We start from the raw sequence: 144,179 nt of genomic DNA on the forward strand, positions 1-144,179 counted from the left end.
ACACCCCTCCTTTGTATCCCCCCTCATAGATATTTAACATTGGTATATTGCCTTTGTTCCAATTAGCATAGGCATATTACAAAGTTACTGTTAACTATAGACTCTAGCTTGCATTGATTGTAGACTGCCCCCAATACAATCCCATTCTGAACACCTTGCAAAATTGACATTGATTTGTCCTTCCTCATGTAAAAACCTTCTTATATTTACACATATAATCACCATCACTGATCACTATGTGTTTCACTAAGTTATATGGTCCCTGTCTTTATCTGCTATCTTTCCTTCTGGTGTCCTACATGTCTCTAGCCTTCTTCTTGCAACCATTCTCACACTCATCTTTGTTCAGTGTACTTACAATATGGTGATACCATCACACTGTATCACACTATCTATTTCTGGATCATTACAATCTATGCTGTTAAACTTTCTATACTCCTTCAGCATCAAACTCCTGATCTTTACTCTCTTTCTAACTCCTGATAAACTGTGTTCTCAACTCTCAAGTTTTGCTCATTAATTTTACCTCATATATGTAAGACCATACAGTATTTGTCATTTTATTTCTGGCTAATTTCACTAAACATAACATCCTCAATTTTCATCCATATTGTTATATGCTTCATAACTTTCTTCTGTCTTACAACTACATAATATTCCATCATATGTATATACCAAGTGTGTTTATCCACTCATCTGTTGATGGGAATTTGTGCTATTTCCATCCCTAGGGAATGATGGCTAATGCTACTACAAATATTTTTGTGTAATATCCATTTGTGCCCTTGCCTTCAGTTCCTCCAAATATATACTTAGTAATGGGATTGCTGGATCATAATGCAATTTTATGCTTAGCTTCCTGAGTAAATGTCACAATGTCTTCCAGAGTGGTTGCACCATTCTACATTCCCACCAACAGTGAATAAGTGTACTCCTTTCTTCACATCCTCTCCAGCACTTGTAATTTTCTGTTTTATTTATAATGGCCATTCTAGTAGGTGTGAGATGATATCTCACTGTGGTTTTGATTTGTATTTCCCTAATAGCCAGTGAAGTTCAGCATCATTACATATGTTTTTGAGCCATTTGTATTTCTTTTTTGGAAAAGTGTCCATGTCTTTTGCCCATTTTAAAATTGAGTTGTTTGTATTTCTAATTAAATTCAGTTTCATTGAGATATATTCACATAGATTACAATCATCCATTGTGTACAATCAACTGTTCATAGTACCATCATAAATAAAATTAAAAAAGAACATCCAAAGCATCACCTCCATCCCACCCTATTTTTCATTTAGTTTTTGTCCCCATTTTTCTTCATCCACCCATACACTGCATAAAGGGAGTGTGATCCACAAGGTTTTCACAATCATGCTGACAACCCTTGTAAGTTTCACTGTTTTACAAACATCTTCAACAGTCAAGACTACTGGCTTGCAGTTTGATAGTTTCAGTTATTTACTTCTAGCTATTCCAATACATTAAAACCTAGAAAGGGTTATCTATATAGTGTGTAAGAATGTCCACCAGAGTGACCCCTCAACTCCATTTGAAATCTCTCAGCCAGTGAAATTTTATTTTGTTTCATTTTGCATCCCCCTTTTGGTCTAGAAGATGTTCTCAATCCCATGATGCCAGGTCCAGATACATCCCTGGGAGTCATATCCTGCTTTGACAGGGAGATTTAAACCCCTGGGAGTCAGGTCCCATGTACAGGGAGGGCAGTGCGTTCACCTGCCTAGTTGGCTTAGCCAGAGAGAGAGGGCCATATCTAAGTGAAAAAGAGGTACTCAGGGGGAGACCATTTGGCACAACTATAAGCAGTTTTAGTCTTTCCTTTGCAGTAATGAGTTTCATGAGGGCAAGTCTCAAGATAGAGTGCTCAGCATACCAAACCATCAGTTCTCAATTTCTGTGAGAACATCAGCAACAATCTAGGTGAGGAAATCCAACACTTCCACATTTTCCCCCAGCTCTTCAGGGGGGGCATTGCATATATATTTTTATTCTCTGCCAAAATTATTTTGGAATGTGTCACTATTTCACACAGATGTAAAAACCTACCAGATCTCACTTCCTATTCAAAGTTCCATGTAATTATGGTGTTTGAACAAACTTACTGTAGAAGTTATATTGTTTGCAAAATATAGATCCTGCACCAAAGAGACATCTCTTCCCTTGGTCTCACATGGAAGTTGAAGTTTCAAAACACAGTCTGTTTTGACCTTTACCCTTTGGCCCAATTTGCCCTAGTCTTAACTAGATCTTCCTCATTCATACCTCTAATTGAACTCTGGGCTTTTTTCAGCTTTTTATTTAACAGTTGCTGTAGGTGCTAATACTGACATTCATATCTACCTAGCTCTAGCTCTGAGTTTCAGGTGTCACACAGATACCCCATGTTCCAGAGACAGATCAGATTATACACAAGGGGATCAGGATCTCAGAGTTTGGAGATAGCCATTACAATTCAGGAATAGATTTGACTGCTATAAGAGCTTGCAATCTAAGGACTATTACAAAAATCATTCCCCTGTTAGGCTGCATTCTAAGATTCAATTCTGAGTTTACACATTGTAGTTAGTCCGTATTGGTGAGGCATTGTAGTGTTTGCCTTTGTTTCTGGCATACTTCATTCAAAATGCTGTTTACAACATCCATTCACCTTGTTGCATATGTCTCACAGCTTCACTTCTTGTAGTTGCTCAATATTCCATTGCATGCATACACCACAGTTCACCATGCTGTCCCTCATCAAGGTATCCTTAGGCCACCACCACCCATTGCAAATCATGAATACTGTCTCCATAAACAGCAGTGTGCAAATGTCCATTCATGTGTCTGTTCTCAGATCTTCCAAGTATATACCTCATAATGAGATTGCAGGACATTATGGCCCCCACATACTTAGCTTCTTGTGGAACCACCACATTGACTTCCAGAAAGGCTACACCATTCTGCCTCCTCATCAACAGAAAATAGGTACATCTCTCTCTGCATGTTTTCTCCAGTACTTTTTTCCCTATTTATCTTTTTTCCTACAATTTTAAAGGGACATATTCACATATCATACAGTTATCCACAGTGTACAATCAGTTGTTCACAGTATTATCATATATTTGTGCATTTATCACCACAGTCAGCACTTGAACATATTGATTACTATGTAAAAAGTGTTTTTAGTGAATAATAAAAAAGATAATAAGAAAAATAAAACATCATACAGTACAATATAATAGTAAGGTCAGACAACAACACCACTACCAAGAATCCCATATCTCTGCCTTATTTTCCTCTCTCATACACATTTAGCTTTGTTATATTGCCTTTCTTACATTTGATGGAAGCATATTACAATGTTACTGTTGATTATAGACTCCAATTTGATTTGATTATATTTTTCCCTATTACCATCCCTTTTTCAACACTCTTTATGGTTGATATTCATTTGTTTTCTCACATGTAAAAACATTTTTATATTTGTACATTGAGTCACCTTCATTGACCACTCCAGTTTTTGCTAAGTTACACAGCCCCAGTCTTTAACATCTATCTTTACCTCTGGTGTTCTACATGCCCCTATCCCACCTCTTTCATCTTTGCTCACAGTCATCTTATTTCAGTGTACTTACAATATTGTGCTACCATCACACAGTATTATGCTATCTCTTTCTGGATCTATACAATCAATCCTGCTGAACATTCTGTAGTCATTCAGCATCAAATGCTAAATCTCTACCCTCTTTCTATCTCTTGATAGCCTGTGTTATCAGCTGTTAACTCTCAAAGTTTGCTCATTAATGTTAGTTCATGTTAGTGAGACCATATAGTATTGGTCCTTTTGTTTCTGGCTAACTTTGCTCAGCATAATGTCATCAAGGTTCATCCACATTATTATATGGAACATGTCTTTATTCTGTCTTACAGCTGTGTAATTTTCCATCATGTGTATGTACCACAGTTTCTTTATCAACTTGTTCACTAATGGACATTTGGGCCATTTTCATCTCTTGGCATTCGTGAATAATGCCACAATAAACATTGGTCTGTTTGTGTCTTAACTTTCTATTTCTCTGAATATATACCTAGTAATGGAATAGCTGGGTCATATGGCAGATCTATACTTAGCTTCATGAGGAAATGCCACACTGTCTTCTATAGTGGTTGCACCACTGACATTCCCACCAACAGTGAATGTGTGCCTCTTTCTCCACATCTTCTCTAGCACATATAATTATCTGTTTTTTGGATAATGGCCATTCTGGTAGGTGTGAGATTATATCTCATTGTGGTTTTGACTTGCATTTCCCTAAGAGCCAATGAAGTTGAGAATTTTTCATATGTTTTTGAGCCATTGGTATTTCCTCTTCAGAAAAGTGTCTGTCCATGTCTTTTGCCCATTTTTTAATTATGTTGTTTGTCTTTCTGTTGTGTTGTAGTATTGCTTTTTTTATATATTCTGGATATTAAACCCTTATATGATATGTGATTTCCAAACATTTTCTCCCATTGCATAGGCTGCCTTTTAATTTTCTGACAAAATCCTTTGATGTACAAATGTATGTAATTTTGAGAACATCCCATTTGTCTATTTGTTCTTTGGTTGCTCACACTTTGGGTGTAAGGTCTAGGAAACCACCTCCTACCACAAGATCTTTAAGATATTGCCCTACATTTTCTTCTAAGAGTCTTATGGTCTTAGCACTAATGTTTAGGTATTTGATGCATTTTGACTTAATTTTTGTAAAACTTGTGAAAGCAGAGTCCTCTTTCATTCTTTTGGATATGGCCATCAAGTATTTATTAAAGGGGCTTCTCTCTCCCAGTTGTATTTGCTTGACTGCCTTATCAAAGTTCATTGGTCTGAAGATGTGAGGGTCTATTTCTTAACAGTCAATTCAATTCAATTGATCAGTATATTTATCTTTGTGCCAGAACTGTGCTGTTTTGATCACTGTAGCTTTTGTAATATGCTTCCATGTTAGGTAATGTGAGTGCTTCCACTTTATTCTTCTTTCTCAAGATTCTTTTGGCAACTCATTGCAACCTGCCCATCCAAATAATTTTGTTTATTGATTTTTCTATTTCTTCTAGTCAGTTGTTGGGATTTTAATTTATATTGAATTGAATATATAAATCAGTTTAAGTAGAATTGACATCTTAACTATAGTTAGTCTTCCAATCCATGTACATGGATGCCCTTCCATTTATTTGGGTTCTACGTGACATCTTTTAGCAATTTCTTGCAGTTTTCTGTGTATAGGGCTTTTGTGTTTCATTAAATTTATTCCTAAATATTTGATTCTTTTGGCTGCTATAATAAATGGAATTTATTATTGATTTCTTCCTCAGATTGCTCCTTACTAGTGTATAGAATCACTACTGATTTTGGCATGTTGATCTTGTATCCTGCCACTTTGCTCTATTCATTTATTAGTTCTAGTAGCTTTGCTGTAGATTTTTCAGGATTTTCTACATATACGATCATGTCATCTGCAAACAATGAAACTTTTAATTCTTCCTCTCCCCGTATGTTTTTATGTATTGCATTCTTGTTTCCTTCATCTTGATAATTTACTGATTTCTCTTGCAATTTCTTCATTGACCTACCAACTGTTTAAGTGTTTGTTGTTTTACCTCCATATATTATTGAATTTTCTATTTCTCTCCCTGTTATTGCTTTCCATCTTCAGTCCTTAATGATCAGAGTAAGTGCTCTGCATATCTTTTTCAAATTTATTAAGACTTGTTTGGTGACCCAACATATGGTCTATCCTGGATAATGATCCATGAGCACTTGAGAAGAATGTATATCCTGCTCTTTGGGGGTGAAATGTTCTGTATATGTATGTTAGGTATAGTTCAGTTATCTATTATTCAAGTGTTCTGTTTCCTTATTGATCATCTGTCTAGAGGTGAGCATGGTGTGCTGAAGTCTTCAACTATTATTGTAGAGGTATCTATTTCTCTCTTCAGTTTTGCCTCATGAATTTTGAGGCACATTTTTAGTTGCATATTTTTGTTATTTCTTCATGGTATATTGCCCATTTTATTAATATATAGTGTCTTTATTTATCATTTCAACCGTTTTGCTTTAAAAGTCTTTTATTCTGGTATTAGTATAGCTACTCCATCTCTTTTTTTGAGGAATACCTTTTTACAAACTTTCATTTTCAACATAGTTTTTCCTTGGATCTAAGGTGAGTCTCTTTTAGACTGCATGTAGATGCAGCATGCTTTTTTTTATCCAAAGGCAGTATTTACTTCAACTTTTTATCCTTTGATTTTTATATGTCATGTCTTATTTTCATCTCTCTTTTTACCCTTTTAGTTACCCTTACTAGAAAACTTCAGTTCTACACTCTCTTCCAGGCCTTGCTATTATGTCTTTTCCTTTCAGCCAGCAGAAGCCCCTTTAGTATTTCTTGTGAGACTGTTCTTATGAACACTGTCAGTTTCTATTTCTCTGTGAATATTTTAAACTCTCCCTCATTTTGAAGGACAGTTTTTTTAGATAAAGAATTCTTGGCTGGCAGTTTTTTTCTTTCTGTACCTTAAGTATATGTCTTCTTGCCTCTGTAGTTTTTTATGAGACATTGGTATTTAATCTTATTGCTGTTCCTTTGTATATGATGGATTGATTTCTTGTCCTGCTTTCAGGATTCTCTCTTTATCTTTGGCATTTGGTATTCTGATTTTTATGTGTCTTAGAGTAGGTCTATTAGGATTTATTTTCTTTGGAGTATGTTGTGCTTCTTGGACATATATATTTATTTCTTTTATAACAGTTGGGAAATTTTCAACTCTTATTTCCTCAAACATCCTTGCTATTCCTTTTTCCTTCTCTTCTCCTTCTGTGACACCCATAACATATATGTTTGTGCACTTCACGCTGTCATTCCATTTCCTGAAACCCTGCTCAAGGTTTTTCCAGTCTTTTCTCTCTCTGTTCATCTGTCTGTAAGATTTCAAGTCTCATATCTTCTATTTTGCTGTTTCCTTCTTCTGCCTGTTCAAATCTCCTGTTATATGCTTCTAGTGTATTTTAAATCTCTTCTCTTTTGTCTTCCATTCCCATAAGTTCAGTAATGTTTCTTTCCATACTTTCAGACTTTTCTTTATGCTCAATTTGTTCTTAGTATCCTGGATCTCTTTAGCCATATTATACTTCATCTCCTTGAATTGATTTATGAGATTTGTTTGAACGTTTTTGGTTAGTTTTTTCAAATTCTGTGCCTCTTACAAAGTTTTAATTTTCTCCTGTGACTGGGCCACATCTTCCTGTGTCTTAGCATGGCTTGTAGTTTTTGCTGATGTGTAGGTACCTGATTACCTTGATGAGCTAATTTTGAAGGTCAGTTTCTCTCTCTGGCCTTAGGTTTTATCATTATACAACTTTGTGTTAAGACTCTTCTTTGAATTGGTTCAACTTATTCTAAAATTTTAGAATTGCCCCTGTTTAACTGATCAGATTCTTTTAACATGACTTCATCTGATTCTGGCCCTGGGTATGTGGTACAATTTGTAAAATTGCACTATTTGTGCAATTGTTTCACCCCTAGGAGAAAGCTTCCTTTCCTCTGTTCCTTCTTCAGGAATATTGATCTGTTCTGTTTGTTTTTGTTTTGCTTGTATAGTTTGTTTTATCACTCTCCTTTTGCCTGGAGGAAAAATTCTGGAAGGAGGGTCACCCCAGAGAGAGGGCCTTCTCAATTCAAGACTTCCAAGCCAGGACTGGGCCATGGACCCACAAAAGGAGCACATACCAGTTCCAAAGGACCCTTGGGAGACAGTCAGTAAAAATTTCAAAAACTTTTTTACAGGTCCCCAAAGCTGTGCTTTCCTGGCCTGCCCAGAAGATGACACTCTTCAGAAATTTTTCCCCACATCCCTAAGGAGGTCCTGTGTCTTTGAACCTCCACCATCTTTGCCCCTTTTGGGGATGTGGTTGAAACAATGGCTGTTGTTTTCCCTATCCAGGGTTGGGAAGAATAATGACTCAAAGCCAGGACAGAGTAATCTCAATTTCCTAATCAGAAGCTGTGAGCAGTTCTTGGCCATGCCACCCCTGTTCTTGAGGAAGAGGGCTTCTGCATCCCTATTCATCTGCAGCAGCAAGCCAGGAAACTGATTTGAGGTGACTGGTCTTGAGAGTGGTTGTTGGGTGCCAACAGTCACTGGTGAGCAATTTACTCACTGTTCTTTACAGCAGTGTCACAGCCTCTTCTTCCTGCTCTTCCCTGGCTGCTGCACAATACTCCCCTGGCCTCTGGAGCCCCAGAACAGTTGTGTGAGATACTTTCGGCCTGTCCGCTAGCTGTTTATAGAGGAGGAGTGAGTACTGCACCTTCCTACTCTGCCATCCTCCCTGGAACTTCTCTTCTTATAGCCCTTTGTTCATTGGAGTCATTAGTCATTCTCCCCTTTTCATTTATTATTTTCTTCATATGTATTCTCTCCCTTTTTTCTTTGTCAGTCTAAGGGTTTGTCAATTTTATTGATCTTTTGGATTTGAAGTTTTTCTTCATTTTCAATGTGGGCATGTAGAGATAAAAATTTCTCTCAGCACTGCCTTCACTGCATCCCATAAATTTTGGTACGATGTATTTTAATTTTCATTTGCCTCAAGATAGTTCCTAATTTCACATTTGATCTACTTTTTACCCCACTTGTTGTTTAAGAGTATATAATTTAATTTCCACATATTTGTGAATTTTTATTTCTCTCTATGCTTTATTTATCTAGCTTCATTCTCTTGTGGTCAGAGTAAACACATTATACATTTTCAATATTTTTAATTTATTGAGACTTGTTTTATGACCCAACATATGGTCTATCTTGTAGAATTATCCTTGTGTATTCTATAAGAATGTGTGTTCTCTATTGGTTGGGTTCAGTTTCTTATATATGTTTGCTTTGTCAACTTGGTTTAGAGTATATTTCAGGTCCTATATTTCCTTATTGATCTTCTAACTAGGTCTTCTATCCAGTATTGAAAGAGGTGTATTAATGTCTCCTTCTATTAATGTAGAACCATGAATTTTTCTCATCAAATCTGTAAGTATTTTCTTCATCTATTTTGAAGCTCTGCTCTTGGGTGCATATATATTTATAATTGTTACATCTGTCAATTGTCCCTTTTTCAGTATATGATGTCAATATTTGTCCCTTGTAACTGTTTTTGATATAGTCTATTTTATCTGGTATTAGTATAGCTACCCCAGCTCTCCTTTGGTTACTAATTGTATGGTATATTGTTTCCATCCTTTCTCTTTATACCTGCTTGTATCTTTGAAAGTAAAGTGAGTCTCTTGAAGATCGCATATATTTGGGTCATGCTTTTTTATCCATTCTTACAGTCTCTGCCTAATGACTAGAGAGTTTAATCCACTTACACTCAGCATGAGTACTGATAATGCAAGACTTTCTTCTGCCATTTTACTATTAAGCAATTGTATGTCTGATACCTTCCTCAAACCTTTCATTAATGCTTACTTTTATATTTATTTGATTTTTTTCCTTTGTACCATATTGAATGCCTTCTCTTTTCTCTCTGGATATATTTTTCACCTAATATTCCTGTGGCTACAATGGGGTTAAAATTTAATATCTTAAAGAAAAACCAATCACATTGGTTTGATGCCAACTTACCTTCAACAGTGAACATACATACTTTCCTATACTCTTTTGAACTCCCACACTTTGTTGTCCTTGTTTTCACTTACAACTTTATACATTTTATGTCCAAAACCATACATTTACAATTACCTTTTATGCAATTGCATTTTAGCATCTCTAGTAAGAAGTACACTTACTTATCTTTTAATTTTTATTCTAGCAATCAATACACTACATTATGCTGGTATTTAAAATTAACCACATTGTTACCTTTACCAATCAATATACTCCAACATACTGGTATTTAAAATTACCTAAATTCTTACTTTTACCACAAGTCTTTATTTTTTATGCTGTATTATGAGCCACTGTATACTGTTTTTCCTTTCAGTCTGCAGAATTCCCTATGGAATTCTTGTAGGGCAGTTTTAGTGGAAATGAATTTGCTCAGCTTTTGTTTATCTGGGAATGTCTTAAAATCACCCTCATTTTTGAAAGAAAGTCTCACTGGATATGAAATTATTGGCTGGCAATATTTTTATTATAGAAGTGAGTTTACAAAACAATCATGCATAAAATACAGGATTCCCATACACCACTCCAACACCAATACCTTGCATTGGTGTGGAATATTTGTTATTATTAATGATAGCCCTTTTTAATAATTGTACTATTTTTAAAAGCAGTTCCCTTAGTTACAATTGATGACAGATTATTAAAATAGTTCTATTTATCATCCATTATTTACATTAGGTGTATTATTTTCCCATATACCACTCTATTTTTACCACCTTGTGTTAGTATCATACATTTGTTACAAGCTATGAAAGAACATTCTTATAATTGTAATATTAACTAGAGTCCATCATCTAAAATAGGGTCACTGTGCTGTACAGATTTAAGTTTTATCTTTTAATTTGTATTCTAGTAATACATACATCTCAAAGTTTCTTCTTCTAGCCACATTCATGCTATTGAATTACACTCACAATAATGTGCTACCATTACCACCACCCATTTCCAAAACATTACCCTCAGCCCAATTATAAATTCTGTAAAAGTTAAGCATCAACTCCTCATTCTCTAACTCATCTCTGTCTCCTGATAACTTATATTCTTGGTTCTAACTCTATTAGCTTGCTTATTATAATTAATTCATAACAGTGATATCATACAGTATTTTCCCTTTTGTTTCTGGTGTTTTTACTCAACATAATATCCTCAAGGCTCATCCATGTTGTTGCTTCATTCCTTCTTAGAGATGAATAATATTCCAATGTATATATACACCATATTTTATTTATCCATTCATTGGCTGATGGACACTTTGGTTGCTTCCACCTTTTGGAAATTTTTAAGAATTTCTTTATGAACTTCAGTGTGAAAATGTCTGTTCAAGTCTCTGTTTTCAGTTCTTCTGGGTACATACCTAGTAGTGGGATTGCCAGATAATATGGCAATTCTATGATTAGCTTCTTGAGGAACGACCAAACTGTCTTCCACAGCAGCTGAAACATTTTACATTACCACCAGCAGGTACTGAGTGGCCCTATTTCTCCACATACTCTTCAACACATGTAGTTTTCTGTTTAATACTGGCCATTCTATTAGGTGTGAAATGATATCTCACTGTGGTTTTAATTCACATTTCCCTAATAAGTTATGATGTTGAGCATCTTTTCATGCACTTTTTAGCCATTTTTATCTCATCTTTGGAAAAGTGTCTATTCATGTCTTTCTCCCATTATTTAATTGGGTTTTATGTCTTTTTATTGTTGAGGTGCAGGAAGAAATTATATATTCAGGATATCAAACTTTTATCAGATATTTTCTTTCCAAATATTTTCTCTCATTGTGTAGGTTATTACATATTCATTTTTGTGACAAAGTCCTTTGAAGCTCAAAAGTTCTTAATTTTGAGGAGGTCCCATTTACCTGTTTTTTTTTTTTTTCATTGCTTGTGCTTTGGCTGTAAATGCTAAGAAACCGTTGCCTATCACAAGATCTTAAAAGTGCTTCACTTCATTTTCTTCTAGGAGATTTAAGGTCCTGGTTATTATACTTAGGTCTTTTATCCATTAAGAGTTAATATTTGAATAAGGTGTGAGATAGGGATCTTCTTTCATACCTTTGAATATGGATATTCAGTACTCCCAGGACCATTTGTTGAACAAACTACTCCTTCCCAATTGAATGAACTTGACATCCTTGTCAAATATCAATTGGACATGGATCTGGGTGTCTGTTCCTGAACACTCAATTTGTTGCTATTGGTCAATATAACTATCTTTATGCCAATGCCATTTGGTTTTGACCACTGTACCTTTGTAATATGTTTTAAAGTCAGGAATTATGAGTCCTCCAACTTCACTGTTCTTTCTCAAGATGTTTTTTGGGTACTTGGGGCACTTTATTTTTCCAAATAAAAGTGATAATTGCATTTGTGCAATGTAGGTTTATAGGATTTTTGTTGGGATTGTGTTGAATAGGTAAGTCAATTTGGGTAAAATTGACATCTTAATGATATTTTGCCTTCCTAGTCAATGAACACAGAATATTCTATAATTCATTTAGGTCTTCTTTAGTTGTTTTGAGCAATGTTTTGTAGCTTTCTGTGTATGGGTCCTTTGGATCCTTGGTTAAATTTATTCCTAGATATTTAATTCATTTAGTTTCCATTATAAATGGAATTTTTTTTTCTTTATTTCCTCTTCAGATTGCTCAATATTAGTGTATTGGAAACTGCTGATTTTTGCATGTTAATCTTGTTACCCATCACTTTGCTGAATTGGTTTATTAGCTCTAGTAGCCTTGTGGTGAATTTTTCAGGACTTCTATATATAGGGTAATGTCATCTGCAAATAGTGAAAGTTTTACTCTTTTCTTTCTAATTCAGATGTCCTTTCTTTCTTATCTTGCCTAACTGCTCTAGCTATAACTTCTAGCACAATGTTGAATAACAGTTGTGACTGTGGGCATACTTGTCTGGTTCCAGATATCAGAGGTAAAGCTTTCAGTCTTTCACCATTGAGTATGATGTTTTCTGTGTGTTTGTAATATATGCCCTTTATCATGTTAGGAAGCTTTCTTCTATTCCTATCATTCAAAGTGCTTTTATGAAGAAAAGATGTTGGATTTTACCAAATGCATTTTCTTCCTCAGTTGAGATGATCATGTGGTTATGCTTTATGTGGAATCTTTTTCCAGCTTTTTGTTTTCAGTATATATTTGTCTGCATCTAAGGTGAGTCTCTTGTAGACAGCATATAAATGGATCATACTTTTAAAACTATTCTGCCAAAGTGTCTTTTGATTGGGGAGTTTAATCCATTTACATTCAATGTTATTAATGTAATCACAGTACTTACCTAAACCATTTTATCTTTTGTTTTTTATATGTCATACTTTACTTTTGTCTCTCTTTTTACACTTTTACTTACCCTTACTGATAATATTCATTTCTACACTCTCCTACACAACTATCTATCCTGTCTTTTCCTTTTAGCCTGCAGAACTCCCTTTAGTATTTCTTGTAGAGCTGTACTCTTATTGCAAATTCCCTTGTTTTTTTGTTTATCTCTGTATAGATTAAACTCTAATTTTTGAAGGACAGTTTTATTGGATAAAGACTTCTTGACTGACAGTTTTTCTCTTTCAGAACCTTAAATATATCATTCCACTGCCTTCTCCTCTCCATGGTTTCTGGTGAAAGCTTGGCACTTAATCTTAATGTTGTTCTCTTGTACGTGATGAATTGATTTTCTCTTGCTGCTTTAATGTTTCTCTCTTTACCATTTTCATATGAATTTCTGATTAGTATGTGTCTCAGAGTAGGTCTATTAGGATTTATTCTGTTGGGAGTATGTTTTGATTCTTGGGCATTTATATGTACATCTTTCATAAGAATTGGTGAAATTTGGGGCTATTATTTTCTCAAATATTCTTTTTGCACCTTTTCCTTTCTTTTCTCCTTCTGGGACACCCATGATATGTACATTTGTGCATTTTGGACCGTCATTCAAATCCATGAAACCCAGCTCATTTTTTTCCATTGTTATCTCTATCTGTTCTTCTGTCTGTAAGATTTTGATTCTCCTGTCTTCTAGTTCACTGATTCTTTCTTTTGCCTATCCAAATCAGAAAGAAAGCAGTCTTTAAAGTTAGATAAGACAATCTTTATAGACTAAGGCTTCTCAAACATTAATGTGTATAAAATTACCTAAGGATCTTGTAAAGATACAGATTCTTTTTCATAAGGTCTGGTTTTGAACTTCAGATTCTATATTTCAAACAGGCTTCCAAATGATGCTGATGCTGCTTTTCTTTGAATCACACTTTGAATAGTAAGGTACTCACAATAGATTAACAGAATCAGAAAATATAGGGGTGATACCCAGCAATCTGATTTTATAATAACTTTTTAAAATTTTAAAATAGCTTTAGACTTAGAGAAAAAATGTGAAATTACTGTAGAGAATACCCATATACACAGAAACAGTTTTCTTATTGTTAAAATCTTACTTAAGTGTGTTATGTATGTCATAATTAATGATGTTAATATTATTAAGTCCATACTTTAGGTAGACAAACTGTTTTTACAATTCCCCCAAGATGTTTATGATGCTCATGAAAGTTTGAGTCCTGTTGCTCTGAACTACTCTGTAAAAGGCCAAGTGATGGGATGGCCAGTCTTGCAGATTTGTCTGATATTGGTCTCCTCTAAACACAGCTCATATCTCACTCATAGAGGAATGTAATTTTGTCCCTGGCTTGGAGTTGCTTCCACAATAGTTTTTCCCCCTTTTTAGTTACTCTAGAGACCTAAAAGTGAAAAATTTTGGATTTCACTTACTGTAGTCCCGGATGATGCTTAGAAGAAGGGAATAGTTTCAGTGAGACATTTTCTTTCCTCCTCACATACCTTGTGGTATGTAATGAATATAAGATAGGTATGGAGAATGCAGTCAAAGAGTGATTTCCAATGCAGGACATCACTCCCAGAGATGAGACTGGCCCTGGCATCATGGGATTGGCAATGCCTTTTTGACCAAAAGGGGAAAAGAAATGAAACAAAATAAAGTTTACATGGCTAAGAGATTTCAAATCAAGTCAAAAGGTCATTCTGGTGATTACTTTTATAAAGCTTCAGTCAGATATTGCAATTTGCCTCAGTGTGCCAAGCCCCAGCCAACAATATTCCTGAAAACCCTAAAGAATAACCTGGGCTCTATCCAAGAATATATAAAAGTTTTACTTATCAAGTGTATTGTTTCAGAAACTTAAATCCTCCAGGTTGTTTCTATGCCAGATAATCCTGGAAAACCAGAGGTACCAGTCTCTTCAAGAACATCAATGAGTTTCATTCCTGTACCCCATAATGTTGACACCCTTTTCACCATGATGAAGTTAGAATGGTCATTGCCTATATATCCTTGAAGACTGAGAGAGTGATTTTAGGAGAGGGAGGACTTGTAACAAAGAAGTTAGGATTTAAAAAATGAGTATGATTAATGACTCATTATATTGATATCATTTTCAGTTTCTAGTGTATTAAACTAGCCAGAAGGAAAAACTTGAAATTGTTGAATCAATCTTTGATAATGAGAGTGTAACTGTATAGCTTTTATTCTGTGGCTGTGTGACTGTAAAAACCTTGTGATTGACAACCCCTTTATCCAGTGAATGAGTAGATGAGCAATAAAATAAAGACATGCATGAAAAAATAATAATAAATAGTAGTTTGGGAACATGGGAAAACTACCTCTACATAAACTATGGATAATAGTTAATAGTACTACTTTAATAATGTTTCATCCATTGTAAAAAATGTAACCACTGTTAAGAAATAGAATTACAGAAAAAGTGCTATTATCAATTGTAACAAATTTTCTACACCAATGCAAGTGTTGGTGATGGGGTGGTGTATGGGAATCATGTATTTTATGCATGATTATTCTGTAAGCCCACAATTTCTCTAATGACAGAAATTGTTTGAGCAAAACAAGTAACGATTGCCAGTTTATTGCCAAAATGTTAGAGCAGTCTCCTTATATAGACATTCATAGTTTTATTTGTAATAACCTGAAAATGGAAACAATCCAAATATACTTCAACAAGTGAAAGGGTAAACAAACTGTGGTAATCTATACAATAAAATATTTCTCAGCAATAAAAAGGAATGAATTATTGATACATACAACATTTTGGATGCATATCAAGGATATTTTGCTGAATTTTGAAAAAAAAATCCAATCTCAAAATGGTACATACTCTATAGTTCCACTTATCTGCCAAAGTTATTGTGTTGGAGAACAGATTGTCATTTCAGGGATTGGGGTTATGGCAGAGGGTGTGACTAAGTAAGAAGGAGTTTATTTGAGGTTATGAAATAGTTCTGTATCCTGATTGTGATGGTGATTACATGAATACAAACATATGATAAGATTTCATACACACCAAAAAAGAAAAAAATAGAGTCAAGAGTATTGAGCCCATGTCAAAACTGGTGAAGAAAAAGGCTTGCTGGAGGGCAGGGCAAGATGGAGTGGTGAGGAGCAGAATTTCATCTCTCCCCTAGAGCAACTGGCAATTACCCAAGAACTATATGAAACAGTGTTTTCGGGGTCTCCAGTAACCAGTCACACATTGGACGCAAGTTTGGAACTGGAGGAAAAGCTGAGATCGCAGCGAACATTGTAAGCTCCCCGGACCAGGGGTCTGGCGCCCCTCCCCACCCAGACCTCACAGACTGTCTTGCTGCCAGCTCCCTGAAAGGGGGGGGGACAAAAAACAGCAATCTGCTGAGGGCAAGAAGGGAGGCTCAACCCAGCCTCAACTGCAGAATTAATTAACAAATTAATTAACTAATTTTGGGAGCTGGGGTGCTAAAGAAGGGCTGGGCTCCGAGAAGTGGGGGCACGTAAAAGCGGGCACCCATTCCCAGACTCCAAAAAAGCCATTTTTTTCCCTACATTTTGTCCCTTCTGGCTTCTCACTGATCCCTTATCTTTTTGCATTTCAATAGCCCCCGGCAGGGGTGGAACTGGAGCTGTTTGAGAGTAATTATCAGACAATAGCCCAAAGCATATCTTTAAATGCTCTATTCTGACACTGACAAAACTTCCAGGCTGGGGAAAGACTTAAAAGAGACTCTTTTTTTTTTTTTTTTCTTTTTCTTGTTTTTCTTTTCTATTTTTTTTTTAATCTAAAAGTAACATATGTGGTTATTTTGTATCGGAAAGCCCAGGTTGAGGGACTAGGCTGGGCTTGGGGGGAGACAGAGTACCCACAGCATCTTTGAGTTCCCTATTCACTACTGAAGGCCTCCACCCCCGTCTTTAATTGGCAACTCAGGCTGACCAAGGAATCTACCTGGAGAGGCCCCAAAGACGAGAGGGGAGAAGGGAATAGTGCCCCTGAGAGACAACTGGTGTTCTGAGGATTGGGAGAGTGGAGGGAGGTCCAGCTCAACTGGCAGTCCTCCTTTTGGGAACTCAGACCCCAGGGGCTGGAATTCAGATTCCTGCTTCAGTCAGCCACGCCCCCGACAGGATCAGAGTCACCAGGAGAACTAAAGTCTACATACCTCCTTACACTGGTGGGGGAACTGTGGGCTGGCAAGCGCCACCTGCTGGACAGGAGAGGAAAAGCACCAATTCTAAAGGCCTCATAGGAGGGTCTCATTCTCAGGAAAACTCCATACCCTCCCAATGAGAGCTGGGCCTCACTAGACTGGGAAAATCTGACTAGGGTCAACCATATCTGAGGAGACCCACTCACAAAAAGGTTACATAGAGGCAGAGCAAGAAACAGAAAAAACAAGAGGGGAAAAATTCTGATCAACTAAATAGAACCTAAGTTAGAGGTCTAGAATAAGTTGAACTGAATAACAGAGGCCAGAGAACAAAGCCAACCAACAAGAAAACCACTAGGTAAAAGATAGAAAACAAGCTCCAAAATAAGCTAATCAAGAAAATCAGATGCCTAGACAACTTAAGATAACAAGCCATACCAGGAAACACGAAAACATGGACCAGCCAAAGGAAAAAACTAATAGCTCAGCTGAGACACAGGAGTGGAGGCAACTAATGCTAAATAAATTCGATGAAATGAAGGAAGATATAGCAAAAGAGCTGAAGGATATAAAGAAGACACTGGCTGACCATAAAGAAGAATTCATAAACTTAAAAAAACAAATGGCAGAATTCATGGGAATGAAGGCCACAATGGAGGAGATGAAAAACACAATGGAGGGACACAACAGTAGATTTGAACAGGCAGAAGAAAGGATCAGTGAACTGGAAGACAGGTCATTCGAATTCATACACACAAAAGAACAGATGGTGAAAAAAATGGAAAAATATGAGCAGGGTCTTAGGGAGCTGAGTGACAACATGAAATGCACAGATATACATGTTATGGGTATCCCAGAAGGAGAAGAGAGGGGAAAGGGGGCAGAAAGAGTAATAGAAGAAATATTCACAGAAAATTTCCCAACCCTTATAAAAGACAGAAAATTAGAGATTCAATAAGTACAGCATACCCCAAATAGAATAGATCCTAATAGACCTACACCAAGACACTTACTGATCAGATTGTCCAATGTCAAAGACAAACAGAGGATCCTGAAAGCAGCAAGAGAAAAGCAATCCATCACATACAAGGGAAGGTCAATAGGACTATGTACAGATTTCTCCACAGAAATCATGGAGGCAAGAAGAGAGTGGCATGATATATTTAAGATACTGAAAGAGAAAAACTGCCAACCAAGAATTCTATATCTGGCAAAACTTTCCTTCAAAAATGAGGGAGAGATTAAAACATTTTCAGACAAACAGACACTGAGAGAGTTTGTGAATAAGAGACCGGCACTACAAGAAATACTAAAGGGAGTGCTACAGGCTGATAGGAAAAGACAGGAGAGAGAGAGTTGGCGAAGAGCGCAGAAATGAAGATTATCAGGAAAGGTAAAAGGAGAGGAAAAAATAAGATACGACATATAAATTCCAAAAAACAAAATGGTAGTAGAAAGTACTGCCCTTACAGTAATAACACTAAACATAAATGGATTAAACTCCCCAATAAAAAGACACAGACTGGCAGAATGGATTAAAAAACAGGACCCATCTATATGCTGTCTACAAGAAACTCACTTTAGACACAAGCACAAAAATAGACTGAAAGTGAAAGGTTGGAAAAACATATTTCATGCAAACAACAATCAGAAAAAAGCGGGAGTAGCTATATTAATATCAGACAAGTTAGACTTCAAAATTGAAACAATTAAAAGAGACAAAGAAGGACACTATATATTAATAAAAGTGTCAATTCATCAAGAAAACATAACAATCATAAATATTTATGCACCAAGCCAGAATGCCCCAAAATTCATGAGGAAAACACTGTGATCACTGAAAGGAGAAATAGATACCTCTACAATAATAGTTGGAGATTTCAATACACCACTCTCATCAATAGATAGAACATCTAGACAGAGGATCACTAAAGAAACAGAGACGTTGAATTGTATGATAAATGAACTAGACTTGACAGACATTTATAGAACACTACATCCAACAACAGCAGGATACACTTTTTTCTCAAGTGCTCATGGAACATTCTCTAGGATAGACCACATGTTGGGTCACAAAGCAAGTCTCAACAAATTTAAAAATATTGATATTGTACAAAACACTTTTTCAGACCATAATGGAATGAAGTTGGAAATAAATAAAAGGCAGAAGGTCATAAAATTCACAAACATATGGAGGCTAAACAAAACCCTCTTAGAAAACCAGTGGGTAAAGGAAGAAATCACAAGAGAAATTAGTAAATACCTCGAGGCAAATGACAATGAAAACACAACTTATCAAAACTTATGGGATGCAGCAAAGGTGGTGCTGAGAGGGAAATTTATTGCCCTAAATGTCTATATTAAAAGAGAAGAGAGAGCAAAAATTGAAGAGTTAACTGTTCACCTGAAGGAATTAGAGAAAGAACAGCAAACTAACCCCAAAGCAAGCAGAAGGGAAGAAATAACAAAGATTAGAGCAGAAATAAATGCAATTGAGAACAGGAAAACAATAAAGAGAATCAACAAAACCAGAAGTTGGTTCTTTGAGAAAATCAATGAAATCAATGGACCACTGGCTAGGCTAACAAAAAAAAAAAAAAGAGAGAGCAGATGGAAATAAATGCAATCAGAAATGGGAAAGGAAATATAACTACCAACCCTGCAGAAATTAAGGAGATAATGAGAAGATTCTATGAGCAACTATATGCTAATAAACTAGACAACTTAGATGAAATGGACAACTTCCTAGAAAAGCATAAAAAACCAACATTAACTCAAGAAGAAATAGATGACCTCAACAAACCAATCACAAGTAAAGAGATTGACTCAGTCATCAAAAAGCTGCCAAAAAGTAAAAGGCGAGGACCAGATGGTTTCACATGTGAATTCTACCAAGCATTCAAGAACGAATTAGTACCAATCCTGCTCAATCTCTTCAAAAAAATTGAAGAAGAGGGAAAGCTACCTAACTCTTTCTATGAAGCCGACATCACCCTAATACCAAAACCAAAGATACTACAAAAAAAGAAAATTATAGACCAATTTCTTTAATGAATATAGACGCAAAAATCCTCAACAAAATACTCACAAATCGAATCCAGCAGCACATTAAAAGAATTATACACCACGACCAGGTGGGATTTATTCCAGGTGTGCAAGGCTGGTTCAACACAAGAAAATCAATTAATGTAATACACCACATCAATAAATCAAAGCAGAAGAACCACATGATCATCTCGATTGATGCAGAAAAGGCATTTGACAAAATTCAACGTCCTTTCCTGATGAAAACACTTCAAAGGATAGGAATAGAAGGGAATTTTTCATTATGATAAAGGCAATATATGAGAAACCCACAGCTAACATCACACTCAATGGGGAGAGACTGAAAGCTTTTCCTCTAAGATCAGGAACAAGACAGGGATGCCCACTATCACCATTGTTATTCAACATTGTGCTGGAAGTTCTAGCTAGAGAAATTAGGCAAGAAAAAGAAATAAAAGGCATCCAAATTGGAGAGGAAGAGGTAAAACTTTCACTATTTTCAGATGACATGATTCTATATGTAGGAAATCCAGAAAAATCTACAGCAAAGCTTCTAGAACTAGTCAATGAATACAGCAAAGTAGCAGGCTACAAGATCAACACACAAAAATCTGTAGTGTTCCTATACACAAGTAATGTGCAACAAGAGGAGGAAATCAAGAAAAAATCCCGTTTACAATAGCAACCAAAAGAATCAAGTATTTAGGAATAAACTTAACCAAGGACACAAAAGACCTTTACATAGAAAACTATAAGAAACTGCTAAAAGAAATTGAACAAGACCTAAAAAAATGGAAGAACATACCTTGTTCATGGATTGGAAGACTAAATATAGTTAAGATGGCAATTTTACCTAAACTGATTTACAGATTCAATGCAATACCAATTCAAATCCCAACAACTTACTTTACAGAAATAGAAAAACCAATAACTAAATTTATTTGGAAGGGTAAGGTGCCCCAAATAGCCAAAAATATCTTGAGAAAGAGGACCAAAGTGGGAGGTCTCACACTACCTGACTTTGAAGCATATTACAAAGCTACAGTGCTCAAAACAGCATGGTACTGGAATAAGGACAGATATACTGATCAATGGAATCAAATTGAGTCTTCAGAAGTAGACCCTCGCATCTATGGACAACTGATCTTTGATAAGGCAGTGAAGCCAAAGCAACTGGGAAAGAGCAGCCTGTTCAATAAATGGTGTTTGGAGAACTGGATATCCATTTCCAAAAGAATGAAAGAGGATGTCCATCTCACACCTTATACCAAAATTAACTCAAAGTGGATCAAAGACCTAAACATTAGCACCAAGACCATAAAACTCTTAGAAGAAAATGCAGAGCAATATCTTAAAGATCTTGTGATAAGAGGTGGTTTCTTAGACCTCACACCCAAGGCACGAGCAACCAAAGAACAAATAAACAAATGGGATCTCCTCAAAATTAAACACTTTTGTACATCAGAGGACTTTGTCAGAAAAGTAAAAAGGCAACCTACACAATGGGAGATGATATTTGGAAACCACATATGAGATAAGGGTTTAATATCCCGAATATATAAAGGAATCCTGCATCTCAATAACAGAAAGACAAACAATCCAATTAAAAAATGGTCAAAAGACATGAACAGACATTTTTTTTGAAGAGGAAATACAAATGGCTCAAAAACATATGAAAAAATGCTCAACTTCACTGGCTATTAAGGAAATGCAAATCAAAACCACAGTGAGATATCATCTCACACCTATCAGAATGGCCATTATCCAAAAAACACAAAATGACAAGTGCTGGAGAGGATGTGGAGAAAGAGGCACACTTATTCATTGTTGGTGGCAATGTAGAATGGTGCAACCACTCTGGAAGACAGTGTGGTGGTTCCTCAGGAAGCTAAATATAGATTTGCCATATGATCCAGCTATTCCATTGCTAGGTATATACTCAGAGGAACTGAAACTTAAGAAACAAACAGACATTTGTAAACCAATATTTATTGCAGCATTATTCACAATTGCCAAGAGATGGAAACAGCCCAAATGTCCATCAAAGGACGAGTGGATAAACAAACTGTGGTATATATACATGATGGAATATTATGCAGCTGTAAGACAGAACAAAGACATGGATCATGTAATAATGTGGATGAACCTTGAGGACATTATGTTGAGTGAAGTTAGCCAGAAACGAAAGGACAGATTCTGTATGGTTTCACTAATACAAACAGACATTAATGAACAAACTTTGGGAGTTAAAAGCTGACGACACAGGCGACCAGGAGATAGAAAGGGGGCAGAGACCAGCCATTTGATGCTGAAGGACTACAGACTGTTTAGGATTGATTGCATAGATCCAGAAATAGATAGCATAATACTGTGTGATGGTAGCACAGTATTGTAAGTACACTGAACAAAGATGTCTGTGAGTAAAGCTGAAAGAGGTGGGATAGGAGAATGTATGACACCAGAGGTAAAGATAGATGATAAAGACTGGGACTGTACAACGTGGCAGAAACTGGAGTGGCCAATGACTGTTACTAAATATACAAATATAAAAATGTTTTTGCATGTGGGAAAGCAAATGAATGTCAACCATGTAGAGAGTTGAAAAGGGGATGGTATTCAGGAAAAAACATAATCAAAGCAAACTGGAGTTTATGGTCAACAGTAACATTGTAATATACCTCCATTAAATGTAACAAAGGCAATATGCCAATGCTAAATGTATATGAGAGGGGGATATAGGGGAGGAATATGGGATTCTTGGTAGTGGTGTTATTTGCTGTCCTTACTAGTATACTGTATTGTATGACATGTTATTTTCCTTTTTATCATTTTTTTCTTATTGCTAAAAAAAAAACAATTTTTCTTGTAGTAATCAATATGTTCAACTGCTGATTGTGGTGATAAATGTACAACTTTATGATGATACCATGAACAACTGATTGTACACTGTGGATAAATGTATGGTATGTGAATATAACTCTATAAAATTATAGGAAAATATATATAAAGGAGTAAAAGTGTTGGAGAAAACATGGTGAGAGGGATGATGACTCACCAATATGGACTAACTACAATGTGTAAACTCAGAATTGAATCTTAGAACATAGCCTAACGTGGACATAATAATTGTAATAGTCCCTAGATTGTAAGCTCTTACAGCAGTTAACTCTATCCCTGAATTGTAATGCCTATCTCTAAACTTTGAGATGCTGATCCCCTAGCGTATAACCTGATTGGTCTCTGGAACAATGCATATCTCTGAGACACCTGAAACTCAGAGCTAGAGCTTGGCAGATATGAATGTCAGTATTAGTGCATACAGCCACTGTCAAAAAAAAAAAAAAAAAAGCTGAAAAAGAGCCCAGACTTCAGTTAGTGATATGAATGAAGCAGGTCTGGTTAAGACCAGGGCAAGCCAGGCCAAAGGGTAAAGGTTGAAACTGACTGTGTTTTAAAACTTCAACTTCCATATGAGACCAAGGGAAGAGATATCTATTTGGTACAGGATCTAAATTTTCTAAACGGTACAACTCTACAGTCGATTTGTTCTAACACCACAATTGCATGGAACTTTGAATAGGAAGTGAGATACGGTAGGTTAGTATAGGCTGGAGTGAAATAGTGACACATCCCAGAGTAATTTGGGCAGATAATAAAAAATATATTTACAGCCTCCCCCTCCCCAGCCCCGAGGATCTGGGGGAAGGTGTGGATGTGTTGGACATCCTCACCTGGACTGGTGTTGATGTTGTCACAAACATTGGGACTGGCGGTTTGATGTGCTGAGCCCTCAATCATGGGACTTGCCCTTATGAAGCTCATTACTGCAAAGGAGAGTCTAAACTTGCATGTAATGGTGCCTAAGGGTCTCCCCCTGAGTACCTCTTTGTTGCTCAGATGTGGCCCTCTCTCTCTCTAACTGAGCCATCTCAACAGGTGAACTCACTGCCCTTCCCCTACGTGGGACCCGACTCCCAGGGGTGTAAATCTCCCTGGCAACACAGAGTATGACTCCCGGGGATGAATGTGGACCCGGCATCGTGGAACTGAGAGTATCTTCTTGACCAAAAGGGGGATGCAAAATGAGACGAATTAGTTTCAGTGGCTGAGAGATTTCAAATGGAGTCGAGAGGTGACTCTGGTGGACATTCTTATGCACTATATAGATAACACCTCTTAGGTTTTAATGTATTGCAATAGCTAGAAGTAAATACCTGAAACTACCAAACTCCAACCCAGCAGTCTGGACTCCTGAAGACAATTATATAATAATGCAGATTACAAGGGGTGACAGTGTGATTGTGAAGACCTTGTGGATCACACCCCCTTTATCTAGTGTATGGATGAGTAGAAAAATGGGGATAAAAACTAAAGGACAAATGGGGTGGGATGGGGGATGATTTGGGTGTTCTTTTTTCATTTTTATTTTTTATTCTTGTTCTGGTTCTTTCTGATGTAAGAAAAATGTTCAGAGATAGATTGTGGTGATGAACGCATAACTATGTTATCATACTGTGGACAGTGGATTGTATATCATGGATGATTGTATGGTGTGTGAATGTATTTCAATAAAACTGAATTTAATAAAAAGAAAAAGAATAAAAAAAAAACTGAACCCGAAAAAAAAAAAAAAAACTGGTGAAACCTGAATAAGGCTTATAGTTTTGTTAATAGTATTGTACCAATATTAATTTCCAGGATTTGATAAATGTATTATGGTTTTATAAGTTGCTATCATTGGGGGAAACTAGATGAATACACTATCTTTACAAATTTTATATGAGTTTAAATTTATTTTAAAATAATGTTTTAAGAAGTAAAAAAAGTATGTTTCCTTGGGCTAAATAAAGTTTGAAAGTCTTAGGTTAGGGTAGCACATTGTTGGCCCATAAATTAGATTTGGCCTACAGATATATTTTGTTTGGTCAGCAAAAGATTGGCTCATGCACTGTTTTAAAATATAGTTTAAAGACATATTTGAAGATTGTAAAATATTCAAATGTCTGGGCCATATTCTAGACTTATTGAATATGAAATTTTCAGGATTGGTCCTGGGGATCTAAATTTTAAACAACTTTCCTAAGGTATTCTAGTACATACAAAGGGTTAAGAATCACAGCTTTAATAGATCCAGAAGGTAATGAAATCCACAGGCCTAGCCATGCCACTGACAGAGTTTGCAAACCCAGTGCTAAAGTTCAAGTTTATCAGAGATCTGGATTCTTCACAGGACAAACAGATGTGGAAATAATATTCTTCAGGTCTGCTTACTGCTCATAGTCAAGTCTCCTAGGAGATAAGAACACACACTCCTTCTGCTTCTCTCAGTTGTCATGAAGACAGGCATAACAAAAGGCAAGAGCAAGGCAGGTCTCTTAAGGATGGCAGCTGATAAGAGACCCAGTTAAGACCAAAGAGACCATGTGGAGTTTCCAATTACATGAGTATATGTGAGAAGAACCCAGATGTACTTGTTTTCAGGGCCTATGGTGTTATAGCCTTCTAAACTCCCTTGCTCAGACTTATGTTACTGCCCCTTATCAGATCTGACTCTGACCATATTCTGACCCTTGCCCACCCATATACCAAAGTTTCTATTCTATTTTTTAAATAGAGAGTCAATGAGTAACATTGTCATGTGTCTTATATTTACCTATTTCATCTTATTCCTGCTTTCATCCTGGATGTTTTAGTTTCCTAGGCTTCTCAAATTAGATACCATGAAATGGGATGGCTTTTAACAATATTAATTTATCAGCTCAAAAGCTTATAGTTTTGAGGCCATAAAAATGTCCAAAGCAAGGCATCATCAAGTTGATGCTTTCTTTCTGAAGACTGGATGTCAGTGATCCTGGACTCCTCTGTCGTGTGGCAAAGCAATGGTGGCATCTGCTGGTTTCTCTTTTCTCTTCCAGGTTTCATTGATTTGGGCTTCTTACTTCCATGGTGCGCTCTCTCTCTCTCTCTCTCTCTCTCTCTCTCTCTCTCTCTCTCTCTCTGTATTAATTCCATCTATAAAGGACTCCAGTAAGAGTATTAAGACTGTCCTGAGTGAGGTGAGTCATACTATAACTGAAGTATCCTCATCAAAAGGTCATGCTTACCATAAGTCTGCACCTACAGGAATGGATTAACTTCTAGAACATTCTTTTCTGGGGTACATACAGTTTCAAACTACTACACTGGGTGATATCAATGTCCCCATAGATGAGATTTTGTGAAAACTGTATATTTCTTCATTCACCTCCACCTGCATTCAGCAACCTACACCCATGGACCCATGGTCATATCATGGAACAAGTCAGCACTCAGCATACCTCTAAAGTTTATGATTAGGGATCTTACTCTCTGATCCTAAAGTCTTACCTATTGAACTCTGTATCTCCCTCACTCCAAAACTATTCTGTGAACTTATGGAGACTCAGTCTCCCAGATTTTTGCTGGTCTCCCAATCTATTAAACTCCTTGGTTTATGTTTCAGCTAACCTATCATTTCACCAACACTCTAACCAATGAACCCCTTCCTTATCTTTTTGCCAAACCTGTCTTGTTGATTTCTAGGCATGATATATAGCTTAAAAAGACTGGAAAGATGTGTTTGTGGGCATTGAAATAAGTGATATTAAAGAAGCATGAGGGGACTTCCGGGAAGATGGTGGATTAGGAGAAGCAAAGCAAAATTCTCCTCCATGAAAAATATTAGATAAAGGAAAGAAAGTGCTTCAGAACAGCAGTCCTAGGGTGCCATTGGCCAGGCAGGGACTTTTACTACACCGCATAGTGAGGATGTAGTTGGAGAGGCAGAGAGACTGTGTTTAGGATGTGTGAGTGTTCAGCCCAGACACCACTGGGGATGGGCAGGTGGAGCCAGCTGATGAGAAGAGAAGGGAGCAGCCTTCCAGGCCCTGTGCACACTTCCCAGCAGTCCTATGGCTGAGGGCTCCTGAGCAGAGTTCTGGTGGTTGGAGCCAGCAGATGAGTGCAGAAGGAAGTAGCTTTCCAGGCTCCAGGCACCAGTCTCAGAACTTGGCTGGGGAGATAAACCATCATAGCCCCTTGACTGAGATCTCCTGTGAGGGAAATTGGGATTTGGTGGACTTGTGAACACAACTACTCTTCCTCCATAGATGCCCATGGTGTGCATAGCCAAGAGGCAAGTGTTCCACATGGAAATACCAGGAGCACCCTCCAACCCAATGGACTTTGAGAACCTAAACCATGTGATAAGTGAATTGGACTTAACAGACATATATAAAGCATTGCATCCTAAATTACCAGCATATATATTCTTCTCTAGTGCTCATGGAATGTTCTCCAGTATAGACCATATGCTGAGGCATAAAGCAAGTATCAATAAATTGTAAAAGATTGAAATTATTCAAAGCATATCCTCTGACCACAATGGGATGCAACTAGAAATCTATAACCATCAAAGAACCAAAATATTTACAAATATGTGGAGGTTAAGCAAAATTCTGCTAAACCATCAGTGGGTCAAAGAAGAAATTGCAAGAGAAATTGTTAATATATAACAAAAAATGAAACAAGAACACAATGTATCAAATTCTATGGGATGCAGCGAAGGCAGTGCTGAGAGGAAAATTATAGCTCTAAATGTATACATCAAAAAGGAAGAAAGAGAGAGGGGAAGAAGATAGCAGCATAGAGAGGAGTGGAAGTTAGTTAGTCCCCCTGGAACAACTAATAAACAACCAGGAACAACTAGTAAATAAACTGGAATAACTGCTGGGAGACAATCATGACTGTCCACATGTCATACACCAACCTGGATTGGGAAGAATGCTCAAGATCACAGCATAAAATCTGTAAATAAAAACTCCTGACCTGAGCCAAGAGCACCCACCCCCACAGCAGCCCAAACTGCAGAACCTCAATGTGGAAGAAAGCAGCATTCCTGGAGTGAGTGAATATTGCTCAGTCCAGCTCCAACTGGGGTTTTAGTTAACAAATGTGGACTGCTCAATGCAAGCTATGAATCCCCAAAAATCAGACAGAGCCTTTTGGTGATGCCTGATATTGGAGAGCCAGAGGACCTCTCTGGGAGGGAGGGGCAGTCCAGAGGACCATGTGCTATCTCTGGCCAAAGGGTGAAACTGAGGGGGGCCACAGACTGGCCCTGAAGAGAGGCTTTCTGTCCCTTTTTTGGCTCAGTAGAGAAAGCCTCAGCCATTTTCAGTTCCCAGTGCTCTGACCCAAACAAGGGAGATAGCAGAGTCAGAGAGACTATTAAAATGCAAATGATAACTCCAAACAGGGTGTATCTTCCCTAAGAGGAAAGAGGTAGTGCCAAGCTCTACTACCCACCTTCCATTCAGAACAAGATCTCAGAGCCTGGGGTAAACAGCCATGGGCCACAGCTCCTTACACCAGTTGGGAGTGACAGGCTGACAGGTGCCACCTGTTGTGCAGAAAAGCACAGTGGCTTGAGGCCTCACAGGGTGTGTCAATCTTCTAAGACACATCTTCAGGGGAACCTGATACAATTGACTCCATCTGAGGCATAAGCCCATTCTGGTCTGGGAAAACCTGATTGGGGTAACTAAGGAAACCAGATGCCTAGAAAACAGAACACTACAGCCTACACTAAGAAAAATGAAGTTATGGCCCAGTCAAAGGAGCAAACTTACACTGAGATACAGGAATTTAAACCACTAGTGCTGGATCAATACAAAAAGTTTAGGGAAGATGTGGCAAAAAAGATGAAGCACATAATGTAAACACTGGGTGTACAAAAGTTAGAAATCAAAAGTTCAAAAAACAACTGACAGAATCTATGGAAATGAAAGGCACAACACATGAGATTAAGGACACAATGGAGACACAAAACAGAAGACCTCAAGAGGCAGAGGAAAACATTCAGGAATTGGAGAACAAGGCACCTGAAAGCCTACACACAAATGAACAGATAGGGAAAAAATGGAAAAATATGAATAATATCTCAGGGAATTGAATGACAACATGAAGCACATGAATGTGCATGTCATGGGTATTCCAGAAGGAGAAAAGGGAAAAGGAGTAGAAGCCATAATAGAGGAAATAATCAAAGAAGATCTCCCATCTCTTTTGAAAGACATAAAATTACAGATCCAAGAAGAGCAGCATACCCCAAACAGAATAGATCTGCATAGACCTATGCCAAGACATTTAATCAGATTATCAAACATCAAAGACAAAGAGAGAATCCTGAAAGCAGCAAGAGAAAAGTGATCCATCACATACAAAGGAAGCATGATAAGACTATTGTGGATTTCTCAATATTAACCATGGAGGCAAGAAGGAAGTGGGTGATATGATTAAGATACTGAAAGGGAAAAACCATCAATCAAGAATGCTATATCCAGCAAAACTGTCCTTCAAATATGAGGGAGAGCTTAAAATATTCTGACAAACAGACAATGACAGATTTTGTGAACAAGATACCTGTTCTACAGGAAATATTAAAGAGATCACTACAGGCAGATAGGAAAAGACAGGAGTGAGAGGTTTGGAACACAATTTTGCATGATAATAGCACAGTTATGTAAGTACACTGAACAAAGATGACTGTGAGTGTGGTTGAAAAAGGAAGGTTAGGAGTATGTGGAACACCAGAAGGAAAGAGGAAAGATAAAGTCTGGGACTATATAACTCAGTGAAACCTAGAGTGCTCAACAACTGTGATAAAATGTACAAATATATTTTTACATGAGGGAGAACAAAAGAATGTCAACATTGCAATGTGTTAAAAATAAGGTGGTGGTATTTGGGGGAAAATACAATAAATGCAAACTAGAGAATATAATTAACAGAAACATTGTATTAAGCTTCCTTTAATGTGACAAAGGCAATATATCAAAGCTAAATGCATATAATAGGGGGACATAAGGGAAGGATATTGTACTCTTGGCATTGGTGATATTTTCTGACTCTTTATTCTACTTTAGTTTAATGCTCTTTCCTTTTGTTGCTTCCTAGCTCTCATGTTCTATTTTCTCTCTTTTTTTCTTTTTCTTTTGTTGCTCTACCTTCTTTGACTCTTCCTCCTTCTTTGTGAGAAGAAATGGAGATGTCCTCATATAGTTAGTGGTGATGGTGGTGAATACATAAATGCATGACTAAACAGGGAACCATTGATTGGTACTTAGGATGGAATGTATGTTGTGTGAAAAAAACCATCTTAAGAAAATGGGTTGATGAAGAAATATTGAGGCACTATATTGAGTGAAATAAGACAGACACATAAGGCAAATATTGCAGGTCTCACTGATATGAACTAATTATAATATGCAAACCCATAGACATGAAATACAAGTTACTAGGATATAGAATGAAGCTAAAGAATGGGGAGTGGTTGCTTATTATGAACAGAATGTTCAACTAGGGTGGACTTAAATATTTGGAAATGGACAGAGGTGATGGTAGCACATTGTGAGAATGAATCACAGTGCTGAATGGTCTGCAAATGTGGTGGAAAGGATAAGCTCAGAATCACATATTTCACCAGAAGGAAAGTTGGAAGTTAAAAGACAGGAATGTATAAACATTGAATCTTGTGGTGGACAATGTCTGTGATTAACAGTGCAAATATTAGAAATCTCTTTCATGAAGAAGAACAAGTGTATGACACTATAACTAGGAGTTAATAATAGAGGGGCATACAGGAAAAACTATACATATTGCAAACTATATACTACACACAAAAGAACAGATAAGGAAACAGTTAGTAGTATGTTAACATTCATCCATCAACAGTAACTAATGTTTTTTACCAATAATAAGAATCAGTAATGGAGGGGGTTGGTTAGGGGTATGGGAATATTTGAGTTTCCCTTTTTGGTCTTTGTTTATTTTCTGGAGTAATGAAAATGTTCTAAAAATTGAAAAACATTTAATTTTGATGATGGATGCACAGCTGTATGATAGTACTGCAGGCAATTGATTTTACACTTTGGATCTTTGGATAACTGTATGGTATGAGAACAATCTCAATTAAAAAATAACGAAAAAGGAAGAAAGTGCTAGAATCAAAGAACTGATGGAACAAACAAAGAAACTGGAAAATGATCAGCAAACTAACCCTAAAGGAAGTAGAAGAAAAGCAATAACAAGAAATAAATCAGAAGTAAATGATATGGAAAACCAAAAAATATATAAGGAGAGTAAATAAAACAAAAAAAAATTTGGTTCTTTGAGAATATCAGCATGATTTACACCCCCTTAGCTAGAATGGCAAAGTCAAAAAGAGAGAAGACTCAAATAAACAGAATCATAAATGAGAGGGGGAGCACTACTCTGGATCCTGAAGAAATTAAAAAATCAGAAGAGGATACAATGAACAACTGTATGCCAACAAATTAGATAATTTAGAGGAAACAGATAATTTCCTGGAAACACATGAACAGCATGACTGACAAGAGAAGAGATAAAAGACAGGAACAAACCAATTACAAGTAAAGACATCCAATCAATCATCAAAAAGCTTCCTACAAATAAAAGCCAGGGCCATATGGTTTCAAAGGGGAATTTTACCACACATTCCAGAAAGTACTGACACATTTCCTGCTCAAACTCTTTCAAAAACTTGAAGAAATGGAACACTACCTAACTCATTTTATGAAACTAACATCATTCTGATACCAAAACCAGATAAAGATGGTACAAGAAAGTAAAACTACAGGCCAATTTCCCTAATGTATATACATGCAAAATTTCTCAACAAAATACTTGCAAATTGAATCCAAAGACAAATTAAAAAATTATATGCAGGGAACAAGTGGGGTTCACCTTAGGCATGCAAGGGTGGTTCAACATAAAATCAACCAACGTGATACAACACATTGACAAATCAAAAAGGAAAAATCCAAATGATCATTTTAATACATGCTGAAAAAGCATTTGACAAAATTCAGAATACTTTTTTGATAAAATCACTTCAAAAGGTAGGAATTGAAGGAAACTTCCTCAATAAGATAAAGGTCATATATGAAAAACCTGCAGCCAGCATAGTACTCAACAGTGAGAGTCTGAAAGCCTTCCCCCTAAGATTGGGAAAAGACAAGGATGCCCACAGTCATCACTGTTATTCAACATTGTGCTAGAATTTCTAACCAGAGCAATCTGTCAAGACAAAGAAATAAAAGGCATCCAAATTGGAATGGAAGGAGTAAAACTGTGATTATTTGCAGATGATATGATCATATATTTGGAAAATCCTGAGAAATCAGTGACACAACTACTTGATCTAATAAACAAATTCAGCAAATTGGTGGGGTACAAGATTAGTATGAAAATTCAGTAATGTTTCTTTACACTAGAAATGACCTAACTGGAAGACATCCAAGAAAAATATTCCATTCACAATAGCAACTAAAAACATCAACTACCTAAGAGCAAACTCAACCAAGGATGTAAACTACCACTACACATAAAATTACCTAACTTTTAAAAGAAATAAAAGGGTACCTAAAGAGATGGAAAGATATTTCGTGTTCATGGTTAGGAAGGATAAATTTCAATCAATGCAATTCCAATCAAAATTCCAACAACCTAATTTGCAGACTTGGAAAAACTAGTTAATAAATTTATTTGGAAGGGAAAGGAGCTTCAAATTGCTAAAAACATTCTAAGAAAAGAAAAACAAATTGGGAGGACTTATACTTCCTGACTTTAAAGCCTACTATAAAGCCACAGTAGTTCAAACAGAGTGGTATTGGAACAAAAATAGATATGTTGATCAATGGAATCAAATCAAGAGATCAGAAATAGACCCCCAGATCTATGGTTGACTGATTTTTGATAAGGCCCCAAAATCCAATGAGCTGGGTCAGAGCAGTCTCTTCAGAAAGGTGCTGGGAGAACTGGATATGCACATCCAAAAAATGAAAGATGACCCCTACATCACACCCTATACAAAAAATTAACTCAAAGTTGATGAAAGACCTCAATATAAGAGACAGTACCATAAAACTCCTAGAAGATAGTGTAGGGAAACATCTTCAAGATCTAGAATTGGGAGTTAACTTCTTAGACCTTACACCCAAAGCAAAAGCAACAACAGCAAAAAGTAGATAATTGAGAATTTCTCAAAATAAATACTTCTGTATGTCAAATATTTTGTCAAAAATGTGAAGAGGCAACCAACATAATGGGAAAAATATTTGGAAACCATGTACCTGATACATATATAAAGAAATCCTACAACTCAATGACAATAGTACAAACAGCCCAATTATAAAATGAGCAAAAGACATGGATAGACATTTCTCCAAAGAGAAAATGCAAATGGCTAAAAAGCACATGAAAAAATGTTCATAGTCACTAGCTTTTAGTGAAATACAAATCAAGACCACCATGAGATATCATCTTACACCACTAAGAATTGCTCCATTATACAAACTGGAAACTACAAATGCTGGAGAGGATGTGGAGAAATTGGAACTCTTACTCATTGCTGGTGGGAATGGTACACCCACTGTGGAAGACAGATTGGCAATTCTTTAGAAAACTAGGTATCGAGTTACCCTTCAATCTGGCAATTTCACTTCTTGGTATATAACCAGATGATCTGAAAGCATTGACATGAACAGACGTTTTCACACCAATGTACATAGTAGCATTGCTCACAATTGTCAAGAGATGGAAACAATCCAAGCATCTTTCAAAAAATGAGTGGATAAAATGTGGTATATGCACATGATGGAATGCCGCACAGCAGTAAGAAGGAATGAGTTCATGAAACATATGAGAACATGGATGAACCTTGAAGACATAAGGCTAAGTGAAATACACCAGACACAAAAGGAGAGATATTGCCTGTTAGCACTAATATGAACTCCATGAACAATGTAAAATAAATGCCTTATAATCTAGAGTATTGTGGACCTACAGAGAGACAGAACGTACTGAATGGGGAATTATAATTTAATATGTACAGATATGATAATGAAGGTGAGCTTAATGGTATGGGAATTGACAGGTGTGATTATGGTTCATTAATGGGATTAATAAGTATCAGCACTGCATTGAAGGTGAACATGTTTGAAAGTGGTGGTTTTAAGGCATGTGTTCCAGTTTGCTAATGCTGCTGTTTTGCAAAACACCAGAAATGGATTGGCTTTTATAAAGGGGGTTTTTTGGTTACAAAGTTGCAGTCTTAAGGCCATAAAGTGTCCAAGGTAAGGCATCAGGAGGAGGGTACCTTCCCTGGAGAAAGGCCATTGTCATCCAGAAAACCTCTGTTAGCTGGGAAGTTACATGGCTGGCATCTGCTTGCTTCCAGGTTGCATTTCAAAATGGTGTGCTCCAAAATGTCAGCATCAGCTTTCAATGGCCATTTTCAAAATGTCTCTCTAAAAAGCAGCTGCTCTGAAATCCTTCTGTTTGTGAGCTTTCATAGGGCTCCAGTAAATCAATCCAGAACCACCCTGAATGGGAATGGCCACACCTTCATGGAAAAAATCTAATCAAAGGTATTATCCACAGTTGGGTGGGTAATATCTCCATGGAAACATCCAATCAAGAGGTCACACCCTAATCAAAAAGATTATTCAATCTGCCCCCACAAGACTGCATCAAGGAACATGGCTTTTTCTGGTGGATATAATATACAAACCAGTACAGCATGTTGCCCACAGAGTAGCACTACAAATATAAACAAGTGTTAGCATGATATACTTATAAGGTATGCCACTGTTACAAAGGGTTAACAACAGAGTGGTATATGGAAAATCTACCCATTACATATTGTAGACTATATTTTATAGGAATATCTTACCAGCACTACACTAACACCAGGGATGAATAATTAGTGGCTAAGAACTCTGGAATGTTTTATATTATGATAATTGTTTAAAATTTAGAGTGATGATTGTACAACTAAGTGATAAAATAATGTGAGGAACTGCTTATCTTGGGACAGAATATATATTATGTGAAATTAGGAAACCCCTACTTAATAAATCAGGCCCTCAATCTTGAGTCTTGCTCTTGTGAAATTTAAGGTTGTTAATGGGGTGAAATTTAAGGTTGTTAATGGGAGGCTAAGCCTTCTTATAATTATGCCTAAGAGGCCTAAGAGGCACCTCTAAGCCCAACTCAGCAAATAAATTCATTACTCTCCCACAATGTGGGCCATGACTCCCAGGGGAATGAAACCCCATGACAACATGGGACATGACTCCCAGGAATAAGCCCAGCCCTGGCATTGTGGGATTAAAAATGCCTTCTTAACCAGAAAGGGGGAAAAGGAAGGTAACACAATTAGGTGACAGTGGCTAAGAGATCTCAAATAGAGCTAAGAGGCTACCCTGTAGGTTTCCCTTATGAAAGCTCAAGCTAGATATCCCAAATGGCCACAGTGCACCATGCCCTTACCAACAGTAGTCCCAAAATACCTAGGTCCCTATCTGAGATTCTATAAAAGGTTAACTTATTAAGTATTATCTCTCAGAAAATTAAATCCGACAGTGTTCCTATGCCAGACAAGTCCCAAAACCCAGAGGCAACAGCCTCTTTAAGAACAACAATCAGATGCAGCCCCCTTCCCCATATTGTTGACACCCCCTTTCAACATGAACAAGATAAGATGCTCATGGCCTAGACACCCATGAAAATGGAGAAAAAGATTAAGTGAGAGTAAGGGGTAGTAACAAACAAGATAATATTTAACAAAGGTCTATGAATACTGATACTTTGTATAAATATATATATATAGATAGATAGATACTATGGTGTTGGAATAGCTGGAAGTAGTTAAATGACATGGTGGAAGTGTAACCTATAATATACTTTGAAATTTGCTCTATAACTACTCTGAATTGTGCTTTGAAAGTCTTCAACTTTATATATGTACACTACATCACATAATAAGGGAAGAACTGAAACTGTGGAACTGTAACCCATAACAATTTTTGAAATTACCTATATAACTGCTTGTTGAGCTGTACATTGAAAGTTAACACCTTTCTGTAGGTATGTTATATTTTACAATAATGGAAATAACCGAATTGTGGAACTGTAACTCATGATAATCTTTGAAATTTGCTCTCCACTTGTCAAATCTTACTTTGAAAGTTATCACTGTTATGTATATATGTTAAAGTTCATAATAAAAATTGCATTGAATTAAAGCTCCCAAAGGCATATGTGACACCACATTTTTCTACTCTTCTGTCTATACACTGAGTAAAGAGAGTGTGAGCCACAAGGTTTACATAATCACACAGTCACACTGAATAAGCTACATAGTTGTAGGATTAACACCAATGAAGGATACTAGATTGCAATAAAACAGTTTCAGGTATTTCTTTCCAGCTATTCTAATACACTAAAAATTAAAAAAGTGAATCTATATAATGCATAAGAATAACCTCCACAATGACCTCTCAACTCCATTTGAAATCTCTCAGTAAGTGAAACTTTATTTCACTTCATTTCTCTTCCCCCTTTTGGTCAAGAAGTCTTTCTCAATCCCAGAATGCTGGGTCCAACTTCATCCCCAGGAGTCATGTCACACATAGGGAGTGGGCAGTGAGTTTACCTGCCATGTTGGTTTAGGAGAGAGGCCACCTCTGAGCAAAAAAGTGGTTCTCTGGGGTTGACTCTTAGGCACAAGTATAAGTGGGCTTAGCTTTTGTTTTGAGTAGCAGGCTTCATAAGGGCAAGCCCCAAGATCAAGGGCTCAGCCTTGTAAACTTTTAGTACCCAATGCTTGTGAGAATATCAGCAATTCCCCAGGTGGGGAAATTTAATATTTCTACATTTTCCCTCAGTCCCCCAAGGGGGCTTTGCAAATACATTTCTATTCTCTGGCAAAATTACTTTGGGATGTATCAGGTCTTCACACTAACCTGTACAAACCAAAAAGATCTAACTCCATGCAATTATGGTGTTTGAATAAACTGACCACACAAGTTGAATTATATAATGTGCTACAGAAAATATAGATATTGCACCAAATAAACATCTATTCTTTTTATCTCACACAGAATGTTTAGTCTGAATTGCCTGAGTCCTAACTAGATCAGCTTCAGCCATACCTATAATTGAAGTCTGAAGTCAATTTCAGCTTTTTTCACTGTTGCCATATGGGGTAATGCTTACATTCATAACTGCCAAACTCTAGTTCTGAGTCTCTGTTGTCACACAGATAACTGAAGTTCCAGGGACTGAACAGGCTATACATAGATAACCTTTACAAATCAGGAGTAGATGTGACTGCTGTAAGTGCTTACAGTCTAGGAACCTTTATCTAGGCTCTAAGATTCAATTATCAGAGTTTGAACATTATAGTTATTCCATATTAGTGAGACATTATAAGTTTTGTCCTTTCATCTCTGACTTATTTCACCCAAAATTCTGTCCTCAAGGCCCATTCACCTAGTTGCATGCCTCACAAATTCATTCTTTCTTGGAGACTCTCAATATTCTATTGTATGCATACACCACAGTTCACCATTCTGTTCATTAGTCTCTGTACCCTTAGGCCACTCCCATGCATTGCAAATCATGAATACTGCCACCATAAACATCAGTGTGTACACATGCATTCATATCCCTGCTCTCAGTTCTTCCAAGTATATACCCAATAACAGGGTTGCAGAATATTATGGCAAACCATACTTAGCTTCTTGAGGAACAACCACACTGACCTTCAGATGTGCTGAACCATTGTACTTCCACACCAACAGTGAATAATTACATCCCTCTCTCCACATTTTCTCCAGCACTTGTATCCCTCTGTTTATTTTCCCCTGCATTTTTATTGAGATATAGTCACATACCATCCAATCATCCACAGTTTGCAATCAATTATTCACAGTATCATCATATAGTTGTGTTTTCATCACCAAAACCAGCCCTTGAACCCATTCCTTACTTGAAAAAATGAAAATAAGAATAAGAAAAAAGTAAAAAGTAAAAATAAAATACAATAAAAAGCTCAGACAACACCACCACCACCAAGAATCCCATACCCCTCTTATATTCCCCTCTTGCAGACATTTAGCTTTGGTGTTTTGCCTTTGTTACAATTAATGGAAGCATATTTCAATGTTGCTGTTAGCTATAGATTCTAGCTTGTATTGATTGTATTTTTCCACAGTACCATCCCATTTTCAACACCTTGTAAAGTTGACATTCATCTGTTCTCCCTTATGTAGAAACATTCTTATATTTGTACATTTAATCAACATCATTGGCCACTCAATGTATAAACTGTTATACAGTCCCAGTCTTTATCTTCTATCTTTCCTTCTGATGTCATACAAACCTTAGCCTTCCTCTTTCAACCATACTCACACTCATCTTTCTTCAGTGTACTTACAATATTGTGCTACCCTCATACAGTACTGTGTTATCCATTTGTGGGTCTATACAATCAATCCTGTTGAACATTCTTTGCTCCTTCAGCATCAAATTCCTGATCTCTACCCTCTTTCTATCTCCTGATAACCTGTGTTCTCAGTTTTAACTCTCAAAGTTTGCTCAATAATGATAGTTCATATTTTTGAGACCATATAATATTTTTCCTTTTGTTTCTGGCTAATTTTCCTCAACATAATGTCCTCAGGGTCCATCTGCACTGTTATACGCTCTGTGACTTTATTCTGTCTTACAGCTGTGTAATATTACACCATATGTATATACCACAGTACATTTATTCACTTGGCCATTGATGGACATTTTGGGTTTTTTCCATCTCTTGACAGTTGTGAATTATGCCACTATAACCATTGGCTTACAAATGTCTGTTCAGGCCCTAGGTTTCCATTTCTCTGAATATTTACCTACTAATGGGAATGCTGAATACTATGGCAATTCTATACTTAGCTTCCTGAGGAACTGCCAAACTGACTTCCAGAGTGGTTGCAGCATTCTACATTCCCACCAACAGTGAATAAGTATGACTTTTGCTCCAGATCCTCTCCAGCACTTGTAATTTTCTGTTTTTTTTTAATAATGTCCATTCTAGTAGGTGTGAGATGATATCTCATTGTGGTTTTGATTTGCATTTCCCTAATAGCCAGTGAAGTTGAACATCTTTCATATATTTTTGAACCATTTGAATTTCCTCTTCAGAAACATGTCTGTTTATGGTTTTTGCCAATTTTTTAAATTGCATCGTGTTCCAGTTTGCCAGAGCTGCCATTATGCAAAACACAAGAAATAGATTGGCTTTTTTTTAAATCTTCATTTTATTGAGATATATTCACATACCACGCAGTCATACAAAACAAATCGCACATTTAATTGTTCACAATACCACTACACAGATGTACATTCATCACCTAAACCAATCCCTGACACCTTCATTAGCACACACACAAAAATAACAAGAATAATAATTAAAGTGAAAAAGAGCAATTAAAGCAAAAAACAACACTGGGTGCCTTTGTCTGTTTGTTTGTTTGTTTCCTTCCCCTATTTTTCTACTCATCCATCCATAAACTAGACAAAGGGGAGTGTGGTCCTTATGGCTTTCCCAATCACATTGTCACCCCTCATAAGCTACATTTTTATACAATTGTCTTCGAGATTCATGGGTTCTGGGTTGCAGTTTGATAGTTTCAGGTATCCACCACCAGCTACCCCAATTCATTAGAACCTAAAAAGGGTTGTCTACATTGTGTGTAAGAGTGCCCACCAAAGTGACCTCTCAGCTCCTTTTGGAATCTCTCTGCCACTGAAGCTTATTTCATTTCCTTTCACATCCCCCTTTTGGTCAAGAAGATGTTCTCCATCCCATGATGCTGGGTCTACATTCCTCCCCGGGACTCATATTCCACATTGCCAGGGAGATTCACTCCCCTGGGTGTCTGATCCCACATAGGGGGGAGGGCAGTGATTTCACCTTTCAAGTTGGCTTAGCTAGAGAGAGAGGGCCACATCTGAGCAACAAAGAGGCATTCGGGAGGAGGCTCTTAGGCACAATTATAGGGAGGCCTAGCCTCTCCTTTGCAGCAACCGTCTTCCCAAGGGTAAATCCTGTGGTAGAGAGCTCAATCCATCAAATCAACAGTCCCCTATGTCTGTGGTCATGTTAGGAACCATCGAGGTGGGGTAGGCCAATAACCCTGCATTCTCCACAGGCTCCTCAATGGGGCTGTACATATTTTTTTCCTTGTTTTTTTTTTTTTCTTTTTTTTAACTTCTTTTTTTTAAAAATCAACTGTATGAAAAATAAAAAAATAAAAAAAATAATTTAAAAAAAAGCATACAATAAAAGAACATTTCAGAGAGACCATAACAAGGGAGTAAGAAAAAGACAACTAACATAAGATAACTACTTTACTTCTAACATGTTCCTACTCTACCCCAAGAAAGTTACCTAATATAGCAACATTTCTGTGAAATTGTTCCTACTATACCCACCAGAAATTAACAGACCATAGTCATTCTTGGGCATTCCCAGAACATTAAATTTACCCATGATAGCTTATCTGTTCTTCCTGGATTACTGTTCCCCCTTCCTTAATTGCTCTCTATTGATAGTTCCCCTACAATCTACATTATAAGCCATTTGTTTTACATTTTTCAAAGTTCACATTAGTGGTAGCATATAATATTTGTCTTTTTGTGCCTGGCTTATTTCGCTCAGCATTATGTCTTCATGGTTCATCCATGTTGTCATATGTTTCACGAGATCATTCCTTCTTACTGCCATGTAGTATTCCATCGTGTGTATATACCACATTTTATTTATCCACTCATCTGTTGAAGGACATTTGGGTTGTTTCCATCTCTTGGCAATTGTGAATAATGCTGCTATGAACATTGGCGGGAAGATATCTGTTCGTGTCACTGCTTTCTGATCTTCCAGGTATATACCAAGAAGTGCAATCACTGGATCGAACAGTAACTCTATATCTAGTTTTCTAAGGAACTGCCAGACTGACTTCCAGAGTGGCTGAACCATTATACAGTCCCACCAACAATGAATAAGAGTTCCAATTTCTCCACATCCCCTCCAGCATTTGTAGTTTCCTGTTTGTTTAATGGCAGCCATTCTAATTGGTGTGAGATGGTATCTCATTGTGGTCTTAATTTGCATCTCTCTAATAGCAAGTGAAGCTGAACATTTTTTCATGTGTTTCTTGGCCATTTATATTTCCTCTTCAGAGAACTGTCTTTTCATAACTTTTGCCCATTTTATAATTGGGCTGTCTGTACTATTGTCATTGAGTAGTAGGATTTCTTTATATATGCAAGATATCAGTCTTTTGTCAGACATATGGTTTCCAAAAATTTTTTCCCATTGAGTTAGCTGCCTCTTTACCTTTTTGACAAATTCCTTTGAGGTACAGAAAATTCTAAGCTCGAGGAGTTCCCATTTATCTATTTTTTCTTTTGTTGCTTGTGCTTTGGTGTAAAGTCTAGGAAGTGTCCGCCTAGTACAAGGTCTTTAAGATGTCTTCCTACATTATCTTCTAGGAGTTTTATGGTACTCTCTTTTATATTGAGATCTTTGGTCCATTTTGAGTTAATTTTTGTGTAGGGGGTGAGGTAGGGGTCCTCTTTCATTCTTTTGGATATGGATATCCAACTCTCCCAGCCCCATTTGTTGAAAAGACCATTATGACCCAGTTCAGTGACTTTGGGGGCCTTATCAAAGATCAGTCGGCCATAGATCTGGGGGTCTATCTCCAAATTCTCAATTCGATTCCATTGATCTATATGTCTATCTTTGTGCCAGTACCATGATGTTTGACAACTGTGGCTTTACAATAAGCTTCAAAGTCAGGGAGTGTAAGTCCTCCCACTTGGTTTTTCTTTTTTAGAGTGTCTTTGGCAATTCGAGGCATCATCCCTTTCCAAATAAATTTGATAACTAGCTTTTCCAAGTCTGCAAAGTAGGTTGTTGGAATTTTGATTGGGATTACATTGAATCTGTAGATGAGTTTGGGTAGAATTGACATCTTAATGACATTTAGCCTTCCTATCCATGAACATGGAATATTTTTCCATCTTTTAAGGTCCCCTTCTATTAGTTTTAGTAGAGTTATGTAGTTTTCTTCGTATAGGTCTTTTACATCTTTGGTTAAGTTTATTCCTAGGTACTTGATTTTTTAAGTTGCTATTGAAAATGGTATCTTTTTCTTGAGTGTCCCTTCAGTTTGTTCATTTCTAGCATATAGAAACATTACTGACTTATGTGCATTAATCTTGTATCCCGCTACTTTGCTAAATTTGTTTATTAGCTCTAGTAGCTGTATCGTCAATTTCTCAGGGTTTTCCAGATATAACATCATATCATCTGCAAACAATGACAGTTCTACTTCTTCCTTTCCAATTTGGATGCCTTTTATTTCTTTGTCTTGCCTGATTGCCCTGGCTAGCACTTCCAGCACAATGGTGAATAACAGTGGTGATAGTGGGCATCCTTGTCTTGTTCCTGATCTTAGAGGGAAGTATTTCAGTCTCTCACCATTGAGTACTATGCTGGCTGTGGGTTTTTCATATATGCTCTTTATCATATTGAGGAAGTTTCCTTCAATTCCTACTTTTTGAAGTGTTTTTATCAAAAACGGATGTTGGATTTGTCAAATGCTTTTTCAGCATCTATTAATATGATCATTTGATTTTTCCCTTTCGAATTGTTAATGTGTTGCAGTACATTGATTGATTTTCTTATGTTGAACCATCCTTGCATGCCTGGAATGAACCCCACTTGGTCATGGTGTATGATTTTTTTAATGTGTCTTTGGATCCGATTTGCAAGTATTTTGTTGAGGATTTTTGCATCTATATTCATTAGGGAGATTGGCCAGTAGTTTTCCTTTCTTGTAGCATCTTTGCCTGGTTTTAGTATTAGATTAATGTTAGCTTCATAAAATGAGTTAGGTAGTGTTCCATTTTCTTCAATGTTTTGAAAGAGTTTAAGTAAGATTGGTAGCAGTTCTTTTTGGAAAGTTTGGTAGAATTTCCCTGAGAAGCCATCTGGCCCTGGGCATTTATTTGTGGGAAGCTTTTTGATGACTGATTGGATCTCTTTGCTTGTGATTGTTTGGTTGAGTTCTTCTATTTCTTCTGTGGTCAGTCTAGGTTGTTCATATGTTTCCAGGAAATTGTCCATTTCCTCTATATTATCCATTTTGTTGCCATACAGTTGTTCATAGTATACTCTTATATTTTTTTTAATTTCTTCAGCATCTGCAATTATGTCACCTTTTCCTTCATTATTTTGTTTATATGGGTCTTCTCTCTTTTTGATTTTGTCAGTCTAGCTAGGGCCTTGTCAATCTTGTTAATCTTCTCAAAGAACCAACTTTTGGTGATATTTATCCTCTCTATTGTTTTTTTTGTTCTCTGTTTCATTTATTTCTGCTTTAATCCTTGTTACTTCTTTTCTTCTACTTGGTTTAGGATTGGTTTTCTGTTCATTTTCTAGCTTCTTCAGTTGATCCATTAGTTCTTTGATTTTGGCTCTTTCTTCCTTTTTAATATATGCATTTAGTGCTATAAATTTCCCCCTCAGTACTGCTTTTGCTGAATTCCATAGGTTTTGGCATGTTGTGTTCTCATTTTCATTCGTCTCTATATATTGAGCAATTTCTCTTGCTATTTCTTCGTTAACCCACTGATTGTTTAGGAGTGTGTTGTTTAACCTCCAGGTATTTGTGAATTTTCTAAGTCTCTGATGGCTATTGACTTCTAATTGTATTCCATTGTGGTCAGAGAATGTGGTTTGAATAATTTCAATCTTTTTAAATTTATTGAGCCTTGTTTTATGTCCCAGCATAAACATTCTGGTGAAAATTTCATGAGCACTAGAGAAGTATGTGAATCCTGGTGATTTGTGATGTAATGTTCTATATATGTCTGTTAAATCTAATTCATTTATGAGACTGTTTAGGTTTTCAATTGCCTTATTGGTCTTCTGTCTGGTTGATCTATCTATAGGAGAGATTGATGTGTTGAAGTCTCCCACAATTACTGTGGAAACATCAATTTCTTCCTTTAGTTTTGCCAGTGTTTCTCTCATGTATTTTTTGGCACCTTTATTGGGTGCATAAACATTTATGATTATTTCTTCTTGTTGAATTGCCCCTTTTATTAGTATGTAGTGGCCTTCTTTGTCTCTGAAAACATCCCTGCATTTAAAGTCTATTTTATCTGAGATTAATATTGCTACACCTGCTTTATTTTGGCTGTAGCTGGCATGAAATACTTTTTTCCATCCTTTCACTTTCAATTTCTTTGTGTTCCTGTGTCTAAGATGAGTCTCTTGTATGCAACATATTGATGGTTCATTTTCTTTTGATCCATTCTGCGAATCTATGTCTTTTAATTGGGGATTTTAATCCATTTACATTCAACGTTATAACCATGTAGACATTTCTTGAATCAGCCATCTTATCCTTTGGTTTATGTTTGTCATATATATTTTTCCCTCTCCCTATTAATATCCTTTAATGTACCCACACCGAATCTCTTTAGTACTGAACCTTTCTCCAAGTCTCTCTGTCCTTTCTTTGTTTCTCTGTCTGTAGGGCTCCCTTTAGTATCTCCAGTAGGGCAGGTCTCTTGTTAGTAAATTCAGCATTTGTTTGTCTGTGAAAAATCTAAGCTCTCCCTCAAATTTGAAGGAGAGCTTTGCTGGATAAAGAATTCTTGGTTGGAAATTTTTCTCACTCAGAATTTTAAATATATCGTGTCACTGCCTTCTCGCCTCCATGGTGGCTGCTGAGTAGTCACTACTTAGTCTTATGTTGTTTGCTTTTTATGTGGTGAATTGCTTTTCTCTTGCCGCTTTTAGAACTTGCTCCTTCTCTTCTGTGTTTGACAGTGTGATCAGAATATGTCTTGGAGTGGGTTTATTTGGATTTATTCTATTTGGATTTTGCTGGACATTTATGATTTGTGTATTTATGGTGTTTAGAAGATTTGGGAAGTTTTCCCCAATAATTTCTTTGAATACTCTTCCTAGACCTTTACCCTTTTCTTCCCCTTCTGGAGCACCAATGAGTCTTATATTTGGATGTTTTATATTATCTATCATATCCCTGAGGTCCATTTTGATTTTTTTTTATTTTTTCCCCATTCTTTCTTTTGTGCTTTCATTTTCCATTCTGTCATCTTCCAGGTCACTGATTCGTTGTTCAACTTCCTCTAGTCTTGTACTATGAGTATCCAGAATCTTTTTAATTTGGTCAACAGTTTCTTTAGTTTCCATAAGATCATCTATTTTTTCATTTTGTCTTGCAATGTCTTCTTTATGCTCTTTTAGGGTCTTGTTGATATCCTTTGTATCCCATACTATGGTCTCATTGTTCATCTTTAGTTCTTTGATTAGTTGCTCTAGGGTCTGTGTCTCTTCTGGTCTTTTGATTTGGGTGTTTGGGCTTGGGTTATCGCTATCTTCTAGTTTTTTCATATGCTTTAAAATTTTCTGCTGTTTTTGGCCTCTTGGCATTTGCTGAACTTGATAGGGTTCTTTTAGGATTTGAAGACCAATTGAAGCCCTTATCAGATCTACAGCTTCGTGGTGTACACTTTCTCTAACTAACCGGCAGGTGGCGTCCACGAGCCACCTGTTCTCCACAAGCCAGTTCTCCCCTGGTTTGCCTTTGTGGTGAGTGGGGAAGTGAGTCTTGTGGGGTCCAATTGGTGTACCAAGCTTGCATGTGTAGTTGGTGTCGCCCACCCTGTATATGGGGCGTGTGTCTGCGCGGTCAGGGAGGGGGTTGGCCCTAACAATCAAATCTCCCTGGTGTTCCTGGAGTTTTAAAGCCGCTGCAATAGTCTAATCCTTCAGTTCAGTCCTGCCACAGTTTGTCTCTGCCACTGACCCACAAGTCCTTGGTATTGGCGTATGGCCCCTGAGACTTGCGAGTGGGTCCCTCTTCCAGTCCTTGCATCCCCTGGTCCTCTGTTGAGGGATGACTGTGCTATGTCACAGATGAGTGACATCCCCCCAGGGTGGTTCTGGGCTGCTGGGCTGTGTAGGGAGGCTCCCAGTCTGCTGAAATGATGGCTGAATGGGCCTTGATTAATTCACACTGCTCCACCTTCCCAACTCTGGGGCAACCAGCTGAGGGTGCAGGGAAGGCTAATGTCCGTGCCCAGTTTTGTGGTGTGTGAGTGTTATGTGAAGCACTTCCGTCACACTGGGTTGTCTGGAGCAGCTCTGGGCTATGGGGCTGGCAATGAGCAGGAGTGTTTCCTGTCCACCAGGATGATGGCTGTGAGCGGACACCCCCCTTTTCTTGGGAAGTAGTGGTGTTTAGGGAATTTTCTCAGCCACTGGATTATTGCCTTTTGTCTCAGAGCTCTCTTAGTTCTGCTCTTGTCTTGACCTGCCCAAATTGCAAGTCTTTTGGGCTTTCTTTATTGGGCTTCTTAGAGTAATTGTTTTAGAAACAGAAAAAAAAAAAAGATGAAAAAAAAAGCCCTCCTCGCAGATCTAATGGGTTATTGAAATGCTAAGAGACAAAGCAATTAGGGCCATTAAGGAAAGATCCAGGGATCAGAGAGATCAGTTTTTCTTCGGGATTTGCAGATGAGCCTCAGGGCCTGAGCTCTGCCCTTCCCCTTTCTATGTTCACCAGAACTCCAAAAAGCCTCTGCTTTTATTTTTGAGTTTTTCTTGCTGTTTTTTGCTATGCCTATCTCCTCTCTGCTGGGCTGGCTTCTCTCCGATTCTCTGGTGTCTGGTCTCAGTTTATCTATGGTTGGAGTTTGGATCAGTAGAATGAGTTTCCAATAAGAGCTGCCACTGCAGTTCTCCCTTCTCCTTCCCAGCACTGATGGCCCCTCCTCCCACGGGACTGAGCCTGGCAGGGAGGGGCGTGGGTCCCCTGGCCGCAAAAACTTACAGATTTCTCTGATCTCAGCAGTTCAACATTTTCATGAGTGTTGTATGACGTATGCCCAAAGTCAAATTGCTCTGCGGTGTACAGTCCACACAGTTCCTGGCTTTCTACCTACTTTCCTGGAGGAGTAACTAAAACATACAGGTCACCAATCCGCCATCTTGCCCCGCCTCCTAGATTGGCTTTTATTAATGAGATTTATTTGGTTACAAATTTATAGTTCTAAGGCCATAAAAGTGCCCAAACTAAGACATCTACAAGAGGATACCTTCACTGACATATGGCTAATGGCATTTGGAACCCCTCTGACAACTGGGAAGTCATGTGCCTGGCATCTGCTGGTCCTTTGCTCCTGGGTTGTGTTTCAAAATGGCTTTCTCCAAAATGTGTCTGCGCTTTTGTCTTAGTTCTTCTCTCACATATCCTGTGCTTCCTTGCTCCTTCCTCCCAGGGTGTTTCTCCCTAAGTGTCTGGGGATCCTCTATTAGGTTCTCTGGGACAAAGTCTTGGCTTCATCTCTTAGATTAGCAGCTCCAAAAGTCCTTCTGTCAGCATCTCCAACCATCTCTAAGAGTCAGTGTCTGTATTGGCTCTTAGCTCTCTTAAATACTCCAGTGAACTAAACAAGACCCACCCTGAATAGGCAGGGTCCATACCTCCATGGAAATAATTCAATCAGGGATTCCACCCTAATCAAGACTATCAATCTGCCCCCATGAGATTGCATTAAAGAGCATGGCTTTTCTGGAGGACATAATATATCCAAATTGGCACAGGTTGTTTACCTTTTTGTTGATGAGTTGTAGGATCTTTTTATATATTCTGGATATTAAGCCCTTATCTGATATGTGGTTTCCAAATACTGTCTCCCATTTTGTAGGCTGACTTTTTACTTTTCTGATTAAGTCCTTTGATTCTCAAAAGTGTTCAATTTTGAGGAGATCACATTGATCTATTTCTTCTTTCAATGCTTATGATTTGGGTCTGAAGTCTAGGAAACCACGTCCTACCACAAGATTTTTAAGATATTGCCCTACATTAGCAATTCCATTTCGATCTGGCACAAGTGTCTACATGATTTGATTTCATGGATCATAAATATTTCAGCAAGATGAAGTAAGGTTCATGGGAAGCAGTGTCCAAATCCAGGGAAGCTATTGTTAGGAAAAAGATGAGGAAAGAAGACAGTTGGGGTCCAGCCAATTTCCCTAAAGTTCATAGTCAAGCCTTGTTCTCAGTGGGGAGCTAAAATGGGAAAATGGAAACTCAGTTCCTAGTCAGAATGGCAATCAAAAAGCTGAGTATTCACAATATAGAGTAGGTAGGGAGATTTCATCTCAAAATGTCACCTAGGCTGTAAATAATTCCAAATTCACTTTGACCCTCAGAATATGGGAAGAGACTACATGCACCATTATAATGCTTTATCTGCTTTTTAGGGTAATTATCAAGATATGTCCAGGCTCTCTAATCCCTCTCATAACTGAAATTGATGTGCACAATTTTTTATCCACAGTCCTTTGTCAGCTTGTACTCTGTGGGCTCAGTCCATTTCTCTTGGAGGTTATCTGTAGCTGCCTTTTTTCCTTCTAAGTCTTAACTCAATGCTCAGAATCCAGTGGTGTTCATACAGTTTGTGTTACAGCTTATATGGAGAAAGAAAATTTGCTCATGTGCCATTTCTTACTCAGCTGGATCTCCACACACTTTCAAAACTTTCGGTAGGAATTTCCCAAATTGGCCTAGCAGGGGGCTCTGTTATAGTTGAGTATTGCCATTCCACTTGATTCCTGAGTTTATTAGTGAAAAAAAGCACTTTGTTAGACACTCTTAGGGATTTTGTGCTTTTATACTCCTTGATGCATTTATAACTGGCTAGGAAACCTGGCAGATTTGAAAATAGAAACCTTTTCTGCCCCTAGATATACAGGGACAGTGAGAGGCTCTCACGTGGGCTTCAGGTATGCCTAGAGAGGGGGCTATGGTCCTATGAACCAATACCTGTATTATGAGCCCTAGCTATCCAGGGCTCCATTTTCTACTGCTGCTATGAGAGTATGGACCTCTCTTTTGATATCTTTGATCCTTGGTAGTTGCCTGATAGGGCAAGTATGGAACATTGGCAGTTTTTCCACAATGTCTGATCTCCCCTTTAACTAAGGTAAGCTTCTTGATTTTGGTGAGGCACCATGCCTACTCATGAACTACCCAATTCTGGAATCTAATGTGAGATAATTAAATTTTCATCTTATTCAAGCCACTGTTATTGTGGTCTCTTACATGCAGCTGAAATCTATAACTTAACTAATGCAGGATTAAACTTTTTTAAAGAGGATGTCATATTGCAAGCACTGTACAGAGGATGTTACTAGAAACATGCCAGTATATAACAGTAGAAATTGTTGAGTTTCCAGAATACTGGAACAAAATGAGGTAGATGACTTTTTCTTTCAATTCTTATTCCATAACATTGGATGGGGTCCTTTAAGATTCTGCAAAAATTCTGACAGCTTCCTTTAATACTGCTCTCTCCTTAGAAAATTTCCTGAATAGTGTTGCCAGATAGAATACAAGCTACACAGTTAAGTTTAGTTTTCAGATAAACAATACATAATGTTTTACTGTAAATATGCTCCATAGATATTTGAAATATAGAAAACTATGAATTTCTTATACTAATTACTTAATATGAATGAGATCATACGATAACTGCACCTTTGTGTCTGGTTTATTTCACTCAGGATGATGTCTTCATGGTTCAACCATTTTGTTGCATGTAACAGAACTTCATTTTTTTATAATTCAATTTTATTGACATTGTTCACATACAATACTATCATCCTATGTGCACAATCAATTACCCATGGTACCGTTATACAGCTGTGCATTGATTTATTCCAGAAAAGAAATGAAAACAACAAAGAAAACTCAAATCCTCCCATACCCCTATCCCCACCCCCTCCATTATTGACTCATGGTATTGGTATAGTATGTTTGTTACTGTTGATGAAAGAATGTTAAAATACTACTAACTTTAGTACATAGCTTGCAATAGGTGTATTTTTCCCTATATAAACCTCTATTATTAACGTCTAGTTATAATGTCATACATTTGTTCTAGTTCATGAAATGGATTTCTACTATTTGTACAGTTAATCATGGACATTGTCCACCACAAGATTCACTGTTTTATATATTCCCATATTTTAACCTCCAACTTTCCTTCTGGTGACACACATGACTCTAAGCTTCCCCTTTCCACCACATTCACACACCATTCAGCACTGCTAGTTATTCTCATAACATGCTATTCTCATCTCTGTCCATTTCCAAACACTTAAGTTCAACCCAGATAAACTTTCTGTTCATAATATGCAACTACTCCCCATTCTTTAGTCTCTTTGTATATCCTGGTAACATATTTCATGTCTATAAGTTTAAATATTATAATTAATTCATATCAGTGGGATCATACAATATTTGTTCTTTTGTGTCTGATTTATTTCTCTCAATATAGTGCCCTCAAGTTTTCTTCATCATCCAGTTTCTTGGTTTTGTTTTTTTCTTTTTTAAGATGGTTTTGTTCATCCACCATACAGTCCTCCTTAGTAAACAATCAATGGTTCCCTATATAATCATGCATTTATGCATTCACCATCATCACCACTATCTATATAAGGACATCCTTATTTCTTCCACAAAGGAGAAGGAAGAGTCAAAGAAGGTACAGAGACAAAAGAAAAAGAAAAAATAATATAATAAATGGCAGCTTAAAAGCAACAAAAGGAAAGATAGAATTAAATTAAAGCACAATGAAAGAGTTAGACAACATCATCAATGCCAAGAGTCCCATAACCCTCCCTTATATCCCTTTCCTATAGACATTTAGCTTTGGTAGATTGCCTTTGTTACATTAAAGGAAGCATAGTACAATGTTTCTGTTAACTATAGTCTCTAGTTTGCATTGATTGTATTTCTTCCCCAGTATTACCCCATTTTTAACACCTTGCAAGGTTGCTATTCATTTGTTCTCCCTCATGTAAAAACATATTTATATATTTTATCACAATTGTTGAACACTCTAGGCTTCGCTGAATTATAGAGTCCCAGTCTTTATCTTTCCTCTTTCTTTCTGATATTCCACATGCTCCTAACCTTCCTCTTTCAACCATACTCACAGTCATCTTTGTTCAGTGTACTTACATTGTTGTGCTACTGTGACCCAAAACTGTGTTCCAAACTCCTTACTCCTGTCTTTTACCTATCTCTCTGTAGTGCTCCCTTTAATATTTCCTGTAGAACAGATATCTTGTTCACAAACTCTCTCATTGGCTGTTTGTCAGAGAATATTTTAAATTTTCCCTCATATTTGAAGGACAGTTTTGCCAGATATAGCATTCTTGGTTGGCAGTTTTTCTCTTTCAGTATCTTAAATATATCACACCAATTCCTTCTCACCTCCATGGTTTCTAATGAGAAATCCACACATAGTCTTATCAAGCTTCCTTTGTATATGATGGATTGCTTTTCTCTTGCTGCTTTCAGGATTCTCTCTTTGTCTTTGAAATTTGATAATGTGACTATTAAGTGTCTTAGCATAGGTCTATTCAGATCTATTCTGTTTGGAATACACTGTGTTTCTTGGATCTGTAATTTTATGTCTTTCATAAGAGATGGTAAATTTTCAGTAATTATTTCCTCCATTATTGCTCTGCCCTTTTCCCTATCTCTTCTCCTTCTGGGAAATCCATGACACATGCATTCATGAGCTTCAGGTTGTCATTCAATTCCCTGAGATGTTGCTCATATTTTCCCATTATTTTCCCTATCTGTTCTTTTGTGTTTAGAATTTCAGATGTCCTGTTCTCCAGTTCATGAATCCTTTCTTCTGCCTCTTCAAATCTTCTGTTTTATGTCTCCATTGTGTTTTTCATCTCTTGTGTTGTGCCTTTCAATCCCATAAGTTCTGCCAATTGTTTTCAAACTTTTGAGTTCTGCCTTATGTTTGCCCAATATCTTCTTTATATCCTTCATTTCTTTTTCCATATCTTCTCCCACCTCAAAGATTTGATTTTTTAATTTATTTAGCATACTTGATTGAATATATTTAATTAGTTTCAATTCCTGTATCTCAGTTGAAGTGCAAGTTTGTTCCTTTGACTGGGTCATATCTTCATTTATACTAGTGTGATTTGTCATTTTCTGTTGTCTAAGCATCTGGTTTCCTTTATTACCCCAATCAGATTTTCCCAGACCAGAGGGGCTCAGTTCTCAGGAGGAGGCTGTATTGTGTATCAGATTTCCCTGAGGGTGAGTCCTAGAAGATTTTTCTGTGAGGCCGCTAGACTCAGTGCTTTTCCTATCCTGACCAGCAAGTGGCACTTGTCAGCATGCAGCTCTCCACTGGTGTGAAGTGGTGTGGTTCCTTTAATTCTCAGTGAAACCTGTCCTGGCCAAGGGCCAAGGGTGTCAGAAGCCAAGTTTAAGTTGTTTCTGGTTTGTTTGTTTCCCCCATGCCCTGGGGTCTGAATTCTCTGAGGGAGTGCCACCACTTGAGCCAATCCCACCTCCCTTTTCTTAGGGAAGATGCACCCTTTAGGGACTTATTTTCTCCACCTGAATTCCTCCTTTGTCTTTCTGGCTCTATTAACTCTATCCTTGTCACCTGGGTCATTGCTGACAATTGAAAATGCCTGAGGCTTTCTATAATTGACTACTTAGAGTGAGATAAAAAAAGTAAAAAGAGCAAAAGCCCCTTTTCAGAGCCAATCCTCAGCCCCTCAGTTTCTCCAGTCAGCTGGTGTTGGCACCCAGTTCTCTGTGCTCCTTTTCTCAGGACACAGTGGTTTTCCAGTATTCTGAGCTCTGTTTTTATTTATTTATGTATTTTTTCCATCAGCTCTGCCTCCTCTTTGCTGGAAGGAACCTGTTTCCTTTCATACTTTGTCTGGGATGATCTGTGCTTTTAGCTTGTATTCAGTAGTCCAAATTTGTTAATTTGGAGCTCAGTTGAGTTACTTTCCCTGTAACCTGTTTCTTTTTCCCATGTGGAAGTGTTTCAGCTCAGCCTGCCATGCCCATAGGGCAGGAGTGCCAACTCTGAGTTTGCAGTGCTTTGCTTATGATTCTGTGCTGTGATCTCAGTTGTTCCACCCATTCCAGGCTTGTGTATGATGTGTGTCCATTCACAGATGTCCCCCAACAGTTGTTCCATGATTATTTACCAGTTGTTCCTGGTTATTTACTAGTTGCTCTAGAGGACTAACTAAATTCCACACCTCTTTATGTCACCCTCTTGCCCTGTCTACCTCTGTTTATTTTTAAACAGTTTTATTTAAACACCATACAATTCATCCTAACTGAACTATCAATGGCTCCTGATATAGTCATATAGTTATGCATTCACCACCACAATCTATAGGAGAACATTTCCATTTGTTCCACAAGGAAAGAAGAGGAAAAATAAAAAAAATAATAAAATAGTAAAATGGAGAGATAACATCAAGAAGAATCTCATACCCCTATATTATATCCTCCTTTTATTGAAATTAACTTTGGTATAGTGCCTTTGTTACAATTAATGAAAGAATATTACACTGTTACTGTTAACTATAGCATAAACTCCAGTTTTCATTGATTGTATATTTTCTATATACCATCCCATTTTCAACACTTTGCAATGGTAACATTCATTTGTTCTCTCTCATGTAAAAACTTTCTTATATTTGTACATTTAATTACTATCACTGTTCACTCTAGGTTCCACTAAGTTATAGAGTCCCATTTTTATCCTTCTCTCTTCCTGGTGTCATGCATACCCTTAGCCACTTTCTTTCAATTATATTCACACTCAGCTTTGTTCATTAAACTTAGTGTTTTGTATCAACATATACTATTGTGCTATCCATTTCTGGAATGGTACAATGATTCCTGTTGACCATTCTGTACTCCTTCATCATCACTGGTTCACAGTATCATCATATAGCTGTGTATTCATCACCATAATCAATTATTGAACAGTTTAATGACTCCAAAAAATGTAAAAATAAGAAAAAATAAAAAGATCACCCAAAACATTCCATACCCCTTATCCTCCCCTTTTATTCATTTACATTTTGTCTTTGTTTTCTTACTCATCTGTCCATACACCAGATAGAGGAAGTGTCAGTTGCAAGGGTTTCACAATCACACAGCCAGTCATAAAAGCTATATAGTTATACAATCATCTTCATCAATCAAAGTTACTGGATTACAGTTCAATAGTTTCAGGTATTTCCTTCTAAGTACTCTAATATCCTAAAAACAAAAAAGGGGATATCTATATAATGCATAAGAATAACCTGCAGAATTAACTATCAACCCTGTTTGAAATCTCTCAGCCACTGAAATTTCATTTTGTTTCATTTCTCTTCCCATTTTGTTCCAAGAAGACTTTCTCATTCCCACAATGCAAGGCCAGACTTGTCCCTGTGAGTCATGTCCCAAATTGCCAGTGACATTTACACCCATGGGAGTCATGCCTCATGTAGGTGGGTGGGCAGTGAGTATAACACGGAGTCAGTTTAAAGAGAGAGGCCACATATGAGCAACAAAAGAGGTTCTATAAGGGTGACACTTAGGCACAATTATAAGTAGGCATAGCTTCTCCTTTCCAGCAATGTTTCATAAGGGCAAGCCTCAAGATTGAGGACTTGGCCTATTAAATTGGTAGTCACCAATACTTGCAAGAATATCAGGAATTCCCCAGGTGGGGAAGTTTTGTATTTACCTATTATTCTCCAGTTCCTCAAGGGGGGTTTGCAAATATATTTTTTTATTCTCTGCCCAAATTACACTAGGATGTATTGGAGCATCATATTAACCTGTACAAACCAACCAGATGTCACAGCCCATTCAAGGTTCAATGTAATTAACATGTTCAAGTAATCTGACCATGTAAGTTAAATTTGATGGTGTGCTACAGAAAATATAATTTTGCACCAAATAAACATCTCTTCCTTTGGTCTCTCAGAGAACTTGAAGTTTTAAAACACAGTCAGTATCATCTTTTACCCTTTTGTCTGATTTACCTTAATCCTAACCAGATAATCTTCATTCATATCTCCAAATGAAGTCTGATCTATTTTTCAGCTTTTATTTAACAGTTTTTGCTTGTGGTCATGTTGACTTTCATAGCTGCAGATCACTCTGAGTCTCAGGTGTCACAAAGATACCTGAAGTTCCAGGGGATGGCCAGGTTATACACAAGAGCTCAGCATCTCAGAATTTAGAAATAACCACAACTCAGGAATTGATGTTACTACTGAAAGAGATTACAATCTAGGAATCTACAATATGTCTTCCCCTGATAACCTAGGTGCTCAAATTTGATTCTCAGAGTTTGCACATTATATTTACTCCATATCATTGAGGTGTTATAATATTAGTTTTTTTTTTTCATTTCTGGCTTATTTCATTCAACAGACTGTCATCAAGATTCCTTCACTTAATTATATCCCTCATAACTTCATTCCATCTTGCAAATTGTGCATTATTCCATTGTATGCATACACTACAGTTTATCATTCCATCCATCAGTTGATGTACCCTTAGGTCACCTCAATCCATTGCGAAATATGAATACTGCCACCAAAACACCAGTGTTCAAAAGTCTATTCATATCCCTGATCTGAGTTTTTTCCAAGTATATACCCAATAATGGGGTTGCAGGACCATATGGCAACCCCATACTTACATTTAGTCACCATCATTGAACACTCTAGGTTTTCTTAAGTTATATGACTCCAGTCTTTATCTTCTATCTTTTGTTCTGGTGCCCTACATTCCTGCAGCCTTCCTCTTTCAACCATACTCACATTCATCTTTATTCAGGGTTCCTACAATATTTTGCTAGAATCACACATTATTGTGCTGCCCATTTCTGGATTTGTAAAATCAATACTGTTGAACATTCTACACTCCTTCAGCATCAAATGTGCAGGCACTACCCAGTTTCTATCTCCTGATAACCTCTGTTCTCAGCTTTAACTCTCAAAATGTGCTCATTAATGTTAATTTATATTACTGAGACCATACAGCAGCTGTCCATTTGTATCTGGATAATTTCACTGAATATAACATCTTGAAGGTTCATCCACATTGTTACATGCTCTGTGATATTATTCTGTCTCACAGAATAATATGTATATACCACAGTTTGTTTATCCACTCATCCCTTGATGGATATTTGAGTTGTTTCCATCCCTTGGTAATCATGAAAAATTATGCTATAAACACTGGTTTACAGATGTCCATTTGTGTCCTAGCTTTCAGTTACTCCAAGTAAATACCTAGTAATGGGATGGCTGGATAACATGGCAATTCTATGATTAGTTCCTGAGGAACTGCTACACTGCTTTCCAGAGTGGTTGCAACATTCTACATTCTCAACAGTGAATAAGTGTGCCACATTCTCTACATCCTCTCCAGCAGTTGTAATTCTCTTGTTTTTTGGGGGATAATGCCAATTCTAGTAGGTGTGAGATATCTCATTATGATTTTTATTTGTGTTTCCCTAATAGCCTGTGAAGTTGAGCATCTATTCATGTTTTTGAGCCATTTGTATTTCCTCTTTGGAAAAGTGTCTGCCCATGTCTTTTGCCCATTTTTAACTGGGTTATTTGTCTTTCTGTTATTGAGTTGTAGGATGTCTTTATATATTCTGGATACTAAACCCTTATCTGATATGTGGTTCCCAAATATTTTCTCCCATTGCATAGGCTGCATTTTTACTTTTCTTGCAAAGTCCTTTGATACACAAAAATGTTCAAGCTTTAGGAGATCTCATTTGTCTATTTCTTCTTTCATTGCTTGTGCTTTGGGTGTAAGGGCTAGTAAACCACTTCCTGTCACCAGATCTTTAAGATGTTTCCTTATATTTTCATGTAATAGTCTGTTTCTAGCTCTTACATTTAGGCCTTTGTTCCATTTTGAGTTAATATTTGCATAGGTTGTGAGATAGGGGTCCTCTTTCATTTTTTTGAATATTGCTATCCAGTTCTCAAAGCACCACTTTTTGGACAGGTTGCTCTGTCCCAATTGAGATGACTTAAAAGCTTATCAAAGATTGATTGTCCATAGATGAGAGGGTCTATTCCTGAGCATTCAGTTTTGATTCAATTGATCAGTGTATCTATCTTTTCTCCAGTACCATGCTGTTTGGACCACAGTAGCTTTGTAATATGCTTTAAAGTCAGGTAGTGTGAGATGTTCCACTTCAATTTTCATTCTCAAGATATTTTTATCTATTCAGGGCACACTGCCCCTCCAAAGAAATTTGGTTATAGTTTTTTCTAATTATGTAAATTATGTTCTTGGGATTTTAATAGGTATTGCATTGAATCTATAAATCAATTTGGGTAGAATTGACATTTAAACTATATATAGTCTTCCAATCCATGGACATGGTATGTTCTTCCATTTTTTAAGGTCCTGTTTGATTTCTTTCAGCAGTTTCTTCTAGTTTTCTCTGTATAGCTCTTTTGTAGCCTTCGTTACGTTTATTCCTATGTACTTTATTCTTTTGGTTGCTATTGTAAATGGAACTTTTTTCTTGGTTTCCTCCTCCTGTTGCTCATTACTTATGTATATGAACACTACAGTTTTTTGCATGTTTATCTTGTACCCTCCCACTTTGCTGTATTCATTTATTAGCTCTAGAAGATTTTCTGTAAAGTTGTGTGGATTTTCTACATATAGGATCATGCCATCTGCAAACAGTGCACAAACATGTAGAACAGCTGAGATCAGTGAAATCTGTGAGTTCTTGCAGGCAGGGTACCTGCAGCCCTCCCCGTCAGGCATAGTACCATGGGAGGAGGGGCTGTTGGTGCTGGGAACCAGGAGGGAGAACTACAGTTGCAGCTCTGATTGAAAACTCAGACTGCTGATCAAAAACTTCAAACATAGACAGACTGAGACCAGACACCAGTGAATCTGGGAGCAGTCAGCCCAGCGGAGAGGAGATAGGACTATCAAAAACAGAAAAAAGAACCCCCAAAATAAAAACAAAGACTATTTGGAGTTTGGGTGAACATAATATGGAGAAGGGCAGGGCTCAAACAGAATCAGGTGCATATGCAAATCCAGAAAGCAAGGACCCTTGTCTGAAGAGCTGGTTTCTCAGGTTTCTTGATTGTTCCTTAATGACACTCAACTACCTGTCTCTTAGCATTTCAATAGCCCATTATACCTGCAAGGAATGTAAATAGTTCATAGTGGGACCTTCTTTTTCTTTTCTTTTTTTTTTTTTTTGTTTTATCTTTCTCTCTTTTTCTAAAACAATTAATCTAAGAAGCCCATTACAGAAAGCCTCAAGATTTCCAATTTGGGCCCAAGAAATAGCAGAGCTAGGATAACTGTGATAGACAAAGCAGTAAGTCTAATGATGGAGAAAATTCACTACACACCATAACTTCCCAAAAAAAGGGTGGCATGGCCAAGCTCCAGGGGCAGCAAACATTCTGGGAACTCAGACCTCAGGGGCTGGAATTCAGAAACCTGCTTCAGTCAGCCACACCCCTAATAGGGTAAGGGTCACCAGGAGAACTAAAGACTCCACACCTCCTTACATTTGTGAGGGAATAGCGGGCTGACAAATGCCACCAGATGGACAGCATGAGAGAAGCATAGACTTTAAAGGCCTCACAAGAGGGTCTCATTCTCAAGGAAACTCCATACCCTCCTCCTGAGACCTGGGCCTCTCTGGACTGGGAAAACCTGTCTGGAGTTGAACATATCTGAGGAGACCACACAGGAAGGCTATATAGATTCAGGGCAAGAAACAGAAAAAGAGGTGAAAAACTCTGATCAACTAAACAGAATCTAAGTTAAAAGTTGAGAATAAGCTGAACTGAACAATAAAGTTTAAAGAACAAAGTCAACAAACAAGAAAACCCTATATAAAAGAGTGAAAACAAGCTCCAGAATAAACTAATCAAGAAAGTCAGATGCCCAGACAGCTTAAGATAATGAGCCATAGTAGGAAACATGAAAAACATGGACCAGCCAAAGGAACAAACTAATAGTTCAACTGAGACCCAGGAGTTGAAGCAATTATTTCTAAATCAATTCAATGAACTGAAGGAAGAACTAATTGGAGATGGTCAAACAAAGCTAAATCAATTCAAAAATCAGGTCAATGAACTGAGGGAATGCATATCAAAAGAGATGAAGGATATAAGGAGGACATTGGATGACCATAAGGAAGAATTCATAAACATGAAAAAGTAAATGGCAGAACTTATGGGAATGAAGGGCATAATGGAGGAGATGAAAAAAACAATGGAGGGATATAAGAGCAGATTTGAACAGGCAGAAGAAGGGACCAGTGAATTGGAATAGCAGACATCTGAATTCACACACACAAAAGAACAGATGGTGAAAAGAATGGAAAAGTATGAGCAGGGTATCAGGGAGCTGAGTGACAACATGAAATGCACAAACATATGTGTTATGGGTGCCCCAGAGGGAGAAGAGAAGGGGAAAGGGGCAGAAAGAATAACAGAAGAAATAATCAATGAAAATTTCCCAACTCTTATGAAAGACAGAAAATTAGAGATTCAAGAAGTACAGCACACCCCAACAGAAGAGACCCCAACAGAACTACTCCAAGACACTTACTGATCAGATTGTCCAATGTCAAAGACAAACAATTTTGAATGCAGTAAGAGAAAAGCAATCCATTACATACAAGGGAAGTTCAATAAGCGCATGTACAGATTTCTTCAGAGAAACCATGGAAGTGAGAAGACAGTGGTATGATATATTTAAGATACTGAAAGAGAAGAAACACCAACCAAGAATTCTATATCTGGCAAAACTGTTCTTCAAAAATGAGGGAGAGGAGACACTAAGATGGCGGCTAGGTGAGACAGGGCAAAAAAAAAACACCTCTGTGAAAAACACTAGATAAAAACCAGAAAGTGACCCAGAATACCGGTTACAGCGATGCGCCAGCTGGAGGAGGTCTGCTAGTATCACAGGGGCCATATACTTGGTGAAACCAGGAGTCTCCATTCTGAAATGAGTGAGTAAGCTGTCTGGAAGACCCACAGCCATGCAGCATGGTGGGGATGCCAGGGCTTGGCATTTGGAGACTGACTGGCTCTTTTAAAGGAAAAAAAAAAGGGAAAAACCCAGGAGCAGCTGCAGTTACGGGAGTGGGAACCACGCAGTAAAACACAGCAAGAGGGTGCTGGGCCAGCCCTTTGGTGTCTGGCCTGGAGGATAGTCTGCTGCAGATACCCTCGGGGCCGGGGGAATGGAGGGGAGAGCCAGAAGCTGAAAGAAACCCCATGGCTTGCAGCTGGCTCCCCGGAGGGCTGGATAAACTCCTGCCTGTGGCCATGCCCACAGCCCAGAGCCCCACCAGTTGTCCCAGAGCTGGGAAGGAGGAACTGTGCGAGGAGGGGGGGTTGAGATGCCCCATTCAGCCATCTTTGCATCAGGCGGACAGCACCGCTGCACGGCCCAGTGGCCCGGGGCTTCACTTGAGGGACGGCGTGCACTTGTGACATAGCATGGCATTCCCTTGGCAGAGCTCCTGGAGGATCGTGGCTGGGGGGGGACCCACTCGGAGAACCCAGGGACACTATGCCAAGTCCAGTGGTTTGCGGGACAGTGAGAGAGAGGGTCTGGGGCTGAAATGAAATGAAGGCTTAGACTCTTGTGGCAGCCTTGAATCTCCAGGAACCTGGGCGATTTGAATATTAAAGCTGCCATTCCTCCCTGGCCACCCGTACACATGCCCCACATTCAGGGCAGACAGCTCCAGCAACACACCTAAACTGAGTTCTCCAACTGAACCCCACAAGAATCATTTCCCCACACACCATGGGAACAAGGTTGAGAACTGACTTGAGGGGTATAGGTGACTCACAGACACCATCTGCTGGTTAGTTAGAGAAAGTGTACGTCACCAAACTGTGTTTCTAAAAAATTAGATTGGTATCTTTTGTTTTACAACTTGAAAGAACCCTATCAAGCAAAGCAAATCCCAAGAGGCCAAAAACAACAGAAAATCTTAATGCATATGATAAAACCAGATGATATGGAGAATCCAACTCCAAACACACAAATCAAGATATAAGAAGAGACTCAGTACTTGGCAGAATTAATCAAAGAACTACAATTGAGGAATGAAAACATGGCAAAGGATTTAAAGGACATCAAGAAGACCATGGCCCAGGATATAAGGGACATAAAGAAGACCCTAGAAGAACATAAAGAAGACATTACAAGAGTAAATAAAAAAAAAAATAGAAGATATTATGGAAATAAAAGAAACTGTTGGCCAAATTAAAAAGACTCTGGATACTCACAATACAAGATTAGAGGAAGTCGAACAATGTCTCAGTGTCCTAGAAGTCCACAGAACAGAAAATGAAAGAACAAAAGAAAGAATGGAGAAAAAAATCAAAAAAATCAAAATGGATCTCAGGGGTATGATAGATAAAATACAACATCCAAACTTAAGACTCATTGGTGTCCCAGAAGGGGAAGAGAAGGGTAAAGGTCTAGAAAGAGTATTCAAAGAAATTTTGGGGGAAAACTTCCCCAACCTTCTGCACAAAAATGAGGGAGACACTAAAATATTTCCAGACAAACAGACACTGAGAGAGTTCATGAATAAGAGACCAGTGCTACAAGAAATACTAAAGGGAGTGCTACAGGCTGATAGGAATAGCCAGGAGAAAGAGTTTTGGAGAACAGTGAAGAAATGAAGATTATCAGGAAAGGTAAAAAGAGGGAGAGGAAAAAATAAGACATGGTATATAAAATCCAAAAGACAAAATGATAGAAGAAAGTCCTGTCCTTGCAGTAATAACACTAAATGTTAATGGATTAAACTCCCAATAAATGACACAGACTGGCAGAATGGATTAAAAAACAGGGCCCATCTATACGCTGCTACAAGAAACTCACCTTAGACACAAGGACAAAAATAGGCTGAAAATGAAAGGTTTGAAAAAGATATTTCATGCAAACAGCAACAAGAAAAAAAGCAGGAGTAACTACATTAACATCAGACAAAGTAGGCTTCAAAAGTGAAACAATTAAAAGAGACAAAGAAGGACACTATATATTAATAAAAGGGTCAATTCATCAAGAAAACATAACAATCATAAACATTTATGCACCAAGCCAGAGTGACCAAAATTCATGAGGCAGACACTGGGAACACTGAAAGGAGAAGTAGATAACTCCACAATAATAGTTGGAGACTTCAATATACTGGTCTCATAAATGGATAGAGCATTTAGACAGAGGATCAACAAGGAAATGAACTTGACTGGAGAGATATTTATAGAAGACTACACCCCACAACAGCAGGATATATGTTTTTCTCAAATGGTCATGGAACATTCTCTAGGATAGACCACATGATGTTTCACAAAGCAAGTCTCAACAAATTTAAAAATATTGATATTATAAAAAACATTACCTCAGATCATAATGGAATGAGGTTGGAAATAAATAACAGGCAGAAGATTGCAAAATACACAAATATATGGAGACTAAACAACACACTCTTAGAAAACCAGTAGGTAAAGGAAGAAATTAAAAGAGAAATTAGAAAATACCTCAAGGCAAATGTCAATGAAAACACAACATATCAAAACTTATAGGATGCCACAAAGGTGGTGCTGAGAGGGAAATTTGTTGCCCTAACTGCCTATATTAAAAGCAAAGAGAAAGCAAAAATTGAGGAATTAACTGTCCACCTGGAGGAACAAGAGAAAGAACAGCAAATAAACCCCAAAGCAAACAGAAGGAAAGATATAACAAAGATTAGAGCAGAAATAAATGAAATTGAGAACAGGAAAGCAATAGAGACTATCAAAAAAATATGAAGCTGGTACTTTGAGAAAATCAACAAAACTTATGGACCCCTAGCTAGATTGACAGATAAAAGAAGAGAGCAGATGCAAATATATGCAATCAGAAATGGGAAAGAAACATAACTACTGATGCTGCAGAAATAAAGGAGGCAATGAGAAGAAACTATGAACATCTATATGCTAATAAACTGGACAACTTACATGAAATGGACAACTTCCTAGAAAAGCATAAACAACCAACATTGACCTGAGAGCTAGATGACCTCAATAAACCAATCACAAGCAAAGAGATTGAGTCGGTCATAAAAAAGCTCCCAAAAAAGAAATGCCCAGGACCAGATGGCTTCACATGTGAATTCTACCAGGCATTCAAGAAAGAATTAATACCAATCATGCTCAAACTCTTCAAAAAAATTGAAGAGGAGGGAAAGCTACCCAATTCATTCTATGAAGCCAACATCACCCTAATATCAAAATCAAAGATATTACAAAAAAAGAAAATTATAGACCATTCTCTTTAATGACCATAGATGCAAAAATCATCAACAAAATACTCACAAAAAGAATCCATCAGCATATTAAAAGAATTATACACCATGACCAAGTGGGGTTTATTCCAGCTATGCAAGGCTAGTTCAACACAAGAAAATCAATTAATGTAGTACACAACATCAAGCAATCAAAATAAAAGAACCACATGATCATCTCAATCGATGCAGAAAAGGCATTTGACAAAATTCAACTTCCTTTCTTGATGAAAACACTTCAAAGGACAAGAATAGGGGGAACTTTCTCAATCTGATAAAGGCAATATATGAAAAACCCTCAGCTAACATCATACACAATGGAGAGAGATTGAAAGCTCTTCATCTAACATCAGGAACAAGCAGGGATGCTCACTGTCACCATTGTTTTTCAACATCGTGCTGGAAGTTCTAGCTAGAGCAATTAGGCAAGAAAAGAAAAAAAATCATCCAAATTGGAGGGGAAGAAGTAAAACTTTCACTCTTTGCAGATGACATGATTCTATATGTAGAGAATCCAGAAAAATATACAGCAAAGCTATTAGAGTTAATCAATGTAACAGCAAAGTGGCAGGCTACAAGATCAACATGCAAGAATCTGTAGTGTCCTTATACATAAGTAATGTGCAACAAGATGCAGAAATAAAAAAAAATTCCATTCACAATAGCAACCAAAAGTATCAAGTATTTAGGAATAAACATAATGAAGGCCACAAAAGACCTATCAAAGAAAAGTACGAGAAACTGCTAAAAGAAATCAAGCAAGACCTAAAAAAAAAGAACATACTGTCTTCTTGGATTGAAGACTAAATATCATTAAGATGTCAACTCTACCTAAACTGACTTATAGATTCAATGCAATACCAATTAAAATCCTAACAACTTGCTATGCAGAAATAGAAAAAACCAATAACCAACTTTATTTGGAAGGGCAAGGTGGTCTGAATAGTCAAAAATACCTTGAGAAAGAGGAACAAAGTGGGGGTCTCACATTACCTGACTTTGAAGCATATTACAAAGCTATAGTGCTCAAAACAGCATAGTAATGGCATAAGGACAGAGATACTGAACAATGGAATTGAATTGAGTGTTCAGAAATAGACTCTGGCATCTACAGGCAATTGATCTTTGATAAGGCAGTCAAGCCAAAACAACTGGGACAGAGCAGCCTCTTCAACAAATGCTGATTGGAGAACAGGATATCCATTTCCAAAAGAATGAAAGAGGACTCCTACCTCACACCTTATACTAAAATTAATCTCCAAGTGGATCAGAGAACTAAACATAAGTACTAAGACCATAAGACTCTTAGAAGAAAACAAAGGGCAATATCTTAAAGATCTTGTGACAGGAGGTGGTTTCCTAGACCTTACATCCAAAGTGCGAGCAACCAAAGAACAAATAGATAATTGGGACCCCCTCAAAATCAAACTCTTTTGTACATCAAAGGACTTTGTTAAAAAAGTAAAAATGGAGCCTACACAATGGGAGATAATATTTGGAAACCACATATCTGATAACGGTTTAACATCCCTAATATATAAAGCAATCCTACAACTCAACAACAGAAATACAACACAATTTTAAAAATGGGGAAAAGACATGGACAGACACTTTTCTGAAGAGGAAATACAAATGGCTAAAAAACATATGAAAAAATGCTCAACTTCACTGGCTATTAGTGAAATGCAAATCAAAACCACAATGGGATATTATCTCACACCTACCAGAATGGTTATTATCCAAAAAACAAAAATTTACAAGTGCTGAAGAGGATGTGGAGAAAGAGGCACACTTATTCATTGCTTGTGGGAATGCAGAATAGTACAACCACTCTGGAAGACAGTGTGGAAGCTCCTCAGGAAGCTATGTATAGATCTTCCATATGACCCAGCTATTCCATTGCTAGGTGTATACTCAAAGGAACTGAAAGTTAAGACACAAATGGACATTTGTAAACCAATGCTTATTGCAGCATTATTCATGATTGCCAAGAGATGGAAGCAGCCCAAATGCCCATCATCAGATGAGTGGATAAACAAACTGTGGAATATTATGTAGCTCTAAGACAGAACAAAGACATGGAACATATAATAACATGGATGAACCTTGAGGACATTTTGTTGAGTGAAGTTAGCCAGAAAAAAAGGACAAATACTGTATGGTGTCTCTAATATGAACTAACATTAGTGAGCAAACTTTGAGAGTTAAAAGCTGATAACACAGGCTACCAGGAGATAAAAAGAGGGTAGAGATCATGCATTTGATGCTGAAAGACTACAGAATGTTCATCAGGATTGATTGTATAGATCCAGAAATAGATAGCATAATACTGTGTGATGGTAGCACAGTATTGTAAATTCACTGAACAAAGATGTCTGTGAGTAAGGCTGAAAGGGGTGGGATAGGGGAATGTATGACACTAGAGGTAAAGATAGATGATGAAGACTGGGACTGTATAACTTGGCAAAAACTAGAGTGGCAAATGACTGTTACTAAATGTGCAAATATAAAAGTGTTCTCACATGTAGGAGAACAAATGAATGTCAACCATGCAAAGTGTTGAAAAAAGGATGGTATTTTGGAGAAAACATAATGAAAGCAAACTGGAGCCTATGGTCATCAGTAACATTTTAGTATGCTTCCATTAAATGTAAAAAGCAATATACCAAAGTTAAATGTATATGAGGGGGGATGTAAAGGAGGGATATGAGATTCTTGGTAGTGGTGTTGCTTTCTGTCCGTACTAATATATTTTATTGTATGATGCTTTACTTTTCTATTACCTTTTTTATTGTTCACCAAAAAACTTTCATAGTAATCCATATGTTCAAGTGCTGACTGTTGTGATAAATGTACAACTATATGATGATATTGTGAAAAACTGTATACTGTGGATAATTGTATGCTATGTGAATATAGCTCTATAAAATTGTAGGAAAAATATAAATGGGGTAAAAGTCCTGGAGAAACCATGGAGAGAGTGATGTACCTATTTACTGTTGATGAGGAGGCAGAATGGTGTAGCCTTTCTGGAGGTCACTGTGGTGGTTCCACAAGAAGCTAAGTATGTGGGGGGCATAAGTTCCTGCAACCTCATTGTGGGGTATGTACTTGGAAAATCGGGGAGCAGAAACATGAATGGACATTTGCACATTGGTGTTTATGTAGGCAGTATTCATGATTTGCAATAGGCGGAGGTGGCCTAAGGGTACACTGACTGAGGAACAGAATGATGAACTGGGGTGTATGCATGCAATGAAACATTGAGCAACTGTGAGAAGGAGTGAAGCTGTGAGACACACAAGGAGGTGAATGGATCCTGTAGAGAGCATTTTGAATGAAGTGTGCCAGAAACAAAGGCAAAAACTATAATGCCTCACCAATATGTACTAACTACAATGTGTAAACTCAGAAATGGATCTTAGAGCACAGCCTAACAGGAAAATTATTATTGTAATGATCCTTAGATTGTAAGCTCTTACAGCAGTCAAATCTATTCCTGAATTGCAATGGCTATCTCCAAACTCTGAGATGTTGATCCCTTGGTGTATAACTTGATTGGTCTCTTGAATATTGGGTATCTGTGTGACACCTGAAACTCAGAGCTTGAGCTCAGCTGATATGAATGTCAGTATTAATGAATACAGCAACTGTGAAAAAAAGCTGGAAAACAGCCCAGACTTCAATTAGAGATATGAATGAAGCAGATCTGGTTAAGACTAGGGCAAATTGGGCCAAAGGGTAAAGTTTGAAATTGACTTTGTTAAAATTTCAACTTCCATGTGAGACCAAGGGAAGAAATGTTTATTTGGTGTAGGATCTATATTTTCTAAACAATATAGCTTCCGCAGTCATTTTGTTCAAACACCACAATTACATGGAACTTTGAATAGGAAGTGAGATATGGCAGGTCTGAATAGATCAGAGTGAAATAGCAACACATCCCAAAATAATTTGGATGGAGAATATATATATATATGTACACACACACACACACACACACACACACACCCCTGAGGAGCTGTGGTAGGTTGCAGAGGTGTTGGACTTCCTCACCTGGATTTTTGCTGATGTTCTCACAAACACTGGGGACTGACGGCTTGACATGCTGAGCCCTCCATCTTGGGGCTTGCCCCTATGAAGTTTGTTACTGCAAAGGAGAGGCTAAACCTGCTTATAATTGTGCCTAAGTGTCTCCCCCTGAGTGCCTCTGTTGCTCAGATGTGGCCCTCTCTCCCTAACTCCACCTTGGTATGTGCTCTCACTGCCCTCCCTGCTACATCGGACCTGATTTCCTGGGGTGTAAATCTCCCTGGCAACACTGGATATGACTCCTGTGGATGAATCTGGACCTGCCATCATGGGATTGAGAACATCTTCTTGACCAAAAGGGGGATGTGAAATGAAATGAAATAAAGTTTCATTGGCTGAGAGATTTCAAATGGAGTTGAGACATCACTCTGGTGGAATTCTTATGCACTATATTGATAACATTTTTAGGTTTTATTTTATTGGAATAGCTAGAAGTAAATACCTGAAACTACCAAACTCCAACCCAGTAGCCTTGTCTCTTGAAGGTGATTGTATAACAATGTAATTTACAAGGGGTGGCAGTGTGATTGTGAAAACCTTGTGGATTGCACTCCCTTTATCCAGTGTATGGATAGATGAGTAGATAAATAGGGACAAAAACTAAATGAAAAATAGGGTGGAATGGGAGGATGATTTAGGTGTTCTTTTTTATTTGTATTTTTTATTTTTATTCTGATTCTTTCTGGTATAAGGAAAATGTTCAAAAACAGATTGGGGTTATGAATGCACAACTATATGATGGTACTATGAACAGTTGATTGTACACCATGGATGATTTTATGGTATGTGAATATATCTCAATAAAACTGAATTTTAAAAAAACACTGCTAGAATCTAGCCAATACATTTTCCATGAGTCACCCCCTCCAGATAAGTAACGTATTTAGCTATACTATTTTATTTCTCTTGACTAGTAATTATCTAGCCCATTTCATCTGGGCTGCATTAGGTAACTGAATTCTTGCCAAAGAGTTAAACACTAATATCTTCCCATTGGCTTCCTAATTGCTTATGTATTTTAATAAAGGCCTTTGAGTTATTAAAAACAAAAAAGTATAGATTAATGACTTACCTGGCTTTTTCTGCTATAATTGCTGATTCTAGACTTTAAAGGAGAAAACAAAATCAAAGACCTAACTGCACACCTGGAATAAATAAAAGATGAACAGAAAACTAAACCCAAAGCAAGAAAAAAGATAGAACAAATATTAGAGCAAAAATAAATGATATAGAGAATAAACAGCAATGAGCATTAACCAAAATGAAAACTGGTCCATTGAAAATATCTATAAAATTGACAAACCTTTAGCTAAACTGACTATGTAAAAAAGAGAGAAGATACAAGTAAATAGAAACAGAAATTAAGGGGTCATTACTACTAACTCCACAGAAATAGAAAGGACCATAAGAGGAGACTATGAACTTACATACACCAACAAATTAGACAATCTAAATGAAATGGAAAAGTCCTAGAAACACACAAACAAACTAAAAGGACCCTAATAGAAATAAAAGACCTCCACAGACCAATTACAGATAAAGAAATTGAATCAGGCCTCAAAACCTCTCAACAAAGAAAAGCCAAGTATAATTTGCCTTCACAGGTGAATTCTACCAAACATTCCCAAAAGAACTAATACCAATCTTGCAAAAATCCTTCAAAAATTGAATACAAGGGAACACTGCCTAATTCATTTTATGAGACCATCACCCTAACACCAAAGCCTGATAAAGATACTAAAAGAAAAATTACAGATCAATTTCTCTTATAAATATAGATGCAAAAATCCTCAAAAAATACTCAGAAATCAAATCCAGCAGCACATTAAAAGAATTATACACCATGATCAAATGGGATTTTCCCCAAGTATGCAAGGGTGGTTCAAAATAAGAAAAGAAATTAATGTAATACATCACATAAAGAAATTTAAAGGGAAAAACCACATGATCATTTCAATTGACACAGAAAAAGCATTTGACAAAATTCAGCATCCTTCTTGATAAAAACACTTGGAAAAATAGGAATAAAAGAAAAATTCCTCAACATGATAAATGGCATATTTGTAAAACCAACTGCTTACATCATGATCAGTGGTGAAAGACTAAAAGCTTTCCCTTTAAGATTTGGAATAAGACAAGTATGCCCACTGTCACCACTGCTGTTCAACATTGTACTGGAAATTCTAGCCAGAACATTTAGGCAAGGAAAAGAAATAAAAGGCATCCAAATTGGAAAAGAAGAAGCAAAACTTGCACTATTTGTATATGACATAATTCTATATAGAGAGAAAGTTTTGAAAAACTACAACAAAACTACTTAAGCTAATAAAATAATTTAGCAAAGTGGCAGGGTACATGATCAACATGCAAAAATCAGTAGTGGATATTGATGTGAAGATGGCAGCATAGGGAGATCTAGGTTTTAGTCCATCTTCCAGGGCAGCTAGTAAATAGCCATTAACTGTCTGAAACTACTCTTTAGGGACTCCAGAGACCAGACACACATCATACACCAGCAAGGAATGAGTGAAAGAATGAGACAGATAAATCATGGTGAAGAGCTGTGAGTAAATCTTTCCACACTGTGGAGGCTGATGGTTCCTATTCCCCACTGGCACAGCAGGCTGACTTGGGAGTCACTCTCTAGTGGGGAACAGAAGCCTTCTCTCCTAGGATTAGGGGTAGGGGGCACAGCCTGTCACCAAATGCAGCTTTTGATGAACAAATTCAGATTCCTAGATACCATCTCCAACTACAGATAAGTTTACAATGAAAACAAGAAAGAAAGAAACCAGCAGGTTCTGTTTCAGCCCTTCTCCCAGCATGGGAGGTAGCAGGGCAGACAGAGAAAAACACAGAGACTTCTAGAGGTGGCTGAGCCCAATTTACTGAAGGACAGCTCTTCCCAAAGAAAAGGGGAAAATTGGCTAAACACCAACTTCAGCTCTTTATTGGCAAACTTGGGGTCCTGGACTCCAGCTCTGAGAAAAGCAATGTGTTTTAAAAGCAGCCCGTTAAAGAAAGCAACTGATAGTCTCCATTGTAGTCCTGTCCCAGGGAAAGGTGGAAGCAGGGTTGACTAAGAGGCACAGTAGCCCCTCAAGAAGTGGAGATTGGATACTGAAGGGCAGCTCTTCCTAATGAAAAAGGGAGCAGGGCCCAGTGCAAGTGGTGGCTTTCATTTAGAGAATTTAGATCCCAGGTGCTGGGATATCAGCAACAGTTTCAACCAACCAAAAGTAGCATACAACCATTGTAACAGCCACACATCAGCAGGGTTGGACGTGGGGCTGCTTGAGAGTCACTAACTTTTCCAGCTGATGAGGAACAGTGTACTGAAGGGAAGCTCTTCCCCAAGAAAAGGGTGGGATTAAGGTCCAGTGCAAGTGGTGGCTCTTATTTACAGAATTCAGATCCCAGGGGCTGGAAAAACAGAAAAAGTTTCAAATAGCTTTCCCTCAGCCAGGGTCTCAATCACACTCATGACAGGCCAGGGTCAGCTGAGAATTATAGTCCCAGTACCACCTTAGGCCTATGGGGAGCTGTGGGCTGAAGAGTGTCATCTGCTGGGCAGGACAGGAAAAGAATGCCATCAGAAGACTTCACAGAAGATTGGTGTCCTCCTGGGTCACCTCTCCAGGGAAACTTGTTACTGAACTACACCCCTTATGAGTCCAGGACCTGTCTTCTCTGGGTAAAACTGACTGAGGTAGGTCCTCTCAGGGCGTACACTCTTCCAAGAATAAGGCCTTCAGGTGAAAGCAGCTAATGATTACAAAAGAAGTGTTAAAAGCACAGAGAGGCAAATAAAAAATAAACAGAACAGATAAAAAATTCCAAGGAACAAAATGGTTGAAGAAAGTACTGCATTTACATTAATAACATTGAATGTTGATGGATTAAACTCCCAATCAAAAGACATACACTAGTGGAATGGATTAAATAAAACATGATCCATTTATATGCTGTCTACAAAAGACTCACTTTAGACCCAAGGACACAAATAGGTTGAAAGTGAAAGGTAGAAAAAAGATATTTCACATAAACAGCAACCAGAAAAGATGGGGGTATCTATACTAATATCCAACAAAATAGACTTTAAATGTAAAACTGTTAAAAGAGACAAAGAAGGACACTATATATTAAAAAAAAACTGGCAATCCACCAAGAAGAAATAACAATCATTAACATTTATGCAACTAGCCAAGGTGCCCCAAAATACATGAGGCCAGCACTGGCAATACTGAAAGGAGAAATAGACATTTCTACAATAATAAATGGAGAATTCAATACACCACTCTCATCAATGGACAGAACATCTACACTGAGGATCAATGAAACAGAGATCTTGAATAATATGATAAATTAACTGTACTTAACAGATATTTACAGAACACTACACCCTACAACAGCAAGATATACATTCTTCTCAAGTGCTTATGGAATATTCTCCAGGATAGACCCTATGTTGGGTCAGAAATCACTTCTCAAACTTTAAAAAGATTGAAATTATACAAAGCACCTTTTCTGATAATAATGGAAAGAAGCTGGAAATCAATAACAGGCAGACAACTGGAAAATTAACAAATTTATGGAGACTAAGCGACACACTATTAAACAAGTGGGTCAAAGTAGAAATTACAAGAGAAATCAGTAAATATCTTGAGGCAAATTAAAATGAGAACACAACATATCAAAACTCATGGGATGCAGCTAAGGCAGTTCTAAGAGGGAAATTTACTGCTCAAAATGTCTGTATTAAAAAAAGAGTAAAGTGCTAAAATTGAAGAGTTAACTGTACACCTGGAGGAACTAAAAAAAGAACAGCCAACTAATCCAAAAAGAACAGCAGGAAAGAAATAATGAATATTGCAGCAGAAATAAATGAAATTGAGAGTAAATAAACAATAGGGAGTATCAACAAAAACTAGAAGGTGTTTCTTTGAGAAAAACAATAAAAGTGAGAGACCCTTAGCTAGCTTGACAAAGAAAAAAAGAGAGGAAGCAAGTAAATAAAATGAGAAATGGGAAGGGGCATTACTACTGATGCACAGAAATAAAAGAGATCATAAGAGGATACTATGAGCAACTGTATAGCAATAAACTAGACAACTTAGGTGAAATGGATGAACTTCATAGAAACAGGTGAAGAACCAACACCGACTTTAGAAGAAATAAAAGATCTCGATGAACAAATCATAAGTAAAGAGATTGAATCAGTCATCAAAAAATCTCCCAAGAAAGAACCGTCCAGGACCAGATGGCTTCACACATGTATTCCCTAGCATTCCAAGAAGAATTAGGACCAGTCCTACTTAAACTATTCCAAAAATTGAAGAGGTGGGAATACCACTAAAGAACTCATCCTATGAAGACAATATCACCCTAATACCAAAGCCAGAGAATGATACTACAAGTAAAGAAAATTACAGTCCAATCTCTCTAATAAATAAAGATTCAAAATTCTTCAACAATATATTGGAAATTGAATACAGGGGACATTAAAATAATTATACACCTTGAACAAATGGATTTAATCCAAGATGTGCAAGGGTGGTTCAACACAGGAAAATAAATTAATGTAACATACCACATTAACAAATTGAAGGGGCAAAACCAAATGATCATCTCAATTGATGTGGAAAATGCATTTGACAAAATCCAGCATCCTTCCTTGATAAAAACATTTTGAAAGATATTAATAGAAGGAAACTTCCTCATCATGATAAAGGACATCTATGAAAAACCCACAGATAACATCTTCCTCAAAGGGAAAGACTTAAAACCTTCCCTCTAAGATCTAAAACAAAACAAGGATGCCAACTAACATGATTGTTATTCAATATTCTGATGGAAGTTCTAGCAGAGAAATTAGGGAAGAAAAAGAAATAAAAGGCATCCAAATAGAGAGGAAGAGGTAAAATTTTCACTGTTTGCCAATGACATGATACTACATGCAGAAATTCCTGGAAAACCTACAAAAAAGCTACTAAATCTAATAAGTTCATCAAAGGATTGGATCAAGGCACAAAAACCAGTAGTCTTTCTATACACTAGTAAGGAGCAATCTGAAAAGGAAATCAAGAAAAAAAATCCATTTACAATAGCAATAGGTTACATAATATATAGGCATAGTGCTAGGTAATATAAATGTAACCAAGGATGTAAAGGACCTATACAGAGAAAACTACAAAACATTGCTGAAAGAACTCATGGAAGACCCATATAAATGGAAAGATATACCATGTTCATGGATTGGAAGACTAAATATAGTTAAAATGTTAATTCTACCCAAAATGATTTACAGATTCAGCACAATACAAAGTCCCTAAAATATACTTTGCAGAAACAGAAAAACCAATAATCAAATTTACTTAGAAGGGAAAGGTGCCTTGAATAGCTAAAAACATCTTGAGATAGGAAAATGAAGTTGGAGCTCTCACATTTCCTGACTTTAAAGCATATTATAAAACTGCAGTGGTCAAAAGGGCATGGTTCTGGCATAAGGGTAGATATAATGATCAATTGAATCCAAACAAGAATTCAGAAATAGCTCTGTCTTCAACAGATAATTGATATCTTTCCATTGCTAAATTCTTTCACTTTTATTCCACAATTTCAAGAAGAATCATGAAATAAAATTAAGATTATTACATTTGGCATTGTATATTAAAGTTAACACCTGTTAGTACTTTAGTCTTAATTATCTTTAGAAATTTATTACAAAATGAATATATCATAACTAGTGGAAAAGACAAAGCACAAACAAAAAGTATAATAACTGCCCCAGTGAAGTTATATTTTTAAAAGGTATTCAATAATATGAATGAAAAATCTATTGTCCAGGTATCCAGATATTTTCTAAAAATGAATTAATTTTTGTTCTTTTTGCTCACCATTGTCTAACTTATTGCTGACCTAGTTGAGTCAACTCAATGGGGGCCTGGAGCAATGACTCCAACATATGTTAACAACAAATGAGTTTTTTTAATTTAATTTGAGATTTTTCACATACCATAAAATTACCCAAAGATCCAAAGTGTACAATCAGTTGCTCATGGTACCATCATACATCTGTGCATCCATCACCACAATTATTTTTTTTCAATTTTTAGAACATTTTCATTACTCCAGAAAAGAAAGACAAAAAAAAGAAAAGTCAAATCTTCCCATATCTCTAACCACACTCCCTCCATTATTGACTCATAGTATTGGTATAGTACATTTGTTACAGTTGATGAAAGAATGTTAAATTACTACTAACTATAGTACATAGCTTGCAATAGGTATATTTTCCCTATATACCCCCTCTATTATTAACTTCTGGTTATAGTTTCATACATTTGTTCTAGTTTATGAAAGGGATTTCTAATATTTTGTAAAGTTAATCAAAGGCATTTTCCACCACAAGATTCATTGTTTTATACATTCCCATCTTTCACCCTCCAAGTTTCCTTCTAGTGACATACATAACTCTAAGATTCTCCTTTCCACCACATTCACACCCCATTCAGCACTGTCAGTTATTCTCACAATAATGTGATACCATCACCTCTGTCCATTTCCAAGCATCTTAAGTTCAACCTAGTTGAACATTTTGCTCATAATAAGCAACCACTCCTCATTCTTTAGCCTCATTCTATATCCTAGTAACATATTTTGTGCCTATGGGTGTACATATCACAATTAGTTCATATCAGTAAGGCCATGCAATGTTTGTCCTTATGTTTCTGACTTATTTCACTCAATATAGTATCCTCAATGTTTCTTCATCAACCCATTTTAATTTTTTAAGACAGTTTGTTTCACCCACCATACATTCTATCCCAAGTAAACAATCAATGGTTCCCTGTATAGTCATGTATTTATGTAATCACCACCATAACCACTGTCTATAAAAGGATATCTCCATTTCCTCCACAAAGGAGGAAGAGTCAAAGAAGGTAGAGAGACAAAAGAAAAAGAAAAAGAATGAAAAAAACATGACAGTTAAAAAGCAACAAAAGGAAAGATAGAATGAAACTAAAGAAGAGTAAAAGTGTCAGACAACATCACCAATGCTGAGTCCCATACCTGTCCCTCATGTCACCCTCTTATATGCATTTCACTTTGGTATATTGCGTTTGTTACATTAAGGGAAGCATAATACAATGTTTCAGTTAACTATAGTCTCTAGTTTGCATTGATTGTATTTTCCCCAATGCCACCCTATATTTAAAACCTTGCAAGGTTGGCATTCATTTGTTCTACCTCATGTAAAAACATATTTGTACATTTTTTCACAATTGTTAAGTACTCTAGGTTTCACTGAGTTATACAGTCCCAGTCTTTATCTTTCCTCTTTCCTTCTGTTGTTCCACGTGCTCCTCAAGTTCCTCTTTCAACCATACTCACAGTTATCTTTGTTAAGTGTACTTAAATTTCTCTGCCACCATCACCAAAAAGTGTGTTCCAAACCTCTCACTCTTATATTTTCCTATTAGTCTATGGTATTGCAAATACCATAACTGGCAAAGCAGTGGAACATATGATTGAGGGGAGCATGGTTCTAGAGTTGAATGGGGGGGATTGGTCTTAGCCCAAGCACCTATCATGAAAGCCTTGTTTTATATTACCTATGAGAAAAACCCTGTCTTACACATATACCAGCTTTTAGATGATTATAAAGAAGGTGACCTTTCTATCATGCCAGAGTCCAATGAGTATCCTCCAGCAGAGAGGGAGTCAAGAAGAGTTATAGATGGCCTGATAGGTGAACGAGTGGAATATACCAAAGAAGATGGCTCCAAATGGATCAGAATGGTCATTCATCAAGTGGAAGCAAAACCCTCTTTTTACTTCACCAAGTTTGATTATGATTTCCACATCTATGTCTATGACTTGGTGAAAAAGTCCTAACTGTTGTGGTAAACTTGCCACATTAAAGGGAGCAAATGTATAATTTGTAGATGTGCAAAAAAAAAGGGTTAATTTTCAATGTGTTGAAGGCTTAGGGATCCCTGCTAACCGAATGACTTTGCCAACATAACTGTTGTTTAGTTTTTAAAATTACAAATTTATGTTGTCATGACATGTCCTGTGTGAGGAATTTGCCTTCCTGAACCAACTGGGTGCATTTGGTGGAGAGTTGTGAAGGGAAGAAACAGCAATAAACTAAGGTTTTGAGTAAACTGAAGCTAGTTTAATTGGTCATCAAAAATGGAATAGGACTTAGCTGGTCTGGTCTAGAGAGGGGAGTGGGGGGTAGGTGGGGTGGGGGTGGGGGGAAGGAACAGGAGATGGGCTGGGTGGAGGAGGGGGAAGAGGAGATGACTGCTTAGGCCAGAGGTGGAGAGGCTCCTTGGAGTGTGGGAGATCTACTGAGGGGGAGATATCCAACTGGGAAAGGGGTGGGGAATAACAGAGGGAAAGTGAGAGCTTTGGGGCTTAGTGGAAAACAGACTGAATAAATAGAAAGTGACACAAAGAAGTGTGAAAAGGGTCCAGAACAAGGGGGAGAAACACCAAGTTAAAAGGGATCTGGGAGAGGCTAGAGGATACAGGAAGGGAGCATCTATGTGTGGGAGGGACACCAGAAAGGAAGGCACACTGAGGGAGGAGGAAGACAAAGAAGAGAGAGAGAAAGATGGAATGAGAAGGCAGGAGAAGGATTATGGGGAGTTTGGCTCATGAATGAGGTAATGAAGGCCCAGGGAAAAGTTGGATTTCTGGCAATATCCATATTGTCTTCCTTGGCTCCGTGCAGAGGAAGTGGCAGCTGTCAAAGATTTTCTACAGGGGTATTTTGTCAGGGATGACTCAGGCAGATTAAGCAGGAGCCAAGTTTATACCTAATAGGCTTTTCTTATTTCAGGAATTCATGCCACACCCTCTCCCTTCATCTTGCCTCCCGCTAGCACAACCCCAACCCTCAGCCCAAACCCACTGACATGGTGACCCCTAGATGCTGGGGTCTCGGGTGCAGTAACCCTTGGACCTGAAGATCTTGGTTCATTTCCCCTATACTGGATCAGCAGTACTTGTGGGGAATGGGTCTATGGGGTGCTCAAAACTTAAGAGATGTGCCACTTTGCATTTGGAAAATATTTTATCCAGTAAAACCAAACTCTTGACGAACCCAAGTAGAGCAGCCCCTCGTTTTTCTTTCCCCTGCTAGATTGTTCCCTTGTCTCCCTAGAAAGTAAGGCCATCAGAGGATTGAGCTTATTGTCTCTCTCCAGGGCCTGGGGAATTCTCTGACAGTTCATACTTCTCTCAGCAGATGCCTGGAACCACAGGTGGCTCCACCCAGTGTTCTATCAGTGGTATGACCCCTGCCTCCAGAAGCCCCATTTTAGCTAGACTCCTACGAATCTCGTGGCTACTGGCCTTCCTCACAGGTACCTCCTGGCCAGTCTTGCCCACCCAAGTAAGAGTAGATGCCATGGGGAAGTTGAGCTGAGAGTTGTAACTTTTCTCTAATTAACTCCTTCAGGTGTATAGTGCCACATACAGAGGTGGTAGTTGGTGGGGAGGGTGGGTGGCAACTCCAGCAAAGGCCCTAAGAACTAATGTGTCCCTACACATGGGTCTGCATTCTTCTGTAGCTCTCTTCCTTGTTCTTTTCAGTCTTTTTCTTCTGAAGTCCCTTCTCAAGACCCTCTCTCTGGTTTCCCCACCCCTTCCCCTCACTAAACCATATCACCTGTCCCCAAAGAAAGAGAGCTGGTGGCTCCCCACTGCTCAGGCTTCCCCTAAGTCTTTGCTTAGTGGAAGGTGACCGGGAGCTCCCAGGAGTTGAAAGAAGGTGGCAATTCCAGTTTTTTCTCTCCTCCCAACATGCTTGATGCTGTTGGTTCAAGAGTTATGCAGGGATTACTGTTTTTTCATACATCACACAATTCACTCCAGCAGACCTTGCTGTGACCAAACTTAGCCAGCTGTCATGTTTTGGTTGATCTCTGTTTTTATTGTTTTCTATTTAAATTAGCTACTTTAAACACTTGGGATATTTCATATTATTACAATCCATGTTTCTGACTTCTCCTGAAAACAAAATCAATGCTTAGGGCCCACATTCCAACCTGGATACAAGCAGTTGGGTCTGAGGAAGGTCTTAGAGCATTTTATATTCAGAATGCCCTCTCCAGTTGGTCACTTCCCCAGCTGACATCTCTGCTCTAATAAAATACCCAGTTGTCCCCTGGAGGCATTTGTGTTCCTATTCTTGGGCTAGCCCCAGGGAAAATGTCCTAGCCCCCTTTTTGCCCTGCTCTGACCCCATTCACTTTTCAATTAAGTAATTTAATTTTCATCCCCTATCTACTTACTTCTGGTGGGCTCTCTGCCAGCCATTCTTCTAGGCACAGTTATTAATGATATGATAGAGAGCCAACGATGCAAAAGCAAGCAAACAGACAGTAAACAAGATAAATAATTAAAATGTGAAGTATTTTATACTAACTAGTGCTATGCAAGAAAAAATTAAAGCAAGGAATGGGGGAAGGAATTACTGGGGAGGAGGCTGAAATCAGATGGAGTGGCCAACGAAGACCTCACTGAGAACATGATTTTGGTGAAATTCTGAAGGCAACAAGAGACCTAATTTGTGGCTGTCTGGAGAATGTGCATTCCAGGTAGGGAACAGGAAGTTCAGAGTCCCAGAACCTGGCATATTTGAGGAACACTGAGCATGACTCCATGGCTGGAGCTGAGTGAGCAACATAGAGAACAGCAGGAGACAAGTTTATGGATGTAATGGGAATGAGTGCATGTAGGTAACTTAGAGCTGTTTAGGTCTGAGAATGGAATTTGGGTTTTGTACTGAAACGAGGACCCATTCGATTATTTTCAACACAGGAGTGGCATGATTTGTCTTATATTTTAACAAGGTCATTCTGGTAATGCTAGAGGATAGTCTCTGGATTGCAATGCTGGAAGAGGTTGATCTCTTATGCAGCTCTTCCAATAGTCCAGGTAACAGATCACTGTGGTTCAGACCAGTCTGACTGGTGGTGCATGGCATGGTGAGAATTGTTTTGATAGTAAGGCCTGCAAGATTTGCTATTAGACTGGATGTGTAGTTGGAGGATAATGTGAGAGGGGTCAAGGACAACACTGAAATTTTTTGTTCTCTTTTGGAGATTTCCCTGGGATAGCAACTCCTATGGCATACTATAGAACTTAAAAGATGCTGTCTTGGTAATGGGATGGGCAACCAATATTGCAAACAGAGTTTTTCACAGACTTTGTACAGTTTGTGTAGGATCTAAAGCAATTAGCTGTTTTTAAGGGAAAGGATTTGAACAGGGCTTAAACTTGTTCCCTGCCTAGATAGGAAAGATACATTTACTAAAGTAGAATTGTTCAAAGTGTATTGCCTAGGTCATGTCCCATTCACAATTCCTAAAGCCCAAGTTGTATGGTCCTTTCTGAGTATAAGTGAGTTTAGTTGGAGGTGGCTGTAGTATTAGTGATGGGATCACACAGCTAATCAGCCTTGATTTGTGCATGCATTATAGTTAAAGAGATATGGCCAGAATCCCCCAACGCTTTCCCCATAGGTCATTACTAGAAACAGATGCAAGGTGCTACTGTGGAATACCAAAAGCCTTCTTTCCTGCCTTAGCAATCACAATACATCCACTAATAACCTACATCCTGTATTTACCTTAGAGGAGCAATGATAGTTCCAGGCAACTGAAAATCATCTACTTGTAATGGTTCTGACCTTCCTTACAGAGTAAATTTGTGCCACAGATCAACATAATGTTACAGTTCAGGTTTCAGAGGGCTAATAAATAACAATTCTTTTCTCTTTGCAAGTTTGTTACCAACTGTGAGGCAGGCACAGGGAAGACAGGCTAAGATAATGAGGCCATAATAACTTCCTCATTCTTCATTTAGTCACAGGCAGAGCTGAATAACTGCAGGCCTCCCCCATAGAGACAGGTGATCCTGTCCACAAAGCTTGACCTATCATGGACAGCAAATCAGAATGCATCTTCTACCCAAAAGAGATAGATCTGAGTGATAATCCAAAATGTTTTTCACATGTCCAACTCCAACTCCAGAACACACCAGGTAAAGAAGTCATTCAGAGATATGAAGCCAACAAAATTAATGGTCTTATTTGACAACAACCATACATAGTACTTGGTATGAGAAACAAAATGAAATTTATAAACTTTGTATAGTTAACATGTTGTACAACATATGGACATAATTTGCAATGGATTATAATTTAGGGGATGAATACTTTTCAGTGTGGCCTTAATGTCCTTTTTATCAGAGATCAGCCATGAACTGCCTCCTTAATTTGTCAAAGAAACAATGTAGAAAATGAAGGAGGGGCCTCACAAAGTAGCAGTATCACTCCTCTGACTTCCCTATTATCAGGGGAGTCTCTACTTGTTGACCACAGGCATGGCTATGAAGCCCACTGGTTTAAAAGAGAATTATAGTGTTCCACTATAAAACACTTTAAAATGATGGACCAAATAATACAGACCTCCTTTTAAATGTATACTTGACCTTTAAAGCTTGTGAGGGAAATCTCCAGGGGTCAACAATTAAGAAGGAACTGAAAACAAGAGCAGTAAATATATTACCTAATGCTTTGGCAGCATGGAGGGGGATAGAGTTGTCTCAGTATGTCTGAGTTTGAAAAAAAGATCAGATCTTAAACTTTTTGCATGATTAAACAGGGTTTGGTGAATTAAGATCTCCTTACCATTCTCCTTGCTTCCACTCTTGCCCTCCTTTAGTTCTTCATATAATAGCCAGAGTGGTCTTTTTAAAATGGAAGCCAGATCATGTTACCCTTCTGTTTAAAACAGTACAGTCTTCTTACTACAGTTGATAAACAATCCAATCTTCATGCCTTCAATACCTGGATCAAGCATTCTGAACAAGTATGTTATTGATTTTGGGGGGTGGGGGGGAGCTGGAAGGAGTACAGAAGGTTCAACAGGATTGATTGTATAGATCTAGAAATGGACAGCATGAAAATATGTGATGGTAGCACAATACTGTAAGTACACTGAACAAAGATGGGTGCAAGTAAAGCTGAAAGAGGTGGGCTACGGACATGTATGACACCAGAAGGAAAGAGAGAAGATAAAGACTGGAACTGTATAATTTAATGAAAACTAGAGAGGTCAATGATGGTGACTAAATGTACAAGTATAAGAATATTTTTACATGAGGGAGAACAAATGAATGTCAACTTTGCAAGGTATTGAGAATGGGATGGTGTGCCGGTTTGAACATATTATGTCCCCCAAAATACCATTATCTTTGATGTAATCTTGGGTGGGCAGACATATCTGTGTTGATTAGATTGTAATTCTTTGAATGTTTCCGTGGAGATGTGCCCCACCCAACTGTGGGTGATAACTGATTGGATAATTTCCATGGAGGTGTTACTCCATCCATTCAGGGTGGGTCTAAATTAAATCACTGGAGCTATATAAATGAGCTGACAAACAGAAGGAACTCAGTGAAGCTGTGAGTGACATTTGAAGAGGAGATATAGCCAAAAGGGACACTTGGAAGAATGCACTGGAATTGAGAGAGGAGCTTCAGCTTACAGAGACATTTTGGAGATGGTCTTTGAAAGCAGATTTTTGCTCCAGAGAAGCTAAGAGTGACATTTTTGAGGAGGTGAAGCCTAGAGAGGAACATCCTGGGAGAAAGCCATTTTGAAACCAGAACTCTGGCGCAGACACCAGCCACGTGCCTTCCCAGCTAACAGACGTTTTCCAGATGCCATTGGCCATCCTTCGGTGAAGGTACCCGTTTGTTGATGACTTACCTTGGACACTTTATGGTCTTAAGACAGTAACTGTGTAACCAAATAAACCCCCTTTATAAAAGCCAATCCATTTCTGGTGTTTTGCATCCGGGCAGCATTAGCAAACTAGAACAGATGGTATTGGGGGAAAAATACAATCAATGCAAACTAGAGTATATAGTTAACAATAACACTGTAATATGCCTCCACTAATTGTAACAAAGGCAATATACCAAAGCTAAATGTCTATAAGGGAGGGCTATAATGGAGGGTTATGAGATTCTTGGTGGTGGTGGTGTTGTCTGAACTTTTAAATGCATTTTATTTTATTTTTTATTTTTATTTTATTTTTATTCATCATTTATTTTATTATTTTTCTTTCATCTTTTTTCTCCTCTTCTTCTTTTTTTGTGGAAGAAATTGAAATGTACACATATAGATTGTGGTGGTGAATGCCAGGAACCACTGATTGTTTATTTAGAATTGAATATTAAAAAATAAACAGAGGGGTACAAGAGCTAGAGAAAATGTGGAGAGGGGGATGTACCTAACCTAATCACTGCTGGTGGGGAAGTAGAATGATGCAGCTTGTCTGGACGGCACTTTGGTGGTTCCACAGGAAGCTATGTATGTGGTTGCCGCATGATCCTGCAACCCCATTATTGGGTATATACTTGGAAGAACTGAGAGCAGGGACATGAATGGATGTTTTCACACTGATGTTTATGGCAGCAGTATTCATGATTCACAATGGATGGAGGTGGCCTAAGGTTGCATCAACTGATGAATGGAATGGTGAACTGTGGTGTATACATGCAATGGAATATTGAGTGGCCACAAGAAGAAAGGAAGTTGTGAGCTATGCAACTAGGTAAATAGAACTTGAGGACTGTATGCTGCATGAAATAAACCAGTAATGAAAAGACAGAGATTATAATGCCTCACTAATATGGACTAACTATAATGTGCAAACTCAGAGAATTGAATCTGAGAGCATAAGTTATCAGGGGACTACTTATTGTAATGGCTCCTAGATTGTTAAGTTCTTACAGCAGTTACCTCTATTCCTGAGTTGTAATGGTTATTTCTAAATTCTGAGATGCTGAGCTCTTGTGTATAACCTGGTTGGTCCCTAGAATTTTAGGTATCTGGGTGACACCTAGGACTCAGGGCTAGAGTTCGGTAGCTATTAATGTCAACATTATCCCATTACAGCAAATGTTAAAGAAGCTGAAAAAGGGATCAGACTTCAATTAGAACAAAGTGGCCTTGGTTAGGACTAAGGTTAATCAGACTATAGGGTAGAGGATGATATTGTCTGTATTTTAAAACTTCAACTTCTGTGTGAGGCCAAAGGTAGACATGTTTATTTGGTGGAAAATCTTTATTTTCTGTAGCATGCTATATAAATAACTTTATGGTCAGTTTATTTAAACACCAGAATTACATGGAACCTTGAATAGGGAGTGAGATCTGGTTTGTTTGTATAAGTTAGTGTGAAGCCCCAATATATCCCAAAGTAATTTGGGCAGAGGATATAGAAGTATTGGAAAAGCCCCCTTGAGGGACTGGGGAAAAATGTGGAAATGTTAAATTTACCCACCGGGGGAACTCCTTATAGTCTCATAAACATTGGGGACTACAAATTTAGTAGGTGTGATGGTTAGGTTTATGTGTCATCTTGGCCAGGTAATGGTACCCAGGTGTCTGGCCAAGCAAGCACTGGCCTAACCATTACTGCAAGGATATTTGTGGCTGGTTAATAAACCAAAAGGCTGGTTTATTAAATCATCAGTCAATTGGCTGCAGCTGTGACTGATTACGTCAATGAAGGGTGTGATTTCCACAATGAGAGAATGCAATCAGCTGGATTTAATCCAATCAGCTGAATACTTCTAAGCAAGACAGGTAGAGGGCCTTCACTTCTTATTCTTCAGTGGACCAGTGAAGCATTTCCTGAGGAGTTTGTCGAAGTTGCCAGTTTGTTGCCTGAGGAGTTCATTGAACATCTTCATTGGAGTTGCCAGTCTGCTGCCTGCCCTATGGAATTTGGACTCATGCACACCCACAGTTGGGTGAGACACTTTTATAAATCTTATATTTATAGATATCTCTAGTTGATTCTGTTTTCCTAGAGAACCCTAACTAATACAGTAGGCCTGGCACTCGTTCTCAAGGCTTGCCCTTTTGAAGCTTGTTACTGCAAAGGAGAGGTTAAGCCTACTTATTATTGTGCCTAAGAAACACCCTCAGAGAACCTCTTTTGTTGCTCATATGTGGCCTCTCTCTCTAAGCCTACTTGGCAGGTGGACTCGCTGCCCTCCCCCTATGTGGGACATGACTCTCTGGGGTGTAAATCTCCCTGGCAACATGGGGCATAACTCCCGGGGATGAGTCTGGATCCAGCATCATGGGATTGAGAAAGCCTTCTTGACCAAAACGGGGAAGAGAAATGAAACAAAGTTAAGTTTCAGGGGCTGAGAGATTTCAAATGGTGTCAAAAAGTCATTCTGGAGGTTAATCTTATGCATTATGTAGATATCCTTTTTTTAGTTTTTGGTTTATTGGAATAGCTGGAAGGAAATGCCTGAAACTGTTGAACTGCAATCCAGTAGCCTTGATTCTTGAAGATGAGCGTGTAACTATATAGCTTTTATGGTGTGACCATGTGATTGTAGAAAACCTTGTGGCTCTCACCCCCTTTATTCAGTGTATGGACAGATGAGTAGAAAAATGGGGCCAAAAGTAAATGAATAATAGGGGGGAATGTGGGAGATGGGTTGTTTTGGGTGTTCATTTTTACTTTTATTTTTATTCTTATTTTCACCATTTTTATTATTTTTTTGGAGCAATGCAAACATTCAAAAATTGAATATGGTAATGATGCACAACTATATGATGATACTGTGAACAACTGATTGTGCACTTTGATAATTGTATGGTATATGACTATATCAGTAACGTTGCAAAAAAATCTAAACTATTGCAATGATTTGTGACCCTCCAAAGCTCAACCATATATGACAAACTCTTATTCCTTAGAATTCATTTTTCTCCTTGAGTTTTCTTGGTTATCACACAAGCAGCATTGACTTTGAGTTCATAGGCGATACATAAAATGCATGCAAGATCACTGCCCCAAAACTATGGTGAATAGATGGCTGTGACTGAAGGACTTTCAATCAATTGCTCGTTTGTGAAGTCATATTTCAAGTGATGACGTGCTTGTGCCTATTGACTGCCATTGGTTGTCTTCACTTCTGATATTCAGTGCCTTTGTGTGTGTTTTGGGCTTTGAGAATTAAATAATAATAGGTCATACTTAATTCTACAAAAAATATGCAACCCATCAAAATTATGTCAAGTGCTGAAAAGGAAAAGTGTTGGCAATATCCAAATGAATATTTAGCAGATAATTAAAACAATTTTTCTCATATGAAGCAAAAATTAAAAGTTATGTTTGCTAAAAATAATTTTTAAGAACTGAATTTTCTTTTTTCAACTGTTTTACTTTTGCTATTAGAAAGTTTTGAATGAATTTTAAGAATTTTATTACATTGCTATTAGGTTTTAGGCAAATTTCTAATTTGCATATATGATTTGGTACATTACAATTTATATGTGAATAAATTACATTAAAATCTCTCAACAAATTCAGTTATACACTTAAGTTAGACATCAATAGCTAATTTTTTATTTAACTTGTGACTTAAAATTTTACTCATTCTTAACCCTGAATTGAATAAAAAGTGTAAGATTTATGCTTACTCTTTTTATATATAAAGCACAGATATATGTACAGTTATTAAACAAATAAACTGTATACTCGTAGTGTTAAAATTTCACCGCAGGAGGAGCATTAAGAAAAAAAATTCTGAAAAAGCTCCTCATGGGGAGGGGACAATCATGATAACAGCATTGAAGAGCATTGCCCTAGATGATCTTAATCCTTTCTGATTTAAACTGTAACCACCATTTTTCTGTTCACTATGTAATACAGTCACACTAACTTCTCTCTTCTCAAAGGCAATAATCTTGCTTCAATCTCAAGGCCTTTGCACTAGCATTATTTCTTACTTGCAGAGCTTTTCATAACTGGTTGCTTCTCATATTCAGGTATTGACTCAATATCCCCTGTTCAGAGATTCTGTCTTCTATCCCATTACCTTGTTTTACTCCTTAGTACTTATTACTATGTGAAATTATGTGTTGGCTAGAATATTTCTTTATTTTATGTTTTACTCAGCTAGAACATAATTTCTAAAGGCTGCAGGGACCTTGTCTGTCTCATTCACTTCAGTGTTCCCAGTGCCTAGAATCATGTTTGGAACATAGGAAGTGCTCCATAAATATTCGTTGAATGAATGAACGATTCCATGGTAATTTTTATGTTTTCAAATAACTTGTTATGTCTTCTTTAAATTTGTTGTCTTTTTTTTCCATATTCGCTAGAAGTTTTGTTTCCTATTACTTTCTTTAAAAAATCTTAGACTTAGGTTTTGCTTTATATTCTACTAATTTTCTGCTTTTACGTCATTAGTTTCTGCAAATTTTATTTCCTTTAATTTCCCATGGGTGTCTGTTATGATCATTTCTAGCTACTATTTTAATGGAATCAGTCATTGCTGAAAAATTAATTTTACAGTTAATTGACAATTCAGAGTTAAGAATTAGCTATTAGCATCTAACTTACTAGCGATTAATGTATAATTTATTTACTTAAATTAAAAATTAGCTATCAACTTATACTTTACTTTTATAAATTGTAGTGTATCAAATCACTGTACTTTGAATACAGTGCTGGCTTCAACCCACACATTTTAATATGTTGTGTCCTTATTGTTATCATTTTTCAAGTTCTCTGTTGTTCAATTTTGAAATTTTTTTTTTTGATCCAAGAGCTTTTTAGGAAAATACTAACATTTATGAATATTGGTTTGAGGGCCAGGTAAGAGAGCACATATATATTTTTAAATGAAAGATAGTCCTTTTTATCTAGAAAGGATGCCTTTTGGGTCAGCACATGCAGCTTTAAGAAGGATGCATGCAGCAGCATTGATATATGACAAGGAAGGAGATACCTAACTAATAAGCCAAGTAAGCACCATCAACCCTGGCAATCAATGGAGGGAGAAATGTCAAAATCAGATGGCACTCATTTGTTAATGCAGCATGGTTTGTAATAGGAAAACTCCTGAATGCTCATCAACAGAGGAATAGTTGAGTATGTTGTGGTATGTGTGCACCATGAAATATTATATAATTATAATTAAATGTTTTAGATCTGTCTATTGTAGTTGCAAAGAAATGTAGATAGTATGATTCCACTTATGTTAAAAATGGGAAAGTCTTTCAAATCCCTATATTTGTGTTTGTTATATTTGTATATGATTGTGATACATAGAAAAATGTTTGGAAGAATATATACCAGGAGACTAACGTTGGTTAAATGTTATTGGGTGTGGGATGTAGGACGATGGGTTAGTCCTAGGAGATGGGGAGACAAAAAGGGAAAAAGAATAGAGATAAGTTATTTTTTGTTCATTTACATATTTTTTACTTTTATAACTATTTTATTAAATTTTAGTAATTTTAGAAGAGGGTTTTAATTAAGGATTAACGCACAAAAATTTTAAAAAGTGAATGAAATTTTTTTATTTTTAATCCAATAAGCATAAATATCAGAATCATCTTTTTATCTAAGACAGTTAATTCTCAAGTATGTGGAAAATAGATTTAAGGTGAAGAAACTGGAGGCAGGAAGCCTACCTCTTCCTCTGAGGAGGAAAAAGAAGTTCATTGCATTCACATAAGAAGTTTGGTCATCTTAGTGTTTTTTCCTGTATTTTAGAATGTTTCATTTGCTTCATGCATGTTTTTTAGGGATTGCTCCTTATTCCTTATTTGTAACTGGACCCTGAATCTTCTAAGCTTGGAGACAATATCCCATTTCCTGATATCAATCTGCCTATGTGAGTCCTTGAGAATGTACTGTTTAATATAATTTAAAAGTTTAATGGTATTATATAGGGATACTATGTCATTTAAATCTAGGGACACTTTGTCATTTAAGATACTTTCATCTGCAAGTCACAGAAAACCCAGTCTCAAATTACTTTAACTATAAAGAAATTTGTTACCTCAGATAACTAGAAGTCAAAAGCAGAACTCCAGGAATGATGTGATCAGCAGCTAAATGATTTAATCAAAGAGCTCAGAATGTTTCTGTGCTCTCCTCTGCCGTTATTCATTGTTCTGGCTTTGTTTCCAGGCTGATTAGAGCAATTCCAGGTGTCATATACATACATAGCATCATTCTAAAGAAGAAGAGGAAACATCATTTCCTGTTTCTCTTCCTTAGGTGTAAAGAGACTTTTGCCAGAAGTTCTACAGCACACAAAACATCATGTTTAATTGGCCAAGATTCGATCACATGTCCAATCCTAAACCATTCACTTGCAGGGGCCTGGGATCACCATGATTAGCTTAGACCAACCTTTCAGAATGGGATGAACATTGGGGGATCAGTGACCATGACCGCCTACAGGTCAGAATGTCACCAGGATACAATCTCTCTCTTTTGCTTAGGTTGGCTCTAATTGCTTCTCTAGGCTTCTTTGATTCTCAATCTCCAGGTAAGGAGAATATAGCACCTTGATCCTCATATCCTCTTAGGTTCACTCACATCCAATGGAAAAGATCATTTGCCTCATGCCCAGGAGTTCATGCAAAATAGCATCACAACTCATTGGATGCTAGGCTGCAATACCAACGGATGTTTATTGCAGTTCAACATATTTTGCTGCTCAGCATCTGTTGGGGATAGAATCATGTCTCCCAAAAAAAGCATGTTCAGGTCTCACCCTTTGGTCCTGTAGATATGGACACATTAAAAATAGGATCTCTTGAAGATGTTACCTCAATTAAGGTGTGGCCTAACTGAATCAGGTTGGGCTTTAATCCAGATAACTGAAATGAATGATAAGCAGAATGAAATTTAGACAAAGAGAGAAGTAGAAAACATGGGGAGCAGCCAGAAGCTGGAAGTCAGTGGAACCCAGCAGAGAAAGAAGACCCCCACCATGTGCATTGCCATGTGACAGAAAAGCCAAGGACCAAGGATTGTGGACAGCCACTCCAGAATGCCACAGTCATTGGGGAGAAAGCATTGCATTTCTGATGGCTTGATTTTGGACTTCTCCTAGCCTCAAAATCATGAGCCAATAAATTCCTGTTAAGCCAACCTACTTTATGATATCTTTTCAGCAGTTGCTAAACTAAACATCATCTCTATAAACCCTTCTTGCAATATATACACATTCAAAAATACCTCCCCAAGGTGAACTTACAACCATCGATGTTGGAATGTGAATTGTTACCATCTATTTGGAAAAGATGCTTACAAGAGTAATTGCTATTTTAACTTCTAAAGCAAAATATTAATTTGACTTTTCTTGCACTTTAAATAAATGGAATAATACAGTGTACACCTTTTTGTCATTTGGCTTCTTTTGTTTAAAATTATATTTGAGATTCATTCATGCTGTTGCATGCAATTGCAGTTTTCTTTGTCTTACTGTTATAAGGTATTCCATTGTGTGAATATAACACAACATATCCAGTTCAATGTTCATGAAAATTTGGGTGATTTTCAGTTTGGTGCGAATACAAATATCTGGACAAATATATTTTACAGTGAAGAATACGGTGTGAGATTTTAGTAAGAGTAGCCTAAGTAATTCAAATCAACCCACCCATTAAGAAAACTATAAACACTGGATGAAAAATTAAAAAATAAATAGGCTCACTTACATCTGAAAGCTAAGACAACAGGAAATAATTACCCAGTTAAGATGGGGAGGAAAAGAGGCCTAAGAGGTGAATATGGAATTTGGTAGATATTTTTCCCCTGAAAAACTGTACCCATTCTGGAGGGGCTGCTGAAAGACTTAGAAACAGCAGCAAGCTGTGACTGCTTGTTGAAGTTAAGGAGACAGATATTGGAGTCCAGGGCCATGGTAAACCTCCTTCACTTTCTGTTGAGTCCCTTAAGGGTAATATCCTAGGAGTAACAGTTAACCAGAACAAAACAAACTCTCACATGAACTACAGCATATCTGCAAATTACTTTCCATAAAAATTGTGTGAAAGCTCATTTTCATCAGTGCTGGATGTGGAACACTTTTACTCAGGCTCAGCAACATTAAATGAGATTTTGATGTTCTTTCATATTTTGATTGTTGAATCAAACTTTTTATTGACCTTATTTTCACTTTTTATTGACCTTATTTTCATTTTTAAGAATTGGTTTATTGTTCTAAGCTGAGTTGTTCCATTAGCATCCAACCTATCCCATGATTCAGATAACATTAGTAACTATTAAACATTTATTTTCTTGCACTTTAAATAAATGGAATAATACAAACATTCAATTTGTCCTGCTGAGTCTCACATTTCTTCAATGGGTTTTTGTTTTGTTTCATTTGGCTCAATTTTACATTTTAATAACTCAAATATTAATATGCACATGAGTTTCACATACAATTTGTTTCCAATATATTTAAAGAATCATTCAAAGATTCCTTAAAGGATAGCAAATCTTTCTCCACTGATTTATAAATTTTACCTAATTACTTCTTATACAAATATTTTTCCAAACTCTGAAAAGATGGATCTGAAAGATGGATCAGGTTACCAGTTCTTGTGGCAACACTATCCTAAATGTCCAGTAATGGGAGAACAAGTTAAATATGGGCACTGTAAAATAGAGTATAATGCAAGGCATGTGATATGCGCTTAATAAACATTTCCTGAATAAAAGAGATAATAGTTTCAAAAATGTCTAATGTCTTGAGAAAATGCTTTATCTATATAAACAGCAGGGCATGAAAATCCACATGCAAAATGATCTAAGCTATGTAAAATTTTTTGAAAAAAGGTTAAAGAAATAGACAGTTAATATTTGGCTGTGAACCCTGGGGAATGGGAGGTGGGATTATAGTTGATTACTTTTTTCTTCATTGATTACTTTTTTCTTCATATCAATTTTATGAAATGTATACAGTGTCCACATTGTGCATGCAATACTTTTGCAGTCAGAGAAAAAGAAAAAGAATTATCTTCAAGAACAAAAGTCCATGAAAGACCAGTAAAAAGAAATAACACAGAGATTGGGTCAAAATGGTAAGCTAAGCATTAGTGCAGTTTTCTGGTCCTATACCAATTCCCTTTAAATGGCAAGAAAGGCAGATATTTGTATAAAAAGAGTAACTCCATAAGGACACGGGGAAAAATGAAAGGACGAATTTCTAGAAGACAGAAAGCAGATGGGGTAGAGACTCTGAAGGGGTGGAGGTGGAGGTGGGAGTGGGAAGTAAGGGGGAGCTTAACTGACGGAGGAGGGGTGAATAGAGAGTAGGGGGGGCGACTGTGGGCTACTCTGCTCCAGATTTGTGGAAGAAGCAAGGCTCAGAGCAAGGGGGCGCTTCCCAGGAAAACAGCAGTGGAGAGAGTTGAGGGTGGGGGTGGAGGGCACGCTGTGTCTAGCAGGAAGGGGAGGCCTCTCTCCAGGCAGGAAGCTGCGCTACGGAAAGAGGGAGGAGACTAAGGTGGTTGCGAAGACCGGTGGGAACCCGATGTGGCAGAGAGGCGGCTGCCGCCAACAACGAGGCGGAGGACAACACCAGCCACGCGCTGGGACACCGCCGCGAGCCTCTTTGCCTGCTCCGCGGCACTCAAAGAAGCGCTTTTCGCCAACTGATCCTGCCATCCCAGCGTCCCCGGCTTGTAGGCCGCTGATTCTCCTTCTCTGAAGACTCACAGCCGAGAGCAGCTAGGTGTCCGATTTGAGCTCGGGAGGCCCGCGATAGCGCGCGGTGGGCGCCAGGAAGGGCAAGACCACTGGTGGGCGCCAGGATGGAGAAGGGGGGTGGGATGAATTCCAGGAGATATGGAGTGGGAGTGGGTTCCTGGCAAGGATGGGGGGGCGCTGTGGGCAGTAGGGAAAAGGGGTGGCTTTATGAGCTAAGCAAGGATTTGAAGGTGAGCACGGGGAAGCCAGGGTGGCGGGTGCCAGGAAAAAGATCTAAGAAGGCGTGAGACCTGTGGGCAGCGGGCTGGGGCACACAGTGCACAAGGGCTTTGGGTGCCTATCAAAGCAGGGAGGGATAGGTGCTTAGCAAGGGTTGGCAGTGGGCGACAGTGATGGATGTTGGGGACAGCGGGCACTGAGCAAGGAGGAGATAAGCTTGCCCTCCGCAGCAGAGTTCCTAACCCCAGCCAACACCACCAGCTTCCTGCCCTTCAGCGCAGCCTAAAGGAAACTGTGAAAGAGGGCACTGCAGGCATGCAGCCAGGATTTCCAACACTGCTGCCTAGATCAGCGAGAAGTACCCAGAGAGAATCACTTTAGGGAAAGTTCACCTTATGGCAAAATTTTTCTCTCTATTCTCTATCTTCCCCCTGCAGGCATGAAGACCCCCAACACACAGGAAGCCAAAGGGCAACAACCAAGGGCAGCTGCTGGACGGGCCACTGGGTCTGCAAACATGACAAAGAAAAAAGCCTCCCAAAAAAAGCAAAGGGGCAGACCTTCCTCCCAGCCCCGCAGGAACATCGTGGGTTGCAGAATTTCACATGGGTGGAAGGAAGGGGATGAACCCATCACGCAGTGGAAGGGAACCGTTCTGGATCAGGTGCCTATAAATCCTTCTCTTTATTTAGTGAAGTATGATGGAATTGACTGTGTCTATGGACTGGAACTTCACAGAGATGAAAGAGTTTTATCTCTTAAAATTATTTCTGACAAGGTGGCATCATCTCAACTTGGTGATGCAAACCTTGCAAATTCCATAATAGGCAAAGCAGTGGAACATATGTTTGAGGGGGAGCATGGTTCTAAAGATGAATGGAGGGGAATGGTCTTAGCCCAAGCACCTATCATGAAAGCTTGGTTTTATATTACCTATGAGAAAGATCCTGTCTTATACATGTACCAGCTTTTAGATGATTATAAAGAAGGTGACCTCTGTATCATGCCAGAGACCAGTGAGTCTCCTCCAGCAGAGAAGGAGTCAGGAGGAGTTGTAGATGGCCTGATAGGTAAACATGTGGAATATACCAAAGAAGATGGCTCCAAACGGATCAGCATGGTCATTCACCAAGTGGAAGCGAAACCCTCTGTTTATTTCATCAAGTTTGATGATGATTTCCACATCTATGTCTATGATTTGGTGAAAAAGACCTAACTGTTCTGATAAAGTTTGCCACATTGAAGGGAGCAAATGTGTAATTTCTAGATGTGCAAAAAAAAAAAAATGTTACTTTTCAATGTGCTGAAGGCTTAGGGATCCCTGCTAACCGAACGACTTTGCCAACATAACTGTTGTTTAGTTTTTAAAATTACAAACTTATGTTGTCATGACATGTCCTGTGTGAGGAATTTGCCTTCCTGAACCAACTGGGTGCATTTGGTGGAGAGTTGTGAAGGGAAGAAACAGCAATAAACTAAGGTTTTGAGTAAACTGAAGCTAGTTTAATTGGTCATCAAAAATGGAATAGGACTTAGCTGGTCTGGTCTAGAGAGGGGAGTGGGGGGTAGGTGGGGTGGGGGGGGGGGGGGAGGAACAGGAGATGGGCTGGGTGGAGGAGGGGGAAGAGATGACTGCTTAGGCCAGAGGTGGAGAGGCTCCTTGGAGTGTGGGAGATCTACTGAGGGGGAGATATCCAACTGGGAAAGGGGTGGGGAATAACAGAGGGAAAGTGAGAGCTTTGGGGCTTAGTGGAAAACAGACTGAATAAATAGAAAGTGACACAAAGAAGTGTGAAAAGGGTCCAGAACAAGGGGGAGAAACACCAAGTTAAAAGGGATCTGGGAGAGGCTAGAGGATACAGGAAGGGAGCATCTATGTGTGGGAGGGACACCAGAAAGGAAGGCACACTGAGGGAGGAGGAAGACAAAGAAGAGAGAGAGAAAGATGGAATGAGAAGGCAGGAGAAGGATTATGGGGAGTTTGGCTCATGAATGAGGTAATGAAGGCCCAGGGAAAAGTTGGATTTCTGGCAATATCCATATTGTCTTCCTTGGCTCCGTGCAGAGGAAGTGGCAGCTGTCAAAGATTTTCTACAGGGGTATTTTGTCAGGGATGACTCAGGCAGATTAAGCAGGAGCCAAGTTTATACCTAATAGGCTTTTCTTATTTCAGGAATTCATGCCACACCCTCTCCCTTCATCTTGCCTCCCGCTAGCACAACCCCAACCCTCAGCCCAAACCCACTGACATGGTGACCCCTAGATGCTGGGGTCTCGGGTGCAGTAACCCTTGGACCTGAAGATCTTGGTTCATTTCCCCTATACTGGATCAGCAGTACTTGTGGGGAATGGGTCTATGGGGTGCTCAAAACTTAAGAGATGTGCCACTTTGCATTTGGAAAATATTTTATCCAGTAAAACCAAACTCTTGACGAACCCAAGTAGAGCAGCCCCTCGTTTTTCTTTCCCCTGCTAGATTGTTCCCTTGTCTCCCTAGAAAGTAAGGCCATCAGAGGATTGAGCTTATTGTCTCTCTCCAGGGCCTGGGGAATTCTCTGACAGTTCATACTTCTCTCAGCAGATGCCTGGAACCACAGGTGGCTCCACCCAGTGTTCTATCAGTGGTATGACCCCTGCCTCCAGAAGCCCCATTTTAGCTAGACTCCTACGAATCTCGTGGCTACTGGCCTTCCTCACAGGTACCTCCTGGCCAGTCTTGCCCACCCAAGTAAGAGTAGATGCCATGGGGAAGTTGAGCTGAGAGTTGTAACTTTTCTCTAATTAACTCCTTCAGGTGTATAGTGCCACATACAGAGGTGGTAGTTGGTGGGGAGGGTGGGTGGCAACTCCAGCAAAGGCCCTAAGAACTAATGTGTCCCTACACATGGGTCTGCATTCTTCTGTAGCTCTCTTCCTTGTTCTTTTCAGTCTTTTTCTTCTGAAGTCCCTTCTCAAGACCCTCTCTCTGGTTTCCCCACCCCTTCCCCTCACTAAACCATATCACCTGTCCCCAAAGAAAGAGAGCTGGTGGCTCCCCACTGCTCAGGCTTCCCCTAAGTCTTTGCTTAGTGGAAGGTGACCGGGAGCTCCCAGGAGTTGAAAGAAGGTGGCAATTCCAGTTTTTTCTCTCCTCCCAACATGCTTGATGCTGTTGGTTCAAGAGTTATGCAGGGATTACTGTTTTTTCATACATCACACAATTCACTCCAGCAGACAGCAGCTGGCCTTGCAGTGACCAATTTTAGCCAGCTGTCATGTTTTGGTTGATCTCTGTTTTTATTGTTTTTTATTTAAATTAGCTACTTTAAACACTTGGGATATTTCATATTATTACAATCCATGTTTCTGACTTCTCCTGAAAACAAAATCAATGCTTAGGGCCCACATTCCAACCTGGATACAAGCAGTTGGGTCTGAGGAATGTCTTAGAGCATTTTATACTCAGAATGCCCTCTCCAGTTGGTCACTTCCCCAGCTGACATCTCTGCTCTAATAAAATACCCAGTTGTCCCCTGGAGGCATTTGTGTTCCTACTCTTGGGCTAGCCCCAGGGAAAATGTCCTAGCCCCCTTTTTGCCCTGCTCTGACCCCATTCACTTTTCAATTAAGTAATTTAATTTTCATCCCCTATCTACTTACTTCTGGTGGGCTCTCTGCCAGGCACTCTTCTAGGCACAGATACTGATGATAGAATAATGAACCAAAGATGCAAAAACAAACAAACATCTTCCTACTGTCATGGAGCTTTCATTTTTGTGTGGAAGACAGAAAGTAAACAAGATAAATTATTAAAATATGAAATATTTCATACTAAAGTGCTATGCAAGAAAAATTAAAGCAAGCAATGGGGGAATGAATTACTGGGGAGGAGGCTGAAATCAGATGGAGTGGCCAAAGAAGACCTTACTGAGAACATGATTTTGGTGTAAAGACCTGAAGGTAATGAGAGAACTATTTGGCTGACTGGGGGAATGTGCATTCCAGATAGGGAATAGCAAGTTCAGAACTTCAGAGGCTGGCATGTTTGAGGATGCTACCATGACTGGATCTGAGTGAACAACGTAGAGAATAGCAGAAGACAAGTTGAGGGAGGTAATGGGGATGAGAGTGGAGATAACATAGCCTTGTAGGTCCGAGAATGGAATTTGGCTTGTATACTGAGATGGGGAGCCATTCGATTATTTTCAGCACAGGAGTGGCATGATTTGTCTTATACTTTAATAGGGTCATCCTGGCAGCTCTGGAGAATAGTCTGTAGGGGTGCATGGCTGGAATTACAGAGAACAAATATTTCAATGAATCAGAGGAGAAAATCTGAAACAGATTTGCACATAGGAAATCTGAATCTTAATAGTGTGACATTTCAGTTGAATGATGAAAGTTACCATATAATAAGTGGTTCTGGATTAATTGGTTATCCATATGGGAAAAAAGTAAATTTAACCCATTTATCATTCCATGTGGGAATACATTTTATACCTAAACACAATATATGTATGTATAATTTCAGTAGAAAATGTAGGAGAATATTTATATTTCTTTCTCAAGGAAAAAATGATTTCTTTTGAAGACACAGAGTGTCCAGATTAAGGAAAATTTTGATACATTTGATTACATTAAAATATACAAATCTAAAAACAGAGATCATCATAAACAAAGCATGGAAAAATAGATCATCACAATGAATGATATTAATAATAGTATAATAAATAAGAACAAGCAAACATACCATAGAAAAATGGGTGTAAGTAGACAATTCACAGGAACAGGAGATAAAATAATCAATAAATATTCATTTCCTTATTCTTCACCCCATTACCTTACTCTATTTTTTCCATAGCATATATCATGGTAAACATACTATGTAATTTACTTACTTAATATGTTCATTGTTGTTTCCCCGTGCCAGGATGTAAGTTATGTAAATTCATATTTCTCCATTTACATTCACTGGTTTCCCAAGTATTACAAAGAGTACCTGGCATATATTTGGTGCTCAATAAATATTATTCAATATATGAATCTGACCAGTAGACAGGAAAATAGAAATTGGGAAACCATTTCACACATATCAGCTCAGCAGAATGAATTTTGAAAATACATGTTGTCAAGCAGGTAACAAAGTGGGAGATCCTACACATTGCTGTTGGAAGTTTACATTGGAGAGAAATTTGCCATTTTCCTGAGTTTGAACATGGCATATTTCCAGCAATTTCACTCTTAAATATTGTTGGAAGACAATTCTGCATGGGGACCTCATGTTTCTGTACATTTTGCAATCAAGGCACTGACTGTTTTTTGTTCAAGACTATCTTTTGGGAGGCGGGGCAAGATGGCGGACTGGTGAGCTGTATGTTTTAGTTACTCCTCCAGGAAAGTAGGTAGAAAGCCAGGAACTGCATGGACTGGACACCACAGAGCAATCTGACTTTGGGAATACTTCATACAACACTCATGAAAACGTGGAACTGCTGAGATCAGCGAAATCTGTAAGTTTTTGCGGCCAGGGGACCTGCGCCCCTCCCTGCCAGGCTCAGTCCCGTGGGAGGAGGGGCTGTCAGCTCCGGGAAGGAGAAGGGAGAACTGCAGTGGCAGCCCTTATCGGAAACTCATTCTACTGATCCAAACTCCAACCATAGATAGACTGAGACCAGACACCAGAGAATCTGAGAGCAGCCAGCCCAGCAGAGAGGAGACAGGCATAGAAAAAAAACAACACGAAAAACTCCAAAATAAAAGCAGAGGATTTTTGGAGTTCTGGTGAACACAGAAAGGGGAAGGGCAGAGCTCAGGCCCTGAGGCGCATATGCAAATCCCGAAGAAAAGCTGATCTCTCTGCCCTGTGGACCTTTCCTTAATGGCCCTGGTTGCTTTGTCTCTTAGCATTTCAATAACCCATTAGATCTCTGAGGAGGGCCCTTTTTTTTTTAATCCTTTTTTCTTTTTCTGAAACAATTACTCTAAGAAGCCCAATACAGAAAGCTTCAAAGACTTGCAATTTGGGCAGGTCAAGTCAAGAGCAGAACTAAGAGAGCTCTGAGACAAAAGGCAATAATCCAGTGGCTGAGAAAATTCACTAAACACCACAACTTCCCAAGAAAAGGGGGATGTCCGCTCACAGCCATCATCCTGGTGGACAGGAAACACTCCTGCCCATCGCCAGCCCCATAGCCCAGAGCTGCCCCAGACAACCCAGTGTGACAGAAGTGCTTCAAATAACAGGCACACACCACAAAACTGGGCGTGGACATTAGCCTTCCCTGCAACCTCAGCTGATTGTCCCAGAGTTGGGAAGGTGGAGCAGTGTGAATTAACAAAGCCCCATTCAGCCATCATTTCAGCAGACTGGGAGCCTCCCTACACAGCCCAGCAGCCCAGAACTGCCCTGGGGGGACGGCACTCACCTGTGACATAGCACAGTTACCCCTCAACAGAGGACCCGGGGTGCACAGCCTGGAAGAGGGGCCCACTTGCAAGTCTCAGGAGCCATACGCCAATACCAAGGACTTGTGGGTCAGTGGCAGAGACAAACTGTGGCAGGACTGAACTGAAGGATTAGACTATTGCAGCAGCTTTAAAACTCTAGGATCACGGGAGAGATTTGATTGTTAGGGCCACCCCCCCTCCCTGACTGCCCAGAAACACGCCCCATATACAGGGCAGGCAACACCAACTACACACGCAAGCTTGGTACACCAATTGGACCCCACAAGACTCACTCCCCCACTCACCAAAAAGGCTAAGCAGGGGAGAACTGGCTTGTGGAGAACAGGTGGCTCGTGGACGCCACCTGCTGGTTAGTTAGAGAAAGTGTACTCCACGAAGCTGTAGATCTGATAAATTAGAGATAAGGACTTCAATTGGTCTACAAATCCTAAAAGAACCCTATCAAGTTCAGCAAATGCCACGAGGCCAAAAACAACAGAAAATTTTAAAGCATATGAAAAAACCAGACGATATGGATAACCCAAGCCCAAGCACCCAAATCAAAAGATCAGAAGAGACACAGCACCTAGAGCAGCTACTCAAAGAACTAAAGATGAACAATGAAACCATAGTACGGGATACAAAGGAAATCAAGAAGACCCTAGAAGAGCATAAAGAAGACATTGCAAGACTAAATAAAAAAATAGATGATCTTATGGAAATTAAAGAAACTGTTGACCAAATTAAAAAGATTCTGGACACTCATACTACCAGACTAGAGGAAGTTGAACAACGAATCAGTGACCTGGAAGATGACATAATGGAAAATGAAAGCATAAAAGAAAGAATGGGGAAAAAATTGAAAAAATCGAAATGGACCTCAGGGATATGATAGATAATATGAAACGTCCGAATATAAGACTCATTGGTGTCCCAGAAGGGGAAGAAATGGGTAAAGGTCTAGGAAGAGTATTCAAAGAAATTGTTGGGGAAAACTTCCCAAATCTTCTAAACAACATAAATACACAAATCATAAATGCTCAGCGAACTCCAAATAGAATAAATCCAAATAAACCCACTCCGAGACATATACTGATCACACTGTCAAACACAGAAGAGAAGGAGCAAGTTCTGAAAGCAGCAAGAGAAAAGCAATTCACCACATACAAAGGAAACAGCATAAGACTAAGTAGTGACTACTCAGCAGCCACCATGGAGGCGAGAAGGCAGTGGCACGATATATTTAAAATTCTGAGTGAGAAAAATTTCCAGCCAAGAATACTTTATCCAGCAAAGCTCTCCTTCAAATTTGAGGGAGAGCTTAAATTTTTCACAGACAAACAAATGCTGAGAGAATTTGCTAACAAGAGACCTGCCCTACTGGAGATACTAAAGGGAGCCCTACAGACAGAGAAACAAAGAAAGGACAGAGAGACTTGGAGAAAGGTTCAGTACTAAAGAGATTCAGTATGGGTACAATAAAGGATATTAATAGACAGAGGGGAAAAATATGACAAACATAAACCAAAGGATAAGATGGCTGATTCAAGAAATGCCTTCACGGTTATAACGTTGAATGTAAATGGATTAAACTCCCCAATTAAAACATATAGATTCGCAGAATGGATGAAAAAAAATGAACCATCAATATGTTGCATACAAGAGACTCATCTTAGACACAGGGACACAAAGAAACTGAAAGTGAAAGGATGGAAAAAAATATTTCATGCAAGCTACAGCCAAAAGAAAGCAGGTGTAGCAATATTAATCTCAGATAAAATAGACTTCAAATGCAGGGATGTTTTGAGAGACAAAGAAGGCCACTACATACTAATAAAAGGGGCAATTCAGCAAGAAGAAATAACAATCGTAAATGTCTATGGACCCAATCAAGGTGCCACAAAATACATGAGAGAAACACTGGCAAAACTAAAGGAAGCAATTGATGTTTCCACAATAATTGTGGGAGACTTCAACACATCACTCTCTCCTATAGATAGATCAACCAGACAGAAGACCAATAAGGAAATTGAAAATCTAAACAATCTGATAAATGAATTAGATTTAACAGACATATACAGGACATTACATCCCAAATCACCAGGACACACATACTTTTCTACTTCTCATGGAACTTTCTCCAGAATAGATCATATGCTGGGACATAAAACAAGCCTCAATAAATTTAAAAAGATTGAAATTATTCAAAGCACATTCTCTGACCACAATGGAATACAATTAGAAGTCAATAACCATCAGAGACTTAGAAAATTCACAAATACCTGGAGGTTAAACAACACACTGCTAAACAATCAGTGGGTTAAAGAAGAAATAGCAAGAGAAATTGCTAAATATATAGAGACGAATGAAAATGAGAACACAACATACCAAAACCTATGGGATGCAGCAAAAGCAGTGCTAAGGGGGAAATTTATAGCACTAAATGCAAATATTAAAAAGGAAGAAAGAGCCAAAATCAAAGAACTAATGGATCAACTGAAGAAGCTAGAAAATGAACAGCAAACCAATCCTAAACCAAGTAGAAGAAAAGAAATAACAAGGATTAAAGCAGAAATAAATGACATAGAGAAAAAAAAAAACAATAGAGAGGATAAATATCACCAAAAGTTGGTTCTTCAAGAAGATCAACAAGATTGACAAGCCCCTAGCTAGACTGACAAAATCAAAAAGAGAGAAGACCCATATAAACAAAATAATGAATGAAAAAGGTGACATAACTGCAGATCCTGAAGAAATTAAAAAAATTATAAGAGGATATTATGAACAACTGTATGGCAACAAACTGGATAATGTAGAAGAAATGGACAATTTCCTGGAAACATATGAACAACCTAGACTGACCAGAGAAGAAATAGAAGACCTCAACCAACCCATCACAAGCAAAGAGATCCAATCAGTCATCAGAAATCTTCCCACAAATAAATGCCCAGGGCCAGATGGCTTCACAGGGGAATTCTACCAAACTTTCCAGAAAGAACTGACACCAATCTTACTCAAACTCTTTCAAAACATTGAAGAAAATGGTACACTACCTAACTCATTGTATGAAGCTAACATCAATCTAATACCAAAACCAGGCAAAGATGCTACAAAAAAGGAAAACTACCGGCCAATCTCCCTAATGAATATAGATGCAAAAATCCTCAACAAAATACTTGCAAATCGAATCCAAAGACACATTAAAAAAATCATAAACCATGACGAAGTGGGGTTCATTCCAGGCATGCAAGGATGGTTCAACATAAGAAAATCAATCAATGTATTACAACACATTAACAAGTCAAAAGGGAAAAATCAATTGATCATCTCAATAGATGCTGAAAAAGCATTTGACAAAATCCAACATCCCTTTTTGATAAAAACACTTCAAAAGGTAGGAATTGAAGGAAACTTCCTCAGCATGATAAAGAGCATATATGAAAAACCCACAGCCGGCATGGTACTCAATGGTGAGAGACTGAAAGCCTTCCCTCTAAGATCAGGAACAAGACAAGGATGCCCGCTGTCACCACTGTTATTCAACATTGTGCTGGAAGTGCTAGCCAGGGCAATCCGGCAAGACAAAGAAATAAAAGGCATCCAAATTGGAAAAGAAGAAGTAAAACTGTCATTGTTTGCAGGTGATATGATCTTATATCTAGAAAACCCTGAGAAATCGACGATACAGCTACTAGAGCTAATAAACAAATTTAGCAAAGTAGCGGGATACAAGATTAATGCACATAAGTCAGTAATGTTTCTATATGCTAGAAATGAACAAACTGAAGAGACACTCAAGAAAAAGATACCATTTTCAATAGCAACTAAAAAAATCAAGGACCTAGGAATAAACTTAACCAAAGATGTAAAAGACCTATACAAAGAAAACTACATAACTCTACTAAAAGAAATAGAAGGGGACCTTAAAAGATGGAAAAATATTCCATGTTCATGGATAGGAAGGCTAAATATCATTAAGATGTCAATTCTACCCAAACTCATCTGCAGATTCAATGCAATCCCAATCAAAATTCCAACAACCTACTTTGCAGACTTGGAAAAGCTAGTTATCAAATTTATTTGGAAAGGGAAGATGCCTCGAATTGCTAAAGACACTCTAAAAAAGAAAAACGAAGTGGGAGGACTTACACTCCCTGACTTTGAAGCTTATTATAAAGGCACAGTTGCCAAAACAGCATGGTACTGGCACAAAGATAGACATATAGATCAGTGGAATCGAATTGAGAATTCGGAGATAGACCCTCAGATCTATGGCCGACTGATCTTTGATAAGGCCCCTAAAGTCACTGAACTGAGTCATAATGGTCTTTTCAACAAATGGGGCTGGGAGAGTTTGATATCCATATCCAAAAGAATGAAAGAGGCCCCCTACCTCACCCCCTACACAAAAATTAACTCAAAATGGATGAAAGATCTCAATATAAAAGAAAGTACCATAAAACTCCTAGAAGATAATGTAGGAAAACATCTTCAAGACCTTGTATTAGGCGGCCACTTCCTAGACTTTACACCCAAAGCACAAGCAACAAAAGAGAAAATAGATAAATGGGAACTCCTCAAGCTTAGAAGTTTCTGCACCTCAAAGGAATTTCTCAAAAAGGTAAAGAGGCAGCCAACTCAATGGGAAAAAATTTTTGGAAACCATGTATCTGACAAAAGACTGATATCTTGCATATATAAAGAAATCCTACAACTCAATGACAATAGTACAGACAGCCCAATTATAAAATTGGCAAAAGATATGAAAAGACAGTTCTCTGAAGAGGAAATACAAATGGCCAAGAAACACATGAAAAAATGTTCAGCTTCACTAGCTATTAGAGAGATGCAAATTAAGACCACAATGAGATACCATCTAACACCGGTTAGAATGGCTGCCATTAAACAAACAGGAAACTACAAATGCTGGAGGGGATGTGGAGAAATTGGAACTCTTATTCATTGTTGGTGGGACTGTATAATGGTTCAGCCACTCTGGAAGTCAGTCTGGCAGTTCCTTAGAAAACTAGATATAGAGTTACCATTCGATCCAGAGATTGCACTTCTCGGCATATACCCGGAAGGTCGGAAAGCAGTGACACGAACAGATATCTGCACGCCAATGTTCATAGCAGCATTATTCACAATTGCCAAGAGATGGAAACAACCCAAATGTCCTTCAACAGATGAGTGGATAAATAAAATGTGGTATATACACACGATGGAATACTACGCGGCAGTAAGAAGGAACGATCTCGTGAAACATATGACAACATGGATGAACCTTGAAGACATAATGCTGAGCGAAATAAGCCAGGCACAAAAAGAGAAATATTATATGCTACCACTAATGTGAACTTTGAAAAATGTAAAACAAATGGTTTATAATGTAGAATGTAGGGGAACTAGCAGTAGAGAGCAATTAAGGAAGGGGGAACAATAATCCAAGAAGAACAGATAAGCTATTTAACGTTCTGGGGATGCCCAAGGAATGACTATGGTCTGTTAATTTCTGATGGATATAGTAGGAACAAGTTCACAGAAATGTTGTTATATTATGTAACTTTCTTGGGGTAAAGTAGGAACATGTTGGAAGTTAAGCAGTTATCTTAGGTTAGTTGTCTTTTTCTTACTCCCTTGTTATGGTCTCTTTGAAATGTTCTTTTATTGTATGTTTGTTTTCTTTTTAACTTTTTTTTCATACAGTTGATTTAAAAAAGAAGGGAAAGTTAAAAAAAAAAAAAAAGAAAAACAAGGAAAAAAAAAAGATGTAGTGCCCCCTTGAGGAGCCTGTGGAGAATGCAGGGGTATTCATCTGCCCCACCTCCATGGTTGCTAACATGACCACAGACATAGGGGACTGGTGGTTTGATGGGTTGAGCCCTCTACCATAGGTTTTACCCTTGGGAAGACGGTTGCTGCAAAGGAGAGGCTAGGCCTCCCTATGGTTGTGCCTAAGAGCCTCCTCCCGAATGCCTCTTTGTTGCTCATATGTGGCCCTCTCTCTCTGGCTAAGCCAACTTGAAAGGTGAAATCACTGCCCTCCCCTCTACGTGGGATCAGACACCCAGGGGAGTGAATCTCCCTGGCAACGTGGAATATGACTCCCGGGGAGGAATGTAGACCTGGCATCGTGGGACGGAGAACATCTTCTTGACCAAAAGGGGGATATGAAAGGAAATGAAATAAGCTTCAGTGGCAGAGAGATTCCAAAAGGAGCCGAGACGTGACTCTGGTGGGCACTCTTACGCACACTTTAGACAACCGTTTTTAGGTTCTAAAGAATTGGGGTAGCTGGTGGTGGATACCTGAAACTATCAAACTACAACCCAGAACCCATGAATCTCGAAGACAGTTGTATAAAAATGTAGCTTATGAGGGGTGACAATGGGATTGGGAAAGCCATAAGGACCACACTCCACTTTGTCTAGTTTATGGATGGATGAGTACAAAAATAGGGGAAGGAAACAAACAGACAAAGGTACCCAGTGTTCTTTTTTACTTCAATTGCTCTTTTTCACTCTAATTATTATTCTTGTTATTTTTGTGTGTGTGCTAATGAAGGTGTCAGGGATTGATTTAGGTGATGAATGTACAACTATGTAATGGTAGTGTAAACAATCGAAAGTACGATTTGTTTTGTAAAAAAAAAAAAAAAAGACTATCTTTTGAAGGATGTTTGAATAGAAAACGATTTGGAAGATAGAGACAGTTTATTCTGGAAACAACGTGTTTGCCTACAGCCTCCAAAAATAGACATAGTGATTACCTCTGGAACAAATGACAGGAATGCTTATGTCAATATAATAAAGATAATGACTTCTTCCAGAACAAAAGAAGGCATGCTTACTGTCCATTATAAAAAAAATTGAGGTTATCTATATACAGTTTCCCCTCCCAGCACACAATCTACTGTGCATGTAGATGCCATTTGCTCATTTTACAACACTGTAGGAACTGGGACTGAGGGATCTAGGGTAAAAATACTGATACTGTGGGCCATTGCTACTGCTGTGAATAATAAACTGCCCTTTTTCTCCAAACCAGGATACCTATGTCTTCTACCACCACCCACTGATATTGTGGAAGGCTGTCTAATCAGCTTATGTTTAGAGGTAAAATCTCATAACCTTCACAGTCCTTCGCAAATGTAGTAATAAAGACGGGATGCTGACAGAGACATGTCTTCAGAAGAGGAAGAGTGTGGACCTTGCCAGCCAATTAATGGGACGCAAGGAAAATTTATGGGAATCGGTGGTGAATGTATAGACCAAAGTGTATGGTCAGCCATGCAATTAATGGTCCTCCCCCTGTTAATGAAGAGGAATTAGGGAGATGAATGCAGGCTGAGAACTGGGAAATAGGTTCAAAAACAGAGTCCCAAATAAGGCCTTGTTTGTTGCTGACCGCTCCAGGTGAGGCACCTTCCCCACCAGTCTGATAGTTAACCTCAGACCCAACCCACTGCAACAACTAATAGCAAGATTTATCCTAGGTGGGCAGAACTTTTCACATCCTTTCACAAAACAGTTTGAAAGACATGCAACAGCTGAGCACAAAAGGAGGGAAATCGCAGCCACCATAGGCAGAAACCAGGAAATCATTCAAATTATGGCTTGTTTGCTTGAGAGAGGAGAGGGCTGGGAAAATAATGCTGGATAATGTAGAATGGCAATAGTTAATGAAGAATGGCTCAACCCATCCTTCCGTTTATCATACAAAACTTAGATACATTCAAAGATGACAGTAACCCAGAGCTTTTTTTGCATTGATTACTGACCACCATAAGGAGCTTTGGCCCTCTTGGGGAGATTTCCCTAAGATGAACTCTTGTATGTAAAACAATAGTCAATGGCTCATGTAAGACATACATGAGTCATTGACTATTATTTGAGCTCTTACTGCCCCAGATTGGGTGTACAATGCTAATGAAGTTACCCACTGAAGAATGAGAAACTGTCCTAAAAAATTCAAATAAGTTGTTGTGCTGAGTCCCCCTTCCCTGGAAAACTCCCATAGCCCTTATGTTGAAATTGTGTGAGAAAATAAGAGGTGTTATTTCACTAATTGGGTGTCAGACATCCTATGTTAAGGTAAATTCCTCAAATAACTTTACTGCTGCTGTGTCAGCAAAAGTCAGGTCAACCACAGGGTGCAAATCCCACAGCCCTATCTATAAAGCATTGAATAAAGAGGAGTTCATTAAGGGGACGAGGCCTTCCTGTCCCCATTGGGAACTGGACATCATATATCTGGGTATGCTAGGATGATTTGGTGATTTGGGGATGGGAGAGAATCAAATTTTTATGGATTTGTTTGAAATTGATTCTACCTGAACCTGTTGAATGAAAAGGCACCCACAATCAGCTAATGGGTTTGTGCTGGGTTTACATGGGAAAGGGAAACCAATATGACCTTGTGAGTGAAATCCTTTGGGCCAATTCAGTGTACTCTCGGTGTTACCTCTACATCTTAATATGCTATATATACAGTCTGTATTTCCCTGTCCCATAAGGGCCAGATGAGATTCAGCCACATGTAGAGAAGTGCTAGTGGTACACATAAAGTGTTTCCCACCACCTCCTGGGTATTCCAACACAAAGAGTATATAATCCCAGGGGGCAAAGAGAAATGCACAGCCCTGAAAAAACTTAAAGGCGGTAAGAGATGCAGTATCTCGATACAAAAGCCATATATGTCCAGTGAAAGTGTAATGTGATATGGAGGCTTATAGTGGATTGCTGTCAACTGAATTTGTTTGTTGCTCCCATAGTCTCTGCTTTTGCAGACATTTAAACTCTAACTGAATCCATTACACAGACTGATGGCACACTGGTGCACTGTTTTGAACTTTAACAACTTTCTCATACTACTGGCACCTGAGGAACAAAATCTATTTGCGCCCATGGCAAGACCTCCAATATACATTTGTGGTATATTGTATATACCCCCAAGTGTACCCAAACTTCACTGCCATTTGTCACAGGTGGGTAGGTAAAAATTTAATGCAACTGCCTCTACACTATGATTTCCAAAACTGTCAGTATATACACGATGTCTTCGTGGTTGGTAGGCAGAATCCTGCTTGCCAAGTAATGTTTTTGGGGGACTTTGTAGGCAGATTCACAATATATAGTCCCTCCAGCAGTCAAAGAAACTTGCCGACTCTTGGGCTCCTTACCACCAAAAAGGAAGCTCCACCACTTACTGGACCCTTTGGATATTGAAACCAGTTTGTGCATTGTTTGGGCATTCTCTTTAGTCCTTTATAGCAGCTAATCCACCAAGTGACATCTTTTAAGTGGACCTAAAACAACAGTCTGTGATGGAAATGGTCCAGCAATCATGTACCCTACCTTTGTGGCTCCACAACAACAATGACCCCTTTGAGATATGTGTCTCTGTAATTGATAGTTTTCCAATTGGAGCTTCTGGCAAAGGGAAGTTATCTCCACAGTTTCAAAACCTAGAAGACAATGCTCTATTTTTTGTAGACATAAACATATAGTAAAAGCATAACAGCATACATGGGAATGATAAAACAATCAAATTCAGAAAAATTGTTACTTCTAGAGAAGGACTAATGGGAATGAGATTTGAGAGAAGTACAAGGGTGACTTCATCTGCAATGGCTTAAATTATACTATTTTACTTAAATTAGAAGATCTAAAGCAAATATGGGAACATGTTTAGGATTTGGAAAAGCTGGGTGGAGGGTGTACTTATCCACCATATTATTTTGTATAATTTTCTGTGTGCTTGAAGTATTTCATAATAATTAAAAAAATATTGTTTCAAATTCCTGACTCAATTATTTACTTTAGGATTATTTCAATACTGCCTAGGTTTCCCACAAGAAACCTAAAGGGCCATTCTGATGGCCTTCCCAAAACAATGAAAACATGATTAGAGTGACTTGGCTTCCACTGTAGAAATTTCTGCTTGCTTTTATGTGCAACCTTCTGGCATTAAAAAATGACAGAAAAGAAAAGAAAAGAAAAGTCTTTCTGCATCTTATATTTTATGACAGCATAGGAAAATGAAATCACACAGATTAAATAATTTGCCCATAATACAACTTCTCAGTGTGAGGGAGCATGTCTGTATATATACATGTAATTGAAGCCAAGGTTATTTAACAATAAATCACTTCTTTGCAGACACTGCCAATTACTTATGCAATAGCCATTCTAACATTCCTTACTTATATAAATCTTGATTTTGAGGAGACGATCTGTCCAGCTTAATCTATTATCCATCCCTAATTGTGTACCTAGAGATAGTCTTTTGACATGGTTTGAACCAAAAGTATGTAAATAGAAGTAGGATGTAAATAGAAACCAGTCATTGGGTAAGGATACCAGGAAAGCTGGCATATGCCCTTAGGCCTTCTCAAATCCTAGGATTCAAATGCAAGGTCTCTATGACCTTGAGCTGCTGAACCAATGTCAACAACTCTCCCAACTTCTGACTTCTCATTATGTGAGAAAAACTAGTAGACTGAACCTAACTTACAGTGGCATGAGAGAGAGTTCATAGTATTCATCTTTGTATTCAGTCACTTCACATTAGTAGTGTGAATTCAGCCATGATGGGAGTATTTACATCATAAAAATGAGCAAATGTTACAAATCAGAGCTTTTCTTCCCCCCTTCCCCAGAGAATTTGAAACATTTATCAGCACACCACCGAATACAACTTATTAAAAATTTAAGTTTGAGGGGGCATTTCTGTGATTCACAGCTGAAAGTTAAAGTAGATTCTAAGCAGAATAAGAACTTCAAGAGAGGAGAATTCAACTTCAATTTTGCCAATACTTTGCCATATGAGGAGAAAAATTCTATTTTGGATTTTTAGTTTTCTGTGGAAACTAGCTAACAAAAGGTGTTTCCACTTATTCGTATTTGTTATATTCTCCACTGAATTTGGGCTATGCTGTTATAGGGTACTCATTATTCTCTAGTAATACAATAACTAATAAAGATAATAATAATAGGAAGAAGAAGATGAACCCTCCTTGTCTAATGCAATCAAGACCTGAAATTAGTTAATTGGAAAACTCAGTTAAAATGCAGGAAATAATAAGCAAATAAATATTTTGAACATTTTATTTTCATTGAAGATGTGTACATACACATTATACTACAAATCATTTTTCACATAAAACCAAGGGTTTTTTGGAATGTGCGTGTCTTGGTGTAGCCCAGCTTTGGCTCTATTGCTTAAAAAAATATAACCAATATAAATTAACTATGGTTTCCAGGCATTGTTGTTGTTGTTTTGTTTGTTATTTCATTTTTATAATCACTCTAGCATCCCCCCTCCCCAATATTTTATAGTTGTCTTGTTCTTACTTTGTTTGGTGGCATATTCTCTTGCTATTTTCATTTGAATTTCACACTGAATAGTAGGGAAACTAATCCATTTCCCAGCTCCAAACCCTGATACAGTAAACCACATCACCCTCTGGGTCTCTTTATGAGGAATGAAGATTTCTAGCATTTATTGAGTATTTCCAAAGAAACTTCTCAAGCTAATTTGCAAGCATAGGGAGAGCCCATGCCTTAAATAAGGCAGTCAGATTAGAAGAGCTAAGAACCAGATATGGAGATATAGAAACATGGTTATCTTGACCCTACTTGAGATACAAACAAGCCACACCAGATGCCAGCCACACACTTCATATTTTCATATATAGTAGTTAGTAAATTACCATTTTTTCAAAGGAAATTTGAATTGCTTTCTATCTCTTACAACAAACAGAGTCCAAACTCTATAAGTTTGTATATATTCCATAACATGACAATGTATTCTTAGGTTAATCACTTTTCAAGTTGTGAGTTGCCTCTGCATTCTTTAATTTTCTCATTCTCCTGAAAGTTATTTAGAAGAGTTTTAAATTTTGGAGTCCTTTTTCTTGAAAGCTCTTCAAGAAGTGCAAGATATTTCTTCACTGAATCAATAGAATGGCCTTTTTGTACTTGGGAAAAATAGTCCTCTTCCATGTAACCTCAAGAGGAACTCACATGGAGGTGAAAATGAGGAGGAGGATATGTAACTAGACATTCAGACAAGTTCAGTCAACTATTGTGATTAATGGGGTTACAGCTCAACAAATTCCAAATGGTTAAACTCAAAGGGATCCACACCAAGACACACTGTAATTGAACTATCAAATAAAAGAAAGAGAGCATCCTGAAAGCAGCAAGAGGAAAGGAATTCATCATTTACAAGTGATTTGCAATAAGACTAAGAGATGATTGCTCATCAGAAACTATGGGGGTTATAAGGCAGTGGAATGATGTATATGCTGAAGGAAAAATATTGTCAATGAAGAATTCTATATACAGCAAAGCTGTCCTTCAAAACAGAGGGAGAAGTTAAGATATTTCCAGATAAATAAAAAGTAGTTAATTCATTACCTACCTAGATCTGCCCTACAAGAAATGCTAAAGGGAATCTTTCAGATTGAAAGGAAAGGGCACTAGACATTAATGTGAAGACATATGAAAAAATAAAGATCTTCAGTAAAGGAAACTACATAGGTAAACATAAATCCCAGCAGTACATACTTGGTTTGTAACTCTACTTTTTATCTCTTACATGATTTAAAACACAAAAACATAATGTTGATTCATACTGTGGCTTAAGACCCCTATTTCCTTCAATCCGTGTCTAGAATATCTATGCATTTTTAAAATTTGTGTATTAAAGTTTCCAACTATTGCTCACAATCTCTGTGTTTTGAATGGGCAGTTTAATCCATTTATATTTAAAGTAATTACTGATAAGGTAGGACTTACTTCTGTCATTTGCTATATGTTTTTTTTGTCTTTCTTTTACCTTTGTGTCCCTTGTTTGTTTCTTTATTGTCTTCTTTCATGTTTAGTTAAAATGTGGAGTTACAAAACAAATAACCAATACTGGCAATTATATTTACAAAATGGCTCACTTACTGGAAATCTTTATTTGTTCATAAGTATTCAAGTAATTCACTGGTGTCCCTTTCTTTCAATCTGAAGAACTCACTTTAGCATTTGTTGTAGGGCATGTCTAGTGGTAATGAACTCCTTCAGCTCTTGTTAATCAGGACATATCTTTATTTCTCCCTTATTTTTATAGGAAAGTTTTCACAGCCATAGAATTCTTGGTTGACAGTTTTTCTTTCAGTATTTTAAATATATTATTCCATTGCCCTCTGGTATCCATGGTCTCTGATAAAGACTCAGTGCTACTATTCTTGATAATCCATTTTACATTGGAAAGAACTCTTGATGATTTCAGGATTCTAGTTTTGTCACTGCCATTCACTAGTTGCATTAGAATTTATCTTGGGGTGTATATCTTTGTGTTTATATTTCATGGAGTTCATTGAACTTCTTGGATGTGTAGATTCCATATAACACCCTATTATTAATGCCTTAGATTAGTATGGTACATTTCTTATGATTCATAAAAAATATTTTTATAATTTTATTATTAAGTATACCACATCATTTACAATAAGAATCACAGTTTGTGATGTACAGTGCTATGCTTTTTTAAATTTTTATGCTAGTAACATATATACAACCTAAAATTTCCCATTTTAAACGTACTCAAATATAAAATTCAGTGCTGTTAATTACGTTCACAATATTGTTCTACCCTCACTACCATCCATTACCAAAACTTTGCAATCAACTCAAATAGAAACACTATGCAATTTAAGCACTAACTCCCCATTCTCTGCCTCCAACCCAGCCCCCCGTAACCTATTTTGTAGATTCTATGACTTTGTTTATTCTAATTGCTTTATAATATTGAGATCATACAATATTTGTCCTTTTGTGTCTGGCTTGTTTCACTCCATGTGATGTCTTCAAGGTTTATCCATGTTGTTGCATGTATCAGAACGTCATTCTTTTATATGGCTGAAAAATATTCCATTATATGTTTATACTACATTTTATTTATTCATTTATCAGTTGATGAAACATGGGTTGCTTCCGTCTTTTGGTAATTGTGAATGATGTTGCTATGAACATTGGTGGACAAATATCTCTTTGAGTCCCTGCTTTGAAATATTTGGATATATACCTAAAAGAGGGTGTTCCAGTTTGCTAATGTTGCCTTTTTGTAAAACACCAGAAATGGATTGGCTTTTATAAAGGGGGTTTATTTGGTTGCAAATTTAGTCTTAAGGCCATAAAGTGTTCAAGGTAAGGCATCAACAATAGGGTACCTTCACTGAAGGATGACAATTGGCATCTGGAAAACCTCTGTTAGCTGGGAAGGCATGTGGCTAGTGTATGCTTGCTCCAAGGCTGCATTTCAAAATGGCGTTCTACAAAATGTTGCTCTTGGGGTGTTTTGTCCTCTCTTAGCTGCAGCTCCTCTTCAAAATGTCACTCTCACTTGCTCTGAGGTCCCTCTGTGACCTCTTTTTATAGGACTCCAATGAGCTAATCAAGACCCACCCTGAATGGGCAGGGCCACATTTCCATGCAAACATTCCATCAAGAGGTCACACCATAATCAAAGGTGTCACTCACAGTTGGGTGGGTCACATCTCCATGGAAACAATCAGAAGGTTCCAACCTAATCAACACTAATACGTCTGGCCCCACAAGATTGCATTAAAGTATATGGCTTTTTCTGGGGACATAATATACACAAACCAGCATATTGGAATTTCCAGGTTATATGATAATTCTATATGTAACTTTCTAAGAAACCACCAAACTGTCCTTCACAGTGGCTGTACTATTTTACATTCCCACAAATAATGAATGAGTGCCCCTATATCTCTCCATCCTCTTGAACACGTTTCATTTTTGAAAATTCGACAGTAGTGGGTGTCAAATGGTATCTCATTATCGGTATGATTTGCATTTTCCAAACAGCTAGTAATTTTGAGCATCTTTCATGTGTTTTTTGGCCATTTATATATCCTTGGAGAAATGTCTATTCAAGTCTTTTCCCATTTTGCAAATCTGTTCTTTGTCTTTTTCTTGTTGAGTTGCAGGATTTTTTAAATATATATTCTGGACATTAATCCCTTATTTTATGTATGGTTCCAAATATTTTCTCCTATTGAGTAGATTGGGATACTATCCTTTGAGGCACAAAAGTTTTTAATTTTGATGAGCTCCCACTTATCTATTTTCTCTTTTGTTGTCTTTTTTCTTTTTGTTTCTTTTGATGTACTTTAGGTGTCATCGAAGAAGATGTTGCCTAACACAATATCCTGAATATGCATCCCTATATTTTCTTCCAGAATTTTTATAGTTCTTGTACTTATATTTAGGTCCATTATCCATTTTGAGTTGACTTTTGTATATGGTGTGAGGTAGAGTTCCATCTTTATTCTTTTGCACATGGACATCATGTTATCCCAACACCATTTGTTGAAGAAACTGTTCTTACCCCATTGAGTGGACTTCACACCCTTTCCAAAAATCAGTTGATCATAGATGTGAGGGTTGATTCCTGAACTCTCAATTAGATTCCATTACTCTGTATGTCTGCCTTTGTGCAGTACCAGGCAGTTATGATTATTATGGCTTTGTAATAAGTTTTGGAATTCTCCGAGATTTGTTTTCTGACCTAACATACGGTATTTCCTGGGGAATGATCCATGTGAACTAGAGAAGAATGTTTATTTTGCTGCTATTGGGTGAAGTGTTCTATATATTTCTTTTAGATCTAGCTGTTTAGAGTATCATTTAAGTCTTCTATTTCTTATTAATCTTCCTTTTAGATGTTTTGTTCCTTATTTGAAATGGGGTATTGAAATCTACTATTCATGTAGAACCATCTATTTCCTCCTTCAAATCATCAATATTTGCTTCATGTATTTTGTGGCTCTGCTGTTAGGTGTATACATATTTATATTTGTTAGTTCTTATTGTAGAATTTACTCCTTTATCAGTATATAATGATCCTCTGTCCTTGGTAACAGTTTTTATACTAAAGTCTAATTTATGTTATTTGTATACACAACCCAGTTCTTTTGTTACTACTTGCATGACATATTTTTCCCATCCTTTAACTTTCAACCAACTTAAGTCTTTGAATTTAAGGTGAGTCACTTATAAACAGCTTATTGTTGGGTGATGGTTTTTACCCATTTTTCTAACCTCTGCCTTTGACTAGAGAGTATAATCCATTTACATTTTAATGCAATTTTTTGAGATATATTCACATACCAGATAAACATCCGAAATGTACAAAAGGTTCAAATATCATCATCATCACCAAACTTTTTAAACATTTTCATTACTCCAAAAAAACATAAAAAAAGAAGAGAACACCCAAAAAGCCCCATACCCCTTATTCCCCCATTACTTATTTATTTCTTGTCTTTGTTTTCTTATTCATGTGTCCATACACTAGATGAAGGGAGTGTCAGTTAAAAGGTTTTCATAATTACACAGTCATACCTTAAGAGATATATAATTATACAATCTTCAAGGATCAAGGCTACTGGATTACAGTTCAACAGTTTCAGGTATTTCCTTCTAACTATTCTAATACACGAAAAACTACAAAGTGATATATATACATAACGCTTAAGAATAATCTCCAGAATGACCTCTCGAATCTTAAATGTCTCAGCCACTGAAACACTATTTGTTTCATCTCTCTTCTCCCTTTTGGACCAAGAATGCTTTCTCAATCCCATGATGCCAGGCCAAGCTCATCCCCAGGAGTCATGTCCCACATTTCCAGGGAGACTTATGCCATCTGGAATTCATGTCAACATGGGTGGGCAGTGAGTTTACCTGCAGAGATGGCTTAGAGAGAGGCCACATCTGAGCAACAAAAGAGGCTCTCTGGGGGTGACTCTTACCATACTTATAAGTAGGCTTAGCTTCTCCTTTGCAGGAATACATTTCATAAGGGCAAGCTCCAAGATCAAGGGCTTGGTCTATTAAATTGGTAGTCCCCAATGCTTGAGAGAATATCAAGAATTCCCCAGGTGGGGAAGTTTAGTATTTCCAATTTTTCCCCAGTGCCTCAAGGGGGCTGTGCAAATACTTTTTTAACTCTCAGCCCAAATGACTCTGGGATATATCAGGGCATCACACTAATCTGTAAAAACCAACAAGATCTCACTCCCTATTCAAGGTTCCATGTTATTGTCTTCAAATTAACTTGGCATAAAAGTTAAATTAGATAGTGTGTTACAGAGAATATAAATTTTGAACCAAATAAACATCTCTTTGGTCTCACACAGAAGTTGAAATTTTAAGACACTGTCAACATCATCCTTTACCCTTTAGTTTGATTTGCCTTAGTCCTAATCAGAACTTCATTCATACCTCTAATTGAAGTATGATCTCTTTTCCAGCTTTTTTTAACAGTTGCTATGTGGGATAATACTGGCTTTCAAAGCTGCATAACTCTAACTCTGAGTCTCAGGTGTCACACAGATATCCAAAGTTCCAGGGAATGACCAGGTTATACACAAAATGCCCAGCATCTCAGAATTTAGAAATAGTGATAACAACTCAGGAAAAGATGTGACTGCTGTAAGAGCTTGCAATCTAGGAACATTTACAATAAGTATTCCCCTGATAACCTATGCTTTCAGATTCAATTCTCAGAGTTTGCACATTATTTTTAGTCCATATTAATGAAGCATTATTATTCTTTTTGTTTCTGACTTATTTCATTCAACATGCTGTCCTCAAGGTTCATTCATCTAGTTGCATGCCTCATAACTTCATTCCTTCTTGCAGCCACTCCATATTCCTTTTATGCATACACCATGGTTCACCCTTCTGTTCATCAGTCCATGTACCCTTAAGCCACCTCCATTCATTACCAATAGTGAATACTGTCCCTATTTTCATTTCTCCCACAAAGAAAGAAGAAATAAAATGAAGAATAAAAAATAAAAAAATAAAATAAAAAAGAGAAACCACAACAATAACACCGAGAATCCCACACCCTCCCTTATATGCCATCTTGTTGACATTTAGTTTTTTATATTGCCTTTGTTACATTTCATGGAATTATATTACAATGTTATATCGTAATTTTCATTGATTGTATTTTTCTCTAAACCATCTCATTTTTAACACCTTGCAGTGCTTGCATTCATTTGTTTTCCTTCATGTAAAAACATTCTTATATTTGTACTCTAGATTTTGCAAAGATATACAGTCCCAGTCCTTATCTTCTATCTTTCCTTCTGGTGTCATACATGCCCCTAGCTTTCTTCTTCCAACTGTACTCATACTCAGCTTTTCTCAGTGTACTTACAATATTGTGCTACCATCTGCCATTTTGTTTTTTGATTTTATGTATCCTGTCTCATTTTATTTTTATTTTTTCTCTCACATTCTTTTTACCCTTACTTACAGTCTTTATTCCTATATTCTTCTCCAAACCTGTATCTCCTGTCTTTTCCTACCTGCCTGTAGTGCTCCCTTTAGTATTTCTGGTAAAGCATATCTCTGGTTCACAAACTCTCTCTGTGTCTGAATGCCTGAAAATATTTTAAATTCTTCCTGATTTTTGAAGGACAGTTTTGGCAGATATAGTATTCTTGTCAGGCTGTTTTTATCCTTCAATATCTGAGATATATCATACCACTGCCTTTTCTCCTTCATGGTTTCTCTGAGAAATATGTATATATTCAGATCAAGCTTCCCATGCATGTGATGGATTGCTTTTTTCTTGCTGCTTTCAATTTTTTCTTTGTCTCTGACATTTGACAATCTAATTAGAAAGTGTCTTGGAGTAGGTCTATTTGGATCTATTCTGTTTGGGGTATGCTGCACTTCTTGCATCTGTAATTTTATGCCTTTCAAAGAGATGGGAAATTTTCAGTGATTATTTAATCCATTATTCTTTCTTTCCCTTTTCCCTTCTCTTCTCCTTATGGTAGCCATGTCACACATACTCATGTGCTGCATATTGTCATTCAATTCCCTGAGACCCTGCTCATATTTTTCCATTCTGTTCCCTATCTGTTCTTTTGTCTGCCTTCTCAAATCTGCTGTTGTAAGTCTCCATTGTGTTTTTCATCTCTTCTATTCTGACTTTCTTTCCCATAAGTTCTGACAATTGTTTTCTCAAACTTTTGAGTTCTTCCTTAATGTTTGCCCAATGTCTTTGTATCTTTCATCATTTTTGCCATATCTTCCCTAAACTCATTGATTAGATTTTTAAATTGATGTAGCAGGCTTGGTTGAACATCTTTAATTAGTTGTTTCAACTTTTACATCTCACTGAGGTGTTTGTTCCTCTGGCTGGGCCATATCTTCATTTTTCCTAGTGTGACTCATAATTTTTTGTTGGTGTCTATGTATCTGATTTCCTTGATTAGTTTTTCTAGATGTTGTTTTCACTCTTTGACCTAGGGCTTTCTTGATGGTCAGCTTTCTTCTGTATCTGTTCTTTGTGTTCAGTTCAACTTATTCTAGAAGTCTAGTATAGCTTCTGTTTAACTGATCAAAAATTTTCAGCTCTTGTTATTCTGGTTCGTGCTCTGCTTATACAGAGCTTTTTTAGAGGAGGGTTTACCCAGATATGAGAGAGCCCAAAGAGAGTTCCCAGAATAGACAGACCTACATCTAGGGAAGAGAGTGTAATAAGTATTGTTACCCTGAAGATGAGACCCAGCAGGTTGTCAGACTTTCATGTGAGGCCTCTAGGCTCTGTACTTTTCCTATCATGCCCAGCAGGTGGTTGTCAGCCCACAGCTCCCCACAGGTGTAGAGAGGTGCAGTGCCTTTAATTCTCAGCAGACCCTGTCCCTGCCAGGAGCATGGTTTAGACCCAGGGTGAGTCAGAATCCCAGCTTAAGCTTTTTCTGTTTTGTTCCAGCCCCTGGGTATAAATTCTGTGAAGAAGGGCTGCCACTTGAGCTGGGCCCAACCCCTCATTTGCTTGGGGAAGATATGTCCTTTAGGGAATTATCTCCTTCACTTGACTCCTCACTTTGCCTCTTAGACCTATCATAACTCTGCCCTTGCCTGTGTCAGCAATGATAATTGAAAATGCCTGAGGCTTTCTCTAATAAGCTACTTAGAATAGTTTAAAAAAAGTAAAAAAAGGAATCCCTTTTCAGAGCCAGTCCACAGGCTTCCAGTTTTGCCAGTCAAGGGCTGGAATTGATACCTAGCACTATCTGCCCTTTTCCATGGGGCACATCCCTTTCCCAGTATTCTGAGCTCAGCCAACTTCAAAACCTTTTATTATTTTATTTTATTATCTTATCTTACCTTATCTTATCTTATTTTATGTATTTTATTTCTGTCAGCCCTGACTCTTCTCTGCTGAGAGAGACCTCAGGTTTCCTTTCTCACTTGCTCTGGGTTTATCTGTGCTCATAGCTTGTATTCAGCGGTCCAAATTTGTTAATTAAAATTGCAATTGGAGCTTGGTTGAACTACCTTCCCTTGTTCCTAGTAGGGACTGCTTCTTTTTCTCACAGGGAAGTATTCCAACTCAGCCTGCCACACCAGTGGAGGAAAGACACCAGCCTCTGCTGTTTGGGGGGCTCTACTTACATTTCTGTGCTGTGGTTTCTGCCCTTTCTCCCATTCCAGACTGGTGTATGATGTGCTTCTGGTCATGGATATCCCCCAAATAGTTGTTCCAGTCTATTTACTAGTTGTTCCTGGCTGTTTACTAGCCACTCTAGAGGACTAACTAAATTCCACACTTCCCTCTGCTGCCATCTTGCCCCACCCTCTGTAATCTATTTACATAAAGTAACTACTGCCAATGCAAGTCTTTATTTTGCCATTTTTCTCTTTAGTCTTTGTAAATCTTATACATTTTATGACCCTCAATTCTTCTGTTAATGCCTACTTCCATATTTGTTTGGCTTTCTGTATTGTACCATTTTGAGACCATTCTCATTTCTTTCTGAATATATTTTTCCAAAATTTTACTTTTGATTATGATGGGGTTAAAATTTAACATCCTAAATATATAGCCACCACATTTGATTTGATATCATCTTAACCTCTATATCATACACAAACACTGTTCCTATGCACATCTGACCACATCTTTTTTTACTTGTTACAAATTATATCTTTGTACATTGCATTTCCAAAACCATAGATTCATTATATATTTTATTCATTCACCTTATAGCACTTGTATGAATTAAAAAGTAGAGTTACATAAGAAAACACAATACAATAATACTCACTTTTATATTTACCTATATAGTTAACTTTACAGGAGGTCTTTATTTTTTTACACTGCTTTGACACACTGCATAGTGTCCTTTCCTTTCAGTCTGAAAAACTTCTTTAGCATTGCTTATATTATAGTGCAGGACAAGTGGTGACAAATTCCCTCAGCTTTTGTTTATCTGAGAATGTTTTAATATCTCCCTCATTTATGAAAGAAAGTCTCAGTATACAATATTCTTTGTAGACAACTGTTTTTTTTTTTCACCACTTAAATATTTTTTGCCAATTCTTTCTTGCCTCTGGGGTTTCTAATGACAAATTGGCCCTTAATTTTATTGGGATTCCCTTGTTCATAAATTGTTTCTTTGCTCTTGCAACATTCAGAACTCTCTCCTTGTCCTTGGCATTGAACAATTTGATTAGTATGTGTCAGGGCATTGTTCTCTTTGAATTTACCTTGTTTGGGGTTCACTGGGATTCTTGTATGTGCATATTCATGTCTTTCATTAAATTTGGGGATTTTTCAGTCTATTTTTTCTTTGAATATCCTTTCTTAACCTTTCTTTCATTCTTCTCCTATTGGGGCTACCATAATGCATATATCGGTATGCTTGATGCTGTTCCACTGGTCCCTTTAGCCCTGTTCATTCTTTTATTCTTTTTTTAATTTTGCTCCACATCATGAATCATTTCAGTTGTTTTATCTTAAAGTCTGCTGACTATTTCTTCTACTATGTTCAATCTGCTCTTGAAAGTATCTAGGGAATTTTTCAATTATTATGCTCAATTCCAATATTTCCCTGGAGAGATTCCCATATTTTTCATTCATTGTTTTCCCCATATTCTTGAGTTCTCTCTCCATGTTTCCTTTATCTCCTTGGGTATACTGAAGAACATTATTTTAAAGTTTCTGTCCACCAAGTCCTCTTCATTGATGGATTCTGCATTTTTATCTTTTTCATTGAATGGGCCATCATTTCCTGTTTCTTTGTTTGTCCTGTAAACCTTTGTTGCACACTTTACATTTTGATATTTTAAAGTGCCAACCCTGGTATTTAGTCCCTGGGTTGTCCCTTAAGTTTGTATCCAGCTAGTGGTATGACAGAGATTTTCTTGAATGCCATGAACTAATCGAAAAAAAAAAAAAAAAACCAAGGGAAAAACACCTTTCACTCTCCTTGTAAATTGGCTCTACTTTATCTGGTGTTCTCTGTTAGAACTTAACCTTACTATCAAGGAAATCATCCTGAGTAAATGGGAAGACAGGGTCCTCTTTGTATTATATGAGCCTGTGTGGAGTCAGAATTGGGGAGCCTGCTTCTTCTCCTGGACCTGTGCTAACTAGAGGCCCGAGGAACCCTTGTTTACAGTCCACAGGAATTTGAGTGAGTGTCCCCTCTACTCTCTTTGTAATGAACCTCCTCCCCATCCTGGGTGCTCTTTAGAGTGACTTAATGCAGGTAGTACTTTGCTCCAGGCCATTTCAACCTAAATGTTTCTCACACTGTCCCAGATGTCTGCAAGTGGCTTCTTTGCCCTCAGGACAAACTCTGGGAGGGTAAGGCCAAGATATGTTTCCTGGCTCAGTCTCTCAGTCTTCTACCCAATAAATTGGCACTGAAATACATGCACCCATCTATGCACACAGGAGCAACCCTACTTCCTCTGCAACAAGACCAGGAACCCACAATGGGAGTGCAAGCTGGCTCCACCCTGCATTGAGAAGGGGATGGGGTAAGAAGCAGCAGTGGTATCAGAAGCTTCAGCTTTTGAAGCTGAGTTTTATTAATGCAGCATATGCCTGGTTAACAGAGCCCTTTAACTGTTTTGAGGTAACAATCTTGAAGATTCCTCTGCATCTTTGCCTCAGGGGGGTTGGAATAATAGCTGCCTTGAGTTGGCCCTCAGCGATCTGAAATAGCTAATCAGAAGTAGAGATCTGGGATCAGGCCCAGAACATGCCCAAGAATTTGAAGGACGGGTTCTTTATGTTCTGTCTTGGCACCAGCAAGGTGAGACAGAAGTTGGAATTCCAGTCCCCACCATTGCCAGCCATGAGGCTGGAGCAAGGGGTTTGGTAGCCACTGTAGGGAGGGTGAAAATCACTGGTTTTTAATGAAATTCATCAGCCTTTTCTTCCAGCTTCTCCCAGGATGCTGCACATTATTCCCCTAATTCTGGAGTTTCAAGTTGGCTGATTCAGATAGTTCTTCCCAGTTCAATTGTTGTTTTGCTAGAGGAACAGATTCCTGGAGCTTCCTAGCTGCCATCTTCTCAAATCATAATAAAATTTGGGAAGAATTTTTATTATTATTTCATCTAATATCTTTATGTCCCTTTCTCTCTCTCTTCCCTTTTGGGAATCCCATAATGTGTTAGCATACTTGACAGTGTCTCACAGATTCCTTTAGGCTCTGTTTACTTTTCTTAATTCTCTTTCTTCTGCTCCTCAGAGTGTATACTATCCATTTTTTGAACATTGATAGTGAATTTGTCATTTCAATTATTGTAATTTTCAGCTCAAGAATTTCTTTTTGGTTCCTTTTATAAGATTTGTCTCTTTATTGAAATTCCCCTTTGTTCATATATAATATTTTCATCATGTATGTTAGTTCTTTATGTTTCCTTCAGTGCATTGAATAAATTTAGGACAGTTTATTTAACATCTGTGATGATGAATTCCAGTGTCTGAACTTCCTCAGTAATGGTTTCTGTAGTTTTCTTTTGTTCCTTTAAATGTGCAATCTTTTCCTTTCCTTTTTTTTTGCCTCCTACCCTGATTTATTTTTTAATTGGAAAATATACCATATATACAGAAAAGTGATAACATTTAATGCACTATTTAACAAGTAGTTAGAGAGCAAATTTCAAAGAATGTTATGGGTTACAGTTCCATCATTTCAGTTATTTCTTTATTGTGAAGTATAACATATATATGAAAAGGTGATAACATTCAAAGTATGATTTAACAAGTATTTAGAGAGAAAATTTTAAGGAATGTTATAGGTTACAGTTCCACAATTTCAGTTATTTTCCTTATTGCAAAATTTTACATATATACAGAAATGTGAAACTTTAAAATTATAATTTAACAAGTAGCTACAGAGCAAATTTGGAGCATGTTATATGTTAGAATTCCACCATGTCAGTTATTTCCTTCTAGCTATTCTAGTATCCTGGAGACTAAAAAAATATTTATATAAATATTCAGTATTCATAATCCTTTGTTACATCCTATCTTGTCAGATGCTACCCCTCTCTTGTTTGATCACTATCTCAGTCTTCAGAGATATCTGGGCCATGACCAAACTAACTTGTTCATATTGAAAATGGGTGTCCACATTATGGGGAAGAGGGCTGTACCTGGTTGATGTTCTTTGAGAGGGTGTTGCCTCAGGGTTTTGGGATTTATCTGGCATGGGAACCTACTGGGGAATTTAAGATTCCCATAAATAAACATAGTGATTGAAACTTTCATAGAATCTCAGATAGGGACCTTGGTATTCTTTAGTATTTTGGGGACTACTGTTGGTTAGGGCTTGGCATACTATGGGCATTTGGAATATCTACCTGGAGCTTGCATTAGAGTAACATCCAGGATAGTGTCTCAAATCTATTTCAAATCTCTTAGCCACTGAAACCTTATTTTGTTACCTTTCTTTCCCCCCTTTTGGTGAAAAAGGCATTCTCAATCCCTTGATACTAGGTCCAGACTCATTACTTGGAATCATGTCCCACATTGCCAGGGAGATTCACTCCCCTGGGATTCATGTCCCACATAAGGAGAGGGGAATGAATTTATTTGCAAAGTTTGGCTTAGAGAAAGGCCACATTGGAGCAACAAAAGAGGTTCTCTAGAGATGAGTATTAAGCCCAGTTATAGGTAATTTTAGCTTCCCATTTAAAACCATGTTACACTAGAGCAAGCCTCAAGATGGAGGGATTGACTTATTAAGTAGGGGGTTCCTAAATTCACATAACATACATCCTATCCAAGGTAAACAATATCTCACATTGTCTTCACTTAGTTGTACATTCATCACCACTCTAAATCTTAAAAAAATTATCATAACCTAAAGGAACCCAAAGCTCTTATCAGCACCTATTTATCCCTAGTATTAGTGTAGTTCTGGTAAGGAATTCCCATTAAATACAGTTTATAACATGCAATATGTAGTTTTTCCCATATACCATTCTGTGGTTAACTCCTTGTACCAGGGTCATACCTTAAAAGTAGATTATGCAAGCATTGTGGGATACATATCTTTAAACAAGCCCTTTCAATCATGTTCACCTTTAATGTGGCACTGATAAATATAATCCCATTAATGAACTATCATCAACTCTGCCTAGTCCCATAATTTTATTTTTACCATCATTAACATGTATGTTCATAATAGGTAATTATTACCTCTTCACTAGCTTCTGATTATCTCTAGTTCCCCTATATTCTATGTTATAATACACATATTTTACATTGTTCAAGGAGATCATATTAGTGGTAAGATACAATATTTATCCTTTTGTGTCTGACATTTCACATTGCATTGTGTTTTCAGGGTTCATCCATGTTGTCATATGTTTCATGACCTCATTCCTTCTTACTGCTGCATAGTATTCCATCATGTGTATATACCACATTTTGTTTATCCACTCATCTGTTGAAGGACACTTGGGTTGTTTATATATCTTGGCAATTGTGAACAATGTTACTGTGAACATCTGTGTGCAAATATCAGTTTGTATCACTGCTTTCAGATCTTCTGGGTATATACTGAGAAGTGAAATTGCCAGATCATAGGGTGCCTAGATAACTAGTTTTCTGAGGAACTGCCAAACTGCCTTCCACAATAGCTGTACCACTATACATTCCCACCAATAATGAATAAGAGTTCCAATCTTTCCACATCTCCAGGATTTGTATTTTCTTGTTTGTTTAACAGCAACCATTCTTATTGGTGTGGGATGATATCTCATTGTGATTTTGATTTGCATTTTCCTAATAGCTGGTAAAGATGAGTATTTTTTCATGTGCTTTTTAGTCATTTGTGTTTCTTCTTCAGAAAACTGTCTTTTCATATATTTGCCCATGTTTATAATTAGGCTGTTTTTACTATTTTTTTTGAATTGTAGGATTTCTTTATATATGCTGGATATCAGCCTCTTATCAGATATAAGGTTTCCAAATAATTTGAGTTGGTTGCCTCTTCACTGTTTTGAGAGAGTCAGTTGATGTACAGAAATTTTTGATTTTGAGGAGTTCACATTTACAATTTTTCTTTTGTTGCTTGTGCTTTGGATGTAAGGTCTAAGAAGCTACCTTGTAATATTAGGTCTTCCAGATGTTTCCCTACATTATCTTCTATGAGTTTTATGGTACTGTCTCTTATATTTAGGTTTTGATTCAATTTGAGTTAATTTTTGTACGGGGTGTGAGGTAAAGGTACTCTTTCATTCTTTTGGATATTGATATCTAGTAAGCCCAGCCTGATTTGTTGAAGGGACTTATTCTACCCCAGATCAGTAGATTAGAGGGCCTTATTAAAAATCAGTGGACCATAGATCTGGTGGTCTATTTCTGAACCCTTGATTGTATTACATTGATCAATACATCTATCTTTGTGCCAGTCACATGCTGTTTTGACCACTGTGGATTTATAGTAGGCTTTAAAGACTGGAAGTGTAAGTCAACTCACTTCATTCTTCTTTTTATAATGTCTTTGGCAATTTGAGGCCCTTCTTCCTTCCAAATAAATTTGATAGCTAGCTTTCTCAAGTCTACAAAGAAGGTTGTTGGAATTTTTATTGGAATTACATTGAATCTGTAGATCAGTTTGGGTAGAATTGACATCTTAACGATGTTTAGCCTTCCTATCCATGATCATGGAATGTCTTTCCACATAATTAGGTCCTCTTTGGTTTCTTTTAGTAAACTTCTGTCATTTTCTGTGTAGAGGTATTTTATGTTCTTGGTTAAGTTTATCCCTAGGCACTTGATTTTTTGGTTGCTACTGTGAATGGAATTTTTTTCTTGAGTGTCTCTTCTGTTAGAAAATTTCTAGTGTATAGAAACATTACTGACTTTTGTGCATTAATTTTGTATCCTGCCATTTTGCTGAATTTATTAGCTCAAGTAGCTTTGTCAGCAACTTCCAGGATTTTCTAAATATATGTTCATATCATCTACAAATAATGACAGTTTTACTTCTTCCTTTGCAATTTGGATGCTTTTTATTTCTTTTTCTTGAGAGATTTCTCTGCCTAGAACTTCTAGCACAATGTTGAATAATAGTGGTGACAGTGGGCATCCTTGTCTCATTCCCAATCTTCAGGAGAAGGCTTTTAGTCTCTCACCATTGAGTACTATGCTGGCTGAGGGATTTTCAGACATGCCCTTATCATATTGTTTCCTTCAAGTCCTACCTTTTGAAGTGATTTTATCAAAAAAGTATTCTGAATTTTGTAGAATGCTTTTTCAGCATCTATCAAAATGATCATTAGATTTCCTGCTTTCAATTTGTTTATGGGTTGTATTACATTGATTGATTTTCTTATTTTGAACCATGCTTGCATATGTTGAATGAACCACCATTGGTTGTGATGTTTGATTCTTTTAATGTTTCTTTGGATTTGATTTGCAAGTATTTTGTTGAGAATTTTTGCATCTGTATTGATTAGGAAGATTGACCTGTAGTTTTCCTTTCCTGTAGTATCTTTATCTGGTTCTGGTATTAGAGTCATGTTAGCTTCATAAAATGAGTTAGATAGATTTACTTTTCTTCAATTTTTTTTGAAAGACTTTGAGCAGGAATGGTGTCAACTCTTTTTGGAAATATTGGTAAAATTCCCCTCTGAAGCCATTTGGCCCTGGGCTTTTATTTATAGGTAGCTTTTTTTGTTTACTGGTTGGATCCCTTTATGTGTGATTTGTTTGCTGAGGTCTTCTATTTTTCTCTTGGGTCAATCTAGGCTGTTCATGTTTTTCCAGGAAATTATCCACTTCCTCTAGATTGTCTAGTTTGTTGGCATACAATTGTTCATATTATCCTCATTAATTTTTAATTTCTTTGGGATCCACAGTAATGTCCCTCCTCTCATTTCTGATTTTGTTTATTTGGATCTCCTCTTTTTTTTGACTTTGTCAGTCTAGCTAAGTGCTTGTCAATCTTGTTGATCTTCTCTAAGAACCAAATTTTTGTTTTCTCTATTCTCTCTATTGTTTTATTGCTCTCCATTTCATTTATTTCTGCTTTAATCTTTGTTATTTCTTTACTTCTACTTGCTTTAGGGTTAGTTTGCTGCTCATTCCCTATTTTATTCTGTTGTTCAGTTAGGTCTTCCTTTTAATGTATGCATTTAGAGCTTTAAATTTCCCTTTCAAAACCACCTTTGATGCATCCCATAGATTTTGATACATTGTGTTCTCATTTTCATTCTATAGATATTTACCAATTTCTCTTGAAATTTAACCCACTGATTGTTTAGTAATGTTTTTTTTAACCTCCACATGTTTGTAAGTGTTCTGGTTATTTGATGGTTATTGACTTCTAGTTGTATTTCATTATGGTCAGAGAATGTACTTTGAATAATTTCAATCATTTAAAATTTATTGAGGTTTGTTTTGTGCCACAGAGTATGATCTATCATGGAGAATGTTCCATGAGTGCTGGAGAAGAATGCATATCCTGGTAATTTGGGATGTAACATTCTATATAGGCCTAACTGTAATTCATTTATCACATTGTTTAGTTTCACAATTTCCTTATCTGTCCTCTGTCTTGTATTTCTATCTATAGAAGAGAGTGGTGTGTTGAAGTCTCCCACTGTTGTAGAATCATATATTGCTTCCTTCTGAGTTGCCAACATTTGTCTAATGTACTTTGGAACACCTTGATTGGGTGTGTAAACATTTGTGATTTTTATTTCTTCTTGGTGAATTGCCCTTTATTAATATATAGTGTCCTGTGTCTCATGATATTTAGCATTTAAATTCTATTTTGTCTGATATTATTATTGCTACCCCTGCTTTCTTTTGGCTGCAGCTTGCATGAAATACTTTTTGCATCATTTCACTTTCAAGCTTTTTGTATCACTGGGTCTACAATTATTCTGTTGTAAACACATATTGATGGATCATACTTTCTAATCCAATCTGCCAATCTCTGTCTCTTAAATTGGGGAGTTTCATCCATTCACATCCAGTGTTATTACTATGAAGGCAGTTCTTGAGCCAACCATTTTATCCTTTGGTTTTATTTGTCAGATCTGTTTTTCCCCCTCCTTCTCTTTGTAATCCCTTTAAGTTACCTTTACTGATACTCTTTCATTCTGTGCCCTTCTCAAGACTTCTCTCTCATTTCTTTTTCCTCAACTAGTAGAACTCCCTTTCATATTTCTTACAGGGCAGGTCTCCTGTTAAATTCTCTCAGCATTTGTTTTTCTGTGAAAATTTAAAACACTCCCTCAATTTTGAAGGAGAAATTTTATGGATAAAGAATTGTTGGGTGGCAATTTTTCTATTTCAGAATCTTAAGTATGTCATACCACTGCCACCATGGTGACACATGCTTCTTGCCACCATGGTGCCCAGTGAATAGTCAGTACTTAGTCTTATATTATTTCCCTTGTGTGTGGTGAATTGCTTCTCTCTTGATCCTTTCAGGACTATCTCTTCAGCATTTGACAGTATAATTAGCATATGTCTAAGAGTGGGTCTATTTGGATTTATTCTATTTGAAGTTCATGGGGCTTCTTTGATTTGTATAATTATGCCATTTAGAAGGTTAGAGAAAATTTCCCAGATGTCTTCAAGGACATCAATGATTCTTATATTTGTGTACTTCATGTTGTGCATCATTTCCCTGAGATCCATTTCTAATTTTTCATTTTTTTCACCATTTGTTCTTTTGAGCATTCATGTTCAACTGACTTATCTTCTAGTTCACTTACTCTTTCTTCTGCTCTTCAAATCCATTGTTGTGTGTCTCTAGTATTTTTTTATTTTTTATTTTTATGCTTTTTTTATTGTGAACTTTAACATATATACGTAACAGTGATAACTTTCAAAGTATGATTTAACAAGTAGTTAGCAAATTGACAAGAATGTTATGGGTTACAGTTCCACAGTTTCAGTTATTTTCATTATTGTAAAATATAACATATACAGAAAGGTGTTAAATTTCAATGTACAGCTCAATAAGCAGTTATATAGGTATTTTCAAAAATTATTATGGGTTACAGTTTCAGTTTTATCCTTATTATGAAATATAGGGTATATACAGAAAGGTGAAGACTTTCAAAATACAATCAATGAACAGCTATAGAGCAAACTTCAAAGAATGCTATAAGTTACAGTTCCACCATGTCATTAATTTCCTTCTAGCTATTCTAATACCCTAGCATCTCTCTCTCTCTCTCTCTCTCTCTCTCTCTCTATATATATATATATATATATATATATATATATACACACTGATATTTGTATTTATATTTGTGTTAAGTTCCAGTATTCATAGACCTTTGTCAAATCCTATCTTGTTTGTTGCTACCCTTTCCTCTCACTTAATCTCTTTCTCCATCTTCAGGGATATCTAGGCAGTGACCACCCTAACTTGTTCACATTGAAGGGGGGTGTTAGTTTAATAGGCCAAGCTCTAAATCTTAGGGCTTGCCCTTACAAAGATTGATAATGCAAAGGAGAGGCTAATCCTACTCATAACTGTGTTTAGGAGTCACCCCCAGAGGGTCTCTTTTATTGCTCAGTTGTGGCCTCTCTCTAAGCCAACCCAGCAGGTAAATTCACTGGCCTCACCCCCATGTGGGACATGACTCCCAGGGGTATAAATCTCCCTGACAATATGGAACATGACTCCCAGGAATGATTCTGGACCCTGCATTGTGTGATTGAGAAAGACTTTTGGGCCAAAAGGGGGAGGAGAATTGAATCAAAATAAAGTTTCAATGGCTGAGAGATTTCAAATGGACTTGAGAGGTCATTCTAGAGGTAACTCTTATGTGTTATATAAAAATCCCTCTTTAATTTTTAGTTTATTAGAATAGTTAGAAGGAAATATCTGAAATTATTGAATTGCAATGCAGTATCCTTGATTCTTGAAGGTGATCATATAACTATATAGCTTATATGGTGTGACTATGTGATTGTGATAACCTTATGGCTCACACTCCCTTTACCCAGTGTATGGACACATGAGTAGAGAAAATGTGGACAAAAGTAAATGAGTAATAGGGAGGAGGGGGATATGGGATGTACTGAGTGTTCTTTTTACTTTTATTCTTATTCTTATTTTTAGTTTTTGGAGTAATGAAAGTGTTCAAAAATTGTGGTGATGAATGCACAACTGTATGATGATACTGTGAACAATTGTTTTACAGTTTGGATGACCGTATGGTATGTGAATAGATTTCAATTAAAAAATGAGGGAGAGAGGAGGGGTATGGGACACTTTGAATGTTCTCTTTTCCTCTTATTTTGTTTTCATTTTTATTTTTTGGAGTGATAAAATGTTCAAAAATTAACTGTGGTGTTGAATGCACAACTATGTGATGAAACCATGAACAATTCTAGACTTTGGATGATTGTATGTTATGTGAACAGATTTCAACAAAACTACATTTAAAAGAAACAGAAAAACAGTGGGACACCAAATAAATGAGAAAAGTTCTTTACTGTAAAAAGAAAAAAATGGGAGGTGATGACAGCATGGGGAAGGGGACGGCATCTGATTATTGTTTTTTAAAGAGGCTGTTGCCCCTAGGTTTTAAGACTTGTCTGGCATAGGAACACTCTGGTGGATTTAAGTTTCTGAGAGATAAAACTTAGTGAGTGAAACTTTTATAGACTCTGTGGTAGGGACCTAGGTATTTTGGGACTCCTTTCAATAAGGGCATGGATACTGTGGCCTCAGAACCATTTTTAAATCACTTTGATTTCAGCTGGATTAAAACATGGGACCTGAGCTTAGAAGCATATTAAAAGATAGACATTTGGGAGGAGGTGGGTCAAGATGGCAGAGTGGTGAGGTGCAGAATTTCATCTCTCCCCTAGGATCAGCTGACACAAGTTTGGAACTGGAGGAAAAGCTGAGATCACAGTGAACATTGTAAGTTCCCCGGACCAGGGTTCTGGCGCCCCTCCCCACCCAGACCTCACAGACTGTCTTGCTGCTGGCTGCCTGAAAGGGGGGGGGACAAAAACAGCCATCTGCTGAGGGCAAGAAGGGGGACTCAACCCAACCTCAACTGCAGAATTAACAAATTAATTAACTAATTTTGGGAGCTGGGGGTGCTAAAGAAGGGCTGGAATCTGAGAAGGGGGGCACATAAAAGCAGGCACCCATTCCCAGGCTCCAAAAAAGCCATTTTTCCCCTACATTTTGTCCCTTCTGTCTACACACTGATTCCTTATCTTTTTGAATTTCAATAGCTCCCAGCAGGGGTGGAATTGAAGCTGTTGGAGAGTAATTATCAGACAACAGCCCAAAGTACATCTTTAAATGCTCTATTCTGATACTGACAAAACTTCCATGCTGGGGAAAGACTTTTAAAAGAGACTCCTTTTTTTTTCCTTTTTTCTTTTTCTTGTTTTTCTTTTCTACTTTTTTAAATCTAAAAGTAACATATGTGTGTTAGATCCCAGAAAGAAAGGAACCAACATGTAGAAGGAGTTTCTAACCCAGAGGCCCCGCAGGTTATCTCACAGAAAACAGGCGCCCCATAAACTAAAGAATGAAGGCTGTTTAAGGCTGTCCCTGCCACAGTGGTGCCCCAACCCCAAAAGGCGGGTAAAAGCAAGATCAGATATTTCTGTAGGACAAACAACCGAAAAGGCCTGTTCTCCCTAGACAGATAACACAGCTGCTATTCTGAGAATAATGGGCTAGAATCCTAACAACCTATCAGCCTAGAAGTTGACAGACACCCACCCAATCGAGGCCCAGAACACACTCAGCGGGACCCTTCTCCCCCAACACCCTTCCCTCCCCACGTGGGTTTTTCCTTTAAAAAATGCTGCTCTCAGATAGAGGGCCGGAGCCATTTTTCCTTTCTTTCTTTTCTGATGGCTCCCACCTGCTTTCTTCTGCTTTCTTCCTCTAATAAACCTTAAATTCTCTACTTAAACCATGACTCGCTGCATTTGTGTGGATTCTTGAATGGCTCTGAACCTAACATTTGGTGCCGAAGACCCGGGACAGAGGTTTGACTGAGGTTTAAGTTTCCTGGCCCCTCAGGGCAATGGGGCAGCCTCCCAGTCAACTCTGCTCCCCGAACTACACAGCCGTTCAGGTTTCCATGCATTCAGTGGTTTGAGTCTATCAACTCAGACCACCTTGATGCGATGCCGGCTCACCCTCACGGCTCTCAAACATCTACAACTAATTCGGCCCTAGGTAGGTAAGTGACGTCTTTCTGCCCAGATCCCCCCTCGGGAGTTTTGTTTGATATCCCGTGGACATCCCGGCCCACCTGAGTGAGGGTGGCGCCTCGGCTCGTTTTCACGCGACGCCCGGCTTCGTAAGCCTAGGGAACCTGAGCGCTCAGTCAAAACTCTCCGACACTCCGTGAGTGTCTTTCCCCATTGCAGCAGTCAAAGTAACCCGGGGGACGCCTTGGGCGAAAGACTGCACGAATTTCCTGACCCCCAATAACAAACCGGGGACGCCTGCTTTGTTGTTGCGACCGGGTCGTATGGGTCTGGGCCGTTAGTGTCACTTGAGCAACGTTTTGGGTGGTCTCTGTAAGCCTCTAAAGGAGCAGGGAACCGTGGGTCTCCCCACGGGCGATCTCCATAAGCCTCTGACGAGCGTAGCCCCAATTCGTGTCAGCCTTGTCCAGGGAAATTGTAAGCCTCTAAAGGAGCCAGGAACCGTGAATATCTCTCACGGGTAATCTCTGTAAGCCTCTGACAAGCAAGAGTTCCCTAACAAATCACAAGGCTGTCAAATTTCTTAGATAATCATAGGTAATATACAGTCACTTTTCAATAGCTCCAAAGCTAAATTTTATCCACCCCTCAGATGTTTAAACTTCAATTAAAAGGGGAAGTAGAACCAATACAATTTGGCTGCAGTATCCTTTAGAACAACAAAAACTCTGGCCAGAAAATGGCACTTTTAATTGGCAAATTCTCACTAAACTTAATAATTTTATTCAGCACAACAACAGGTAGTCTGTAGTTTTTAATCTTAAGCTTTCTAAACTGTTTGGTCCCGGCTATTCTTGGGCCACTCTGTCATCTCCTACCAAATCCTCCTCCTTCACAAAAAAATTCTTCTGTCTTCTGCTTTCCTCTCTACAAAAGTTAACCCTGAAAAGCCTTTAAGCAGCTTCTCTTCTTTAACCCTGCAAACCATCCCCCTTGTAACGCTTCTCTAACCCCTTCCCCCACTTCTCCTCCCATCGCTGCTGCCCCCTCCTTATCTCACCCCACCCGCGTGCAGCCCGCTGGCTGCCTGTGCGCCCCTCCCCCATCTCCCACTCCAGCCCGCCTCTCCCGGGCAGGAGAGTGCAGCACAAACTTAAAGCGTGCACACCTGGCATAACTGGAGGATAAATGAATAAGGCAAAAACTCCTCAATTACTGTCTGCTGCTGTTTTACTATCAACAAACCTACCCCATCCCTAACAATGTTTAGCCTCTGATTTACAAACACTAAATTTACATCCCAGTGAGCTGCTTCAATGTGTGAATGACCTCCTACTGTGCAGCTGCCCTAGCCTTATCGCATTCCCCTTAACTTCCTCCAACAAAAAGAATAAAGTTTCCAAAAATAAAAAAAAACAATTTTCTAAGCCACAAGTCACTTACTTAAAAATTTCCCTCTCCCCTAACAAAAAGAAAACTTATTTCTCTATTTAATGAGAAATCAGGCAAGCCTAACTATTTAAAACCATGTTTTCAAATGTCCTAATCCATGTCTTGTGGGCTGTGGAGCTCCCCTCAGCTACCCAGAAATTTTTCCTAGAGTACCGGGACTCAGAAGTCCAAATGGAAGCACCTGCCGCAAACACCAAATGCATCTAAGTTAAAATAGCTTTACAGTTCAGACTTTCCCTGTGTTGGGTAAGTGTGTAATTTTTTGTGTATTGTCTTCACTTTACTTTCTTTTGTTTCAATTAGTTTATTGTGTACTAAAGCTAATTAAGTTAATCCAAAAGTCGTGCATGCAAACTCAGTGAATTTAAATATGCCAGCTATATATCTTTCTTAATAATTAGTCTAAATTTACAAAGTATCATTAAAATTGTTAATAAGCGATAGCTGCAGCCAGCTAGCCTTTATGTGTGTTATAGCTAGCTACAGCAGACTGTCTCAAAAAAAAAAAAAACAAATCTGTAAGTTGAAAAAAACAGTTAGTTTAAAAAATATATGTGAAACTTCCACCTCTGCTTTAATATCACTACTTCCAAAGCAATTAAAAATTATAGTAATAATGTAAATGTGCTAGCCTATCAGTTTTTAAAATTAAGAAATCAAAAAGACCTAGTCAAAAGGGTCCTTACAAAAACCTAAAATTGCTAACAGAACATCAAAAGTAACTAATACAATTTAAAAATCAGCAAAAGTGCAAATTATCAAACCAGTGTCATAAAATAATATCTCTACTAAGGAATCTAATAATAAGAACTTTAACTCTCTCTATAAAGGATGTTTTATTTTAAACATTTAGCATCATTCTAACAAGCTTAATTTTAGTGGTAATAGCATGTTGTGTAGAAGGTATAAAAAATGTTTTTCTAATTAAGGGAAAAAGGCAAGTAGCTTTGTCCTAAATAACTGATTGTTTAGAAATGTAAAATAAAGCCTGGAAGGATAGGAATGTGGGATAAAGCTTAGATAAATACAGAAAGTTGTAAAAGGTTTGTAGAGTGGAAAATTTATTTCTGTAATCAAGGTTAAAGGATAGGTACAAAAAGCTGTAAAAAGTTTGTGAAAACAATTATTTCTGTAATCAAAGTTAAAAATGGTAAAAACTAGTAATAACACTGCTTAACAACAAAACCTCAAAACTTAAAGAAAAAAGTGGTTTTACAAAAACAAAATAGCATTAAATATTTTAACCACCACCCAAAGCAGTAATATGCAATGTTGTGAGTATGTGCCTAATAATTCACAAAATAAAACATTCCTCACTGTACTGCAAGCTTCTCACATTAAGATCTCTTGCTGTTTTTATTAAGAAAAGGTTTCCTTAAATTATTAAGGTGTTATTTCTCAATAAAAGGTTGTAAAAGTGTTTTTCTGAGTAATCAGTGTAGGATGCAAAAAGTCTCTTTTATCAAAATAACTTCTTGCACTTTATGTTAACATTATTATGTTTATTTAAATTCTTGTATTAGGCACTCTCTACTTTTAAATTATTGTCTGTCCCTATACTCTTATTTAAATGAGAGATTACTTAATAAAACCCAAACTGACTAAACAATGACCTAATAAGGCTCAGGCCTTTTCTAATAGAAACCATGGGTTTAAAGTGTAACAAACAAACCTGTAACAAGAACACAAAGTCCCTTTAACAGCCTTGTTTAGCCAGTAAATAAAACTATGTTTACTCATTTTATATTAAAATTTAACAAAACTAAGAAAACAAAATACTTTCATGAATTTCAAAATTCATGCAAAGTTAAATCATTATGTGCATTTTTTAAGAGAAACAATGTAACACCTATACATTCCATTAATCCTTGCCAATAATTGTTTATTACTATTTCAAGATGCATTAACTAAAGTATTTTAATTATTTAGCAATATTCTAACAGGTTTAAACCTATATTTTTTAGTAAAATGTTACAAAATGTTTTCCTCAATAATGTAAAAGGCAAAATAATTAAATTCATGTAATATGTTATAAGTTGCAGAAGAAACATTTAGACAATGTTATAAGAATTAAAAACTTCTAACATTCTTTTAGTTACTGATGTGCATAACATCAAACCACAATATAATACTGCTAGTTATAATTTCAGTTATTTTTAAAGTGCTATCTGTCACAAAAACAGCCAAATTTCCTTGTAAGTTACATTGTTTTACTCTATTGCTTCTCTGAAAGTGCTTGCAGTTAGCTACAAGTCAAAGCTTCATCTTCCACAACAACAAAGAAACACTTTTAAAAGGAAGCAAGGCAATTATATAAATTATGTTCTACCCATTATCTAACATAACCATACTAAAAATGTAAAGAAAAATTAGACCTCTATTTTAATTAAAGTGCTTGCATGTTTAAACCAAGCTCCTAGTACTGTGCCTGCATGCTCTCTCCCCATCAGAGTTATTGGTAAGACCCATTTCTGTGGTCCCTAAAGCTATAAGGGTGTCAACCACATCACATGGACATGCTCCAGAAGTAAATGGATACATGCTGTTACTGCAAACACCTTTTACTACAGACACCTTTGCCTCTGCCTGCCAGAAAAGACTCAATCACTTAAGCTTTTTGGTGAACACTGCCTCCAGACTAGCTCTGCCACATGGTGCCAGAGGGTGCTATGGAACAGCCCAATGGAACCCTGGAGCCCACCGTCCTGCTTCCCAGAGAACCAACGATGCTGCGCTACAACTGTACAAAGAAGATACCTCCCAGAGCTGCAATTGCCAGTGTGATGTGGTTGAAACCTAAAAACATAATTAACACTAAGGCCTGCTCTTATGAGGGGACAGCATGTATGGTATTATAAACTTAACACCCAATGCAGCTCAGGAAAAACTTAAACATTCATTAGTATTCAGTGCTACACATATATACGAAATAAATATAACAATGTCTCTTCAATATTAAATCATATGCAAAATAATAATAATGTTAAAATTATAGTAAAGTAAATGCATTTTCTAAGTGGTTAATGAATTTACCATAAAATAGAAAATGGCCCTTATTACCATAGTTTGTGTTCTGCTTGTCACTTGTTTGTCTTAATCATTGCCTATATTATATGTATAAGTTTATGTCCAAAGCATCTTCCAGATTAATATAAGAACCTATTAACCCTTGCTCAGCAAAAAGCAATTACAAGAAAAACCTCCACCCACTTCCCCCTTTATAGAAGATGCTTACAAGATACCACTTCTTAAAAATAAGAAACCATCTCATAAAAAGAAGAGATTTAATTGCTAAGTAAGTCTGAGTAAGTAAGCAATATTCAATTTTTCTTTCATTCTTTTCTATGCAATATTCAATAAAGCTTTCTCTCAATTTTTCTTTCATTCTTCTCCATGCCTCTACAAGCTATTCTACTCCTCCTTATTGGGCCATTAATTATCATTATATTAATTTTTCTTTTTGCTCCTTGTCCCTTACAATGTCTAATTAAATTTATCAATAGGTCAATAGCAGCCGTAACCCACCAGCAAAATTCTGAAAACATACTTCTACTGCAACAGAAAATTGAAAACCTGCTCCTGCCGCAACAGAAGCCTCACTACCAACCAGTTCCATCAGAAAATACTTAAGCATCAATTTAATAATGCTAAAGCTTAGTTTGAGGCAACTATCCCCAACTACGCCCCCATGCAGCCAGAAGTAGCCAAAGAACGAACGACGCCCCAGTCCCCTGCAAAGGTTGCCTCAAGCTAAGTTAAAACCTTAACCCTAATACAACCCGAAACCCCTGACAATTTTATTAAAAGCAAAAAGCAGGAATGTTAGATCCCAGAAAGAAAGGAACTAACATGTAGGAGTTTCTAACCCAGAGGCCCCGCAGGTTATCTCACAGAAAACAGGCACCCCATAAACTAAAGAATGAAGGCTGTTTAAGGCTGTCCCTGCCACAGTGGTGCCCCAACCCCAAAAGGCGGGTAAAAGCAAGATCAGATATTTCTGTAGGACAAACAACCGAAAAGGCCTGTTCTCCCTAGACAGATAACACAGATGCTATTCTGAGAAGAATAATGGGCTAGAATCCTAACAACCTATCAGCCTAGAAGTTGACAGACACCCACCCAATCGAGGCCCAGAACACACTCAGCAGGACCCTTCTCCCCCAGCACCCTTCCCTCCCCACGTGGGTTTTTCCTTTAAAAAATGCTGCTCTCAGATAGAGGGCCGGAGCCATTTTTCCTTTCTTTCTTTTCTGATGGCTCCCACCTGCTTTCTTCTGCTTTCTTCCTCTAATAAACCTTAAATTCTCTACTTAAACCATGACTCGCTGCATTTGTGTGGATTCTTGAATGCCTCTGAACCTAACAATGTGGTTATTTTCTATCGGAAAGCCCAGGTTGAGGGACTAGGCTGGGCTTGGGGGGAGACAGAGTACCCACAGCATCTTTGAGTTCTGGATTCACTTCTGAAGAAGGTCTCCACCCCGGTTTTTATTTGGCAACTCAGGCTGACCAAGGAATTTAGCTGGAGATATCCCAAAGAGGAGAGCGGAGAAGGGAATAATGCCCCTGAGAGACAATTGGAGTTCCTAGGATTGGGAGAGTGAGGGAAGTCTGGCTCAACTAGCAGTCCTCCTTTTGGGAACTCAGACCCCAGGGGATGGAATTCAGATTCTGGCTTCAGTCAGCCATGCCCCTGACAGGATCAGAGTCACCAGGAGAACTAAAGTCGCCATACCTCCTTACACTGGTGGGGAGCTGCGGGCTGGCAAGTGCCACCTGCTGGACAGGAGAGGAAAAGCACCAATTCTAAAGGCCTCATAGGAGGGTCTCATTCTCAGGAAAACTCCATGCCCTCCCAATGAGAGCTGGGCCTCTCTAGACTGGGAAAATCTGACTGGGGTCAACCATATCTGAGGAGACCCTCTCATAAAAAGACTACATAGATGCAAGGCAAGAACAGAAAAAACAAGAGGTGAAAAATTCTGATCAACTAAATAGAACCTAAGTTAGAAGTCTGGAATAAGTTGAACTGAATAACAGAAGCCAGAGAAGAAAGCCAACCAACAAGAAAACCCCTAGGTGAAAGATAGAAAACAAGCTCCAGAATAAACCAATCAAGAAAATCAGATGCCTAGACAACTTAAGATAACAAGCCATACCAGGAAACATAAAAATATGGACCAGCCAAAGGAACAAACTAATAGTTCAACCAAAATACAGGAGTTGAGGCAATTAATGCTAAATAAATTCAGTGAATTGAAGGAAGATATAGTGAAAGAGATGAAGGATATAAAGAAGACACCGGATGACCATAAAGAAGAATTTGTAAACTTGAAAAAACAAATGGAAGAACTCATGGGAATGAAGGCCACAATGGAGGAGATGAAAAACACAATGGAGGGACACAACAGTAGATTTGAACAGGCAGAAGAAAGGATCAGTGAACTGGAAGACAGGTCATCCGAATTCATACACACAAAAGAACAGATGGTGAAAAAAATGGAAAAATATGAGCAGGGTCTTAGGGAGCTGAGTGACAACATGAAATGCACAGATATACATGTTATGGGTATCCCAGAAGGAGAAGAGAGGGGAAAGGGGGCAGAAAGAGTAATAGAAGAAATATTCACAGAAAATTTCCCAACCCTTATAAAAGACAGAAAATTAGAGATTCAAGAAGTACAGCATACCCCAAATAGAATAGATCCTAATAGACCTACACCAAGACACTTACTGATCAGATTGTCCAATGTCAAAGACAAACAGAGGATCCTGAAAGCAGCAAGAGAAAAGCAATCCATCACATACAAGGGAAGGTCAATAGGACTATGTACAGATTTCTCCACAGAAATCATGGAGGCAAGAAGAGAGTGGCATGATATATTTAAGATACTGAAAGAGAAAAACTGCCAACCAAGAATTCTATATCTGGCAAAACTTTCCTTCAAAAATGAGGGAGAGATTAAAACATTTTCAGACAAATAGACACTGAGAGAGTTTGTAAATAAGAGACCAACACTACAAGAAATACTAAAGAGACTGCTACAGGCTGATAGGAAAAGACAAGAGTGAGAGAGTTGGAGAAGAGTGCAGAAATGAAGATTATCAGTAAAGGTAAAAGGAAAGAAAGGAAAAAATAAGATATGACATATAAATTCCAAAAGACAAAATGGCAGTAGAAAGTACTGCCCTTACAGTAATAACACTAAATGTAAATGGGTTAAACTCCCCAACAAAAAAGACACAGACTGGCAGAATGGATTAAAAAGCAGGACCCATCTGTATGCTGTTTACAAGAAACTCACTTTAGACACAAGGACAAAAATAGACTGAAAGTAAAAGGTTGGAAAAAGATATTTCACACAAACAACCAGAAAAAAGTGGGAGTAGCTATACTAATATCAGACAAATTAGACTTCAGAAGCAAAACAATTAAAAGAGACAAAGAAGGACACTATATATTAATAAAAGGGTCAATTCATCAAGAAAACATAACAATCATAAATATTTATGCACCAAGCCAGAATGCCCAAAAATTCATGAGGCAAACACTGAGATCACTGAAATGAGAAGTAGACACCTCTACAATAATAACTGGAGATGTCAATACACTGCTTTCATCAGTGGATAGAACATCTAGACAGAGGATCACTAAAGAAACAGAGATGTTGAATTGTATGATAAATGAACTAGACTTGACAGACATTTATAGATCACTACATCCAACAACAGCAGGATACCCTTTTTTCTCAAGTGCTCATGGAACATTCTCTAGGATAGACCACATGTTGGTTCACAAAGCAAGTCTCAACAAATTTAAAAATATTGATATTATAGAAAACATTTTCTCAGACCATAATGGAATGAAGTTGGAAATAAATAGAAGGCAGAAGGTCATAAAATTCACAAACATATGGAGGCTAAACAACACCCTCTTAGAAAACAAGTGGGCAAAGGAGAAAATTACAAGAGAAATTAATAAATACCTTGAGGCAAATGACAATGAGAACACAACTTATCAAAAATGGGATGCAGCAAAGGTGGTGCTGAGAGGGAAATTTATTGCCCTAAATGCCGATATTAAAAGAGAAGAGGGAGCAAAAATTGAAGAGTTAACTGTTCACCTGGAGGAATTAGAGAAAGAACAGCAAACTAACCCCAAAGCAAACAGAAGGGAAGACATAACAAAGATTAGAGCAGAAATAAATGCAATTGAGAACAGGGAAACAATAGAGAGAATCAACAAAACCAGAAGTTGGTTCTTTGAGAAAATCAATAAAATTGATGGACCACTGGCTAGGCTAACAAAAATAATGAGAGAGTGGATGCAAATAAATGCAATCAGAAATGGGAAAGGAAATATATCTACTGACCCTGCAGAAATTAGGGAGATAATGAGAAGACACTATGAGCAACTATATGCTAATAAACTAGACAACTTAGATGAAATGGACAACTTCCTAGAAAAGCATAAACAACCAACATTGAGTCAAGAAGAAATAGATGACCTCAACAAATCAATCACAAGTAAAGAGACTGAGTCAGTCATCAAAAAGCTGCCAAAAAGTAAAAGGCGAGGACCAGATGGTTTCACATGTGAATTGTACCAAACATTCAAGAATTAGTACCAATCCTGCTCAAACTCTTCAAAAAAATTGAAGAGGGAAAGCTACCTAACTCTTTCTATGAAGCCAACATCACCCTAATACCAAAATCAGACAAAGATACTACAAAAAAAGAAAATTATAGGCCAATTTCTTTAACAAATATAGATGCAAAAATCCTCAACAAAATACTTGCAAATGGAATCCAGCAACACATTAAAAGAATTATACACCATGACCAGGTGGGATTTATTCCAGGTATGCAAGGCTGGTTCAACAAAAGAAAATCAATTAATGCAATACACCACATCAATAAATCAAAGCAGAAGAACCACATGATCATCTCAATTGATGCAGAAAAGGCATTTGACAAAATTCAACATCCTTTCTTGATGAAAACCCTTCAAAGGATAAGAATAGAAGGGAACGTTTTCAATATGATAAAGGTGATATATGAAAAATCTGTAGCTAACTTCATACTCAATGGGGAGAGACAGAAAGCTTTTCCTCTAAGATCAGGAACAAGACAGGGATGCCCACTATCACCATTGTTATTCAACATTGTGCTGGAACTTCTAGCTAGAGCAATTAGGCAAGAAAAAGAAATAAAAGCATCCAAATTGCAGAGGGAGAAGTAAAACTTTCACTACTTGCAGATGACATGATTCTATATGTAGGAAATCCAGAAAAATCTATAGCAAAGTTACTAGAACTAGTCAATGAATACAGCAAAGTGGCAGGCTAGAAGATCAACATGCAAAATTCTGCAGTGTCCCTATACACAAGTAATGTGCAACAAGAGGAGGAAATCAAGAAAAAAATCCCATTTACAATAGCAACCAAAAGAATCAAGTATTTAGGAATAAACTTAACCAAGGACACAAAAGACCTTTACACAGAATACTATAAGGAACTGCTAAAAGAAATTGGACAAGACCTAAAAAAATGGAAGAACATACCATGTTCATGGATTGGAAGACTAAATATAGTTAAGATGGCAATTTTACCTAAATTGATTTATAGATTCAATGCAATACCAATTCCAATCCCAACAACATACTTTACAGAAATAGAAAAACCAATAACCAAATTTATTTGGAAGGGCAAGGTGCCCCAAATAGCCAAAAATATCTTGAGAAAGAGGACCAAAGTGGGAGGTCTCACACTACCTGACTTTGAAGCATATTACAAAGCTACAGTGCTCAAAACAGCATGGTACTGGCATAAGGACAGATATACTGACCAATGGAATCGAATTGAGTGTTCAGAAGTAGACCCTTACATCTACGGACAACTGATCTTTGATAAGACAGTCAAGCCAAAGCAACTGGGAAAGAGCAGCCTCTTCAATAAATGGTGTTTGGAGAACTGGATATCCATTTCCAAAAGAATGAAAGAGGATGCCTATCTCACACCTCATACAAAAATTAACTCAAAATGGATCAAAGACCTAAATGTTAGCATCATGACCATAAAACTCTTAGAAGAAAATGTAGGGCAATATCTTAAAGATCTTGTGATAGGAGGTGGTTTCTTAGACCTCACACCCAAGGCACGAGCAACCAAAGAACAAATAGACAAATGGGATCTCCTCAAAATTAAACACTTTTGTACATCAAAGGACTTTGTCAGAGGAGTAAAAAGGCAACCTACACAATGGGAGATGATATTTGGAAAACACATATCAGATAAGGATTTAATATCCTGAATATATAAAGGAATCCTACAACTCAATAACAGAAAGACAAATAATCCAATTAAAAAATGGGCAAAAACATGGACAGACATTTTTCTGAAGAGGAAATACAAACGGCTCAAAAACATATGAAAAAATGCTCAACTTCACAGCCTATTAAGGAAATGCAAATCAAAAGCACAATGAGATATCATCTCACACCTACCAGAATGGCCATTATCCAAAAAAACAGAAAATGACAAGTGCTGGAGAGGATGTGGAGAAAGAGGCACACTTATTCATTGTTGGTGGCAATGTAGAATGGTGCAACCACTCTGGAAGACAGTGTGGAAGTTCCTCAGGATGATAACTATAGATTTGCCATATGACCCAGCTATTCCATTGCTGGGTATATACTCAGAGGAACTGAAACTTAAGACACAAACAGATGTTTGTAAACCGATGTTTACTGCAGCATTATTCACGATTGCCAAGAGATGGAAACAGCCCAAATGTCCATCAAAGGATGAGTGGATAAACAAACTGTGGTATATACACATGATGGAATATTATGCAGCTGTAAGACAGAACAAAGACATGGATCATATAATAACATCGATGAACCTTGAGGACACTATGTTGAGTGAAGTTAGCCAGAAACAAAAGGACAGATTCTGTATGTTCTCACTAATATGAACAGACATTAATGAACAAACTTTGGGAGTTAAAAGCTGACAACACAGGCGACCAGGAGATAGAAAGAAGGTAGAGATCAGGCATTTGATGCTGAAGGACTACAGAATGTTTATCAGGATTGATTGTATAGATCCAGAAATAGATAGCATAATACTGTGTGATGGTAGTACAGTATTGTAAGTACACCAAAAAAAAATGTCTGTGAGTAAAGCTGAAAGAGGTGGGATGGGGGAATGTATGACACCAGAGGTAAAGATAGATGATAAAGACTGGGACTATATAACTTGACAAAAACTGAAGTGGCCAATGACTGTTACTAAATATACAAATATAAAAATGTTTTTGCATATGGGAGAGCAAATGAATGTCAACCATGTAGAGTGTTGAAAAAGGGATGGTATTTGGGAAAAAGCATAATCAAAGCAAACTGGAGTCTATAGTCAACAGTAA

At 37.7% G+C, this 144,179-nt stretch overlaps 1 protein-coding gene across 3 annotated transcripts; it reads left to right on the plus strand.

Moving 5' to 3' along the window:
- Positions 1–91,917: 91,917 nt before the first annotated feature.
- LOC119522894 (spindlin-2) lies at positions 91,918–93,656 on the plus strand. 3 transcript variants are annotated; one of them, XM_037821593.1, is made up of 2 exons: positions 91,918–92,221; positions 92,786–93,656. In XM_037821593.1, exon 2 carries the CDS (start codon positions 92,788–92,790, stop codon positions 93,562–93,564), a length of 777 nt encoding a protein of 258 aa, XP_037677521.1. In that variant the 5' UTR covers positions 91,918–92,221; positions 92,786–92,787; the 3' UTR covers positions 93,565–93,656. The 3 variants fall into 3 exon arrangements, with proteins under 3 accessions (XP_037677521.1, XP_037677523.1, XP_037677524.1); XM_037821595.1 differs by having other exon boundaries at positions 91,918–92,193; XM_037821596.1 differs by having other exon boundaries at positions 91,918–92,154.
- Positions 93,657–144,179: the final 50,523 nt, after the last annotated feature.

Source organism: Choloepus didactylus, chromosome X, assembly GCF_015220235.1.
Source record: "Choloepus didactylus isolate mChoDid1 chromosome X, mChoDid1.pri, whole genome shotgun sequence".
NCBI lineage: Eukaryota > Metazoa > Chordata > Mammalia > Pilosa > Megalonychidae > Choloepus > Choloepus didactylus.

What these genes read in the sequence shown, in the direction of transcription:
- LOC119522894 (XM_037821593.1), top strand. Translation starts at nt 92,788, where the DNA reads ATGAAGACCCCCAACACACAGGAAGCCAAAGGGCAACAACCAAGGGCA.